General features: G+C 44.3%; 9 protein-coding genes and 1 long non-coding RNA gene across 13 annotated transcripts; 6 read left to right on the top strand and 4 right to left on the bottom strand.

Moving 5' to 3' along the window:
• The first annotated feature begins 4,552 nt into the window (after window positions 1-4,552).
• On the top strand, window positions 4,553-9,350 carry LOC115250785 (L-rhamnose-binding lectin CSL1-like). Of its 2 annotated transcripts, XM_029840878.1 has the most exons (9): window positions 4,560-4,680; window positions 4,762-4,794; window positions 4,944-4,994; window positions 5,194-5,329; window positions 5,421-5,536; window positions 5,622-5,672; window positions 5,746-5,869; window positions 5,956-6,015; window positions 9,199-9,350. In XM_029840878.1, exons 1-9 carry the CDS (start codon window positions 4,650-4,652, stop codon window positions 9,251-9,253), a joined length of 657 nt encoding a protein of 218 aa, XP_029696738.1. In that variant the 5' UTR covers window positions 4,560-4,649; the 3' UTR covers window positions 9,254-9,350. The 2 variants fall into 2 exon arrangements, with proteins under 2 accessions (XP_029696737.1, XP_029696738.1); XM_029840877.1 differs by lacking the exon at window positions 9,199-9,350 and having other exon boundaries at window positions 4,553-4,680; window positions 5,956-6,206.
• A 5,712-nt stretch (window positions 9,351-15,062) lies between these two features.
• Window positions 15,063-16,727, top strand: LOC115250784 (L-rhamnose-binding lectin CSL1-like). Its single transcript, XM_029840876.1, has 8 exons — window positions 15,063-15,189; window positions 15,271-15,303; window positions 15,453-15,503; window positions 15,710-15,845; window positions 15,937-16,052; window positions 16,138-16,188; window positions 16,267-16,390; window positions 16,477-16,727. The coding sequence occupies exons 1-8, from the start codon at window positions 15,159-15,161 to the stop codon at window positions 16,589-16,591; spliced, it is 657 nt and encodes a 218-aa protein (XP_029696736.1). The 5' UTR covers window positions 15,063-15,158; the 3' UTR covers window positions 16,592-16,727.
• A 7,730-nt stretch (window positions 16,728-24,457) lies between these two features.
• LOC105419924 (L-rhamnose-binding lectin CSL1-like) lies at window positions 24,458-25,809 on the top strand. The gene is made up of 5 exons (XM_029840879.1): window positions 24,458-24,528; window positions 25,044-25,162; window positions 25,249-25,299; window positions 25,378-25,501; window positions 25,590-25,809. The coding sequence occupies exons 2-5, from the start codon at window positions 25,087-25,089 to the stop codon at window positions 25,612-25,614; spliced, it is 276 nt and encodes a 91-aa protein (XP_029696739.1). The 5' UTR covers window positions 24,458-24,528; window positions 25,044-25,086; the 3' UTR covers window positions 25,615-25,809.
• Window positions 25,810-33,124: 7,315 nt separating this feature from the next.
• LOC115250783 (L-rhamnose-binding lectin CSL1-like) lies at window positions 33,125-34,696 on the top strand. Its single transcript, XM_029840875.1, has 8 exons — window positions 33,125-33,193; window positions 33,273-33,305; window positions 33,437-33,487; window positions 33,688-33,823; window positions 33,915-34,030; window positions 34,116-34,166; window positions 34,240-34,363; window positions 34,450-34,696. Exons 1-8 carry the CDS (start codon window positions 33,163-33,165, stop codon window positions 34,562-34,564), a joined length of 657 nt encoding a protein of 218 aa, XP_029696735.1. The 5' UTR covers window positions 33,125-33,162; the 3' UTR covers window positions 34,565-34,696.
• Window positions 34,697-39,251: 4,555 nt separating this feature from the next.
• LOC115250782 (L-rhamnose-binding lectin CSL1-like) lies at window positions 39,252-40,873 on the top strand. The gene is made up of 8 exons (XM_029840874.1): window positions 39,252-39,380; window positions 39,462-39,494; window positions 39,644-39,694; window positions 39,895-40,030; window positions 40,123-40,238; window positions 40,324-40,374; window positions 40,453-40,576; window positions 40,663-40,873. The coding sequence occupies exons 1-8, from the start codon at window positions 39,350-39,352 to the stop codon at window positions 40,775-40,777; spliced, it is 657 nt and encodes a 218-aa protein (XP_029696734.1). The 5' UTR covers window positions 39,252-39,349; the 3' UTR covers window positions 40,778-40,873.
• Window positions 40,874-48,981: 8,108 nt separating this feature from the next.
• On the bottom strand, window positions 48,982-55,110 carry LOC101072154 (gap junction gamma-1 protein-like). 3 transcript variants are annotated; one of them, XM_003978839.3, is made up of 5 exons: window positions 54,883-55,110; window positions 51,908-52,179; window positions 51,595-51,820; window positions 50,841-51,521; window positions 48,982-50,253 (listed from the first exon to the last, which is right to left on the bottom strand). In XM_003978839.3, exons 2-5 carry the CDS (start codon window positions 52,145-52,147, stop codon window positions 50,240-50,242), a joined length of 1,161 nt encoding a protein of 386 aa, XP_003978888.3. In that variant the 5' UTR covers window positions 52,148-52,179; window positions 54,883-55,110; the 3' UTR covers window positions 48,982-50,239. The 3 variants fall into 3 exon arrangements, with proteins under 3 accessions (XP_003978888.3, XP_011618540.2, XP_011618539.2); XM_011620238.2 differs by lacking the exon at window positions 54,883-55,110 and adding an exon at window positions 54,716-54,860; XM_011620237.2 differs by lacking the exon at window positions 54,883-55,110 and adding an exon at window positions 53,271-53,882.
• Window positions 55,111-59,046: 3,936 nt separating this feature from the next.
• stk11ip (serine/threonine kinase 11 interacting protein) lies at window positions 59,047-78,575 on the bottom strand. The gene is made up of 26 exons (XM_029840457.1): window positions 78,435-78,575; window positions 78,197-78,264; window positions 77,332-77,534; window positions 76,933-77,007; window positions 76,757-76,852; window positions 76,556-76,663; window positions 76,409-76,480; window positions 76,177-76,306; window positions 75,740-75,843; window positions 75,578-75,667; window positions 75,420-75,461; window positions 75,151-75,315; window positions 74,984-75,065; window positions 74,455-74,889; window positions 74,088-74,308; window positions 73,109-73,219; window positions 72,348-72,582; window positions 71,022-71,167; window positions 70,675-70,927; window positions 69,650-69,759; window positions 68,284-68,381; window positions 67,441-67,622; window positions 63,727-63,811; window positions 63,027-63,109; window positions 60,404-60,621; window positions 59,047-59,899 (listed from the first exon to the last, which is right to left on the bottom strand). Exons 2-26 carry the CDS (start codon window positions 78,261-78,263, stop codon window positions 59,768-59,770), a joined length of 3,543 nt encoding a protein of 1,180 aa, XP_029696317.1. The 5' UTR covers window position 78,264; window positions 78,435-78,575; the 3' UTR covers window positions 59,047-59,767.
• A 2,584-nt stretch (window positions 78,576-81,159) lies between these two features.
• Window positions 81,160-82,804, bottom strand: LOC115250718 (uncharacterized). Its single transcript, XR_003889286.1, has 3 exons — window positions 82,683-82,804; window positions 82,531-82,586; window positions 81,160-82,293 (listed from the first exon to the last, which is right to left on the bottom strand). It is a non-coding gene; the product is annotated as an uncharacterized lncRNA (long non-coding RNA).
• Window positions 82,805-86,177: 3,373 nt separating this feature from the next.
• Window positions 86,178-96,132, top strand: igfbp2a (insulin-like growth factor binding protein 2a). The gene is made up of 4 exons (XM_003966591.3): window positions 86,178-86,643; window positions 94,485-94,666; window positions 95,255-95,395; window positions 95,536-96,132. Exons 1-4 carry the CDS (start codon window positions 86,244-86,246, stop codon window positions 95,692-95,694), a joined length of 882 nt encoding a protein of 293 aa, XP_003966640.2. The 5' UTR covers window positions 86,178-86,243; the 3' UTR covers window positions 95,695-96,132.
• Window positions 96,133-96,801: 669 nt separating this feature from the next.
• On the bottom strand, window positions 96,802-103,119 carry LOC101067689 (insulin-like growth factor-binding protein 5). The gene is made up of 4 exons (XM_003966594.3): window positions 102,431-103,119; window positions 98,962-99,161; window positions 98,776-98,895; window positions 96,802-98,706 (listed from the first exon to the last, which is right to left on the bottom strand). Exons 1-4 carry the CDS (start codon window positions 102,873-102,875, stop codon window positions 98,569-98,571), a joined length of 903 nt encoding a protein of 300 aa, XP_003966643.2. The 5' UTR covers window positions 102,876-103,119; the 3' UTR covers window positions 96,802-98,568.
• Between the last annotated feature and the right edge of the window lie 8,531 nt (window positions 103,120-111,650).

The raw sequence follows: 111,650 nt of genomic DNA, 5'->3' as shown, positions 1-111,650 counted from the left end.
TATTGTAATTCTTTATTATCAGGGTATCAAAACCACTCTTTAGAAAGCCCCCAGGTGATCCAAAATGCTGCAGCCAGAGTTCTGACAGGTATAGGGTTAGGGTTGACAAAAGAGATCACATGACTCCTGTACTGGCATGTCTTCATTGGCTGCCCATTAAATTTAGAATAATTTTAAAATTATTCTTCTGACCTACAAGGTCCTCAGAGGCCTAGCTCTGTCACACCCTGCTCCAGCCCATGGACTCAGTTCTTTTCCACTCCCCTGCTCACACCACACCCTCTGATCACACACCTCAATTAACCTACCAGTATATATTCTCCAGCCTCACACTCACTCGGTGCCAGATTGTTTCTGCTATGCATGACCTTCCAGCGTTTACCTGCCTGTCTTCCCGGAATCGACCCTGCCTGTTTACGTCCTGCCTGTTCTGCCTGACCCCCGGTAAATTAACTCTGTCTTCTGTTTTGACCACGAGCTCAGCCAGTCTCCCTCTGGATTGTTTGCCTGATTCTGCCTGCCTCCCGGTTACTGACTTTTTGCCTGCCTCGACCAAGTCCGCTGCCCCGCCCTCGAACTGTTCTTTGTTTGCCAGGTTAGTTAAGAAACCTGTTAACGGATCATCAGTTTATTGCCTGTTTTGTACTGCACTTGGGTCCATACCATACCCGTCACAAGCTCCATCCTACCTGGAGGAGCTAGTGACACCTTATCATCCCAAAAGACCGCTCCGCTCTCAGAATTCCACTATTCTATAACCCAGGCCCAAATATCCTAGTGGATGAAAGACTGGTGGCATTCAGAGGCCGCTGCCCATTTTGGCAATACATGCCTTCCAAACCAGCTAAATATGGGATACAAAGCTGGCCAGCATGTGATGCAAACACCAGCTATGCATTGAACATGCAGGTTGGGTTAGGGTTAGTTGGAGCCCCAGGGAAGAATCAGGGCACAAGGGTTGTGCTGGAAATGGCACAGGGTCTCGGGGGGCACATCTTAACCTGTGACAATTTTTTCACAAACCACAACTTGGGTCTGGAGCTTCTAAAGAGAAAGCTCACAATGGTCAGAACTGTCAGAAAGAACAGGGCTGATCTCCCTGCTGAGCTGCTGGTAATCAAGAACAGGGCCCCTCAATCTTCCATGTTCACCTTCACAGACACCAGTGTCTTACTGTGCATTTTGCACAAAGATGCTGAAATCAGAAGACCAGAAACCAATCCTGGATTACAATATACAAATATAAATGTTACATTTCAATGTCATGTAAAACGATTACTTTTTACTATAAAACTATTACTTGTTGCTCTTTCAGCAGTAACAAAGTAGTGAAACAATACAAAAAAGGATGAACATGTATTTTTTGAAAAACAGGTGAATTTTCCAAATTGAACAAAGGTAAGGAACACCATTGCAGAAAATATTGATAGAATGGTTAGTAATGAAATATTAACAGTGCTTGTTGGGATGTTTTGGATTCAGACATCTTTTTGATAGTTGAACATGCACCAGATCAAACTGACCCGGGAACATCATTACTGTTCTTAAAAAATGGTTTGTTTTTTGATCATCTGAAGCTAATATTTAACTTGACTCAGTTTCAGCTGCTAAGATCCTAATCCCTGAACTGTTTGTGTCTTAGCAGAGATAGCGTTTGCATTCCCCCAATGCTGGTTAATACGTATACGACACAAACCTAGGAACCTTTGGCAAGCTCTTGTTTCTACAAGTCTTTGCCATTAAGGCCTGTTGTAGCAATTTTTCAACATACCTATTAATTTTTCAAATAAAAAAGCTCAATTAAATTTAACATCTATTTGAAGCAAGCAAACAATTTTTATTAGGTCATTAATCAGAAAAACCTGACTGGCTGGTTTTTAAGTCACCATTCAGCAGAGTCACACACCCCACAGCCCAGGTGAACAGAGAATAAGGAGGACTGATCTGAAGCTTGCTAACAACTTAAAAATACCCTTTATGTAAGTCTCTACAGCAAGGATGGGCAACTCCATTCCTTGAGGGTCAGATTCAAGATGGGTTTTCTGTCCTAAAAGTAGTCAACACCTTCAGCTGGGGCTCCACGTGTCTAAAGAAAAGCAGTTTCTGCTTGATGGGACACAAAATCCTGCTTGAATCCAACCTATGAGAACTTGAGTTGCCTCTTCCTTTGCTACAATCAACTGGTCGATCGCCAAGGTACTATGGATACATGACATTAAAAAAAAATAAACATCAGCCTATTATCCATCCTGTCACTTGATTGATCTATAGGGCAGACAGTCAGATGACATCTGAGTCAGTCTGTTACCAGTGGCCAGATGAATATCTGCAACCAAATCTTGCTTTTCTCCTTCAGCCATTTTGGGTAAAGAAAACGCAGTGAGAGCTGTTGGTAGCTAATTGATCTCTGGGTTTAGTTCAGCTATAAACAGTGGGGGAAAAAAAGTGGATTATGAGACGCGAGTTGAAGATAAAATGTCCTAGCTACTGCAGAACATCAGCAAGGAAAATGGGCTGACTGGCCTTTAAATATATATCTACTAATGTAGGGACAAAACAAATATATTGGGGGAGCAAGAAAAAAAGCAGAAACCTGAAATAGATCCTGTAAGTGCTGAAAGTTTTGGGATGAGGTTGTCATTGATCGGACTTACCAGTCCATTCCACAAATTCAGAGACCAAAAAAACATGTTGACAGGCTACAAAAGGAATCGCCCATGAAACAGAAAGTCACTCAGATAAAAAACAAAACAAAACATGCTTTATGGTGGCATTTGCTCTTTGGAATAGTGCAACACATCCCCCTCAAGTAGTTTTAACTATTCAAATTGGTTTATGATCAGTGCTGAAAAGTTAGTCCATGCATTTGTTACTTCCAGGCTGGACTACTGTAACTCCTTATTATCAGGGTGTCCAAACAACTCTTTAAGAAGCCTCCAGTTGATCCAAAATGCTGCAGCCAGAGTTCTGACAGGTATTGACAAAAGAGATCACATTACTCCTGTACTGGCGTCGCTTCACTGGCTGCCCGTTAAATTTAGAATAATTTTTAAAACCCTTCTTTTGACCTACAAGGTCCTCAGAGGCCTAGCTCCATCCTACCTGGAGGAGCTAGTGATACCTTATCAGCCCAATAGACCGCTCCGCTCTCAGAATGCTGGTCTACTTGTGGTTCCCAGAGTTTCCAGGAGTAGAATGGGGGGCCGAGCATTTAGCTACCAGGCCCCCCTGCTATGGAACCAGCTCCCTGTCCGGGTACGGGAGGCTGACTCCATCGCTACTTTTAAGATTAGACTCAAAACCTACCTCTTTGAAAAAGCTTATTGTTACTAATTCAGTAGTTCCAGTTACTATCATAGACAGACAAATTATCATACCTAGGGGGTCGTCTAATCGTTAGGTCACATCTTGGTTATGCTGTTATAGGCCAAGGCTGCCGGGGTCCGGAAACATGATCACCTGACAGGCCTCTGTCACTCCACTGGGTCATGGTTTCCTCTCCTTTCCTCTCCTCATCAAGCAGACTAGTTATGCTGATTCTTGTGTAGTTTTTCTGCTTCTCCCCCCCCCCTCTATTTATTTACAGGTATCACTGCCATCGGAGCTGCATAATGACCGCCGGCCCCGCTGAAGTGATTGTGCATCATATTTTTTGTGTGTGTTTCTGTGCCTCTCCTCTCCCCCTCCTTCTCCTCTCCCTCTCCTCTTCTTTCCTCTCCTCTTTCCCCTCCTCCTCCTTCTCCTCTCCTCTACCTCCCCTTCACTCTACTTCTCCTCTCCTCTACCCCTCTCCTCTCCTACCTATCCTATCCTCTACCTGTCCTCCCTCTTCTCCTCTCTCTTTACCCAGCCGGCCATCAGCAGGAGGGTCCCCCTACATGAGCCTGGTCCTGCTCAAGGTTTCTTCCTGTTAAAGGGGAGTTTTTCCTTGCCACTGTTGCTTGTCTGGGGTCAGGCCCTGGGATTCTGGAAAGCGCCTTGAAACAATTTTGATTGTATAAGACGCTATATAAATAAAGGTTGATTGATTGATTGATCACCGATATGTGAAAAATGGGCCCAAAACAACAGTATGACACCCTCCTCCATGGTCTTCACAGTGGACTGGGGTTTGAATGAAGTGTTTGAGGGTCATCCGCCATTTGCCTTTAAGACAGTCAAGATGGGGTGTGGGCCAACTGTTTTTCACAGAATCAATGTCCTCACTCATTGAAACCTTCACTGTTATTATTTTTGAACAGCCAATTAACTGATTTCTTTCAATTTAATTCCCTTAATTTCTTGATTTGAAAAGATAACATGAAGTGTTTCTACTGCACATTCATGTGCACATTTTAAAACTATTAGAGTTTCCTCCTAAGTTAAAAGGTTTTCTCAGTGTTTTCAGCTTTTTTTTTTTCCAGTTGTTTGAACACAACTCATTAAAAAGAGGGCAGCATTCCATATTTCAGTGACTCCTTGGGGATATATACAGATAGCGTTTCTTTGGTATTGTTATAAGCCAAAGGCCTGTTGAAGGACCTGTAATGAAGAATATTCATGCTCACAGAGGCTGTTGATGTCACTGACTGGCACGCAAAGTGGTGTAAAGAAACTGTATAAAAGGTGTCTCCCTGCTGAAAGAGGCACCAGTCAAGAGAAGTGGTACCATGTCTTTCTCACTTGTAACCCTCCTCACCTGTAAGTCCACCCTCTGATAGACTATAAGAACCTTTGTTTTATTTGAGCTTAATCAATAAATATCTGATTTTCATATTTTAGTCCTGGTTGCCTGTTGGTGTTCAGGATGTCAAGGTAAAGATTCTCTGAACCTTCTCCTTTTGCTGATTACTTTCTTTTCATCATTTCAGAAATATCTACGTTCTTTATTTAACTTCTCTCATGCAGTAAATTTATCACATTCTGCATTTGCTCACACTATCTGAGAACTTTCCCTCCTGCAGGACAAATGATGAGCATGGCTCCTATGGGTAGCAACCTGATGCTGTCCTGCCGTACGTCTTGTCTTTGTTTCTCAGATTTGTCTGTTAATTAATCTGCTTGGTTTTTGAAATGGCAAGAAAATGATGTGAATTATAAAGTGGAATTAACAAAACAGTTGAAAAGCCCAAAAAGACAAACTGGAACAAATATATTGTATGAGAATGTGAAAATTGTTCAACTATTATTGATTTTGGGGCATTACACCTTCAGCTCGAGGACAGGAGATCAACATCGTGTCAATGGTTTACAGCAACAAGGGGTTTGAGAATAATGCTCAGGACTTCTGCAGCAGCATTGCACCTCCAAGCTGTTTACATCCCATGTTAATGCCGTTGTCAAAGTCTATGTAGGTTCTGCTATTTTGTTCTTCCATTGTTGCCGTGACTACACTCGAATCGGTGTTGCAGAGAACTGATATCAGACGTTTCTGTCTACAGCTGTGATGACCTGCAGGAGTGCAGGTTAGCTAAATCACAAAAAAGAATGTTGATCTGCGATCTCGACACCTTCACTGCCGTTTCAGCCTTCTACACTTGTGAGAACAAGTTTCCAGGTGAGTTTGTATCTGATCCGGGATCATTAACGAAACGATTCCCCGTGTGGATGCCAACCTCGTGTCCTTACTGATGTTTCCACAGATAAACGTACTGTCATTGCCTGCAAGGATCAGACTGCCGACTTAAAGTGTGGTAAGAATGTTTTTTTACACACAGAAGATCTTTTTAAAGCCTTTTTGTCATATCCTGCCTGCTTCACCCTCAGAAAAGGGTGTTATTCGCATCATCAAGTCCAATTACGGACGTCTCGACCAGAACACCTGCACAGACACGCCTTCTGATTACACCTTTTGTACAGCTGGAGGCTTTGGAGAAGATGTGAAAAGCATGTATGTCGAGAAATAATCCAACTTTCCAGATTCCTGATGGACAGAATTAATTTTAAACCCTGCCGATTCATTTTTCCTGTCTACAGGTGCAACGGTAGAAAAGAGTGTTCAATTCCAGGCAATCCTAAAGGGAGGATAGTGTTTTCATACTGTGATCAATCCCCCAAGTATGTGTACGTGTCCTACGTCTGTGAAGCATAGGATAAGTACACAATGAACACCAACAGTTGGTGTACAGGTGACCTGAAGATGGAGGATTTCTCCTACATCTGAAAGAGGAACTTTGTTCCGAATCTAAAAAGTAAAAAACCCAATTAATAAAAGAGAGGAACTATCATCTGGGCATGTGTCTTCTGTCAACATTTCATGACCAATTGAGAATATATATACACCCCAAACATAACAGATCTCTCTACAAAAATACATTTTTATTTAAGACATCGATTTACACCAAAGAACTAGAAAAGAAATTCCTGACAACACTGTGACAGAGGTCAATCCACCCAAAAGACAGAATACCCAGAAACACAACAATGTTGTGCTGCTGACCCGTGTCGCAAAGACCTGTCCAACACAAGAGAGGCAAATCTTTGGGACAGGACTTTGCCGTTCACCTGCACCTTAAAGTCAAAAGTCAGTCGTTCTGGGGCAGCAACCTAAAAGTTTATTCTCTTGAAGACAGATGAAGAAGCCATAATTGTTAGAACAGAACAACCATCCATAAGAGAGAGATGTTTCTTCAAAAATCTAAAAAATTCAACGTCATAATTTTGTGATTATGAGGCTCGTATTATCGTCGCAATCTCCACATAAGTCCTGGTCCTCACATGAGGGAGGTCAGTGACGGTTGCAGAAATCCAGCCACACAAAACATACGTCTGTTCAAATGAAGCCCTTATTAATCCTCACATGTTCAGGACGTACATATAAAACAGTTTACTGATATCAGCTAATGTTTGATGTTTTAGTTTAACCCATTAACTAAGTGCTCGAAGGCTAGCTCATACCAGGAAGATGAGAACTCTGGCAAACAGAAACAGGCAGGAACAAGTTGACCAAAAGAATGAGCAGATTAGTACAGAAGCACGACAGGAACAGGCAGGGTCAAAACCTGCAAATTAAGGATGGGCGGATCAATCCCGTGGTATCGATATATCGATACTCACAAGCTACTCATTTGGCATCGATTTTTTTTTTATGAATATCGATATTCACTAAAAATTAAAAAAATCAAAATTGGGGGTGTATGCATCACTTTCCGCCATTTTAGATTAGTTACTTAAATTAGGTAATATGTGCCGGGACACCACGATACCTGGCGGCGTATTGAGCTGGCCCATGTCACGTGACAGGAGACAGCAAATGAGCATCAACGTGCAACACAGCCCGCCGAGCCGACACAGTCAGCAAAAGGCAGAGCCGGAGGAAAATCTGAGATGGCAGTCAAAAAAACTAAGCGTGGTGTGGTGTTATTATTCACCAGTCGATAAAACCACTGCGAGGTGCCAGGTGTGTGATAAACATGTTTTGCACAGTAGCAACACAATTAATTTATTCAAACATTTGAAGACGACGCATCCCGAGAGCCACAGTGAGCTTGAAAAAAGACAGGCTGCTGCGAAAGCCCAGTCTCCTGCGCCACCCGCAGTCCGGCAGAAGACCCTGCACGAGAGTCTGCAAAAAAGCAAATCCAGGTAGTTACCTTTGACAGTGTAGTGCAAAAGTCTATACATATTCCGATCACAATCTAATTTTAACAGACCTTCAGGTGAAGGGAATTATGTCTAGTATTGTCCAATTGTTGCTTAGCCGACTTAAAACAGGCATCGGTTTTTAGTAATATTTAACTGACCATAATAAATTTTATATCAATGGTCTGTATTTGTCTTGTGATTTGTCTTAAATGTAATAATATTTTGACTGACAAAAATTGCCAGTAAGAAATGAATGGTATCGATATCGATGAAAATACAAGAAAAAGTATTGGTATTGTATCGAATCCCAAAAGTGTGGTATCGCCCATCCGTACTGCAAATCAGTCCAAAGAATAACGCTGGAGAATCAGGCATAAACACATAAACTGGCAAGGCAAGAGTGCCAAATAAGGAGTTTAAATTACTGAGATCCAAACAGCCATCCCAGATTGGGTTGAGGAGCAAAGGGAAGACACAGCTGTGCAGAATTGTGCTGATTAGGATGGAGCAAACTTACACGCTGAAGGTGTTCTGGCACCTCCCCGCCACCACAACACGTTCCATGTTTTTGTCCACACTAGGGCTCAAACCGGGAATCCTCCACTTCTCAGCCCAGTTCCCCAACAATCTGTCTTTTCAAACTATTCATTGGAAATAAAACAAACAAGGTATTTGTTCTTGAGGGTATGCAGTAGCAAAACAATTGAACATGTTGGTGCCGCTGTGACGGCCAAGTACTAAAGTGATATGACATTATCAAGAAAATGTTCGCCCACAGATCTCACCTGCTTGTTTGAAAATGCAGTGGTTCTTTGATACCATTTATCTGTCTCTTGTTATATGTATATTTTAAAACTATTAGAATTTCCTCCTACGTCTGCAGCAACAATCCACCTACAGACTGTATAGAGCCCTGTTTTTCTGTCTTCAAAGTTTATGTAGGTTCTGCTATTCTGTTCTTCCATTGTTGCTGTGACGCCACTCGACTCCGTGTTGAGGAAAACTGCTACCAGATGTTTCTGTCTACAGCTGTGATAACCTGCAGGAGTGCAGGTTGCCCAAAGTAAAGAAAATGGCTTTGACGTGCGACGTCGACTCCTCCACCGCCGTCAATTCAGCTTTCTACATTTGTGAGAACAAGTTTCCAGGTGAGTTTGTATCTGATCTGGGATCAATTAACGAAACGATTCACCGTGTGGATGCCAACCTCGTGTCCTTACTGATGTTTCCACAGATAAACGTACTGTCATTGCCTGCAAGGATCAGACTGCCGACTTAAAGTGTGGTAAGAATGTTTTGTTTTTTTACTCACAGAAGATCTTTCTAAAGCCTTTTTGTCATATCCTGCCTGCTTCACCCTCAGAAAAGGGTGTTATTCGCATCATCAAGTCCAATTACGGACATCTCGACCAGAACACCTGCACAGACACGCCTTCTGAAAACAGCTTCTGTGGAACGAAAGACTTTGAAGAAGATGTGAAACGCATGTATGTATACATAAATGATCCAACTTTCCAGATTCCTGATGAACAGATTTAATTTTAAATCCCGCTAATTCATTTTTCCTGTCTACAGGTGCAACGGTAGAAAAGAGTGTTCAATTCCAGGCACTGCCGAAGACCAGATATTTTATAGATTCTGTGATGAATCCCCCAAGTATGTGTACGTGTCCTACGTCTGTGAAGCATAGGATAAGTACACAATGAACACCAACAGTTGGTGTACAGGTGACCTGAAGATGGAGGATTTCTCCTGCATCTGAGGAACCTTGTTCCAAATCTAAAAAGTAAATGACCCAATTAATAAAAGAGAGGAACTATCATCTGGGCCTTTGTCTTCTGTCAGCATTTCATGAACAATTGAGAAAAGAAAAAATAAATAAAATATATTTTTTTTCTCTCTCAACATAAAAATGCATGTTTATTTAAGACACATTGTTCTACACCTTAAAAGAACTAGAAAATAAATTCCTGTTCATTTCCAGTCTGGTGACACTGAGACAGAGGTCAATCCACCCAAAGGACAGAATACCCAGAAACACAACAATGTTGTGGTGCTGACCCGTGTAGCGGGGTGTCTTCAGATTTCCTTCTCCTGAACTCAGGAAAAACTGAGGTCATGGTGTTTGGTCCTGAACCTCTCAGGGATAGATTAGATCACATGATCACTCTATATGGTATCTCATTAACCTCTCTTCTCTCTGTGAGGAATCTAGGAGTAACTTTTGACCAAAATCTCTCCTTCAACTCACATATTAAAATAGTCTCTAGAAGTGTGTTTTTTCACTTGAGAAACATCTCAAAGATCAGGAAGCTACTGACGCGGCATGATGCTGAAAAGTTAGTCCATGCATTTGTTACTTCCAGGCTGGACTATTGTAATTCTTTATTATCAGGGTGTCCAAACTCCTCTTTAAGAAGCCTCCAGCTGATCCAAAATGCTGCAGCCAGAGTTCTGACAGGTATTGACAAAAGAGATCACATGACTCCTGTACTGGTGTGTCTTCATTGGCTGCCCATTAAATTTAGAATAATTTTAAAATTATTCTTCTGACCTACAAGGTCCTCAGAGGCCTAGCTCCATCCTAGTGACACCTTAGCAGCCCAATAGACCTCTCCGCTCTCAGAATGCAGGTCTACTTGTGGTCCCCAGAGTCTCTAGGGGTAGAATGGGGGGGGGGGGGGGGGGGGGGGGGGGCGAGCATTTAGCTACCAGGCCCCCTGCTATTAAACCAGCTCCCTGTCCAGGTACGGGAGGCTGACTCCATCTCTACTTTTAAGATTAAACTTTAAAGTCTTTGATCTTAAGTTGTCATTGTTGTCTTTGATCTTAAGTTGGCATTTAGTCCTTGATCTCCTTTATGTCATTGATGTCAAAGTTTTTCTTTCATGTCAGATCACTGAAGAGATCAAAGGAGAAATCAGATCAAACACAAGCAGCTCTACCTCTTTCAGCACATGCCTGAGGAGCTCAACACTCTTGTACCACACTGGTGACCAGCAGACACATCAATGGCACAGAGAGGAACCCAGCAGCTGAAGGTAGAACAAGAACCGATGGAATCATCAGCGGAAACTTGGAGGGAAGAGGTCCAGCAGCTCAGAGAAGCCCTGGCTGAGAAGGAGGAGCAGCTCAGCAGGGCAGTGAAGAGGAGACAGATGAGAACTGTGGCCCACGTGGAGACCCTGACCCTGCTGAACAGCACACAAGCTGCTCTGAAGGAGAGCAAACTCAAATGTGCTTCTCTGGAGGAAACCCTCCACAGTCAGCAGCAGGAGAAAGAGGAGAGATGCAGGAGAGAGCTGATGAAGCAGGAGGAAGGTCTGAATCACAAGCTCCTTGTGATCGAGGAGGAACTTGAGAGGCAGCTGGAGGAAGAGAAGCAGAGGAATAATGAAGAGAAAGAGGCCATGAGGCAGCAGCTCTTTCGACAAGAAGAAAAGTTCAAGAAACTGCTTGATGAAGAACGACACAAATATGATGAGAAGATCTTGGAAAATGAAGAGTCGCTGAAGCAGCAGCTGATGGCTAAAGAAGAGAACTTTAACAGGATGCTGGCTGAAGTTTATCAGCGGCGGGAGAGCACAGCTCAGAAATGGGCACAGAAGAACGAAGAGCTGGAGCACAGGTTCCAGGGGGGCCTAAGTTTGAGGCAACACGAGGAGGAGGAGAACAAAGAGGAGCTCCAGAGGCTCTCTGAAGCAATCCTCCAACTTGAGGTGAGATGCTTTTGCCTTTGTTCCTCTTCCAGAAGACTTCAGATGATGTTCAGTCAAATCTAAAACACAATCTCTCTTTTCTGCAGCTTCAAGTATTAAAGAAGCAGAAGAAAAAAAGCTTCTGGAGATTTGGAAAAAGAGGAAGCAAACAACAATTCTAGAGCTCCCAAAGCCCTCTTCCTCCTCTCCATGCTGACCTCCACAGCATCACATCCTGTCTTCAGTTTTATTTTACAGTATAATCATTGTTTATATTCTATGTTTGGATTTATGATGTAGAAACAATAAAACTCAAAGCAAACCACCAGATTATTGTAGATGTTGTAAATGACAGCTTTAGAAATGGCTTCATTTCATTACTTGAGTCAGTTGGTTTCCTCCAGCAGATAAACCAACCAACTCATAGCTTTAACCACACCTTAGATCTAGTCCTGATTTATGGTGTTGAGGTAGAACATGTGTCAGTGTTCCCTCAGAACCCCCTCCTGTCAGACCATTCTTTAATCACGTTTACATTTATTATTAAGGATTCTTCTATATTCAGAACACAGTCTTACTATAGCAGATGTCTTTCAGATAATGCTGTAGCTAAGTTTAAGGAAGTGATCCCTGTGCTGATCCCAGGACCACCGTGTGTTTCTCCAGGGATCAATCATTATAATCTTAGCCCTGCTGAGGTTGACGCTATTGCTGAAGGTGCAGCAGCCTCACTGAGAATCAGTGACATCAAGTCTTGGATGTCTTCAAATTTCCTCCTAGTCCATGCATTTTTTACTCCCAGATTGGACTATTGTAATTCTTTATTATCAGGGTGTCAAAACCACTCTTTAGAAAGCCCCCAGGTGATCCAAAATGCTGCAGCTAGAGTTCTGACAGGTATAGGGTTAGGGTTGACAAAAGAGATCACATGACTCCTGTACTGGCATGTCTTCATTGGCTGCCCATTAAATTTAGAATAATTTTAAAATTATTCTTCTGACCTACAAGGTCCTCAGAGGCCTAGCTCTGTCACACCCTGCTCCAGCCCATGGACTCAGTTCTTTTCCACTCCGCTGCTCACACCACACCCTCTGATCACACACCTCAATTAACCTACCAGTATATATTCTCCAGCCTCACACTCACTCGGTGCCAGATTGTTTCTGCTATGCATGACCTTCCAGCGTTTACCTGCCTGTCTTCCCGGAATCGACCCTGCCTGTTTACGTCCTGCCTGTTCTGCCTGACCCCCGGTAAATTAACTCTGTCTTCTGTTTTGACCACGAGCTCAGCCAGTCTCCCTCTGGATTGTTTGCCTGATTCTGCCTGCCTCCCGGTTACTGACTTTTTGCCTGCCTCGACCAAGTCCGCTGCCCCGCCCTCGAACTGTTCTTTGTTTGCCAGGTTAGTTAAGAAACCTGTTAACGGATCATCAGTTTATTGCCTGTTTTGTACTGCACTTGGGTCCATACCATACCCGTCACAAGCTCCATCCTACCTGGAGGAGCTAGTGACACCTTATCATCCCAAAAGACCGCTCCGCTCTCAGAATTCCACTATTCTATAACCCAGGCCCAAATATCCTAGTGGATGAAAGACTGGTGGCATTCAGAGGCCGCTGCCCATTTTGGCAATACATGCCTTCCAAACCAGCTAAATATGGGATACAAAGCTGGCCAGCATGTGATGCAAACACCAGCTATGCATTGAACATGCAGGTTGGGTTAGGGTTAGTTGGAGCCCCAGGGAAGAATCAGGGCACAAGGGTTGTGCTGGAAATGGCACAGGGTCTCGGGGGGCACATCTTAACCTGTGACAATTTTTTCACAAACCACAACTTGGGTCTGGAGCTTCTAAAGAGAAAGCTCACAATGGTCAGAACTGTCAGAAAGAACAGGGCTGATCTCCCTGCTGAGCTGCTGGTAATCAAGAACAGGGCCCCTCAATCTTCCATGTTCACCTTCACAGACACCAGTGTCTTACTGTGCATTTTGCACAAAGATGCTGAAATCAGAAGACCAGAAACCAATCCTGGATTACAATATACAAATATAAATGTTACATTTCAATGTCATGTAAAACGATTACTTTTTACTATAAAACTATTACTTGTTGCTCTTTCAGCAGTAACAAAGTAGTGAAACAATACAAAAAAGGATGAACATGTATTTTTTGAAAAACAGGTGAATTTTCCAAATTGAACAAAGGTAAGGAACACCATTGCAGAAAATATTGATAGAATGGTTAGTAATGAAATATTAACAGTGCTTGTTGGGATGTTTTGGATTCAGACATCTTTTTGATAGTTGAACATGCACCAGATCAAACTGACCCGGGAACATCATTACTGTTCTTAAAAAATGGTTTGTTTTTTGATCATCTGAAGCTAATATTTAACTTGACTCAGTTTCAGCTGCTAAGATCCTAATCCCTGAACTGTTTGTGTCTTAGCAGAGATAGCGTTTGCATTCCCCCAATGCTGGTTAATACGTATACGACACAAACCTAGGAACCTTTGGCAAGCTCTTGTTTCTACAAGTCTTTGCCATTAAGGCCTGTTGTAGCAATTTTTCAACATACCTATTAATTTTTCAAATAAAAAAGCTCAATTAAATTTAACATCTATTTGAAGCAAGCAAACAATTTTTATTAGGTCATTAATCAGAAAAACCTGACTGGCTGGTTTTTAAGTCACCATTCAGCAGAGTCACACACCCCACAGCCCAGGTGAACAGAGAATAAGGAGGACTGATCTGAAGCTTGCTAACAACTTAAAAATACCCTTTATGTAAGTCTCTACAGCAAGGATGGGCAACTCCATTCCTTGAGGGTCAGATTCAAGATGGGTTTTCTGTCCTAAAAGTAGTCAACACCTTCAGCTGGGGCTCCACGTGTCTAAAGAAAAGCAGTTTCTGCTTGATGGGACACAAAATCCTGCTTGAATCCAACCTATGAGAACTTGAGTTGCCTCTTCCTTTGCTACAATCAACTGGTCGATCGCCAAGGTACTATGGATACATGACATTAAAAAAAAATAAACATCAGCCTATTATCCATCCTGTCACTTGATTGATCTATAGGGCAGACAGTCAGATGACATCTGAGTCAGTCTGTTACCAGTGGCCAGATGAATATCTGCAACCAAATCTTGCTTTTCTCCTTCAGCCATTTTGGGTAAAGAAAACGCAGTGAGAGCTGTTGGTAGCTAATTGATCTCTGGGTTTAGTTCAGCTATAAACAGTGGGGGGGAAAAAAAGTGGATTATGAGACGCGAGTTGAAGATAAAATGTCCTAGCTACTGCAGAACATCAGCAAGGAAAATGGGCTGACTGGCCTTTAAATATATATCTACTAATGTAGGGACAAAAAATATATATTGGGAGCAAGAAAAGCAGAAACCTTTAGGACAGTCAAGATGGGGTGTGGGCCAACTGTTTTTCACAGAATCAATGTCCTCACTCATTGAAACCTTCACTGTTATTATTTTTGAACAGCCAATTAACTGATTTCTTTCAATTTAATTCCCTTAATTTCTTGATTTGAAAAGATAACATGAAGTGTTTCTACTGCACATTCATGTGCACATTTTAAAACTATTAGAGTTTCCTCCTAAGTTAAAAGGTTTTCTCAGTGTTTTCAGCTTTTTTCCAGTTGTTTGAACACAACTCATTAAAAAGAGGGCAGCATTCCATATTTCAGTGACTCCTTGGGGATATATACAGATAGCATTTCTTTGGTATTGTTATAAGCCAAAGGCCTGTTGAAGGACCTGTAATGAAGAATATTCATGCTCACAGAGGCTGTTGATGTCACTGACTGGCACGCAAAGTGGTGTAAAGAAACTGTATAAAAGGCGGCTCCCTGCTGAAAGAGGCACCAGTCAAGAGAAGTGGTACCATGTCTTTCTCACTTGTAACCCTCCTCACCTGTAAGTCCACCCTCCAATAAGCTGTAGGAAGCTTTGTTTTATTTGAGCTTAATCAATGAATATCTGATTTTCATATTTTAGTCCTGGTTGCCTGTTGGTGTTCAGGATGTCAAGGTAAAGATTCTCTGAACCTTCTCCTTTTGCTGATTACTTTATTTTCATCATTTCAGAAATATCTACGTTCTTTATTTAACTTCTCTCATGCAGTAAATTTATCACATTCTGGATTTGCTCACACTATCTGAAAACTTTCCCTCCTGCAGGACAAATGATGAGCATGGCTCCTATGGGTAGCAACCTGATGCTGTCCTGCCGTACGTCTTGTCTTTGTTTCTCAGATTTGTCTGTTAATTAATCTACTTGGTTTTTGAAATGGCAAGAAAATGATGTAGAATTATTAGGTGGAATTAACAAAACAGTTGATAGTCAAAAGCCCAAAAAGACAAACTGGAACAAATATATTGTATGAAAATGTGAAAATTGTTCAACTATTATTGATTTTGGGGCATTACACCTTCAGCTCGAGGACAGGAGATCAACATCGTGTCAATGGTTTACAGCAACAAGGGGTTTGAGAATAATGCTCAGGACTTCTGCAGCAGCATTGCACCTCCAAGCTGTTTACATCCCATGTTAATGCCGTTGTCAAAGTCTATGTAGGTTCTGCTATTCTGTTCTTCCATTGTTGCCGTGACTACACTCGAATCGGTGTTGCAGAGAACTGATATCAGACGTTTCTGTCTACAGCTGTGATGACCTGCAGGAGTGCAGGTTAGCTAAATCACAAAAAAGAATGTTGATCTGCGATCTCGACACCTTCACCGCCGTTTCAGCCTTCTACACTTGTGAGAACAAGTTTCCAGGTGAGTTTGTATCTGATCCGGGATCATTAACGAAACGATTCCCCGTGTGGATGCCAACCTCGTGTCCTTACTGATGTTTCCACAGATAAACGTACTGTCATTGCCTGCAAGGATCAGAGTGCCGACTTAAAGTGTGGTAAGAATGTTTTGGTTTTTTACACACAGAAGATCTTTCTAAAGCCTTTTTGTCATATCCTGCCTGCTTCACCCTCAGAAAAGGGTGTTATTCGCATCATCAAGTCCAATTACGGACGCCTCGACCAGAACACCTGCACAGACAAGCCTTCTGATTACACCTTTTGTACAGCTGGAGGCTTTGGAGAAGATGTGAAAAGCATGTATGTCGAGAAATAATCCAACTTTCCAGATTCCTGATGGACAGAATTAATTTTAAACCCTGCCGATTCATTTTTCCTGTCTACAGGTGCAACGGTAGAAAAGAGTGTTCAATTCCAGGCAATCCTAAAGGGAGGATAGTGTTTTCATACTGTGATCAATCCCCCAAGTATGTGTACGTGTCCTACGTCTGTGAAGCATAGGATAAGTACACAATGAACACCAACAGTTGGTGTACAGGTGACCTGAAGATGGAGGATTTCTCCTGCATCTGAAAGAGGAACTTTGTTCCGAATCTAAAAAGTAAAAAACCCAATTAATAAAAGAGAGGAACTATCATCTGGGCCTGTGTCTTCTGTCAACATTTCATGACGAATTGAGAATATATATACACCCCAAACATAACAGATCTCTCTACAAAAATACATTTTTATTTAAGACATCGATTTACACCTACAAAGAACTCGAAAAGAAATTCCTGACAACACTGTGACACTGTAAGAGAGGTCAATCCACCCAAATACCCAGAAACAGACAGAATACCCAGAAACACAACAATGTTGTGCTGCTGACCCATGTCGCAAAGACCTGTCCAACACAAGAGAGGCAACTCTTTGGGACAGGACTTTGCCGTTCACCTGCACCTTAAAGTCAAAAGTCAGTCGTTCTGGGGCAGCAACCTAAAAGTTTATTCTCTTGAAGACAGATGAAGAAGCCATAATTGTTAGAATAGAACAACCATCCATAAGAGAGAGATGTTTCTTCAAAAATCAAAAAAATTCAACGTCATAATTTTGTGATTATGAGGCTCGTATTATCGTCGCAATCTCCACATAAGTCCTGGTCCTCAGATGAGGGAGGTCGGTGACGGTTGCAGAAATCCAGCCACACAAAACATACGTCTGTTCAAATGAAGCCCCTATTAATCCTCACATGTTCAGGACGTACATATAAAACAGTTTACTGATATCAGCTAATGTTTGATGTTTTAGTTTAACCCATTACCTAAGTGCTCGAAGGCTAGCTCATACCAGGAAGATGAGAACTCTGGCAAACAAACAGGCAGGAACAAGTTGACCAAAAGAATGAGCAGATTAGTACAGAAGCACGACAGGAACAGGCAGGGTCAAAACCTGCAAATTAAGGATGGGCGGATCGATCCCGTGGTATCGATATATCGATACTCACAAGCTACTCATTTGGCATCGATTTTTTTTATGAATATCGATATTCACTAAAAATTTAAAAAATCAAAATTGGGGGTGTATGCATCACTTTCCGCTGTTTTAGATTAGTTACTTAAATTAGGTAATATGTGCCGGGACACCACGATACCTGGCGGCGTATTGAGCTGGCCCATGTCACGTGACAGGAGACAGCGAATGAGCATCAACATGCAACACAGCCCGCCGAGCCGACACAGTCAGCAAAAGGCAGAGCCGGAGGAAAATCTGAGATGGCAGTCAAAAAAACTAAGCGTGGTGTGGTGTTATTATTCACCAGTCGATAAAACCACTGCGAGGTGCCAGGTGTGTGATAAACATGTTTTGCACAGTAGCAACACAATTAATTTATTCAAACATTTGAAGACGACGCATCCCGAGAGCCACAGTGAGCTTGAAAAAAGACAGGCTGCTGCGGAAGCCCAGTCTCCTGCGCCACCCGCAGTCCGGCAGAAGACCCTGCACGAGAGTCTGCAAAAAAGCAAATCCAGGTAGTTACCTTTGACAGTGTAGTGCAAAAGTCTATACATATTCCGATCACAATCTAATTTTAACAGACCTTCAGGTGAAGGGAATTATGTCTAGTATTGTCCAACTGTTGCTTAGCCGACTTAAAACAGGCATCGGTTTTTAATATTTAACTGACCATAATAAATTTTATATAAATGGTCTGTATTTGTCTTGTGATTTGTCTTAAATGTAATAATATTTTGACTGACAAAAATTGCCAGTAAGAAATGAATGGTATCGATATCGACGAAAATACAAGAAAAAGTATTGGTATTGTATCGAATCCCAAAAGTGTGGTATCGCCCATCCGTACTGCAAATCAGTCCAAAGAATAACGCTGGAGAATCGGGCATAAACACATAAACTGGCAAGGCAAGAGTGCCAAGTAAGGAGTTTAAATTACTGCGATCCAAACAGCCGTCCCAGATTGGGTTGAGGAGCAAAGGGAAGACACAGCTGTGCAGAATTGTGCTGATTAGGATGGAGCAAACTTACATGCTGAAGGTGTTCTGGCACCTCCCCGCCACCACAACACGTTCCATGTTTTTGTCCACACTAGGGCTCAAACCGGGAATCCTCCACTTCTCAGCCCAGTTCCCCAACAATCTGTCTTTTCAAACTATTCATTAGAAATAAAACAAAGTATTTGTTCCTGAGGTTATGCAGTAGCAAAACAATTGAACATGTTGGTGCCGCTGTGACGGTCAAGTACTAAAGTGATATGACATTATCAAGAAAATGTTTGCCCACAGATCTCACCTGTTTGTTTGAAAATAAACCCCTTCTTACTGATATCAGCTAATATTTGATGTTTTAGTTTAACCCATTAACTAAGAGCTCGAAGGCTAGAACATGATATCAGGCATTGTTATAAGTCAGAAAAACCTGTTCTGTGGTTCAAGGTACGAAACTCGTGGCTGGGTTTTAAGACAACATTGAGCAGAAAGTCAGACCTCACAGTCCATTTAGACAGACAGTAAATTGGATTGAACTAACGCCATTGAACAATTTAACACCAGCGGGAGTCCCGGACATTTTACATCTAGACCTTCACTGATGTCCCACTTAGTCTGTCCTTAATTAATAAACCTCAAACTACCATCAATACAACACCACAGCTAAAGAATTCAGACAACCATACATAACCATTCCATTGTCTTGATATATTCTCAGAGTCTAAGTAACACTTTAAAATCAATAAGTATCAAAATCAAATGAATCAAATATTCATTGGAAATAAAACAAACAAAGTATTTGTTCTTGAGGGTATGCAGTAGCAAAACAATTGAACATGTTGGTGCCGCTGTGACGGCCAAGTACTATCAATATCAATATCAATATCAATCTTTATTTACGCTAGGTAGCACAAAGTGCCTCACAAAGGATAAAAACAGCAAAGAGAACAACAGAATTAAGAAAAGGACAGACACACACACATGCATACAACACACTTACACACACACCCACACACATAAACAAGCTGAGGCAAGCTGAGACATGGCTGGGCACCGAGACCTGAGGCGAAGGAGACGCCACCTTTGGAGGCCCACCAGGCCGAGGGAGGTCACGGTCCGTGACCACAGGTGGTACCGCCACAAAGACCACCCCGACCCGGACAGACCGGAGGCTCCACACCAAAGCACAGAGCCCCCTAACCACCCAGGCCAGGGTCGACAATGGGACAGCACCTCCAGCGGTAGACCGGAAACATCTCCCAGCCTGGCAGGCCCCCATGAGGAAACACCATGAGGAGACACTGGAGCTAAAAACTGAAGGACTGAAACAGTAAATGGGATAAAAGGCATAAAAGCTAAAAGCTGAGGAACTAAGAATTGGAGTAGTAAAACAGTACTAAGACTAAAACAGACTAAAACAGTAAATGGGATAAAAGGTGTAAAGACTAAAAACTGAGAATAAGAACTGAGGGAGTAAAACAGTACTAAGACTAAAACAGACTAAAACAGTAAATGGGATAAAAGGTGTAAAGACTAAAAACTGAGAGACTAAGAACTGAGGGAGTAAAACAGTAAAAGTGTCAAGTAAAATAAGGATAAGACATAAAATAAATTGAAAATAATCAGAAAATCAATTAAAGGCTTGATTAAAAAGGTGTGTCTTGAGCCTCTTTTTAAAAATCTCAACAGTCTCTGCGGCCCTGAGGTTCTCCGGCAGGCTGTTCCACAGTCGGGGACCATAATAACTGAAGGCCGCTTCCCCGTGCGTTTTAGAGCTTACATGTGGAATGGTTAAAAGGCCGGTGCCCGAGGACCTCAGAGTCCGCGAGGGTTGATAGAATAAAAGCAGGTCAGATAAATAAGTCGGCCCAAGACCATTAAGACATTTAAAAACTAATAAAAGAACCTTAAAATCGATCCTGAAACGCACAGGTAGCCAATGCAGCGATTCTAAAACTGGTGTGATGTGCTCCCGCCCTCTGGTCCTCGTCAGCACTCGTGCAGCTGAGTTTTGTAATAATTGTAGGTTGGTGATGCTCTTTTTTGGAAGACCAGAGAGCAGGGCATTACAATAATCTAAACGACAAGAGATAAAAGCGTGCATCAGCACCTCCGTGCTGGCCTGAGAGAGAAACGGGCGGACTCTGGCTATATTCTTCAGGTTTTAAAAACCTACCTTTGTTATGTTTTTGATGTGTGGAATAAAACTAACCTCAGAGTCAAGGATCACACCCAGATTTTTTACAGATTGAGATGGCTTAAAATCCTTCAATTTTGGAAAAAGTTTCTCTCTCTGACCTTCAGGACCAATGACTAAGACTTCTGTTTTGTCCTGGTTGAGCTGTAGGAAATTTTCTGCCATCCATGACTGGATATCTAGAATACAGTTAAAAAGGGCATCAACTGGCCCTGTGTCATCAGGAGCCACGGCGATGTACAGTTGCGTATCGTCAGCATGTAAAGATTAATAAGGGTTGGACCTAAAATTGACCCTTGGGGAACCCCGCACTTTGTCTCATGGATTCTCGAGGAGCATGTATCCATACTTACAAAGAAGCTTGGATCAGTAAGGTAGGAGGTGAACCAGTTAAGAACAGTACCAGAGAGGCCGACCAGGTTCTTCAGTCTATTCAATAAAATATGGTGGTCTACTGTATCAAAGGCGGCGGTCAGATCCAGTAGAACCAACACCGTGAGCTTTTTGTTATCTAGGTTACACCTGATGTCATTTAAAATCTTTAAAAGGGCTGTCTCTGTACTGTGGTTCATCCTAAAACCAGACTGATGCCTCTCTAAAATATCATTTGAGTTTAAAAAATCATTTACTTGGTTAAAAACAAGTTTTTCTAAAATTTTACTTAAAAATGGTAGGTTGGATACTGGCCGATAGTTATTTAAAACGCTGGGGTCTAGATTGCTCTTCTTCAGAAGGGGCTTCACCACCGCCGTTTTAAAGGAGGTGGGGAAGACACCCGTCTGAAGAGAGCAATTCACCATATATGAGATGTTCCTCAAAGAATCCATAAAATGTTTTGAAAAACGGTGTGGGAATTGGGTCTAAAAGGCAGGTTGTGGGCCTAACTTGGGAGAAAACTCGACCAAGTGTCCTCGCATCAACCAGGACAAAACTCTCCAGTGTCTCCTCAGGTGGAAGCAATGATCCAGGAGTGTTGTTGATTAAAATTTGCTGTGATAAAAGACTGGATCTAATATTATTGATTTTACTCCTGAAGTGGTCTGCAAAGGCCTCGCAGAGGGTGTCAGTTGTTGTTGTGGGACACCTGTTAAAATTACTGTTGGTTAAAAGCTCAATGGTGTGGAATAGAAATTTGGGGTTGTTTTTATTGTTGGAGATTAGTTTTTTGAAATGAGAGGTTCTTGCCTGCTTGATTGTGTTGTTGTAGGTTTTGAGGTGTTGATAAAATATTTCTTTATGGATGGTCAGTTTGGATTTCCTCCACCTCCTCTCAGCACTCCTGCAGGTTCTTTTCAGTTTTCTAGTTTCTTCATTTCTCCACGGTGGTGCACGTTTTGTTCGTACAGTTTTTGTGACAAGTGGAGCCACAGAGTCCAGCGTTGACTTTAACAATAAAATCACACGGTGCTGGTAAAATTTCTGCAGGAGTGCTCTGTAAAATCTGGATAAAATTTGCAGCCACTTCAGGAGTCAGGTAGCGTCTCCTCACCGTTCTCACAGGGGCCCCCCGCTGGTTAAAACTGGTGATGTTAAAAAACACGCAAAAGTGGTCAGACACGGCCAGATCCACAACAGAGGACCCACCCACGGACAGGCCATAGGTTATGACCAGGTCCAGGGTGCGCCCTCTGTTGTGGGTCGGCTGTGTGACATGTTGTTTAAGATCCAGACTGTGAAGGAGGTTTAAAAATTCTCTGGACACTGGGTCCGAGGCGTTGTTGAGGTGTAGATTAAAATCACCAGTTATTAAAATCCTATTGTATTTAGCATAAATGATTGATAAAAATTCTGAGAATTGGCTGATAAAAGAGGTGGAGTATTGGGGTGGTCTGTAAACTGTTATGCTTAAAATCGGAGGGCTGCTAAAAACAAACGCATGATGCTCAAATGATGGAAACGTATTTAAAGAGACCTCGCGTGAAGACATTTCGGTCCTTGTTATCGAAGCGGTTCCACCTCCTTTCCTACCCCTCCTTGTAGAAAATAAAAAGTTAAAATGTGGGGGGCAAGCCTCTGTGAGAACAGCAGGTGCATCAGTGCCAAGCCATGTCTCAGTAAGAAGAATACCATCAAGGTTTTTGTCTAAAATTAAATCGTTTATTATAAAAGATTTGTTTAAAAGAGAGCGCACGTTCAGCACGGCCATCTTTATGTCCGCGCCGGACGTGCGCTCATCATGTCTTTTTATAGGAATAATAAAAGCACTGTTGCATCTGGAAACAGTCCTGGGATTCTGTCTGTATGAAGTGATGGTGTCAATGGAGTGAGTGATCTGTGATGTTGATGGCAGACATGGGAGTAGTGGTGGAGGGGCATGTATGGTGGGGCGTGCGGGGGGTGAGCGTATATGTGAGTGTGAGTGGGGGGCAGAGTGTTGGTGTGCATGTGTTCTAACCAATAGTCAGGAGGTGGATGTTGCACAGGAACGGACAGTCAAGTCAATGTTCAAAGATAGAAGCCGGGACCCCTCGTGGTTTGGGTGAAGGCCGTCCCGTTTAAAAAGATGGGGTCTATTTAAAAAGGCAGCAAAATTGTCAACGAAGGGGATACTGTTGCCCAAGCAGTACCCCTTCAGCCACAGGTGCAGCTGGCGGAGGCGGCTGGTGACGACGTCACCGTAGCGAGGTGGGGGAAGCGGGCCGGAGATAATTAGCCGCTTCCCCGTGTCCAGCAGACGGTCCACCAGGGAGATGAAGTCCTGCTTCAGAACCTCCGACTGCTGAAATTTGAGATCGTTGATGCCGGCTTCCAGAACTAGCGTGGAGGCCGAGGGGTGCTGTGCACTCAGCTGCAGGGCCGAGGATGTAACCTCCGCAACACGGGCACCGGGATGACAGAAGGTCCGTCCATCGTGCACTGCCACGTGCCTGACCATTGAGGTCCCGACCACCAGCACCGCGGGGGTGCGCTGCACCTGAGTGGCCGCCTCTGATCTGGAGGTGCGGCGGTGGCGGCGAGGAGCCTGGGGATGGTGGCGCCGGGTCGTGGTTGCTCCTGACCAGGATGGTAGCGGAGGGCCAGGTCGAGCGGGCTGACCCTGGTTCCTCGTCTGGTGAGAGCCAGCTGGACGGACAGGACCAGGAGGCGAGCTGGAACAAGCGCCCACGGGAGGGAAGTCCTGCAGGCTTAGGATATCGTACCTGTTATCCAGTGGCAGATACGGGGGCGGAGGAGGGGGAGACGGATGAGCCCCAGCGCCCCTGGCCACCACCGACCAGGGTTCCCTTGGTTTGAGCGGTGTTGAGCTCACGAGGGCTCCTGCTCCGTCCCTGGCGATGAAACCCTGCGACTCCGTGGGGCGGAGGAAGGAGGTGGAATGAGCCGCTCCTTTGGGCATGGCTCCCTGGCGGTGCCGGCAGGACTCCGCCGGTGCTGTAGCTGGAATTTCAGCGTTGATGGACCCGGTCCATGGCAGGGTGGTGTCATTCGTGGCCGTCGTGCTCCGGTCACCAGCGCCGGATGCCTTCAGGAGGGCGATATGTTTCGCCTGGGAGATGGCAACAGTGGAGAGGTCCAGCAGGTCTACCCGCAGACCCTGTCCCTCGGACCTCAAACGGGCGATGTGTTTCTCCTGGGTCGAGGCGACAGCAGATGACTCGAGTATGAATTTGTCCCTCTCCTTGAGTTCGGACTGGAGCCCGGAGATGCTCTCCCTCAGTTTGGAGAACGTGGGGAGGCAGGACTCACACACCGCCATCATGCCCGCAGCCTGAGCCGGGGGACAGCCACACTAGGCACCGTGCCAGCACACGGAGGTGAGTCCAGGTTAGCACCGTGGCTAAAAACAAGCCGGCGCTAGCAGCGGGCAGGTGACCCCGCGAGATCGATAAAACTTAAAAAATTTTAAGATCCTCCGCACCGATGTCTGCTCTTCAAAGTGTCTGTGTTCCGTGTAAAATCGTAACTCACGGTCTGATGATCTCTGATGTTCCTCCTGTCGGACGCGATGTTAGCAATCCGTCCGGTTCAGTCATATCACTAAAGTGATATGACATTATCAAGAAAATGTTCGCCCACAGATCTCACCTGCTTGTTTGAAAATTTTGTGGTTCTTTGATACCATTTATCTGTCTCTTGTTATATATATATTTTAAAACTATTAGAATTTCCTCCTACGTCTGCAGCAACAATCCACCTACAGACTGTATAGAGCCCTGTTTTTCTGTCTTCAAAGTTTATGTAGGTTCTGCTATTCTGTTCTTCCATTGTTGCTGTGACGCCGCTCGACTCGGTGTTGAGGAAAACTGCTATCAGATGTTTCTGTCTGCAGCTGTGATAACCTGCAGGAGTGCAGGTTGCCCAAAGTAAAGAAAATGGCTTTGACGTGCGACGTCGACTCCTCCACCGCCGTCAATTCAGCCTTCTACATTTGTGAGAACAAGTTTCCAGGTGAGTTTGTATCTGATCTGGGATCAATTAACGAAACGATTCCCCATGTGGATGCCAACCTCGTGTCCTTACTGATGTTTCCACAGATAAACGTACTGTCATTGCCTGCAAGGATCAGAGTGCCGACTTAAAGTGTGGTAAGAATGTTTTGTTTTTTTACACACAGAAGATCTTTCTAAAGCCTTTTTGTCATATCCTGCCTGCTTCACCCTCAGAAAAGGGTGTTATTCGCATCATCAAGTCCAATTACGGACGTCTCGACCAGAACACCTGCACAGACACGCCTTCTGAAAACAGCTTCTGTGGAACGAAAGACTTTGAAGAAGATGTGAAACGCATGTATGTATACATAAATGATCCAACTTTCCAGATTCCTGATGAACAGATTTAATTTTAAATCCCGCTAATTCATTTTTCCTGTCTACAGGTGCAATGGTAGAAAAGAGTGTTGAATTCCAGGCACTGCTGAAGACCAGATATTTTATAGATTCTGTGATGAATTCCCCAAGTATGTGTACGTGTCCTACGTCTGTGAAGCATAAGTACATAAGGATAAGTACACAATGAACACCAACAGTTGGTGTACAGGTGACCTGAAGATGGAGGATTTCTCCTGCATCTGAGGAACCTTGTTCCAAATCTAAAAAGTAAATGACCCAATTAATAAAAGAGAGGAACTATCATCTGGGCCTTTGTCTTCTGTCAGCATTTCATGAACAATTGAGAAAAGAAAAAATACATTTTTGTTTATTTAAGACACATTGTTCTACACCTTAAAAGAACTAGAAAATAAATTCCTGTTCATTTCCAGTCTGGTGACACTGAGACAGAGGTCAATCCACCCAAAGGACAGAATACCCAGAAACACAACAATGTTGTGGTGCTGACCCGTGTAGCGGGGTGTCTTACAATTTCCTTCTCCTGAACTCAGGAAAAACTGAGGTCATGGTGTTTGGTCCTGAACCTCTCAGGGATAGATTAGATCACATGATCACTCTATATGGTATCTCCTTAACATCTAGTCACTCTGTGAGGAATCTTGGAGTAACTTTTGATCAACATCTGTCCTTCAACTCACATATTGAAATCGTCTCTAGAAGTGCCTTTTTTCACTTGAGAAACATCACAAAGATCAGGAAGCTACTGACGCGGCATGATGCTGAAAAGTTAGTCCATGCATTTGTTACTTCCAGGCTGGACTATTGTAGTTCTTTATAATCAGGGTGTCCAAACAACTCTTTAAGACGCCTCCAGTTAATCCAAAATGCTGCAGCCAGAGTTCTGACAGGTATTGGCAAAAGAGATCACATTACTCCTGTACTGGCATCTCTTTATTGGCTGCCCATTAAATTTTGAATAATTTTAAAATTATTCTTCTGACCTACAAGGTCCTCAGAGGCCTAGTGACACCTAGAGGAGCTAGTGACACCTTAGCAGCCCAATAGACCGCTCCGCTCTCAGAATGCTGGTCTACCTGTGGTCCCCAGAGTCTCTAGCGATAGAATGGGGAGCCAGGAGGCTGACTCCATCTCTACTTTTAAGATTAGACTTTAAAGTCTTTGATCTTTAGTTGTCATTGTTGTCTTTGATCTTAAGTTGGCATTTTAGTCTATGATCTCCTTTATGTCATTGATGTCAAAGTTGTCCTTTCATGTCAGATCACTGAAGAGATCAAAGGAGAAATCGGATCAAACACAGCAGTTATACCTCTTTCAGCACACGCCTGAGGAGTTCAACACTCTTGTACCACACTGGTGACCAGCAGACGCATCAATGGCACAGAGAGGAACCCAGCAGCTGAAGGCAGAACAATAACCGATGGAATCATCAGCGGAAACTTGGAGGGAAGAGGTCCAGCAGCTCAGAGAAGCCCTGGCTGAGAAGGAGGAGCAGCTCAGCAAGGCTGTGAAGAGGAGACAGATGAGAACTGTGGCCCACGTGGAGACCCTGACCCTGCTGAACAGCACACAAGCTGCTCTGAAAGAGAGCAAACTCAAATTTGCTTCTCTGGAGGAAACCCTCCACAGTCAGCAGCAGGAGAAAGAGGAGAGACGCAGGAGAGAGCTGATGGAGCAGGAGGAAGGTCTGAATCACAAGCTCCTTGTGATCAAGGAGGAACTTGAGAGGCAGCTGGAGGAAGAGAAGCAGAAGAATAATGAAGAGAAAGAGGCCATGAGGCAGCAGCTCTTTCGACAAGAAGAAAAGTTCAAGAAACTGCTTGAAGAAGAGCAACACAAATATGATGAGAAGATCGTGGAAAAAGAAGAGTCAATGAAGCAGCAGCTGATGGCTAAAGAAGAAAACTTTAACAAGATGCTGGTTGATGTTTGTCAGCGGCGGGAGAGCACAGCTCAGAAATGGGCACAGAAGAACGAAGAGCTGGAGCACAGGTTTGAGGCAACACGAGGAGGAGAAGAACAAAGAGGAGCTCCAGAGGCTCTCTGAAGCAATCCTCCAACTTGAGGTGAGATGCTTTTGCCTTTGTTCCTCTTCCAGAAGACTTCAGATGATGTTCAGTGAAATCTAAAACCCAATCTCTCTTTTCTGCAGCTTCAAGTATTAAAGAAGCAGAAGAAAAAAAGCTTCTGGAGATGGAAGTTCTGGAAAAAGAGGAAGCAAACAACAATTCTAGAGCTTCCAAAGCCCTCCTCCTCCTCTCCATCCTGACCTCCACAGTATCACATCCTGTCTTCAGTTTTATTTTACAGTATAATCATTGTTTATATTCTATGTTTGGATCTATGATGTAGAAACAATAAAACTCAAAGCAAACCACCAGATTATTGTAGATGTTGTAAATGACAGCTTTAGAAATGGCTTAATTTCATTACTTGAGTCAGTTGGTTTCCTCCAGCAGATAAACCAACCAACTCATAGCTTTAACCACACCTTAGATCTAGTCCTGATTTATGGTGTTGAGGTAGAACATGTGTCAGTGTTCCCTCAGAACCCCCTCCTGTCAGACCATTCTTTGATCACGTTTACATTTATGATTAAGGATTCTTCTATATTCAGAACACAGTCTTACTATAGCAGATGTCTTTCAGATAATGCTGTAGCTAAGTTTAAGGAAGTGATCCCTGTGCTAATCCCAGGACCACTGTGTGTTTCTCCAGGGATCAATCATTATAATCTTAGCCCTTCTGAGGTGGACGCTATTGCTGAAGGTGCAGCAGCCTCACTGAGAATCAGTGACATAAAGTCTTGGATGTCTTCAAATTTCCTCCTAGTCCATGCATTTTTTATTCCCAGATTGGACTATTGTAATTCTTTATTATCAGGGTGTCAAAACAACTCTTTAGGAAGCCCCCAGGTGATCCAAAATGCTGCAGCCAGAGTTCTGACAGGTATAGGGTTAGGGTTGACAAAAGAGATCACATGACTCCTGTACTGGCATGTCTTCATTGGCTGCCCATTAAATTTAGAATAATTTTAAAATTATTCTTCTGACCTACAAGGTCCTCAGAGGCCTAGCTCCATCCCACCTGGAGGAGCTAGTGACACCTTATCATCCCAAAAGACCGCTTCGCTCTCAGAATTCCACTATTCTATAACCCAGGCCCAAATATCCTAGTGGATGAAAGACTGGTGGCATTCAGAGGCCGCTGCCCATTTTGGCAATACATGCCTCCCAAACCAGCTAAATATGGGATACAAAGCTGGCCAGCATGTGATGCAAACACCAGCTATGCATTGACCATGCAGGTTGGGTTAGGGTTAGTTGGAGCCCCAGGGAAGAATCAACCTGGATTACAATATACAAATATAAATGTTACGTTTCAATGTCATGTAAAACGATTACTTTTCACTATAAAACTATTACTTGTTGGTCTTTCAGCAGTAACAAAGTAGTGAAACAATAAAAAAAGGATAAACATGTATTTTTTGAAAAACAGGTGAATTTTCCAAATTGAACAAAGGTAAGGAACACCATTGCAGAAAATATTGATAGAATGGTTAGTAATGAAATATTAACAGTGCTTGTTGGGATGTTTTGGATTCAGACATCTTTTTGATAGTTGAACATGCACCAGATCAAACTGACCCGGGAACATCATTACTGTTCTTAAAAAATGTTTTTTTGATCATCTGAAGCTAATATTTAACTTGACTCAGTTTCAGCTGCTAAGATCCTAATCCCTGAACTGTTTGTGTCTTAGCAGAGATAGCGTTTGCATTCCCCCAATGCTGGTTAATACGTATATGACACAAACCTAGGAACCTTTGGCAAGCTCTTGTTTCTATAAGTCTTTGCCATTAAGGCCTGTTGTAGCAAATTTTCAACATACCTATTAATTTTTCAAATAAAAAAGCTCAATTAAATTTAAAATCTACTTGAAGCAAGCAAACAATTTTTTTATTAGGTCGTTAATCAGAAAAACCTGACTGGCTGGTTTTTAAGTCACCATTCAGCAGAGTCACAAACCCCACAGCCCAGGTGAACAGAGAATAAGGAGGACTGATCTGAAGCTTGCTAACAACTTAAAAATACCCTTTATGTAAGTCTCTACAGCAAGGATGGGCAACTCCATTCCTTGAGGGTCAGATTTAAGATGGGTTTTCTGTCCTAAAAGTAGTCAACACCTTCAGCTGGGGCTCCACGTGTCTAAAGAAAAGCGGTTTCTGCTTGATGGGACACAAAATCCTGCTTGAATCCAACCTATGAGAACTTGAGTTGCCTCTTCCTTTGCTACAGTCCTGCTACATAAATAACAGGGGAAAAAAGATCTGTAGAGATTAGAATACTTATAAACACTGATCCACATTAATCGCAGGCCACCAATGACTATGTCACCTAATTTTTTATATACATACACACACACACAGGTACTGATAGATTATCTTCCCATAGGTGTTCATGGGTTTTTTAAGTACCCAGAGGACACTTTGGATCTTATTTGATTACTCAGTAGCAGATTATTGGATCAGTTTTTAATGTTTGGGATATTTTTCCACCCATTCAAATGATAGTTTACCATTTCCTTCCACATCTTTCTGGGTTTGGATGATATTTTGAAGCATTTCTGATAATTTAAGTAGGAAGTAAAACATCTGCTGCCTTCGTCCTGCGGTGTGGGCCAACTGTTTTCTTTCACAGAATCAATGTCCTCACTCATTGAAACCTTCACTGATATTATTTTAGAACAACCAAATATCTGATTTCTTCACTTTTCTGGAAAATGAGTAAAAACCTTTACGTTAACCCATTAATTTCTTGATTTGGAAAATAATATGCACAGTTTCTCCTGCACGCTCATGTGTACTATTTAACGATACCATGAGAATTGAGAAGTATGAAAAGTTAAAGCTTTTCTGTATATTTTAAATGTTTTTCACTCTTTTGAACACAACGGTATCATGGTCATTCAAAAAAGTTCAGGACCACATTTCATATTTCAGCTAATCCTTGGGGATATATCCAGATAGCATTTCTTTGGTGTTGTTTTTGTTTAAGCCAAAGGTAATGATTAACTACCTGTAATAAAGAATATTCATGCTAACTGGAGGATATATTTTCAATGGGTCATCAAATGTTGACAGAAGACAAAAGTCAGTCAGTTTTAGCCAGTGAAGACAGGTTAATTTGAAAAAGAAGCCATATTTATTAGAACAGAACCACCATCCTTAAAGAAAGAGATGGTTCTTCCAATATAAAGAAAATTCAACATCAGAATTTGGTGATTTTGAGGCTCGTATTATCTTCGCAAGCTCCATATAACTCCTGGTCCTCAGATGTGGGAGGTCAGTGAAGGTTTTGGAAATCCAGCCACACAAAAAGTTCATTTGTGCTCCCACTGTTGCCTTATGGGGACTGGTCCCATTCAAGCTCAGAGACATTTTTCTTTGATCACTCTGGTATATAAAGTGCCTTTAATTAATTAAATTTCAGGTTTTAATATTAACCTTTATTATCAAGCCCTTATTAATCCTAATTCCACCCACAAAGCCCTCACATGTTCATTATGAATGTCAGCTAATATTTGATGTTTATTTAGTTTAACCCATTAACTCAGAACTAAATGGGTAACATGATATCAAGCATTATCATGAGTCAGAAAAACCTGTTCTGTGGTTCGTGGTTCCATGTACGAAACTCTTGGCTGGGTTTTAAGACAACATTGAGCAGAAAGTCAGACCTCACAGCCCATTTGGACAGACAGTAATTTGGATTGAACTAACGCCATCGAACGACTTAATACCAGTGGAAGTCCCATACATTTTACATCTAGACCTTCACTGACGTCCCACTTAGTCTGACCTAAATTAACAAACCTCAAACTACCATCAATACAACACCACGGCTGAAGAATTCAGACCACACATAAAAATTCCATTGCCTTGATATAGTCTCAGAGTCTAAGTAACACATTCACATAAATATAAAACACTTTTATGGATGTTAGCTGATATTTGTTGTTTTTTAATTTCACCCAGGGGTGCTTTTTACGTCGATCACAATCAACTGGTCGATCGCCAAGGTACTATTGATACATGACATTAAAAAAATAACCATCAGCCTATTATCAATCCTGTCACTTGATTGATCTATAGGGCAGACAGTCAGATGACATCTGAGTCAGTCTGTTACCAGTGGCCAGATGAATATCTGCAACCAAATCTTGCTTTTCTCCTTCAGCCATTTTGGGTAAAGAAAACGCAGTGAGAGCTGTTGGTAGCTAATTGATCTCTGGGTTTATTTCAGCTATAAACAGTGAAAAAAAAGTGGATTATGAGACGCGAGTTGAAGATAAAATGTCCTAGCTACTGCAGAACATCAGCAAAGAAAATGGGCTGAATGGTGGCATTTGCTCTTTGGAATAGTGCAACACATCCCCCTCAAGTAGTTGTATCTATTCAAATTGGTCCATGATCACCGATATGTGAAAAATGGGCCCAAAACAACAGTATGACACCCTCCTCCATGGTCTTCACAGTGGACTGGGGTTTGAATGAAGTGTTTGAGGGTCATCCGCCATTTGCCTTTAAGACAGTCAAGATGGGGTGTGGGCCAACTGTTTTTCACAGAATCAATGTCCTCACTCATTGAAACCTTCACTGTTATTATTTTTGAACAGCCAATTAACTGATTTCTTTCAATTTAATTCCCTTAATTTCTTGATTTGAAAAGATAACATGAAGTGTTTCTACTGCACTGTCACGTTCCAGTCTAGGGTATGGAATTGTGAACCAGGGAAAAGTGAAGGTGGCACGAGGAATAACGCAAGAACAATAAGTGAAATATAGATTTAATGGCAAAAGTGGGGTTAATACAAAAATAAGTGAGCACTTAAAGTATAGAGGTCTAATCAATGGTTAAAGGCACGTTGCATGGCAAACATTCCAAAAGTAGACGAAAGTGGCTTCTCCACAGAAGCAGGCGAACTGCAACCGACGGGCTGCGTGTCACAAAAAGAAGTGGGAACTGGTAGCGCTGACGTGGCGAGTCACGGAACAGAACGAAAACGGAGCAAGAAGGATTCGTTGGGTGGCACCCCAGGGTTTTTAAAAGGACGCCAATCTCGAACCAGCCAATCACAGACCATGGCGCAGCACCTATTGAAACAGAGAAACACAAAACACGGGGGCGGGACAAAACGGAACCAAACGCGCAAAGGTACGCAGAGCGCACAGTAAAAGCAAACTAAACAACATAACTGGGATCGTAACATGCACATTCATGTGCACATTTTAAAACTATTAGAATTTCCTCCTAAGTTAAAAGGTTTTCTCAGTGTTTTAAGCTTTTTTTCCAGTTGTTTGAACACAACTCATTAAAAAGAGGGCAGCATTCCATATTTCAGTGACTCCTTGGGGATATATACAGATAGCGTTTCTTTGGTATTGTTATAAGCCAAAGGCCTGTTGAAGTACCTGTAATGAAGAATATTCATGCTCACAGAGGCTGTTGATGTCACTGACTGACACGCAAAGAGGTGTAAAGAAACTGTATAAAAGGTGTCTCCCTGCTGAAAGAGGCACCAGTCAAGAGAAGTGGTACCATGTCTTTCTCACTTGTAACCCTCCTCACCTGTAAGTCCACCCTCCAATAAGCTGTAGGAAGCTTTGTTTTATTTGAGCTTAATCAATAAATATCTGATTCATATTTTAGTCCTGGTTGTCTGTTGGTGTTCAGAATGTCATGGTAAAGATTCTCTGAACCTTCTCCTTTTGCTGATTACTTTTTCATCATTTCAGAAATTTAACTTCTCTCATGCAGTAAATTTATCACATTCTGGATTTGCTCACACTATCTGAGAACTTTCCCTCCTGCAGGACAAATGATGAGCATGGCTCCTCTGGGTAGCAACCTGATGCTGTCCTGCCGTACGTCTTGTCTTTGTTTCTCAGATTTGTCTGTTAATGAATCTGCTTGGTTTTTGAAATGGCAAGAAAATGATGTAGAATTATTAGGTGGAATTAACAAAACAGTTGATAGTCAAAAGCCAAACTGGAACAAATTTATTGTAGCCTGAGTATGTGAAAATTGTTAAACTATTATTGATTTTGGGGCATTACACCTTCAGCTCGAGGACAGGAGATCAACATCGTGTCAATGGTTTACAGCAACAAGGGGTTTGAGAATAATGCTCAGGACTTCTGCAGCAGCATTGCACCTCCAAGCTGTTTACATCCCATGTTAATGCCGTGGTCAAAGTCTATGTAGGTTCTGCTATTCTGTTCTTCCATTGTTGCCGTGACTACACTCAAATCGGTGTTGCAGATAACTGATATCAGACGTTTCTGTCTACAGCTGTGATAACCTGCAGGAGTGCAGGTTGGCCAAAGTAGACAAAAGAATGTTGATCTGCGATCTCGACACCTTCACCGCCGTTTCAGCCTTCTACACTTGTGAGAACAAGTTTCCAGGTGAGTTTGTATCTGATCCGGGATCATTAACGAAACGATTCCCCGTGTGGATGCCAACCTCGTGTCCTTACTGATGTTTCCACAGATAAACGTACTGTCATTGCCTGCAAGGATCAGACTGCCAACTTAAAGTGTGGTAAGAATGTTTTTTTACACACAGAAGATCTTTCTAAAGCCTTTTTGTCATATCCTGCCTGCTTCACCCTCAGAAAAGGGTGTTATTCGCATCATCAAGTCCAATTACGGACGTCTCGACCAGAACACCTGCACAGACACGCCCTCTGATTACACCTTTTGTACAGCTGGAGGATTTGGAGAAGATGTGAAAAGCAGGTATGTCGAGAAATAATCCAACTTTCCAGATTCCTGATGGACAGAATTAATTTTGAACCCTGCCAATTCATTTTTCCTGTCTACAGGTGCAACGGTAGAAAAGAGTGTTCAATTCCAGGCAATCCTAAAGGGAGGATAGTGTTTTCATACTGTGATCAATCCCCCAAGTATGTGTACGTGTCCTACGTCTGTGAAGCATAGGATAAGTACACAATGAACACCAACAGTTGGTGTACAGGTGACCTGAAGATGGAGGATTTCTCCTGCATCTGAGGAACCTTGTTCCAAATCTAAAAAGTAAAAAACCCAATTAATAAAAGAGAGGAACTATCATCTGGGCCTGTGTCTTCTGTCAACATTTCATGACCAATTGAGAATATATATACACTCCAAACAGAACAGATCTCTCTACAAAAATACATTTTTATTTAAGACATCGATTTACACCTACAAAGAACTAGAAAAGAAATTCCTGCTTATTTCCAATCTGGTGACACTGTGACAGAGGTCAATCCACCCAAAGGACAGAATACCCAGAAACACAACAACGTTGTGCTGCTGACCCGTGTCGCAAAGACCTGTCCAACACAAGAGAGGCAACTCTTTGGGACAGGACTTTGCTGTTCACCTGCACCTTAAAGTCAAAAGTCAGTCGTTCTGGGGCAGCAACCTAAAAGTTTATTCTCTTGAAGACAGATGAAGAAGCCATATTTGTTAGAACAGAACAACCATCCACAAAGAGAGAGATGTTTCTTCTAAAATCAAAAAAATTCAACGTCAGAATTTTGTGATTATGAGGCTCGTATTATCGTCGCAAGCTCCACATAAGTCCTGGTCCTCAGATGAGGGAGGTCAGCGACGGTTGCAGAAATCCAGCCACACAAAACATACATCTGTTCAAATGAACCCCTATTAATCCTCACATGTTCAGGAAGTACATATAAAACAGTTTACTGATATCAGCTAATGTTTGATGTTTTAGTTTAAACCATTAACTAAGAGCTCGAAGGCTAGCTCATACCAGGAAGATGAGAACTCTGGCAAACAGAAAAAGGCAGGAACAAATTGACCAGAAGAATGAGCAGATTAGTACAGAAACACAACAGGAACAGGCAGGGTCAAAACCTGCAAATCAGTCCAAAGAATAACGCTGGAGAATCGGGCATAAACACATAAACTGGCAAGGCAAGAGTGCCAAGTAAGGAGTTTAAATTACTGAGGTCCAAACAGCTGTCCCAGATTGGGTTGAGGAGCAAAGGAAGACACAGCTGTGCAGAATTGTGCTGATTAGGATGGAGCAAACTTACACGCTGAAGGTGTTCTGGCACCTCCCCGCCACCACAACACGTTCCATGTTTTTGTCCACACTAGGGCTCAAACCGGGAATCCTCCGCTTCTCAGCCCAGTCCCCCAACACTGTCTTTTCAAACTATTCATTGGAAATAAAACAAACAAAGTATTTGTTCTTGAGGGTATGCAGTAGCAAAACAATTGAACATGTTGGTGCCGCTGTGACGGTCAAGTACTAAAGTGATATGACATTATCAAGAAAATGTTTGCCCACAGATCTCACCTGCTTGTTTGAAAATAAACCCCTTCTTACTGATATCAGCTAATATTTGATGTTTTAGTTTAACCCATTAACTAAGAGCTCGAAGGCTCGAACATGATATCAGGCATTGTTATAAGTCAGAAAAACCTGTTCTGTGGTTCAAGGTACGAAACTCGTGGCTGGGTTTTAAGACAACATTGAGCAGAAAGTCAGACCTCACAGCCCATTTGGACAGACAGTAAATTGGATTGAACTAACGCCATTGAACAATTTAACACCAGCGGGAGTCCCGGACATTTTACATCTAGACCTTCACTGATGTCCCACTTAGTCTGTCCTTAATTAATAAACCTCAAACTACCATCAATACAACACCACAGCTAAAGAATTCAGACAACCATACATAACCATTCCATTGTCTTGATATATTCTCAGAGTCTAAGTAACACTTTAAAATCAATAAGCTCACATACACAAAATACAGACAGGAAAAGATCCTCTACTGTCAACAAACCTATAGTGTTTTAATAAATTCACCAAAGTGTACACCATGTGAGCTAAAACAAACTTTTCAAAGAAACCACACATTGTCACATTTAAGAAACCAACAATACAATAGCCAAACAAATTCTCCTCATCTTCTGACTGCTTTTTCATTTTCGGGGTCGCAGAGCGTGTGCACATGGCAAAGGCAGGGTCCACCCACGGATGAGTCGACAGTTCATCACAGGGCCCGATGTGAGCATTTGTGGGTTTGGTACCTTGCGCAAGGGCACCTCAGCAGGACCCAGCTGCAGCACACAAAGGAGGATAACTTTGCGAGTGACGGTATTTTATTCAGAATAAATTGCAGATCACCAAAGAATACAGTGTTCAAATAATCCAGGAAATAATCCCACAGGTTGATAATCCTCAAGAACTCGTACCAGGAAGACTAGAACTATGTCAAAGCATCAAAATGTTTCTGCACAACAAAGGGTGGTGGCGCATGTCAAGGTCGGAAAAGTATGCCTCCCCAAACAAGTATGTAAATTACCAGAGACAAATTACCACCCGTGCTGTGTTTCTCAAGTTCAGTGGCTCTTAACCTAGGTTTGATCGAAGTCAGTATCTGGGGTTCGGTGGAGGTCAACGGAGATGGGGAATTCAAGAACACAATGCTTGCTAAATTCAAGGTGAAGAGAGCCAGATTTGATGAAAAGGTTACCCTGCCTGTTCTCAGCTTTGTACCCACCAAACTGATTCTCAAGGCCTCGAACAAAATTGCTTATCCGATCCCATGTTTTTGCGTTAAAATCATGTTTTGCCTATTTTTTTCTTTGAACACAGTATCGTTAATGCACAATTCATTTTGTGCACCAGTAAAATATACCTATGTCTTGAATTGGACAAAAAAAAAAAAAATCTTTTTTTTTCTCGATAAAAAAGGGTTCAGTAAATGCACATATGAAACTGGTGGGGTTCAGTACTTCCAACGAGCTTTAGAACCACTGCTGTAGTTTATACAATGCATTACTTAATCCTGCATTCCCAAATTTCAGTTGTGTGATCACCTCCTCCACACTCCTGTCTCTCCCTGCACACCTCATTCCCCCACCTTCCTCTGGATTCCACATACCATCTTCCTTCCTTCCACTGAATTCTGATTATTTCTAATAGAATATCCAATTTATCTGTTTATGTAAATTTGTGAGAGCCAAGCTTGATTCTGAAAAGATTACCCTCACTTGTCTTCGACCAACCAACCAACTTAAACCATTGGAGTCCAGTGATCACTCCTCTCATTCCCATGTTCCCATTCACCTTCTTGCAAATACTTTTGACCTGCTTTGCTTTATTCCCCTGCTCTTCTGTTTTACGTACCATCAACAAATTCCCTCTCTCAAGACTTTAGCCATTTCCACCTCCCCCAGCTTTTTCCTTAGTTCCTTCATCACCACGATTTTGCTCATACTGACATTCTCATCCTCTTTCCTAAACCTCAGGATAAGTTTACACTTTTCCACCATAACCTTCCTTCCAACAAGTTTATAATATCCAGTTGTTTTCATCCAGGTTTCTAGAATAATTCTTCCTTTTACTATTTTGGCCTGTTGCCAAACTTACCCCCTCTTGCAGCTGCGGCAATCGCTGTGATTTCTCTGGAGTCTGATCATTTATCGCCATAATACCACCCGTATACTCATCATCTCCCCAGGTCGCCATCCCAGTTGAATCTTTCTAAATCTGTGTTTTTCCAAAGAGCTCCCTCAATTTCTTTCACCAGCGTCTCCAACTCATCCCAACAATCGAAACAAGTTGACACTTGCATGGTCCATCCTTAAATCCCGATGATGAGTCACAGCTGCACAGAAAAGGTGGCAGGAAAAGACTTGGTCAGAGCTCCTCTCAGCCTGGAGGAAAACAGACACACATGGAGATACCAACTATAGAGAAGGGGGGCAGGGGAGAAACAAACATATCAAAAGTTTCGTGTCTGTTCATCAGATCAGTCATATGTTCCCCCGAAAAGAGAGAGAAGACTCGTGAGGTGAAGCAGGAATTCAAGTTGACAGATGTGAAGTCACAACAGCATAGTCAGCAGATTTCTTCCATCTGACTGACCCCCAAATACTGAAAGGCATTTTACCCATTTTTTTTTCCATCGGTGGGCTTCTGAAGGGGTTTCGTACTGATAGATTATCTTCCCATAGGTGTTCATGTGTTTTTACAGTACCCAGAGGACACTTTAGACCTTCTTTGATTACTCAGTAGCAGATTATTGGATCAGTTTTTGCTGTTTGAGATATTTTTCCATTTATTCAAAGGATAGTTTCCCGTTTTCTTCCACATCTTTCTGAGTTTGTATGATGTTTTGAAACATTTATGATCATTTAACTAGGAAGTAAAACATCTGCTGCCTTCGTCCTGCGGTGTGGGCCAACCGTTTTCTTTCACAGAATCAATGTCTTGTCTAATTGAAACCACTGATATTTTAGAACAGCCAAATATCTGATTTCTTCACTATTCTGGAAAATGAGGAAAAACATTTACTTTTCCCCATTAATTTCTTCATTTGGAAAATAACATGCAGTTTCTCCTGAACGCTCATGTTTACTATTTAAGCTACTACGAGAATGGAGAAGTGTGAAAAGTTAAAGCTTTTCTATAGATTTTAAATGTTTTTCACTTTTTTGAACACGGCATTGTGATGCTCATTCAATAAATTTTAGGACCACATTTCATATTTCAGTTACTCCTTGGGGATATATACAGATAGCGTTTCTTTGGTATTGTTTTTTTAAGCCAAAGGCAATGTTGAAGTACCTGTAATGAAGAATATTCATGCTCACAGAGGCTGTTGATGTCACTGACTGGCACGCAAAGTGGTGTAAAGAAACTGTATAAAAGGCGGCTCCCTGCTGAAAGAGGCACCAGTCAAGAGAAGTGGTACCATGTCTTTCTCACTTGTAACCCTCCTCACCTGTAAGTCCACCCTCCGATAAGCTGTAAGAAGCTTTGTTTGATTTGAGCTCAATCAATAAATATCTGATTTTCATATTTTAGTCCTGGTTGCCTGTTGGTGTTCAGGATGTCAAGGTAAAGATTCTCTGAACCTTCTCCTTTTGCTGATTACTTTCTTTTTGTCATTTCAGAAATATCTACATTCTTTATTTAACTTTTCTCATGCAGTAAATTTATCACATTCTGGATTTGCTCACACTATCTGAGAACTTTCCCTCCTGCAGGACAAATGATGAGCATGGCTCCTCTGGGTAGCAACCTGATGCTGTCCTGCCGTACGTCTTGTCTTTGTTTCTCAGATTTGTCTGTTAACTAATCTGCTTGGTTTTTGAAATGGGAAGAAAATGATGTAGAATTACTAGTTGGAACTAACAAAACAGTTGATAGTCAAAAGCCAAACTGGAACGATTATCTTGTAGCCTGAGTATGTGAAAATTGTTAAACTATTATTGATTTTGGGGCATTACACCTTCAGCTCGAGGACAGGAGATCAACATCGTGTCAATGGTTCACAGCAACAAGGGGTTTGAGAATAATGCTCAGGACTTCTGCAGCAGCATTGCACCTTCAAGCTGTTTACATCCCATGTTAATGCCGTGGTCAAAGTCTGTGTAGGTTCTGCTATTCTGTTCTTCCATTGTTTGCCGTGACTACACTCGAATCGGTGTTGCAGATAACTGATATCAGACGTTTCTGTCTACAGCTGTGATAACCTGCAGGAGTGCAGGTTGGCCAAAGTAGACAAAAGAATGTTGATCTGCGATCTCGACACCTTCACCGCCGTTTCAGCCTTCTACACTTGTGAGAACAAGTTTCCAGGTGAGTTTGTATCTGATCCGGGATCATTAACGAAACGATTCCCCGTGTGGATGCCAACCTCGTGTCCTTACTGATGTTTCCACAGATAAACGTACTGTCATTGCCTGCAAGGATCAGACTGCTGACTTAAAGTGTGGTAAGAATGTTTTGTTTTTTTACACACAGAAGGTCTTTCTAAAGCCTTTTTGTCATATCCTGCCTGCTTCACCCTCAGAAAAGGGTGTTATTCGCATCATCAAGTCCAATTACGGACGTCTCGACCAGAACACCTGCACAGACACGCCTTCTGATTACACCTTTTGTACAGCTAGAGGCTTTGGAGAAGATGTGAAAAGCATGTATGTCGAGAAATAATCCAACTTTCCAGATTCCTGATGGACAGAATTAATTTTGAACCCTGCCGATTCATTTTTCCTGTCTACAGGTGCAACGGTAGAAAAGAGTGTTCAATTCCAGGCAATCCTAAAGGGAGGATAGTGTTTTCATTCTGTGATGAATCCCCCAAGTATGTGTACGTGTCCTACGTCTGTGAAGCATAGGATAAGTACACAATGAACACCAACAGTTGGTGTACAGGTGACCTGAAGATGGAGGATTTCTCCTGCATCTGAGGAACCTTGTTCGAAATCTAAAAAGTAAAAAACCCAATTAATAAAAGAGAGGAACTATCATCTGGGCCTGTGTCTTCTGTCAACATTTCATGACCAATTGAGAATATATATACACTCCAAACAGAACAGATCTCTCTACAAAAATACATTTTTATTTAAGACATCGATTTACACCTACAAAGAACTAGAAAAGAAATTCCTGCTTATTTCCAATCTGGTGACACTGTGACAGAGGTCAATCCACCCAAAGGACAGAATACCCAGAAACACAACAACGTTGTGCTGCTGACCCGTGTCGCAAAGACCTGTCCAACACAAGAGAGGCAACTCTTTGGGACAGGACTTTGCCGTTCACCTGCACCTTAAAGTCAAAAGTCAGTCGTTCTGGGGCAGCAACCTAAAAGTTTATTCTCTTGAAGACAGATGAAGAAGCCATATTTGTTAGAACAGAACAACCATCCACAAAGAGAGAGATGTTTCTTCTAAAATCAAAAAAATTCAACGTCAGAATTTTGTGATTATGAGGCTCGTATTATCGTCGCAAGCTCCACATAAGTCCTGGTCCTCAGATGAGGGAGGTCAGCGACGGTTGCAGAAATCCAGCCACACAAAACATACGTCTGTTCAAATGAAGCCCCTATTAATCCTCACATGTTCAGGACGTACATATAAAACAGTTTACTGATATCAGCTAATGTTTGATGTTTTAGTTTAAACCATTAACTAAGAGCTCGAAGGCTAGCTCATACCAGGAAGATGAGAACTCTGGCAAACAGAAAAAGGCAGGAACAAATTGACCAGAAGAATGAGCAGATTAGTACAGAAACACAACAGGAACAGGCAGGGTCAAAACCTGCAAATCAGTCCAAAGAATAACGCTGGAGAATCGGGCATAAACACATAAACTGGCAAGGCAAGAGTGCCAAGTAAGGAGTTTAAATTACTGAGGTCCAAACAGCCGTCCCAGATTGGGTTGAGGAGCAAAGGAAGACACAGCTGTGCAGAATTGTGCTGATTAGGATGGAGCAAACTTACACGCTGAAGGTGTTCTGGCACCTCCCCGCCACCACAACACGTTCCATGTTTTTGTCCACACTAGGGCTCAAACCGGGAATCCTCCGCTTCTCAGCCCAGTCCCCCAACACTGTCTTTTCAAACTATTCATTGGAAATAAAACAAACAAAGTATTTGTTCTTGAGGGTATGCAGTAGCAAAACAATTGAACATGTTGGTGCCGCTGTGACGGTCAAGTACTAAAGTGATATGACATTATCAAGAAAATGTTTGCCCACAGATCTCACCTGTTTGTTTGAAAATAAACCCCTTCTTACTGATATCAGCTAATATTTGATGTTTTAGTTTAACCCATTAACTAAGAGCTCGAAGGCTAGAACATGATATCAGGCATTGTTATAAGTCAGAAAAACCTGTTCTGTGGTTCACGGTACGAAACTCGTGGCTGGGTTTTAAGACAACATTGAGCAGAAAGTCAGACCTCACAGCCCATTTGGACAGACAGTAAATTGGATTGAACTAACGCCATTGAACAATTTAACACCAGCGGGAGTCCCGGACATTTTACATCTAGACCTTCACTGATGTCCCACTTAGTCTGTCCTTAATTAATAAACCTCAAACTACCATCAATACAACACCACAGCTAAAGAATTCAGACAACCATACATAACCATTCCATTGTCTTGATATATTCTCAGAGTCTAAGTAACACTTTAAAATCAATAAGCTCGCATACACAAAATACAGACAGGAAAAGATCCTCTACTGTCAACAAACCTATAGTGTTTTAATAAATTCACCAAAGTGTACACCATGTGAGCTAAAACAAACCTTTCAAAGAAACCACACATTGTCCCATTTAAGAAACCAACAATACAATAGCCAAACAAATTCTCCTCATCTTCTGACTGCTTTTTCATTTTCGGGGTCACAGAGCGTGTGCACATGGCAAAGGCAGGGTCCACCCACGGATGAGTCGACAGTTCATCACAGGGCCCGATGTGAGCATTTGTGGGTTTGGTACCTTGCGCAAGGGCACCTCAGCAGGACCCAGCTGCAGCACACAAAGGAGGATAACTTTGCGAGTGACGGTATTTTATTCAGAATAAGTTGCAGATCACCAAAGAATACAGTGTTCAAATAATCCAGGAAATAATCCCACAGGTTGATAATCCTCAAGAACTCGTACCAGGAAGACTAGAACTATGTCAAAGCATCAAAATGTTTCTGCACAACAAAGGGTGGTGGCGCATGTCAAAGTCGGAAAAGTATGCCTCCCCAAACAAGTATGTAAATTACCAGAGACAAGCATGCAATGTCATTGTTGATGGCAACAGGGGGGACTTGTTTTTAGGTGGTTACCACAAAAAATATTTTGCCTTGCGAATCCTGACATTGTTAAGACGCTAACTTGCAGGTACAGACAGAATCCCAAAATGCCGACACAGGAGATGGAAGTGGATTCTTTGAACACTTTGAAGACTGAACAAAAAAAGTTGCCAACTTCAAAATCAAACGATGACTAGCAATGGAGTCTGCTCGTCTCAGCCTGGAGGAAAACAGACACACATGGAGATACCAACTATAGAGAAAGGGGGGCAGGGGAGAAACAAACACATCAAAAGTTGGGTGTCTGTTCATCAGATCAGTCATATGTTCCCCTGAAAAGAGAGAGAAGACTCGTGAGGTGAAGCAGGAATTCAAGTTGACAGATGTGAAGTCACAACAGCATAGTCAGCAGATTTCTTCCATCTGACTGACCCCCAAATACTAAAAGGCATTTTCCCCATATTTTTTCCATCGGTGGGCTTCTGAAGGGGTTTCGTACTGATAGATTATCTTCCCATAGGTGCTCATGTGTTTTTACAGTACCCAGAGGACACTTTAGACCTTCTTTGATTACTCAGTAGCAGATTATTGGATCAGTTTTTGCTGTTTGAGATATTTTTCCATTTATTCAAAGGATAGTTTCCCGTTTTCTTCCACATCTTTCTGGGTTTGTATGATGTTTTGAAACATTTATGATCATTTAACTAGGAAGTAAAACATCTGTTGCCTTCGTCCTGCGGTGTGGGCCAACCGTTTTCTTTCACAGAATCAATGTCTTGTCTAATTGAAACCACTGATATTTTAGAACAGCCAAATATCTGATTTCTTCACTATTCTGGAAAATGAGGAAAAACATTTACTTTTCCCCATTAATTTCTTCATTTGGAAAATAACATGCACAGTTTCTCCTGAACGCTCATGTTTACTATTTAAGCAACTACGAGAATGGAGAAGTGTGAAAAGTTAAAGCTTTTCTATAGATTTTAAATGTTTTTTCACTTTTTTGAACACGGCATTGTGATGCTCATTCAATAAAGTTTAGGACCATATTTCAGTTACTCCTTGGGGATATATACAGATAGCATTTCTTTGGTATTGTTTTTTTAAGCCAAAGGCAATGTTGAAGTACCTGTAGTAAAGAATATTCATGCTCACAGAGGCTGTTGATGTCACTGACTGGCACGCAAAGTGGTGTAAAGAAACTGTATAAAAGGTGTCTCACTGCATTATTTCATGAACAATTGAGAATATATATACACTCCAAACAGAACAGATCTCTCAACAAAAATACATTTTTATTTAAGACATCGATTTACACCTACAAAGAACGAGAAAATAAACTCTTGCTTATTTCCAATCTGGTGACACTGTAACAGAGGTCAATCCACCCAAATACCCAGAAACAGACAGAATACCCAGAAACACAACAACGTTGTGCTGCTGACCCGTGTCGCAAAGACCTGTCCAACACAAGAGAGGCAACTCTTTGGGACAGGACTTTGCTGTTCACCTGCACCTTAAAGTCAAAAGTCAGTCGTTCTGGGGCAGCCACCTAAAAGTTTTAGTCTACTGAAGACAAATTAGTTGGCAAAAAAAAGAAGCCATATTTGTTAGAAAACAACAACCATCCACAAAGAGAGAGAGATGTGATCTCTACTAAGATTAAACTTTAAAGTCTTTGATCTTAAGTTGTCATTGTTGTCTTTGATCTTAAGTTGGCATTTAGTCTTTGATCTCCTTTGTGTCATTGATGTCAAAGTTGTTCTTTCATGTCAGATCACTGAAGAGATCAAAGGAGAAATCAGATCAAACACAAGCAGCTCTACCTCTTTCAGCACACGCCTGAGGAGCTCAACACTAACCCTAACCCTAACACACTGGTGACCAGCAGACGCATCAATGGCACAGAGAGGAACCCAGCAGCTGAAGGCAGAGCAAGAACCGATGGAATCATCAGCGGAAACTTGGAGGGAAGAGGTCCAGCAGCTCAGAGAAGCCCTGGCTGAGAAGGAGGAGCAGCTCAGCAGGGCAGTGAAGAGGAGACAGATGAGAACTGTGGCCCACGTGGAGACCCTGACCCTGCTGAACAGCACACAAGCTGCTCTGAAGGAGAGCAAACTCAAATTTGCTTCTCTGGAGGAAACCCTCCACAGTCAGCAGCAGGAGAAAGAGGAGAGACGCAGGAGAGAGCTGATGGAGCAGGAGGAAGGTCTGAATCACAAGCTCCTTGTGATCAAGGAGGAACTTGAGAGGCAGCTGGAGGAAGAGAAGCAGAAGAATAATGAAGAGAAAGAGGCCATGAGGCAGCAGCTCTTTCGACAAGAAGAAAAGTGCTTGATGAAGAGCAACACAAATATGATGAGAAGATCTTGGAAAATGAAGAGTCGCTGAAGCAGCAGCTGTTGGCTCAAGAAGAGAACTTTAACAGGATGCTGGCTGATGTTTGTCAGCGGTGGGAGAGCACAGCTCAGAAATGGGCACAAAAGAACGAAGAGCTGGAGCACAGTTTGAGGCAACACGAGGAGGAGAAGAACAAAGAGGAGCTCCAGAGGCTCTCTGAAGCAATCCTCCAACTTGAGGTGAGATGCTTTTGCCTTTGTTCCTCTTCCAGAAGATTTCAGATGATGTTCAGTGAAATCTAAAACACAATCTCTCTTTTCTGCAGCTTCAAGTATTAAAGAAGCAGAAGAAAAAAAGCTTCTGGAGATGGAAGTTCTGGAAAAAGAGGAAGCAAACAACAATTCCAGAGCTCCCAAAGCCCTCCTCCTCCTCTCCATCCTGACCTCCACAGCATCACATCCTGTCTTTTTTTTTTTTAGTTTTATTTTACAGTATAATCATTGTTTATGTTCTATGTTTGGATCTATGATGTAGAAACAATACAACTCAAAGTAAACCAAAAGATTATTGTAGATCAGGCATGTCCAAAGTCCGGCCCGGGGGCCAATCACGGCCCGCGCTAAGATTTCATATGTCCCGCAACTTCAGTCTTACAATGTATTATTTATGGCCCGCTGGCACTAACAGAATAGATAAATCACTAAAATGTAATTCCTCCTTTCTTGTAGATCTTGTAAAAGACAAGAGCAAAATTTACTTGTTTTAAACTTGAATGATAACAGACAACTTTGCATTACATTTATCAAACTCATGGAAATTTAAGGTATTCCATACAGTTCAGTGTTCAATGTTATCTGACTCTCCAGATATGAATTAAAAGCAGAATTGTGTTTTTAGAGTTGTTCACGTCTGCCTGAGTGGCTTATATTTGGTTACACTGCCATTTGAAAAATAAAGAGAATTGTGACAATGAAAATTGTTTTATATTAGTGTCCATTTGCATGTAACTTTTCTGGGTAAAAAAACATCAGAAGGATCTACTGGCCCCCGGGCATCTTCACGTTATCAAATCTGGCCCTCTTTGCAAAAAGTCTGGACACCCCTGTTGTAGATGTTGTAAATGACAGCTTTAGAAATGGCTTCATTTCATTACTTGAGTCAGTTGGTTTCCTTCGACAGCTAAACCAACCAACTCACAGCTTCAACCACACCCTAGATCTAGTCCTGACTTATGGTGTTGAGGTAGAACATGTGTCAGTGTTCCCTCAGAACCCCCTCCTGTCAGATCATTCTTTGATCACGTTTACATTTATGATTAAGGATTCTTCTATGCTCAGAACACAGTCTTACTATAGCAGATGTCTTTCAGATAATGCTGTAGCTAAGTTTAAGGAAGTGATCCCTGTGCTGATCCCAGGACCACTGTGCGTTTCCCCAGGGATCAATCATTAGAATCTTAGCCCTGCTGAGGTTGACTCTATTGCTGAAGGTGCAGCAACCTCACTGAGAATCACACTTGATTCTGTTGCCCCCCTGAAAAAGAAAATAGTAAGTCAGAGGAGGTGTGCCCCCTGGTATAATTCACATATCAGGACCCTCAAGCAGAAAGCGCGCAGACTAGAAAGGAAGTGGTATTCTCGTAAAATAGATACCGTATTTTTACGACCATAAGACGCACTGTATTAAAAGGTGCAGTCTCAGTTATGGGTGCTATTTCTGTATTTAAAACATACATAAGACGCATCGTATTATTAGGCGCATGCTGAAACATACAGTAAAAAATGACAATGGAAGTAAAACAGTGAGTTTCGACACATTTATTGAACAAAATATTCATTCTTCCGCCACAAAACCATCAAAGTTTTCATCTTCTGTATCTGAATTAAACAGCTGCACTATTTCAATGTCCAACATCCCGAATTCCTCTTCTTAATCATCTGAATTGGACTCACCGACCGGTTCCGCTTCAGCGTTGATTTACCCAGCCGGCCATCAGCAGGAGGGTCCCCCTACATGAGCCTGGTCCTGCTCAAGGTTTCTTCCTGTTAAAGGGGAGTTTTTCCTTGCCACTGTTGCTTGTTTGGGGTCAGGCCCTGGGATTCTGGAAAGCACCTAGAAACCATTTTGATTGTAACAGATGCTATATAAATAAAGATTGATTGATTGGTTGATTGATTAGTAGGTAGTTACAGGACTTGCCATAATGTGGAAAATTAGTCGCTTTCTATCTGTATATTATTTAGAATTAATACATTTAATCGAGAACTGGCCTCGAAGTCGGTGCCGTTGCTGCAGTTCGAAACCCTGACCACCAGGTGTCACCAGTGGGTCGCATCAGTCACGTGATACGGACAAAAATATTTCTTCTTTCTCGTTTTTGTCGGGAACAAAAGCTGCACCCACATCTTAAATTACAACTTAAACCCTCAGTCTTGTTCACCAGTGTTGCAGTTCATTTTAATCTGCTTGAAATTGGTGATTGCAGGGGAAAAGACGACTCCTAAGTTCATGTACACTGGTGTCAAACTTCTGTGTGTTCTCTCATCATGAGTTGGCCATTGCACGTTGGGGCAAATCTGACTCAGCTCTTGGAGACCACCAACACTGAACTCACATGCTTGTTCCAGACTTCCATCAACACCCACAAGACTCTGGTCACCGCTGCCTACTTCAGATTCTCTGCTGGGAAAGAAGCCACAGCCAGGTCCTTTGCCCATCTGTTTATTCCCAGTTCATCACCTCAGATTCTCCAGGAGGCCCGAGGGATCATCAGCATCAAGCTCGGATGGATGGACCACCTACGAGTTGGATTAAACTCTGCTTAATGGCTGAGGACTTTGTTATGCTCCAGCTGCCAACTCAGCTGCCTCTCACTACCAGAATGAACCAGACAAGTACCTTTTCTCCACCTTTTCCTACCCCTTCAGGTACTGGCGACCAGTTCACTGATCGAGAGACCATGGTAGGTGAAGGCCAAAAACATTAAGTTACCAGGCAGAGGTGGAAATCAGCTTTAGAGATCATCGATCCATAGAAACCAGATTCTGAGGACCAACCTCTAAAGGAAGCCTTTTATAACACACTTTATTTGGGTTTTGGGCCTTAGACAAGACTTCAAGAAGCAAATGGTACCAGGAACAAGCCCAAACAGTCACGACTTTCTAGCTAAATACTTGTAGACGACAGGTAAACCTTTGTATCGTTGACTGAAGAATAGTTTTGAGAAAGCAACCAGTTTTGGGGTCTTGTGTTGATGATAACCACCTTTAGAGGGCAGTCTAAGATAGCTTTTGAACTGCCTTATTTCACAACTATACCAGTGATTCAATTTGAAGACAAATTTGATTGCAGCCATCTCCTTCAAAAGGTCAACAAGTTAGTTTCAGGATAATTTAAAAATAAGTCTCCAACGGACAAGATGGCAACTTCACAAAAAGCAAAAACACAACCATTCAAATATATTTATTTACTCTGAAGACAATCTCTACAAAAACTACAAAATTTGCAATAGAAAAAAAAAGTATAAACCATTGGAAGAAGAACCATATTCAAATACGGAATGTCGTACCTTGCAATAAGTAGCAAAAAACTGGAAATGAGATGATTACACAAAAATACAGCATCTACACAGCAATTCTGCGATTTTGTAGTTCCATAAATTCAAAGCCCAAGAAACACAGCTGACAGGCTACAAGAGGCATTGTCTATGAAGCAGAAGGTCGCTCACAGTGAAGATTATGTGTTGTATGTGTTATGTTTACTTAAAAAAACCAGATGTGTGTGCGTCAGCAGCCCAGGGTCGTCCTCTGCTCAGCTGGGTGGTGGTGTCTTTGAAAGCATCAAAATGTTTCTGCACAACAAAGGGTGGTGGCGCACGTCAAAGTCGGAAAAGTATGCCTCACCAAACAAGTATGTAAATTACCAGAGACAAGGACGGAATGTCATTGTTGATGGCAACAGGGAGGACAGATGTTTTTAGCCAGTTACCAAAAAAAAAAAACAACAACTTTTGCATAGCAAATCCTGACATGGTGGAAGAGCACTCGTCAAACATCAAAAGGTGGGTGTCTGTTTAGCAGATCAGTCATATGTTCCCTAGAAAAGAATCCTCTTTGGTCAACACTTAACTTGGGACGTTTCCCGAACAATTCAAGCATTTCCCAGGTAAATAGTTATGGCCAATTTTGGTAAAGAAACATGTTTCAACAATCTGCTGTAAACACCAATAATCCCACATTTAATCCTGGTTAAACATAAAAATCGATGGGAAGGTAAAACAAAAAAAAGAAAGTTTCCAGAAACGTGCGCTGTCTGACAGATGGGCGGCTGGTGACATCTTTAATGGAAAGTCTCCCTTTTGTGACGACAGAGGTGCTTCTGCCTGGAGGAACTTAAAGCTTTTTGATTATCCTGACGTGGTCGAAGTACAGAAGAGAGCGCAGGAGAATAGGGTGGAGGCTGAAGGCACAGTGGGACATCTGGCTGGAGGGAAGACTCGGGAGATGAAGCAGGAATTCAAGTTTACAGATGTGAAGTCACAACAGCACAGTCAATACTGAAAGGCATTTTACCCCACACACACACACACAAACACGCACGCACGTGTCTCCATCAGTGGTCTGACTGCTCTCCTCTGACGTGCTCCCCTCATGTGCTTAAAGGCCAGAAGGTATGAAGGGCAGATGTCTGCGGCAGGAGGCAGGCTCAGGCATGTATCCCTGCAGAGGTGGAGATGAGAGGAATATTCATGTACACTCCGCGGAATGCTTGATCAGACGTTCATAAGACCCGTGTAGTCGTTAACATGGCGCCACGGTGGAACAAATGTTGCATGACCCTGGTTGGACAAAGCTCTGCAAGTAAATTCCATAATTGACTAAATTTGCTTCAGATTTAATCATAACAGTTCAAGACGAAGGTATTTTCCTCCAGATGTTTTGCAAGCAAATCAAACATCCAAACTCGAGCTGCAATTAAACACTGAAATTGTTTTCCATGTCGAGTCAACACAGCAATTTTCAAATCACGATGGCTAACGAGGCCAACGGGGAGAAACCAAGTCCAGAACCGGGGACTCCTGACACCAACTGTTAACAGTGGCAGTCAGAGAAACACCTCTGAAAACGGATGATATTATAATCTGGTTATATTTTACTAAAGCCTCCTGAACAAAACCACCAACTGTCCTAATTAGGCCCATGTAAGATACTGGGTAGTCAAATTTTTCCTCGGTATTTCTGATTTTCCAATCGCGACTGTCAGGATAACATTATAGCACATTTCAGCCAGTTTCTCGCCGGTTTACCTTTTTCGGTTGTTTCTCCCTGCTTCTCCTGGGCAAAGTTGAGTCGGTTCTGCTCGGCAGCCGTCTGTGCAGCCGTGTTCACCTCGGGGCTGCTGCTCCGTGAGGGGTTTCCTTCCTCGACCTGGTAGGCCAAATCCAGGTGTTGCTGGGCCAGCTTCAGGTGCCTCCTCAAGCGCTCCAGTTCCCTGGATGACGGACCCTCATCACCGAAGCTCTCCCGCCCAGAGTCCCCTATCGGCGAGTCCCTCAGCTGTCCTTTCAGTTTCTCCTTCTTCATAGTGGCGTGGTATCCTGGCGGGGCTGTGGGTATGCTGCGTGTGGTGGACGGACGAGGGGCGCGTGGGTTGAGAGTGGCCCGTCTCCGAAAGGTGTCGCGGACACCTCCTATCCCCAAATGGATCATTTCAAAAACGGTGAGGAGCAGGCAGAGGAAAGACACGACGTACATGACCAGCAGGAAGATGGTCTTCTCTGTGGGGCGCGACACGAAGCAGTCCACGGTGTGGGGGCATGGTGAGCGGGTGCACACAAAGGACGGAAAAACCTCAAAACCGTAGAGGATGTACTGGCCGAAAAGGAACGCAACCTCAAAGGATGAGCGCCACAGCAGCTGGCACACGTAGACCTTCATTAGGCCGTCGCGCTGGATTCGCCGCCGGCCGTCGTGCTTCTTCTCTGTGCCTGGATGACACAGATACCAGTTAGGATCTGACAATTTGCATCGGAAGAGCAAGAGAAAGAAATTCCACCTTACCCTTCTCCGTTTTGTCAGGCTTTTCTTGTTCAATCTCCTCGGCAATCATGGGGTCTTCCTCTCCATTGTCCTCTGCCTCCTCATAGTCCCTAACAGCTCCGCGGCTAACGATGGGCATCCTCTTTTTGGGTTTCCGGACGATGCGGTACTCGCTGTCATCCATGCGTGCGATCTTGTGCATGGCGAAGCCCAGGTACATTATGGTGGGGGTGGTTATCAAAATCACCTGGACAGGAGATGCCCGTGACCATAAAGGGAGAAAATCAGTTTAACGCCGTCTTTCAGATGATCTGAACGATGGTGTGAAGCTCACCTGAAAGATCCAGAATCGTACGTGTGAGAGCGGGGCGAAGGCATCGTAGCAGACGTTCTCACATCCAGGCTGCTGCGTGTTGCAAACAAATTTACTTTGCTCATCGTAGTAGATGGTTTCGCCGCCGACGGCGGTCAGCACGATGCGGAAGATGATCAGGACGGTCAGCCAGATCTTCCCCACGAAGGTGGAGTGGTTGGAGATCTCGTCCAGCAAACGCGTCAGGAAACTCCAGCTCATGGTGCCTCTTTGACCGGGGAGCTAATTCAGCTCTGGAGGAAAAGAAGCAATAAAATACTTTCACCCGTTTCGTTTAGTTTTTCCTTTTCCAATTTAGAGAGCAACCGCTGCAGCGCAAACATGTGGTGTTTTGCAGCTTTGCATTGTTTGCTCTTGGGGTTGCACCTCTACCAAAGAAGGAGAAGGAGGGGATCTTCCACTGTGCAAACTTGAACAATCTGACCACAAAAGCAGCAGCGTTTACTTTTGTACTCCTTCATTCTGTCCGTTTTTGGATTTTGACTGGAAAATAAACACTCAAAATTAAAAGAATTTTCTTCGTTTCCGATGATGGAAAATATGCTTTTGGACTCCAGGCCACCAATTGTGCAAGAAGCTTCGAGACATCAAATGGAGGCAACAGGCAACTTTCTGACATTTGGGATAAACAGGCGCGAGCGTAGCGCGTTCACAAAACAACACGGTGATTAAAGAAGGAAGGAGCAAAGTGTTTCGTGTCGAGCCGAACCACAAAAACGATACACAAACACGGCAGCATGCCTTTAATCAGAGCCACAGGTATCCTGAACACACCGGGCCTGGCAGAAACTCAGTCATCCCACATTCTTGCTGAGTCTGAGCCACAGCAAACAGCAAAGTTCTGGCTGGCAAGTCGCAGCAGGCTGTGAGGTGACCTTCTGCTGCTTTGGACCGTACGAAGAATGACACTAGAGCGGTGAACGAGAGGAGGAATTTATTTCCGCCCACATGCCAGCTCCACCGCAACCGCAAGCTGATATGATGCTGGCGGGTTTATACAAACGTCTAAAGGCTCCGGAGAGGAAAAACGACTTTTAGATTTAATCTAACCCCGGAGGTGCTGAAGCAGAGTTAATTGTTTAACCCGACATCTTATTTCGGCAGAGAAAAAAACCTCAATGTGAATAAATCTAAAGCCCCAGAGAACCTTTTGGACCATCGCAGTCCACCTTCCCTAAACTTGGACCTTCCAAAAAACAGGGTGTAGCAAAGAAAATAACCAGATTTTTATGACTCAGCGCAGCAGGATGACATTTCGGATCTGTGGACGTCAATTCATGTTACTCATCCATTCCTTTGAAAAACTGGTTCGGAAATCGTGCACCTTCAAAAGTGGGCAAAGGCCGAGGAGGATTTAGCCACAGATCTTCCAAAATTCAGACACTTCCTGTTTGGAGAGCCGCGTCCTCTCCGCTGACAGATCTCCAAACAGCCCGGCTGGAAACAGACAGCGCAAATTACAGGATGCTCAGGTTTAAAAGAGCGTCGTGGGCAATAAATTCCTCCTTCAGTGTCCGCTGGGACGTCACACCTTCAAATCCAAAGATCGACGTATTATTGGCAGCTACAATCCTGAAAGTTCAGGAAAAGACGTCCAGCTGTGTCAGAATCTGCCCCTTAACTCCAGATGTGTTTAAAGCAACAGGAAGCTTAAACCAGCAGGAAAACAGAAGTTTACCAGTAATTAATTATTTTTGCCGATGCTCGTTGCCTCTTGCATCAGGATTATGATCATGCTGCTCAATTGTAATAAGTTTGATCAAAAATCTGTCCTCCAAGCATCCAGCCCTCATCTGTGGGTGGGGGGTTTAAAGCCCTTCACATCCCCACTGCCACAACACGACTAAGTGCAATACCGAGCTCCCGCTGCCTCGCTGTTCTGGGTGTTGCTTGGCTCCCCTGCTACATTTTGTGAGCCTTTTCAGTGGCTCATGGTAAAGCAGGTGTTATGGCTCCTGCTGAGGGCCAATACATTGCGCCTAAAGGTCAACAGCGATCACAAACGAGGCTTAAGTCGAGTTTACCGTTACCGTTCCCCTTCTCTTAGCATGAAGTCGATGTATACACAAACAAAAGTGGCCTCTTAACTCCAGGCAACATTTTTTTGCAGTGGCAACCTCCCAGCTACTAAGCAGAGACAGCTTTTCAACAGTAGCTTATTTGCTCATGCGAGCTAAACCCAGCTCAACCGATTTAATGGCTTTTCTGCTTCACAGCTCTCCCCAGGAGGAGATGGAGGGGGCAGGAGAAGAGGGTTTCTGCGCATGAAGGGGGGGGGGGGGGACAAAAGCTCTGGACAAGGTCGACATTCCTGCTTAACCAAAAGCAGAATTCTGGTTATTAGGGACCAGACATGGAGGTACAAGAACACCCTCGATGCAGGATGAGGAGCAGTGAGAAAGCACAACTTTGACACGTCAATCACGGCTCCTCCGCTCGCTGCTGCCAAAAAGACCCTCAGAAAATTAAAAAAGTGGGGGGGGGGGGGGGAATGGCACAGACGCGCAGCGACACAGCAGCTTCATACGTCACACAAGCCACAGAAAAGTAGATTGAAAACATCCAACGTGGAACACGCTTTGCCGAGTCAGTCTCGAACTGTGGCCGCAGCAAAAGCCAACGTGCCAGTTCGGCTTCGGCGCCCCAACTGGGGACGCGGCCATCCGCGCGTCGCTCAATCCGATGCAACTTTCGGCGAGTCGCCGAAGCGATGCGACGGGATTCAAACCGACTTTTACAGATGTGGAAAGTTGTGGAAGCAGGACTCACCCCGCTCCAGCACGCACAGATTTAAAAAAATAAAAAAATAAAAAAATAAATCGTGGACGCGTGTCTGAAAGATTCCACTTCTCCAGAAAAGCAGACTAAAAAAAAATCGCCGCGGGGGTTTAAATAAACTGTAAAAGCTGCGGAGCCACTTTTTCGCGGACACCCACCTTCGGCGCAACAATCCGCGCGGCGTCCCTCGCGGCTCTTAATTGCTTGAGCAGGTTTTCCTAATTAGCGCGCACTCTCGTCGGGGCCCCTCCGTCACAGTGAAGCCGTCCAGCCCGAGCTGACCCCATGTGTGAGGGTCCCCCGACGACAAGAAAGCCTGTGCGAGTCCTGCAGTGGCCCCGCTCCTCCCGCACCTCCTCCACGTAAACTCGGCCCGGGTTCAAGAAGGAGGCGGCGCCTGAAACCCGAGACCCGGGACCGGGGCTACCGTTCTGCCCCCGCCGCTACAGGACGCTTTGAGAGTCCTGTTATAGTTTTTTTTATGACAGTTTCAAACCTCAGACGCTTTACAACAGATTAAAAATACCGTCAGGCGCAATAAAGTCTGCACAAACTCTCCAAGTTGCTTCAGCGCAAAGTTGCTTTCGCTTCCAAGACAAATAAAACAAAACCGAGGTTGCTCATAAAATATTTCATCAATGGCACGAATTCCTTATAAATGTTAAACCACCGGGATTAAAAGGATCTGAGGCCTTTAATCTGGGAATTGTTGTCTCAGTAATTTCTGTCTCCAAACTGGGAAATTAGTAGTTACGCACAGATTTGAGGTGCGTTCGATTTTATATTTTTCCAAAACAGTCTGTTCTTCTTCAAATGTTTCTCAGAGGTCAAGGTTTGTGCATTTGTTTTTCGTGGAGTAATCTAATTTCTGGATTTTAGGAACTGATTCAGGAAAGTTTTGAAAGAATTGTTTGTTTATTTTTGCAAAAAAAACCCAAAACTGAATGATTTCCATTTGATGTTACAAAAAGATGGCACAACAAATATGAGGATAAATTGGCTTTTCTCTCATCTTCTTGTCTTTAACTGCTTTTTTGGGGGGGGTCACTGGGAGGGTCCACATTGGGCGAAGGCAGGTCCATCCCTGGATGAGTCGCCAGTTCATCACAGGGCCCTAGATGAGTATTTGTGGGTTCGGTACCTTGCTCAAGGGCACCTCGGCAGTGCTCTGAAGGTCCTCTGACACCTTCCATGTTCTGTCTGCCCTGGGGTTCGAATCAAGAACCCGCTGCTAAATTAACTTTTTTTTTTTTTAATCAACTTTTCTTTTTTCTTGCTTAAGTTTAGGTTGTTTTGACATTTTTACGTCAACTTCAGACAGTTTTTGCTTCGATTTGTAGCAGAACCCAGCCTGTTGATTCAGGATAACAGAACCCACAGCAAACTGTCCACAGGAGTTCGTTTCTTTCTCACATTTATGGATTTGTGCCTTATTAAAGCTCCCAAAAACAGCCCATTTTCCCACTGCAAAGTCTGCTTTGCCCTCCGTATGAACCAGGAGAACGTGAAATCTGGGCTGAATGCCAAAATTGAAAGCGTCCGCTGTGCTCCTGGAGTGACCAGACAAGCAGAACCATGGCGGGAGAGTCTATGGGGACTCGAGTGGGGCCAGATGTGTTGCCATGGCGTCAGCCCAGCTTCCTCTCATGCCAAATATCCGCTCTGCTTCTCACTTCTTGCCCCAGCAAGAGGTGAACCCATTCACCTGCACCTTTACGGGCCTGGCCAGATTAGAAACCAGGCACCTCCTGGTACCAGGTCCTTCTTTCTGGCTTTGACTTAGAGGTGTGAACCTCAGGGCCACAGCTGGACCTACGGTGAACCCTGAGAGGAGGTGGCACCAGGGGTGGAGTGAGCCTGAAACCTACTGTCGGGCCCACATGGAGGTGGCACCAGGGGTGGAGTGAGCCTGAAACCTACTGTCGGGCCCACATGGAGGTGGCACCAGGGGTGGAGTGAGCCTGAAACCTACTGTCGGGCCCACATGGAGGTGGCACCAGGGGTGGAGTGAGCCTGAAACCTACTGTCGGGCCCACATGGAGGTGGCACCAGGGGTGGAGTGAGCCTGAAACCTACTGTCGGGCCCACATGGAGGTGGCACCAGGGGTGGAGTGAGCCTGAACCTACTGTCGGGCCCACATGGAGGTGGCACCAGGGGTGGAGTGAGCCTGAAACCTACTGTCGGGCCCACATGGAGGTGGCACCAGGGGTGGAGGGAGCCTGAAACCTACTGTCGGGCCCACATGGAGGTGGCACCAGGGGTGGAGGGAGCCTGAAACCTACTGTCGGGCCCACATGGAGGTGGCACCAGGGGTGGAGGGAGCCTGAAACCTACTGTCGGGCCCACATGGAGGTGGCACCAGGGGTGGAGGGAGCCTGAAACCTACTGTCGGGCCCACATGGAGGTGGCACCAGGGGTGGAGGGAGCCTGAAACCTACTGTCGGGCCCAGATGGAGGTGGCACCAGGGGTGGAGGGAGCCTGAAACCTACTGTCGGGCCCAGATGGAGGTGGCACCAGGGGTGGAGGGAGCCTGAAACGGACCGTCTACACTGTCGGGCCCACATGTTGCGGTCGTGTTTGAGTGTTTCGCTGGATTTGCTGCTTCCTCCCCATAACTCCGCGACATGAATTCACGGTGTGGAGCCGTTATGACTCATGGATTTTTGAAAACTGAGTTTCTGGGCTCATTAATTTGATCGCAGTTTAGGCCCAAAAACCAAAGTATTTTACTCTTGGCAGGGCGGCAACGGCCGTTTGCAGAAAATACAAGAGAAAATGAACAATTAACAGATGGGGAAGCGTCATAAAAATGTGAAATGCATGGCTTAATATGGGCATGTAAGAGTGAGAAAATGGTCCCAGATGCCATTTCACATCCATAAAATGGGATTAATGATGCACATGTACTTTGCCATTCACTCCAGTTTTATGTACCTGCATTCTTTGCTTTCAATTAAACCTTTTCTTTGAGGGGAAAAGTTGCGCTTGGACACCGATCCCCCCGAAGAAAGAACAAAACACAGCTTGATTTTGTCAAGACCAGAAAAATTATTTACACCAGAGACGTTTTTTCTTGCCGTATTGAGTCAACTGCTGGTAGGAACTCACCTGAAACATTTTAGGGAACTTTGGAACTGACAGTTAGTGCCACCTTTATTTATCAAGAATTCGCCATAATGTGGATGTACGGATTAAGGTCACAGCCATTTTTGACCTTTGCCCTCCAAGTTCTCCGAAAAACAAAAACTTGATTGATTGAAAATGGACTGTCAGGGTTGCTGGGGTGAGTTTAGGTGATGAACTGAGCCTTGGAATAGTTGTTTGTGCAAAGAATGGCCTATAAAAGTGGCTGGCTGCGGGGCACTCAGCACGCGCTCTTGTGTGGACCTGCCTGAGCTCACAAGCATCAACACTCAGATATTTGTTCTCCACAGGTGATTCACATCTGTAAAGACGCTCCCTAAGACAGAAATGTGCCAGAACAGAGTGATGGTGGCAGGTCCACTGATGCCAGCGACATCTTTGCTATTCCAACAGGAACACGACGTGACGAAGCTGGAAATTAGTTTAGTGAAGGACCTGAAAGCTGCACGGAGAAGCACCCAGACGTTAGCCAACACTTGGGCTGATTTGTGGCTGTTATTGCCCCCCCTGATAACGTCTCGGACCTGGAACAGTTTGAGCACTCGTTAGTTGCTTCCGCAGCGAGTAATGGGGTGGAACAGTCGGTGCGCAGCTCCCTTTATGCTAAGATGCTAGGAGGATATTAGCAATGCTTTTCATTCTTTTCCTCACCAAATACAGGTTATTGGAATTACATTGACCTGGTAAGCCGGGCCTACCTGGAAACCCCCCCCCCCTCGAGAAACAGCCATGCAGAGATAAGGTGCTCTGATGGAGGCTTGGAGGGGCGGGGCCAGCAGCACGGTGTTAAGTGGCACAAAGAAGCCTGTGTAACCAAGCACAAGTTTTCACCCAGTAATCAAATATCCATGACTACTTTGGCGCATTTTTAGCATTCCTGCCCTGCTGCCGCAGCTGGGAATAATGCGATTAAGCAGATGGGATGAAGCGCAGCCGCTTGTGGGGAACAGCAACCTTTTATCACCTGGATTAGTTGGGGACGGCCTTTGGTGTGCTCCGAAAGGAGCCGAATACCTCAGGTGTGACTCATTGTTTCTGAAGCTGGTGAAAGGTTTCAGGTAAGTTACAAGGAAAAGACTTTATTAAGGAAGTGGAACAGAAATCCGGCCCAGCCTGGGCGAGACCAAATCACACCAAAGCTGCTTCTTCTGAATGAATGAAGAAACCACACAGGTAAACACGTCACTTTTGTATTCTACACATAAGTCACAGATTCATAGAAAAATAAGACTTTTTCCCCCTCATTGACAAGCTAACAGACATAAGTTAACAGTGCAGGTTGTGCATTTTTCACACCATCAACTTTTGTTAAATCCCAAACACCAAAAAGAAACAAGAACCAAAAAAATACTGTTTTCCTGAACAGTCCTGACCTCCTTTTGTGCTCACATGACGAGGCGCAGAGACGCATCACAAGACTTATTAAGGGGACGGAGGTGTGTGAGACAGCGTCCTGACCTCTAAGTAGAACCCCGAGCCTCACAGCGAGCGCGTGACTTTGACTCTGTGCACCCAAAAACCAATGTGGACTCAGCAACTTTCTCAGCTTTGATGCCTTATCGAGTTCCAGCATGTAGAAGAAATAAGGCACAAATCTGTTTTTCGCTGTTGAAACTGCATTTCTGGAGGGGAACTGATGCAATGTGGGTTTTTATGGGCTGGACGGGCACGAACGTTTGAGAGTTCTTGGCTTCCAGGCTGAATATCTCCCAGAAACATGTTCCCACTCATAAAACATGAGAGCACAATCTGGAAGGCTACTTTCAAACTGTTCAGACGAAGTTAGAATTCAAGACGCACTTCTGAAGTCAAACCAACAGATTGGATTTTTTTTAAGCCCAACTTTGCCACCAATGACAACAGTCTCTTTCATGCAGGTTTTCAGCCTTAATGTGACTCAGTCGTGCAGATGGGTCTGTAGTTTGACGCCGAACATGGCCTCCCACTGCGCTCTGACCCAGGCCAGCAGCCCCTGGAGCAGCTCGGCACCTTCGGCGCGGACGCACCAGGTCTTCTCCTGCTTCACCGTCTGAGGGAGGAAAAGGTCAACGTATTAAAAGAGGATCATGGAAACCAACTGCGATAGATCCCCTCCTGTTTGTTTGCGTCCAGGATTAAACTGCAGCCGTAAAACACAACAACAAAAGGACATTTATTGATGCTGGGTCGGACAAAAGCTGTTCTCAGCAGCAGCGAGGAGACAAATTGTGCGGTTGTGTTTGCAGGCGAGAGTGAAAACAGGGACAATTAGAGCGATCGGCTTCCAGAGCAGCGACGGGACCAACATGTGGGACGAATCAACACCAAGCGCCGCGCTATAAATACCTGCTTTTACTGGTTTAGTTAGGAGCTTCCAGCTACCCCAGAGCCCACACTTCAGATCAGAGCCTCACCTCTGCTGGCTTCCACCACGTTTAATCTTTAGAAACACTTCTGCTCACCGTGCGTGTTTACATCAGTCTCTTCAAGCAGTAAAACCTTCATTGTTGGACGTTGTGTGTCTGTCACATTCTCGTGCTCGTCTCACACTCGCCTCGTCGAACAGCTCGATGTCCATCCTGCACCCGTCTGAGGGCCAGAGGCGGAGCGAGCTCACGCAGCTGATGGGGAGGCTCTCCAGCACGGTGAAGGCGCCGCTGCTCGCCTCGCCCGCCGCCAGCTCGCCGGGCCCCTTCCTCCACTGGTGGTCCTCCTGGAGCAGGTAGAGGGTCTCCCTGGTCGCCAGGATGGTCAAAGACTGCCAGACGCTGTCTGAAAGAGACGGGAGCAACGTTCACACATGTCAGCCGCTCAAGTCATCTGTGTGAGCACTGAAGGCGGATCGGGGCACGTTTGCTGCCTGCAGGTACGTCAGGGTCACAATGCAGCCGCACGTCTGATTACATCAATCAGATCTCTGAGGACGGCCTCATTCCACAGGGAGGCTCTTTAGGGGATATTCTGACAGAAATGTCATGGATTATTGCATTCGTTTGGAATTTGTTCCTGTTTACGTTGCTGTCTTGTACATCTTAAAGTTTCAGATGCACCTGCCAACGCTAACTCAGCTAGCAGGGTTAGCACGGCAGCCGGGCAGATTGCAACATGATTCCAAGGAAAATGGGTGGAAACCACAGAGCAGACCCCTCCAGATGAGACCAGAGACATCAGCCTTGATCCAGCCTGGTTCTGATCTTAAACTGGAATGACAGCCATCTTGATCTAACCCAGTGCTTCTCAATTATTTTCTGTTACGCCCCCCCTAGGAAGAAGAAAACATTTTGCGCCCCCCCACCCCACCCCGTCACTATAATTAGTATCATTTGTCTATGAAATTGTTATAAGTACACCTCTGCATAACATTGTATCCTTATTAATATTAAAGAAAACAAAAAAAGAAAGAAATATAGACCAAAGCGGGATGATTGTTGCCAATATTCGGCACGTTTTTGCCGAAAAAACTCAAGCGGCTGATCAGCGTGCCTGGGGTGTAATGTCTTTAAGTGAGGGTTAGGGTTAACCAGGGCTAGGGTTAACCAGGGCTAGGGTTAACCAGGGTTAGGGTTATCAGCGTGACTGGGGTGTAATGTCTTTAAGTGAGGGTTAGGGTTAACCAGGGTTAGTGTTAACCAGGGTTAGGGTTAACCAGGGTTAGGGTTAACCAGGGTTAGTGTTATCAGCGTGCCTGGGGTGTAATGTCTTTAAGTGAGGGTTAGGGTTAACCAGGGTTAGGGTTAACCAGGGTTAGTGTTATCAGCGTGCCTGGGGTGTAATGTCTTTAAGTGACGCCTTCATTTATTTGGCTTCATGCTGTCCTGCCAACATTTTTAGACACAGTAAACACACCGGTCTTTCCCCGTCTCCCACCGTAGTCGCAGTGAAGCCACCCCCCTGGGGGCGCGCCCCACTATTTGATAAGCGCTGATCTAACCCATCCTGGTCTTTTTCCCCTGGTAGTGCTGATAAAGCAGAGGCATGCTCCTGTTTCAGGTGCCCCCACCGGCTCCTGAAGCAGAGCAGACCCGCCGTCTCCTCCTCGGACCACTGCTGCTGGAATTTTGGCATCAGACCTCTGGCTAATTCTTCTGTGGTTCTGCTCAGCAACATCAAATGGAGATAATTAGGATCTCCTTTAAGGTTGGATTTATTCTAGATAATGTGCCCACCAGCTCCAGTACAGTGGCTCTTTGTTCTCCAGCGGATAATCTGGAATCAGAAGAACGGAACTGGATCCAGATCAGCCATTAAGTGCATTTACATGCGCGCACGGAAACCAAATTCTTGCAATAGTTTGGTTACATAAAATTAATGCAGACCCCTGAGCTCAACCAGAATCAGCCCAGAGTAGCACAAATGTGGGTCTAGCACCCCTGAAAGCTCAGTTGTGTTGAATTATGAGAGCATGTGGACGGCAGGCCGGCCTCCAATGCTGCTGTGGCGGCTGCCTGGCTGGCTAACTTCTTCATACATAGTGGGTTGATGTCAAAGGTCAGACTGCGGGAGGATGAGATGGCTTGACGCCACCCATAATTCGACTCCTGCGATCTCCTTTGAAGACAGAAAGTTCAGTTGCATCCATTATTTACGCCAATCGAGCAAAAATGTCATCGTATTTGGATGCACGTCTCATCCCGGACTCCTGGCGGCTAACGCCACCTCAGCCAGTGGTACCGCAGCAGAATTTAGGACAAACGTGACACAGGAGTTGCACGCACGACGGACACGTCGCATAAACACGATATATTTGGGCTGAATTGCCCAATAATTGTAGTTGTTGTCGTGCCCGGTTATTTAAAAAAAAAAAAGACATTCCAGATGTCAATGAGACATGTCCTGGCAAACAAACACAAACCAAACAAAAAGAGTCCTCCTCTTGCCGTGTCTCGGGTCCGACGTCTGGAGACCAGATCGCATGAGCGGAATGGACTAGACAGGCCACGGACCGTGAGCTGACCCCGGGAATGTGAAAGCCATTAAAGCGCATGAGCCAGGAGCTGCCAGGACACTACTCTGCTTTCTTCTACCTTTAAGGCCTGGTTGCATTTATGCCCTAAAAACACCAAAACCCAGACAGGAAGGAGGCAGGAAACTGCAGCTGTGGAGGATTTAGCACCAACTCCGCAAAGACTTGAATAATCAGCAGCAAACACGAGACATGAGCGCCGATGAGACGTCACCTTGCAGGATGAAGGCCAGGATGTAGAAGAACTGCAGCTGACCGTCCTCCACATCTGCCTGGATGTCTTCACACACCAGGGGCCTGCGAGATTAATGGCACACGTTAGCACGGCGATCTCCTGCTGCCTCACCTCCACCTGCTCCTGTGTCATTACAGTTGCAAACGCTGTTTACGCCAGCTTGAGACGGCGCGGCGGCGACAGCTGCTAGCGCGCTACCAAAGGGAGGCGGGAGGGGGATCATTGACATAATAGGCCCCGAGTGGGAAAACTGGGCTGAGGATTCTTAAAAACGTGTTCATCTTTAAGTGTGTTTGCCAGGTGAAGGCAGCAACACAATGACCCTGTGTGTGTGTGCGTGTGTGTGTGCGTGTGTGTGTGTGGCGGAAGTGTTTGATTACTTCAGCCAATAGTGCACTAGTTCGTGAGAAACCCCTTCCTCCTCTGCAACATCACGCTCTGGTTCTCATAAACATTCGACTTCAGCGATTCCCGACACAACGATCCTATCGCCTGTTTTCAGCGTCGGAAAACTCTGGCAGGTGACGCGACGTCACGCTTCGGGTTGCAGCGCGACAGATGTTACCCATTAAGGTGTGGTTAGCTGCACAATTAGCGGCGCACTTTCAGGAAATCTTAACGAACATCTGTGGGCGCCACATCTGTCGGCCGTGGGCCATTTTGCTGCTGGACGGCGTACCAGAGGTGGTGCTGAGGGCTCAGTCTGGTGGTGGAGATAGACTTCAGCTTGCTGTCCGACCTGTGGGCCATCTCCCGCACAATGCCTGCAGAAACATTGACACATCGGGAATGAGAAGGTGATCACTTAAGGCTACATGTAGCATTAAAAGACGTCTAAAGTTCAAACAGGAGGCAGTAATTGTTGGAGATTTTCAATGAGAAGGAACTCTCTTTGATATCCCAACCGAGCTGCCCTGAGAGTTGCCCGTTTCGGTCGTAACTTCACAGAAATCGCAGATTTCGAAGACAGAAACGAGTCACTTCCTTGGTCTTTATCAGTGATACACGACAGACACAGGAGACTAAAATGGCCGCACCCACGGGGGGGGGAGACGAGGGCTACACGTGAAAGCCGAACTTGACCTCAGATTTCTTCTTTGGCTATTGTAACTTGGGGAGGAACGCCAAAGGCCTTTGAGCTGCAGGTGTAAAATTTCAGCTGAAAAGAAACAGCAGGGTGAGAAAATGCTGTGAACACAATGAGCTGGGTCACGCTGCCATTCACCGATGGCAGCGTGTCATTGATGCCGACAATGACACAGAAGAAGGGGGATGCCCCTGCATCAAGGAGCCAAACATCTGACTCCAAACTTCAGGGTTTGCCGGAGGAACACGCTTGGATTTCGACATCTACAGAGGGAATTTGTCACATTACCATATTTTCCAGACTATAAATCGCACTTTTTTTTCATAGTTTGTCAGGGGGTGCGACTTGTACTCCGGAGCAACTTATAAATACATTATTACAGAATTTCACATGTTCGTTATTTTCACAATGACAACCGCAAGAGGGCGCTCTAGGCGTGTGTACCTGAGGAACAAGTTCCTTTAGCGACGCAGAAGAAGAAGCGGTGCTTCATCTATGGAGTTAGACTTGATTGTTTGGTAAACTTGCTCGGATGTTCTTCATGCTATAGTCATCTGAACAACTGTTAATATGTTACGTTAACAAAGCAGACACGTACTCAGTTCGTTGTGGGTCATGTAGCAGAATTTGTTACGTTAGCATACCGTAACCCTATTGCTAATCCATGCTAATTGCCTTTCAAGATGAAATGTATGTTCTTGGTCTCGGATTTTATCAAATAAATTTCCCCCCAAAATGACAATACTTATAGTCCAGTGCGACTTATATATCTATTTTTCTTCTTTATTATGCATTTGTTGGCTAGTGCGACTTAAACTCCGGAGCAACATATAGTCCAGAACATACGGTAGCTTTTGACTCGCCACAGTTAACAGACGACGACTCTCAGGGTCGATAGAATTAGCGTGGCAACTTGTTCAGAGGACGGCTAATGCTAATGATCCAGTGCCGCTGTTTAGACCAAGCTAATCGGTGGCAGGCGGCATTTGACTTTGGTGCTGTTGTTCCTGCAGGCTTCAGTCCCCTGAAGCATATCTCCGTTTTCCTCTTAAACTTGAGTCCTTTTGATTAAACTAAAGCAAGCTCTGCTGCCGACTCTTCCTAGACATGTTGAGAAGGTTAAAAGTTGCTCTTCCCCTCTCCTGCTCTACTTTTCCCCCTCTAAATGTCAGTTCTTATTTCCTTTTTTTCTGTTCAATTCTTTTATTTAGTTTCCAAAGTACAAAGGCCCATAAAAACGCCGCCGATGGCTCGCAGCCTGCCACGTCACGGGCAGGAAGCCAAGCTCACACTCGCCAGAGGATCAGATGACCTCCAGGCTGAGGGGGCAGTAGAGGGGACTAGTAAAGGTGACGGCTGAGCGTGTGCAGACGTCGATCTGAGCCTGTTTCAGTTCAAACGTCTCCCGCTCACAGCACAAATCTTTGTGGACGTCCAACAACGAAAGCTGACAAATTTGTGCGAACGCGTGAGCCAAGGAAAACAGAGCAGCAAGAAGCTCATCTCTGTGTCTGTCGGCTGCAGCGTTCAGACGTCTCGTGTTATCGCTCACGTTTCAATAAAGCTGGAACAGACGTCTTTTCCCTCTCATCTCCTCGCCCTGGTGCGGGAGGCCAGGACGGACGGTGGACAGGCTTTGTTACAGTTAACCCTCAACACGCCTCTCTGGAACGAGCCTGGAAGCAGCTGTTTTCAAGGCTTTTCCGGCATCAAGGGAAGCCGGCCTGCAAAAGCAGCGACTTGTTGTTGAAGAGCCAAATGTAAACACGATGTACTTCACACGTAGCTTTTGGCAGGCGGACGCCAAAGTCAGCGGGACCAGCGACTATTTTTAGGAGGCACCTAGGTTACATCAAACCAACACAATCCTCGCTGGCATCGGCTCGCTCGCTGCCTCTTGGACGACCTTTGTAGTGTTCCCGAAAGCAATTTGGAAGCTTTTTCAGCCAAGACTAAAGCAGGCTAAATAAACTGTTTATGAAATTAGACATTAAAAAGCTCTGAGAGGGCAGAATGGAAGTGAAAAAAAGAGAAGTGTTGGCACATGAGAGCTATTTACAGCAAATGTTGATAACTGCTTCTATAATAACGGCGTTCATTGTGTCTCTTCATACCTCAGAAACCCATTCTGCCTGTAATGAAGCCATACGTATCGCAATATCTCTCTTTTTCCACTGGAAAAATCCAAAAATGAGGATGTTTGCTTGATTGTGCACCAACCAAGTGACGTCTGAAAAACTGAATTGGAAAACCGGAGCGTGCCCTTAGCAACACAATGCTTCAATTACCGCGGAATGCAGGAGTTTCGTCACTTGTCGGAGCCGCTTGGCCGGAGGTGGGGTCACGAAGACCTCACGAATCAACATAATTTGGGTTATTAGTCATTTAAATGCATCAAAATCTGAGAGGATTTATGTGGTTTAAGTCAACACGGGAGGATTCCATGAGGGCTTAAAGCTTTTCAAACAGTCAAACCTGCTCAGGATCACTGACAGAATTCTACATTATCAGCACAACCACTGAGGCCTCAGGCTGAACGTAGACACACAAGGACGTGTTTCAACTTCCACCGGTGGGTCAAAGGAAATGTCGGGCTTGGGTTTTCCCATTATTGGCACATAAATATGTCACGTGTGACTCATATCGATGCTAATTACAGATCGTTTCACCTGTGGTGAAACTTTACAGCCAACCGCAGCACGTTTCAACCTCTCGCCCCGGTGACTTTAATGAGCTCTAAATGGGTCCTGACATGGGATGAGTACGGTGACTTGGGCCTGCTGCAGACACTCAACTCAAAACCAGCCCAAAAATGGGAATCAAAGCCATTATGTGCAAAAAAAAAAAAAAAAAAACCTCAAGTTGGATCTCAACTGGAGTGAAAGCTGAGCAGGATCACGAGTGTTTGTGGAAAAAAAACGTCACTTCTCGCCCACGTGTTTTCTATTTCTGCTAATATGAAACGATAATTATGGAAAACCTCGTTTTCGTCACGTTTTCTACAAAAACAAAACGAAGGATTATGTGCACGAGCGGAAAAACCTTGCCACTTGTGCCAGTACGTTTTTTTCCCCACACTGGTTATTGTCGGATTCATTTTCCATATTTCTCCAGACGTTCTACGAGGTTTTCCTTCGGGGGAGGGGGCAGAAATCTGCCTGTCATAGCACATATATGGTTTGTGAGGGGAACGGGCTATTCTGATACCTGCCAGTAGGATTCCACTGTTACAGACTGAGCCCACAATTTAATTCTCCTCTAAGAAAAATTAGAAATCAAACGCTTTGTGTGTTGGTCTCAGTTTACCTGTGAGCAGGCCGAAGAAACGCTTGCAGCGCAAACTGTCCCTCGCCAGCAGCGTGTACGCCGCGCCCCCGTCTCCGAACTGCATGTGGATGCTCTGAGAGCCCAGTCCCACCTCCAAGTAGCTCAGCTCCACGATGGGGTGGCTGTCACGCTTCTGAAGCCAATCAGACAGCTGGTCTTTGCTGGGAGGGAAAGGACGAGTTAGACGGCAGGAAAATGCTACAAAATGGAACCTGGGTACCAAAGCAGCACCTATTAGCTTTATACGCTAAAAGATACATTTCTTGTACATGATGAGGCCTCATATGTGGCAATAACTGATCCCGTTTTACCTGGCGGGATAAGGAGGAGAACAGAGAAAGGACTTTCAGTCCACGTCGGGTTAATGTGTTCTCAAGATGTGACCCAGAAACCTGCACCGGTTATGCAATAAAATCCACAACCTAAAGGGGCGATGGGAGTGTTTACATCCCAGGCACTCACAGCAAAATGGCGCCCCATTTAGAATCTGTTCCATTGATATTTTACTGTCTGTTCCAGGTGGATTTGAAATTCCTTGGATCAGGCAGCAGTGTTTGATTGTAATGCTGCACAGGCATCTGGAGGCAACAGTGATGCCCTGGGGACGAGGAACGAGACCCCAAAGGTCAGTCAGCCTCCGGAGGCATCAGTGATGCTGTTGCCTGTATCATCTGCAAGTCTTCAAAATTAGTTTGTCTGAGCAATAGCGGACATTTCCAGCCCCTCCGCATTCTTGGAAAAAGAGGGCTCAATAATGGATAGAAAATCCAATGCTCTCGGATCGACAGTATAAAAACAAACGCTATGTGACGATGTACTCACTGGATTTCCGATGTTATTTCCAAGAAATAGATGCGTCGGTCTGAGACGACCAGCAGAGATGGAACCTCCCCCAGCTCCCCAAACTTGATGGCTGACATCTGAATACACACAGAGAGAAATCCACTTTGAGCACAGAGGACAATGGTCGAGCAGCAGAATAATACAAAGTCGACATTGCGCAACCCTGAACTCAGCTGACACCAGTTTCGCCGGCTCTGCGGGGATTTAAAACCAAACCCTCGGGCCGTGTTCGGCCTCGTTTCCTCTCAAACTGGTGAAACTGCGACCGGCTCCCATCCCTGCATAAACAAACACGGCTGAGAGGAACAGAACGGAACCTCCTGTTTCCAGCAGCGATGGCCCCGGTTCAGTTCCGCTCTTGGTTTTCTTCTTCAGGTGTCCGACAGAGAAATGCAAACAGGCCGGCAAGTTTAAAGAGCTCCCAGGGTGCACTGCGTAGCAAATAAGGGCGACACAGTGGATCCCTGCGGATTTATCGACAATATTCATGACTGGGGTGAAACCGCATCTCAAGTGTTGTAGGTATTAAAGCTGTCACCACTAATTACAGCAGAATGGCTTTGGCTGAGCAGGAGATACGATTGGCTGTCAGACTGCAGCCACTGAAGAAACAATAACAGCAGCACCAAAACGTTCATGGAATCAGTCACACGCAGATGCAGCCTGAACGCCACAGCCTGCCAACAACACTGGTTCCTGCCTGAAAAGTAGCTCCAGTCAGAACTTAATGGCCCCGAAAACCTATTTTCTCAATCAGCTTCATACTGTGAACAATGGAGTCTGATGTGAACCCGCTACTTCCTGCCAACGCGACAAGATTTCTATCTTTGCTTTTTTTGGTCACATTCTGGACATTTGGGCCGGGTTTATCTGACACATCACTGAGGTACCTGTGAAAAGAAAGCCAGGTGTGTCACGGGTTTCAATTTTTATGGGATCAAATGTTTAAAGACAAACTGGTCGGAACAAACATCTGGATGTTATGAGCTACTGTGGGGAGATTCTCAGTCACCCATTTCATTGGAGGTGAAAGTAGTCAGACTTTTTTGTGAGTGATCGCGATCTAGAAGGGTTAACCTGGGAGCCTCTGGGTTGGTTTGCTTCTGGGAAAGATCTCCCAAAGCAAAGGTGAGAGGCTAAAACAAGGAGAGGTATAAGAGGAGAAGGCAGCGTATCAACACTGCTGCCTCCAACAACCCAGACCAGGTAGGAACATGGAGAAAAGCACAAAACTCTCTGAATTTAATAAATCAGAGTATTTTGGCCCATTTGTTCACTTAATGTAGGACATAAAAGCGCTGCTTCCCTGCTTACAGCCCAGTTTTCCTGCCTCACACTTTTATACCTTCAGGAAAGACTTAAGCTCCTCCTCCTCCTCAAAGACGTCCACATCCAGGAAAAGCTGCAGCCGATGGTCCACGGCCGAGTCGTTATCGGAGAGCAGGTCCAAATCATCTGTAGACACAGCAACAGTCGGTCAGCCTCCAAAATAAATGAATCTTTTCCTTTTTTTACCCATTAAATGATATCTTGAGTCGCCCCGGGGGTGATGCAAAGGCTCAAATATGCGCTGGTTTTGGATTAAACCGTTTCCAGACTTTGCTGCAGGAGATTGGTATTAGCCAACCTCCCTCCGGCGGAATGAAATGCACCGACGGAGGCAATCTGAACATTGATTAATGGTTACAGCAGCTGAAAAATGACAGGGCTCGGAGCTGCAGAAGCCAAAACAAACCCTTTCATTTGGAAAGAGCGCAAACAGAGCAGCGGGAAAAAAAAGCGTACGATCCTTTAGATGAGGGGGTGAAAGATGTACGCCGGGGGAGACAGGTGTTTTTGTCTGTCCGGGCAAAATGGGACCTCCCAAACGGTGTCTGCGTCTGTGAAAACAGACACCTAGAGAAGCCTTCCTGCTTTCAGGATGAGTGCAAAAGAGGTCGCTCCCACAGACCAGATTATATGCTGCTGCAGTTTACAGAAAGACACAGCGAACTGTTATTACCACTCCAACCCTCCTCCTCTCGGCAGCTTTCATTCCTCTACCATCACTTCCAGTAATGATTCCAATCTGTCTCCTCACACATGTGGTTTGTCTAAAAATGGCAGCGACATGTGGGAGAAATCGGACGCTATCGCAGAGATACGAAGCGGAGGGATCTCGGCGCCACGCGTTATTAGCAAATGCTTCCCATCTCGGGGTGGGTGGCGAGATGGTTGAGATCAGCAATGTGACAATTTGAAGGTTTGCATGGGTCTATATTGTGCATCATGCAACCATAGAGAGGGTTCATTTAACAACAGAGAGCGGTCACTGTTTCGTTTGTGCAGGAAGTTCCCGTTTCCGACTTTGAAATCATCACTCAAGCTCACCGTGTGGCGTGGATCTCCCAGCAGGTGGAGCGTGGAGCTCGGGCGGTGTAGCACCTGTGGAGGTGTAGCAGTAGCTCCCGAACAGGCCGTCCTTACTCTGGCTGTCCGCGTTGGAGGAGATGCTCGAGACGTCACCCTGACCATCTCCGATAAAGAAGGAGCTTCCTTGGGCAGTGATGAAGGTTGGATCTTCTGTAGTGGTGCCGGCTTCCGGAAGAGAGCTGCCACTAATGCTAACATCTGTTCCTTCATCCTGAATGAACATTACAATGACAGAGAAATGATCAGTTTTCTACAAAAGGTTTAGAAGGAAAGCTGGCTACAGAGGTCAAGAGAGCATCACTGACCTCTTGCAGGCTTTGGTTGATTGGAACATTGACGTCGCTGTCCTGTATTGAGGAGTTATTTATTGGTGTGCTGCTGTAGGGACCCGGTGGGCCAGCCAGCTGGACCACTTGATCGCTGCCACACTCTGGGCAAATAGTCACACTACCTATTAGGAAAAATGCAATCATAAATGGAGGCAAGTAGAATAAATCTGAATGCTTTCAGAGTCAAACCAGAGCAGCAATAAACGAATTTAAATTTGCAAAAAGAACAGACAGGAAAGGGATGTGCTCACCCTGGTGGCCAGAATCAGTCATTGCAAGAAAACCAGTTGTTGACCTGAGGGTATTTGGTTTTAAATTGGAAGCTGCATTTTTTTCAAGGTTTGTTTATCCAACATTTTAAACCATGTTGGGACACTTAAATCACTAATGACTAAATGTAGTCTGACAAAAGAGGATAGGAGCATTGTTTTTTGGGTCTGCAGAGCAGGAATTTCCCGTTTGCTTCTGCTGGTTGACAGACGTGTAAGTCCGTAAACAGGCAAGTGATGTTGGTATTTACTGCCTGAAATCTAATCAAAGCAGCAGAGTAAGCACACTAACAAAAGAGAAGTGGTTCCAAAAAAACACCAAAACATCTGTGGAACAAAGCTGGTGCACATGCCTGGACAGGCCTCAATGTAAGGCTTGACCCAAAAGTGCTAGGTGGCAGCTGTGGGAGCAAAGGGGCAACATCTGTCCGATTACAGTGGTGGGAACCTGGGACGCTCGGCAAAAAGAAAGAAACGGGGTTAATTGCGGACGGGTCCCCACAGCCCATCCGAGCTGAAGCGTTAGGAGTTTGACAACGTGGCAGGTGAAACTCCTGACCTTGTCTGACATCTGCTGTTATGACATCAGACCCATGATGATTTAACGATGTGGAAAATTCAAACGCTTGTTAAGTGTGCAGGGGAGGCCGTGCGTGAATCACCTGTGTGCGTGACTCACACCGAGTCAAGGCCGCAAGCGAAAAAAACCCTGAATTCAAACACTCTGGATGCTCGGGCATCGTTTTCAGCAAAGATGTGCCATTTGTTTATTGTCAAATCCAGATTGGATTCTGTTTTAAGAAGCCTTTTACCATCTGGCAACTGTTCACTCCTAACTTCAACAACAGCACTTTTCTGCATGTTTCTGCTGCTTTCTTTTAAACTTTAAAAAACTCTCCCAAACAATGTGTATTTGAGTGGTTACCGATGTTATTCTGGCTATGGAACCTCAAAAAAAAAAAAAAAAGGCAAAAAAGAGAAAATTCTGGATAACAAAAAAATTTCAGGTATTTTCTGTGTCTGTCCCTCTCACCTCGGGTGTCGTCCTCCCTGTGTATCTCCTCCTCTTCATCCTGATCTTCAAGACCACCTGTCAGCATCAAGGCCTTCCTCATCCTCCTCCTGAGAGTCTCCTCCTCCTCTCCCTCGTCCCGACAGGTGACCTCAGACCTGCAGCGCAGGCACTGCAGGCGAGTGCAGCGGGGACGGACGTCAGACTCACGCCGCTGGTTTTCCTCCACCGCATTTGTCAGCACATCCGTCAGGGCCTGATCAGCAAATAATAATGATTCACCAAATGTTTTGATGCTGATCACCAAAGGAAAAGTCAAACCACGACCAGGAATCATGAGCAGGCGGAGAAAAGGAGATGAGGCGTAGGTTTTTTTTTAGCAATCACCGGCAAATCGGAGATTCAGCCGTTGACTTTTTTGTGAAAATTGACTTCAAGAGCAAAACACAAGCTTTGCCACCATAAAATACGTGCTCGACCTGTGCATGCTTGGACAGGCCGTCTCCTAGAGGGGGTTTAATTCCCTCAGGGCTTAAAACAGATCTGAAAAACACATAAACTGCAGAATTGATTTTAGCTCCCTGTGTAAGAAATGACATCTGGCAGAGAATAGAGGTTGCTCAATGGGTACTAATGGCTGCAAATATGCTGTGGAGGTGATCTCACCTTTAAAACATGATAATAAGAGCAGAGAGCAGACCGCGAGACTGGACATGAAGGGGATGTTAAAGAATTCTGCTCACGCTGGAGGGTGTGTGGGTGCGTGGAGGGGCCTAATTAACCTGCAGCGCTTGATGAGGGTCGTCATCAAGCAGGACGTAGCACCTCCTTCTCTTGTCCTTGCTGATGTAATCAAAATGAAGCTCCATAGCTGGAAGCACCTCCTGGGTCTCCTGAGAGAAGTAAGAAAATAAAACGAGGGTATAAAAATGCCTAAACAGGTCCAAAACACAGCAACATAGAAGATTAGAAGGAAAATACGAAGCAACAGTTGGCAATGCTGGGTTCTTCCACAGGGTTGAGCACTGACACACAAAAGGTGCTGAATCAGAAACTATCAGAAGATTTCCTAAAACAAAGGTAGTTGCTTCCATTTATGGACCAAATCAGTGGCAGGTACAATGGATGCCATGTTTACAATGTTGTCACCAGAAACAGAAAGATTTATTTTTTGCATTTCCAAAAGTGCTCTGTGTTCACGTGGAGATGGTGTGAAAACAATGAAAGTTCCCTCAGATTCGTGATGAGGACTAAAGAAGTGGTCGCGAGCATGCCAAGCCAGTAGATGGCGATCTAAGTTTGTAGTGAAACAGTGGAGTTACAACAAGTGACCTCTCTAATAGATTAATACGCATGTGGAGACATTCCTGTTTACAATGAGATGCAAGCAAAACTGTTCATTCTGCAGCCCTGTTTCACCATTTGTGGGTTCAGGAACTCCGGGCATTATTCTCATGTGAGCAAAAGGTGCATAAGCAACGAACCCGTTTTCATCATCGCGTAAACGGCCCTATAAGGCCAAAGTCATCCAAATGTTTTATGGTCTAGCCTAAAACAATGCTACGCTGCCCGACCCTGACTGGGTCGGTACTGCAAGTGGTACTGCAATACTTACTAAGCTCCTGGAAACTTCTTTTAAGATGAAACAAAAAATGCAAGATTATCTCTATCTGAACATAAGTATGACTGCCAACCTGACAGTGAATATGCAAAGGTGTGAACACTTAAAACCACATCTTTGCACTGGTTCCCTTGTCTCACCCCACGGGTCCAGACGGCTTCTGTGGTCTTCACCCGAGCCAGACTGCTGAGCTCTAAACGGCATCTCTCCCGGCCGTGCTTCATGTCCACCTCCAACGCCAAACCCTGCTTGATGCACAGAAACACCTCCCTCCTCAGGCTGCTGCCGTCCCTCGTCCCCCCGACGTCGTCTTCCTCTTTGTCAGATAAGATGCCCACCAGCAGGGGGTGGCAGAGGTCCACTAACAAAAAAGAAGAAGGATCAGAATCCTGCAATCAACGCATCTTACTTTTAATACTGACCAATCCTGGCTGCCCCCCCACAGAAGCTCTTGTCCACGGTCACCTTCATGTGTCTTGAGAAACGAGAAGGTGGCTAAACTCTTACCTCCAAGATCCTCCTCTTCATCCTCCTTGGAGTCTTCACTGTCCCAATTTGTCAACTCTTTAGACCCCGCCCTCGGCCTTCTTTGGCTGAGCGGCAGACCGTCCAGCACGCTGTCCTCCAGGGTGGACTCTGTAGGCTGAGGGCTGTGACCAGGCCACTGCAGGGTCGACTCGGTTTCCAGGTCTTCGACTTCGTCACTTGGATCTACCGCTGTCTCTGAGTGCCGAGGAGGCGGGAGGACATCCAGGGTATTTGGGGACAGAGAAGGGAGAGCAGCGGCGTTCCCACCATTGGGGAGGGGTGGAGTTTGTGTACATGGCTGGTAGTTGGGGGAGGCTCTGTCGAGGTGATGTTGGTACCTCAGCCAATCCTCGCCCAGCTGATCTCTGAAGCTGGACATGCGCTCAATCTCCTGCTGGTGAGGAAGCACCATACCTGATGGAGAGGTGACATTTTCTTCAATAGCATCTGTGCAAATTACCCAAGCAAGATGTTGAATTTATTAAAATATTAGCTTCATAAAACCAACCCTCAGTAGAGGAAGTCCACCGGGTCTCATAATCGGTGTCACTGGGCTCAGATATGCTGGCTCGTCGGACTTTAACTTTGCTCTAAAACCCAAATTGTTGGCCCTCAGTATTAGGATTAACAGAATAGAATAGAACAATTTTTTCGCACAGTTAGCTGCTTTCTCACCCTGTTCCTCTTCTTCTGAAAGTTTGTTGCACCAAATTCTGGAACAGAAACGCTGTCACTGAGCTCGCCAGCGCCGCTGGACACTTCCTGGTGGCTCCTTTCGAGTGGCTCGACAGCTGGCGGAGCATTCTGACTGTGGATCTGCTGGCCCAGCCTAGGCAGAGCCTGCACAAGAGCATTTCAGATATTTCATTGGTTAGATGAAGGAACTTCAGTTAAACAATGACAACTAAAAATATCATCTGAAAACTTTAATACTCCTAACTTACTGATAATTCAGATGAGGACAGTGGGACACCATCGAGTTGAAGCTGTGAACACAGAGAGAAAAGAGCTAAATATGGCTGCGATCATGGAATATGTGAAGGATAGTGTGATAAGTAAAAGGTATGTGTGTGCATGTGTGCGTAGCATCATTATTACTCACTCTGAGGTTAGCAGCCTTTGGTGAGAGATGTCGAGTGGTGCATCGGCGGTGGGTTTTATGGAAGTACAGTGGGTTGCCCTCCAGGTTGAGCTAAAATAGGCACTGGACTGAGTTAAGTCGTCTGAACAATAAATGTGTGTGTGCATCTGTGTGTTTTCTCACAGTGTTTAGGCAGTGCAGCAGGGAGAGGGGAGCAAGCTGGGAGTGCTCCAACAGGAGGTTGTAGGCCAGGTCTAAGTGCTGGAGTGAAGATAACTGTTCGACACCTATTTGACAAAACGGGACAGCAACGAGAGGCCACCCATCAGAAACAAACAGTTTGCACAGGGAAGACACAAAAACTGTAGCTCACATTTCTCACTCTTGAGCAACTCTCCAGTAACCTCCAAACACCTAACAAACAACTAGATGTAAGGTGATCTATTGCTACACTGCGCCATGATAAACATCCCGGACCAGAAAAGGGGACTGTTTGTCTTGGAAAAATCTGCTGGCTGGTCAGCACATTTTCATTTGTGTGCTCAACTTCCTGTTTAGGTCTCACTCACTCACTCACTCTTATCCACACGCTTGGATGGATTGGCCCAGTTGGTCTTTACCGTTTATAGTCTCCAGCTCATTGTTCCTGAGGTTGAGCGTGACCAGTTTGGCCCGGGTGCTCAGGCTGAGCTCTGGCGCCCTCTGCAGGCGATTGTAGGACAGGATCAAGGTTTGCAGCTCACTCAAGGGCTGTGAGACAGTGAAAAGCAGAAGAAAAAGTCAAGAGTGGGGGGGGGGGGGGGGTCTGGAAAAAAAGAATTTTAAATGAAACACAATGAGATAAAGAGGAACCTTTAGAAATTCTGCACACTCCTGAATCTTATTATGGCTTAAATCTAAAGATTTGAGGGCGTTGAGTAAACTCTGCAAAAAGAAAGAGGGTGAGTTAACAGGAGTACACTCTGTGTGTATGTGTGTGTGTATATAAGTGTGTCTTACTAATGACTGATCCAGACACACAATAGAGTTGTAGCTGAAGTTGAGGGTGTGCAGCTCCAGCCAAGGCAGCGCTGAGCTCAGGTCACCTCCACAAAGAGAAAGCAGCTCCTAGCAAATCAAATAACAACGCACACAATTATTTTCCAACAAACCAAAATGAATACGATCTATTCAGCCAAATGACCTGAAAACAAAAGGTACCTCCAGGGTGTTGAGGCTCTTGGAACATGTGAAGATTTCCAATTGGGAATAAATACCTCTGAGACCTTCCAGACAGTGAGGAGGGATCTGTTTCAGCTGGTTAGCAGAGAAACAAGGTGGAAAATGATACTTTTACCCCTTCGTAACAGAACAATCACTCAGGAATCATACTCTACCTCCAAATACTTCAGAGACTTGAATGGAAAGATTTTCACCACAGACTGAAGTCTCACACTGGGCGGATTGATGAGCTGTTTTTGTAATTGTTAAAAAGACAGCATAAACAAAATGTCAGGCGTTGATGTGAATTAAACTTTCATCAAATTGAAGTGAGTGACCACATGTGACAATGAGTTAAGAGGAAGATAGAATCCTGCACACATATTCTAATTTAAAAGAATTTAAATTTGAGAAGCTGGTGGTTTTCCTGATCCTGAATGCTTCTGAAATCCTCCGATTGCCTCTGATGCTCTTTTGGGTCGGTGAAAGGTCGCAAAACATCTTTCATTTTAAAGGTTACCGTGTTAAAGAGCTGAACAATATTTTAACAGGCTGTGTTCCTGGTCCTTGCACACCTTGAGGGAGATGGTTTTCTGCAACACATCAAAGAGGAACTGGAGCTGCAGCAGAGATGCAGTGTCAGCAGGGTGGGAGGGCAGTGCGAGGAACCCATGCTGTTTGCTCCTGGGCAGCAAGTACTGCTCAAACATCCGGGTGAGCTGCTGCAAGCTGGAGGCGGTGAGGGTCAGCGTGCTGCTGCCATCCAGCACCAAGTCACCTGGAGGATGGGCGAGAAAATTAGCGCATTTGTTCCAACTCAAAGAAAAGTGTATGCTTCATTTTAGGACCAAAGTGAAGTTTTCTATTAAACATCTGGTCGGCAGGTTTTCTTTCTCCATTTATGAGTGTCATCCTTTTGCTTCTGCAGCATTTGTGTTTGTACAGATCCAATACATTCCTGTTCCTCTATCTATTAAACCCCGACCTCTTTCAGAGGGTCATCAACCTTTTCCCCCCTCCACAGATGAAGTCGAGGTCTTTTGGTGTTACTGAACATTATACTTAGTGATACAATGTCTCTTCCAAGTGACATCTCTGTTGTTTTGATTATCTGCCTGCACAGATATTCTATCTCTTAGGACTTCAGCCCGACAGTGTCACTCTAATCACACAGCTACTAGATGCCAGTTCATCTCAGAACCTTCCTCCTCCTTCATTTGCCATTACACACCAAAGGGACAAAGCTGGCCCAAAACAAGCTTTATGTCAAATCTATTGTAATGCTGTTAGATTAAATACTATGTACACTAACAGGGCTTCACACAGACGAAATCCAGATATGCCGAAGGTCCTGGCCTAATAAAGTCTTCGCACCCAAAGTGTCTGATTCTGGATGAAAAGGAAAACCACACGTGAATTTATCGTATTTGTTTAACGTACCGTCATTCCGGAGAAGTTTGGCCAAGCTGTGCACCAAAGGACATTGGCTGCTGTTAGACACCGCCATCCTGGAAGGATCCAGACAAGGTTGAGGTCAGCAGGACTTAACACCGAGGCAAGTCTTTTACGCAGCCTTTAGTTTTTGTATATTCGTGTGCGCTTCCGCAAAGGCTAACATTGGCCTAATAAAGAAAACGTCAGCTTCCAGGTCGCTGACGTTTAGCTCCCAACAACATACCTGTACAATGACAGCCGGAGAACTGAGGGCTCACATCAAGTTTGGAATCAAAGCGCCACTCCTGCACATAAATCTTCAGTATGACTTTAACAGACGCACAGCAACGCGAGCGAAAGCGAATGTTGACATGTTCGCGGTCACGTGACCAAATGAGTGCAACCTCTACGGTGGCCGAGAGGTCCGAAAATAGTCTTTTTCCTAACATGAACGATTTTCTTTTCTTTCTATTTTAAGGTCTTTACGAATGTTTACCTATTATTTCGGCACCTTGCATTTAAAAAAATATATATATACTGACCAGTAGTTATAATAATGTAAGTAACATAAATATTTCCTTAAAATAAAAGTATAATATCCAGTTTCTGTGGTTATATCTAACGTAATCATTAACTTCTTTATAAAGCAATAATTTTCCTCATTTTTAGTTTTAAATTTATATCTTTAGTTTGTTTTTAAATTTCATGGCATTATGTGCAAATATCAACATTTTAAAATTTCAACTTCAAATAAAATTCAAGAAAAGTGCAGTTTCCAGCCTCAGGATAAACTTTTCAGTTTCAGAGTTAATTGAAAAATTCGTCCAAATGACCACATGGTGTCGCAATGTGATAGGATCCCAAAATGAGTTTCACCATTTTGAAATGAGTTTCACCATTTGACCCTCAAACCAGAGGTTTCTTATTGAGTATATGGGTTTTCAGAAGCCAACTGCACCCATTATGCTTCAACTGAGGCCTAAGAGAGTTAAATAAATGCCAGCTGTCATATATAGTTTCAGACCATTGACACATTTCAGACAAACCCAACACTTGTCACAGCAATAATAAAGAAAAAGTGAGATGGTGCATGTTAGGTTTCTTTTAAACTTACCGGTACTTTGTATTGCTTGTTTTGGATAACAATTGTTATTTTTTTAAATATTATTGCATGTCTAATTGTGCAGTATCTTGTATGGTGGATGCTGATTATTTCTCTAAATTTGTGCATGCATCACTTGTTGCTAGATGACAAACAAACATACTCACACTTGATTAATGCAGAGGAAAGATGTAAACACACACAAAAACTAATCCATTTGGGACTTTTTGTCTCCAGAAATACTGGATGTAAGTTAAACGTTTCCACTAGGTACCTGTGCCAGCATGAGTTTAAGGAGTAAAAACTTAAGTTTCTTACACGTTTAACCTCTCTTCTCACTTGTGTTTATACGTTTCAGAGCATTTTAGTTTCAGATGAGACACATAATCCAGCTGCAGCGCCTCCTTCTTTCAAACAAGTCCAATAATCAGATGATGAATTCCTTCTCCAAACGCTCCACTCACTGCCTCTGTGCTCATCTAATCAGTCATCTAAACAAAGGGAGGCTCAATTAAGTCCACTCAAAAGCAAACATTAAAGAGTGCAATCATTCATTACCCATACGCCTGCACGAGGCTGTCTCCAAAGATTCATTTCACTTGATAAGAAGTGAGTAGAGAGCCAGAACTGAGCAAGATCTTTTGATGATGAAGCAGGTTTAATTTAGATAAAGCTGGAAAAATTTTTGGCCAAAGCCTTACAACACATGATTAAGAAGGGGCACACACCCACACACACACACACACACACACACACACACACACACACACACACACACACACACACACAAGGCTTTAACTCCAGTGATTAGCTGCTCAGGATGTTAAACAGGCAGGGGAAAGTTAGGGAAAGGGCATCTCAGAGAGCACTTTTATCCACTGATCAAGGACCTTTGGAGAGATTCTTTGCTTTCAATATCAGATGTCATTATATTGGGATTTTGTTTATTTCTTTGTTTACAATTTATGTTATTTAAGGGGCATTTAAATTGGTTGTGAGGAACTTAGAGGTTATTTATGTTTTTACAGTTAAGGAGCATTGTATTGGAGGGTTTATTGCAGTTTGTTCCCTGTAAAGACATCCCAGAGGGAACTTTATGGTCTTTTGCATATTACAGGCACTCCAGATGTTTGCATGGCACTTTGTCACTTTCTTCTCGCTGAAGGAGCATCAGAGGGAGAACTTTAGAGTTTCCCCCTGGAAGGACACCTCAACAGGCACTTAATCCTGTTTTTAGCGAACCAGGGGTGTCCAAGCTGGCTAAATGTTAGACCATCCCTTGAGTCCACTGTGAAGCAGCTCCGTTGGGAAAAGGGCAGTGGTGAAGGCTGACAGCCCTGATCACGTTTAGTCAACACCTCACACAGTTGAAGTTATTTAAGTTTTAATTTTGATATTTAGGTGTTGTATGCATCCCCAAGCAGTCATCCATAAATCAGTCAAATGTTAGTCTGCTTCTTAAGAAAGAAACGTTTGGATTTGGAAGTGTTTGTTCAAGCATTTGTCATCAACTTTGGAAGACATCTTGTGAACAATTCTTATTTAAACCATTGTAGTTCCTCCTTTACTCTGAATAGATTTTACAAACAACTCTGTGTTTATGTTTTTAATGATAAGTTTCATAAGAAGTGTAATAAATCACAAAATGTCCAGGCAGGCTTTTTTCCACTTTATTCATGTCGCTCTCTGTTCATGCATAAACAACTCATCAAAAACTCCCAGAAATAACCCCGTCTACTGTCATAATTCCCCCACAGCCTCACAACAGTCCTGTAAAGCAGAGTACCATAAACACTGATACTCTTGTTGTGGTTCCGTTTTTGTGTTGTCACTCGGACTTCTCACCCCCCTATCTACCTGCAGGAGCGCCATTTAGAGGCGGGCCGACCTCTGGGAACGCTGAGCCTCTGGCACACCTGCAGCTCTCCCCCCTTTGTCTCCAGTGCCGGATCGTTCCACATGCTTCAGCACCTAGCTCCAGCTCACAGAGATCTCCAGCCCTTTGCCTCGTGTTATCCCTTGTTATTCTCCAGTGTAGTGGGTTTTTTCAGTGCCTTGTCACTGTTTTCAGTTGTACTTTTTCTTGACAGTTTTCTTTCCCGTTTCATGGTGATTTTTAATTTGCTTTTCTGTTGCTACTTCCTTATAGTTTTTTGTTACTTTATTTGATCCTTCATCCTGAGAATGGTCTCTCTTTGCATTTTTGGCAATAAAGAACCTTTTGTTTTACACTCTGCATCTGGGTCCTTCCCTCCTTAACTCCCACGTAACAACTCTGACATCACCCCTTTTTTTTATTCTTACCTCAAAGTACACAGAAACATTCTGTAAAGAACAGTGCTCATCTATTGCAACCAGCAGGAATTCATTAAACATCCTGTAAAATGCTAGTGTTACATTTTTATTTTCAAACATCAATAAAGAACATCCAACCCTCAGTCTATCTCTATAGAACTGAATTTTCAACATTTAAATAATCAAAGTTACTAAAGTACTCTTTGCAATAAAATCTTGACATTAATTATTTAAAAAAACAGTTTTCAACATTCTCTGGAACTGGACTTGTGATTTAAATTTACCACCTGCAACTCTTCTCCCTTCTTCCCCCAAATGATTGTGACATCAGGTTAACTCCCAAGTCCACTCTGATTAATGCCTTTGGCATCCATTCAGACCTTGTACCAACCTGCACACTGACACTGGCATTACCTGTCTCTTGATAGATGTCCTTTCCAACAGGTGAGAGAGGTAATGTGACTGGAGGTGGCGCTGACTCGGCCTGAGTGTTGACCCCTGCTGCATCTGGATGATGTAGGAGCAAGGCATGATGCTCTCAGTGGGCACTACTACAGGAGCAGTCCAGGATTTCCGATGTTCCAGCTTGGTGAGGATGTTGCCACCTGGTTGATGTTGGGATTGGGTAGTTGTAGAAGAAGGCTTGATTCTCCTCATTCTCATTGAGCAGGACCAGGCCCATGTAGGGGGACCCTCCTGCTGATGGCTGAGTGGGCAGAGAGGGAGGACAGGTAGAGGATAGAATAGGCATTGATCAGGCAAGTACATTAATTACAACAAGCTGTCAGTGTAAGGGTTGAGTGGGTTGGCGGGGTCAGAGGTCAGAGGTCAGCAGATCAGCGCACAGCTATGAAGTTGACGATAGCTGTAGATGGATACAGAGAGAGGGGGAGAGAAGCAGAAAAACGACACAGGAAAGTGTGTTCATGACATCATCACTGACCTACTAGGTGAGGAGGCCCTGGATGGGTCATGTTTCTGTATCCCGGCAGCCTCAGCCTATGGCAGCATAACCAAGATGTTAACCTAATAATTAGTCTGTCTATAATAATAACTGGAACAACAGAATTTCTATAGGTTTTCACCATCACCTACCACCCTGGCTCCTGAAACCTGTTCCCAGGTTTTGCAGTGGGGACATTCCTCCCAGCCTCCCTGCCACCCGGGAATGAACATTACCATTTCCCTCCTTGGTTCCAACTTCTAGTGGTTAACTCTGGGTAAAGACACTGTGGCAGTGTGTACTGTCTGTGGTCGGGGCACGTCCTTTCTTCAAACTCCAGCAAGTCTGCTGCAATCGCTACACATCCAGGGTAGACTTTGGCCACACATCGCCTTGGACTTCGTTACTGCCTTCTGGTGTCCAGAGGTAAGTAATATTGACAACTGTCTACCTTCTTTAAATCTGGCCAATTTTAGCCTTGCGAAACTCCTCACTCTGGAAACTTCTAACCTCTTGGTTCAGCATGTTTTTTGAGTCCATGGAATTCCTGCTGATCTGCTTTTTTGACAGAGGTCCCAAATTCATCTTCTAAGGTTGAAATGCATTTGTTAATGATTTGGGGCCACGGTCAGCTTTTCCTCAGCCTATCACCTCCAGTCCAACGGCCTATCTGAGAGGGCTTTTCAGTTCCTGGAGTTGGCCCTTCGTTGTGTCACGGCCACCAATCCATCTTCATGGAGCCCTCATCTCCATTGGGTGGAATAGTTCCCTCACTTGTTCAGCTACGGGCTCGTCCCCATTTGAGGCCCCAAATCTATCACCCTCCACTAATCGCTGTTCAAGAACGGGAAAGAACAGTTCCGTCAGTGCAAGCCCGGAAGGGGTTGAAGAGTACTCAAGTGCTTCTTGACCGCACTCAGAACTGTGGTGTTAGCCGGCACTCTGCCAACTTCCAGCCCCCACTATCAACCAGACGAGTACATTTGGTTATCCACCCACAATGTTCCACTGGACACCACAATGGTTCTTCACCTACTGAATGGATTGTAAGTCCATCAAATTGTCCAAGACAATTTATTTGACCCCCTGGGCTGGCCAAAAATATGCTAGCCTGATTCACTTATCTCTGTGGAATGAGCATGTTGAAAGTCTCTTCACATATTACACTAGCAATAGCCCCAGTGTTGATCTCAAATTTTACAGGCGTTACACCAATGAGATGTTGTACAGCCCACTCGTCACTTGCATTTGCATTCACTGATCCCAAGAAGTATTCACTCTGCTCGCCTGTCTCCGCTTTGGCTTCGCGCCGGCTCTTCCAATGTCTGTTTCTGCTGTATATGTTGAAAGCTGAGTTATGAGTGTGGCATCTGTCTGTATCCTTGTTCTGTATTCCACACTTTCTTCTGCTCTAGCTTTCTCCCTCTCTTGATGTCATTTTGGATTCTTCTTTGCACCTCTTGTATGGTTGCTGTGGCTACCAAAGCTTCTGCTGCCTTCGCACTGATTTGCATGTTCACTGTCTCTGACAGTCAGTCTGATAAGGCATAAACTGCAATCATAAACGTCTCTGTCTACTCACCTGGCTAAATACTCTACTTCTGCATCACTATCTTGTTGTTATTCTGGTGGGCTAGTCCAGGACTTAAAAATATGTTCTACTTCACCCCCACCATGTGCACCAGGGAACATGCTTACATTTCACCAGACTTTCTGTGAGTTTTTCAGCCGTTCGAAATCTCTCGAAAAGCTTTTTCCAGTTCGTCCAGTCCTTTGGGTCATCAAAGCTGAAACTCTGAGTTAAGCTCCGCCATGATTTACACTCTTTGCAAAATACGGACCACTTTCTGACACAATGTAATAAATCAATGACAGGCAGTGGTTGGTAACTTCCACTTCAGCTGTGTTCATACATGATGCACATCCATCAAAACAACCGGAAATAGCCGCCTGTCTACTGTCGTAACTCCCCCATAACGTTACAACAGTGCTGTAAAGCAGAGTACACTAAACAGCCTAATATTGTGACAAGTACTCCTGACACTAGTCCATGCTGAAAATTATTATTTTGCATACTGCTAAGTGCGCAGAAGCATCATCTGTTTATTATGCTAATCCATGCTAATGATGCGAATGGAATAAAGTGTTATGATACAGTAAAAAGCCCAGGTGGTTTTGGTGGTTTACAGGGCAGTAATTAAGAACCCTGACACACAAACCTCTCTCTGTGTGCTGGCCGAGGCCCACGTGTCTTTGGCCCATCAGCCATCTCTTACCTCCCTCTGACAATCTGAAGTATATCCAGAGTTTGTGTTTGCCCAACAGTTCCATGGAGAGGAATTGAAGTAAGTGACCTTGGTGGGGATTACTCTGCACACACACGGGCTGATGCTGCGGCCTGCTTGGCCTATTAGCCAGGGGCCATCCCGCTGATTTTCCATCCGAGGGATTCAGAAAATGCCATATGAGGTTCTGTGAGCAAACAGCCCTCTGGGCATCCCCCTGACTTGCGTTGCCTGTGACGAGAAATGGCTTCAAATATGTCCTTTCTCCCCGAATGCACCCCCACAGCAAGCTTGGATGCCAGGGCCAAATGCTATTAAACCAGGGGGTACCCACAAAACAAAATAATCCACATATAGGTAGAGAGTAAAGTTACTCATGTTGCTGCTATTTCTGGGCCCTTGGATAAACAGCGATCAATTTACCTCCCTGTACAGGGTTAATAGGAGCCTGTTTGGTTGGTGGGCGAGACACACGAAGCTTGACCTTCAATGATCGATAGGAAACGCTGCTGTATATGTGCACAGTGGCTTTACTGTGCGCAGGTATATAAGCTGCTGGTGGCCAGTGAGATTTAATTGAGCGTTAATGGACATGTCTGCCACTTTGGGAAGGTTTTTCCAGGTCAGGAACGCTCTGTACATAGTCTTCTTGTTTGTTTATTTATGCATTTTTGGAATGCAGCAGTCAGACTACACTGATTGAAACAAACAGGCTACAGTATGTTTATTAATGCAGAGTCCTCCTCCGAGGGGAGCCCAACTCGCGCTGAGAGCTCGCGACCTGTTATACATTCAGAATTATAATGTAAAGGTCGTTGTCTGCTTTTCCATTTCCACCAGGATGAGTCTTTGCAATTTTAAAAACAAACTTTAAAACATATTGCAATGGTCACTTTAACAAGTGAAGTTGCTCAAAACATGAACTCAAACCTGGAACTGTCCCTGACAAAAGAGGTGAAGCTCCAGCTGCCACAACAGGCAGCCAAGCATGTGGGGCTCGGATAAACATTACCACTGAGACCATGATGTGAAAAAAATTTAAATATTAAAGAGCTTAAAGAAAACTCGCTGTCAAAAATAAATCAACTCTGACTGATTTGCGCTTTTAACTTTTTATTATAATTTACAATTATTCCACCCTTTAGTGCCGACACAGATGAGCCATAATTTAAAAATAATAATTTTAAAAAGTCCCCCCCCCCCCGTTCTCGTTTAAACGGTTATTTTTAAAAAGAAAAACACAAAACAAAAACGTCGCTGCTTCAGGTTTCCCCAAACTCCACATCAACTTGTGGCCCCCAGAGCAAATCTGGGAATTTGTAGGACCCAGCAGACCTCCCAGCCCCCGGCTTCACCTGTTCGCCTGCACATTTCTTCCCCCCCAACCCATTTCTTTTTTTATTACTTAGGTTTGCCTTCCATCGCCCCATGATAATGACCAAAAACCTCTTGCCCCTAACAATGCTCCTGTACGTCAGTTGCAACTTGCTGATAATCTCCGCGTCCCTCGCTGGCGCCTCACTGGCCGAGATGGTGTTCCGCTGCCCGGGCTGCACCGCGGAGCGCCAGGCGCTGTGCCCGAAGCTCACCGAGACCTGCGCGGAGATCGTGCGCGAACCCGGCTGCGGGTGCTGCCCTGTGTGCGCCCGGCAGGAGGGCGAGATGTGTGGCGTGTACACCCCGAGATGCGCCACCGGTCTGCGGTGCTACCCGACGCCCAACTCGGAGCTTCCCCTGGAGCAACTGGTGCAGGGCCAGGGCCAGTGCCGGCACAAGGTGGACACCGAGGCGGCCACTTACAGCCAGGAGCAGCGGGAGCAAACCAGTGGTCAGTGTGCTTGCTGGAAATCTGCTTTCCTTCTATCAGTTATTATTGACTGTCTAGACTGCAGCATGAGGGGTTGAAATAATGCTTTGTCATGAAGGCTGAGCCCAAACCTGTGTCAGTCATGTTCTGCTGCTCAAAGCCATGTTATTCTGAAAATAGTTTATGATATCACCAGTATTCTTGCCTTTTTAAGGAATTACTGCGGGTTTAAGAGCAGTTCACCTCCATGTGCACGATTCTCCGACAAACTTGAAGTCATCTTCAAGTTTGCATCATTTCTTACTTCCCTAATGGTGGATTATTGTCTCTTTTCTGCATCTAACTTCACTTCTGCGGCAGGTCTGACCTATTTTTTATGCTTTTCTTTATGAAATATACAAAGCATCTGTGCTACTGACGTACATGGCGAGCGCATGTCAACGGCCCAAACTCAGGGTGAGCGAAAACAAAAGGTCACTTTGGCCAAGTTAACTCCAGTGGAAGGCTGGGAGAACAAGGTGGGGGCCAAAAATTCCCAGAATGACGAACACATAAAACATCACAGTATTGATGTTGACATTTCTCCGGGGGGAGTGCAGCGAGAAGGCAGCAGGAGCGCCGCATTGATCGGAAAAGTGGACTTTAGGCTTTGAGCGGTGACTGTAAAGGGCTCAGAGGGCTGCGGTGGAGGCCGGCGTCGAAAACAAGGACCAAGACAAGTCAACGACCGCTTTAACGGGCCTGGTGTTCTGGGTTAAACCTCAAAGGATTCTCCAACGCAGCAGAAACAGGCTTGCAAAACGTTTATGGCGGAGCTATCGGTCGATAGATCAACATAAGCATACAAAGCGTACCGTTCCAGATCCGAGTTAAAGAGGAGCAAAGCAAGAGGAAACCGTCTTCTCTGAAGGTTCCTCCACAAAATAAAAAAATGTCTGCCGTGATTCCGGATGACGTCTGGGACAGAGAGGTCGGCAGACCGCTTTCAAGGTCACAGGATGAAGAGGAAACTATTTTTTCACGTTGTTAGATGAATTTTCTGTGTCTCTTTTCATGAGAAGGTTTCTCCATTGTCCAATGTAGCTCTTTCACCTGTCCATCCAACCGCCTCCAAACAGCTTTTTAGAAAATATTGTACTTGTGTGCATAATGGAAAGACATGAAAGGATGTCCTTCCCCTTAAAACAGCCCAAATCTTGAAACATCTCACAAAACAAAGAAGCCTCCTCTTCATCAGTTTTAGTTACTGTCTCATTGGGTTCTTTTGCTTCACTCAAACATTTCACATATTTAGACTCATCAGTCCATAAATTCATCACTTTCCAGTCAATGACCAGAGCAGTGAGAGTGTAAACAGCAGTTAATGAGGCGTTTGGCCAATCAGAAAGGTCCTGCGCTGATTCTGACGTTTCCTCACGAGCCAGCACGTTTCTGACGGAAGCCGAGTCGTTTTCCCGTTGGAACAAAATTCACTGTTTCTTTTTAATTCAAAAAAACTAAATCATGTCTAAAAACAGCTCCAGCCTAATGGAGCTTGCAGGACTGTTTGCAGTAGCGCTGAGCAACGTGCTCATTTTTAGCGTTTTGTTTGTTTTTAATGCGGCTAATTGGATTAAATGTACTGGTGCTTCTCCAGTTTATTTTCCTCTCCAGTCTGAACCACGGGCCATTTTCGTTCACTGTTTCCAATTACTGAAGCACCTAATTGCATGGCTTTAGTCACTCAGTAAGGAGAGAAGAGATATTCCTTCATAAATGAGGGAACGGAGAAATTTTACTGCTTAGCGTTTGGAGTGTAGCGCAGTAGGAGGTTCATGACAAACCCTCAATTAAATTCCATTTATGATGATGACTTGCTTCTAAATAGTGTTAATTTCTTTTATAAAACGATGACTTCAGACATTGGTTATTGACCTGTTTTCCATGACTAATGCGAGAGAGTGCTGAGACAGGAGTTTATTTGTGATTGGTCAAAGCCCAGTGAGAAAAACGCTCAGATTAGGCTTGAAATGTGGTATGAAATTATCCATCACATTTAATACTCTGGCTAATATTTAAAAGTGAGGGCGGTGGTAGCTCACTCTTTAGGGGTCAGGCTGAGTAGCGGAGGGTTCTCAGTTCAAGCCCCCTTGCGAGAAAGCATGGAAGTTATTCTGGTAGTTGAGGGAGGTGCAAGGGCACCTTCAGGGGACCGGCGAGGCACCCTTGAGCAAGGTACCGAACCCCAAAATGCCCCCATAGGGCCCTGGAATGAGCTGGAGACTCAGTAATCAACCCTGCCTTCATACAGCTGAGATAGGCTCCAGCACCCTCCCATGATACTGAAAGGGATAAAGCAGTCAAATCTTTAAATGTACTTTAAACATCAGGAACACCTGCGAATTAATCGTGGGTATGTACCCAACTCATTAAGGTCTTCAGAAGAATAGTCAAATAGTAAAACGTGAATCTTTCTGGTCTGAAAATAACTTATTTTGGCACAACCGCATCTTCGACAGTCACTTAAAAGGTTTTAATGGGGAGTTTTTCCACCAGTGAATTATTGTAATTCACCCTATTCTGACCACTAAAACACTCAATTTATCAAGTTCTTTGATATTTCCAGTTTTACTCAGAAATATAATCAAATATACAAAGCCTATGAACTCTTAATGTGGCATTGTGTGATAATCCAGGGAGGATTCTGAGGGTTTCTCCCGAGAAGCATTTTATCTGAAAATAATTGTGGCGCGTTTGAGTTTAAATGCTTTAGGCTACAGAATGTTGATCGGGTCAGATTTTAATGCTACAAAGCAAAAAAAACCTCAGAAAACTTGTTTAATTTCATTTCATCATTCACAAAGTTGAGCTGTGAACAGAATAAAACAGGTAATTTGAACATATTTAGAATATAAATCCAGTGGCGTGAGCCGTCAGGGCCAGCAGAGCCTTCTCAGCTGGCCTAAATATGCTAGTAGGGTAAATGGTCTTTTGGGTTTTTTTTGAAAATATATAAGTAAAATTATTCTTCAGCGGCTTTTCTCTTCATGTTGTCTTAGATCCACTCGGTTCCAGTCCTGCATAATATTGTAGCCATTTTATCCAATCATATTTTTGCTAGCTATGCACTCATAAGAACCTGAAAGGCACAAAAATTACAAAATACCTGATCCAAACCCAGAGATCGATTAGCCACCAACAGCTATCACTGCGTTTTCTTTACCCACGATGGCTGAAGGAGAAGAGATAGATTTGGTTGCAGATGTTCATGTGGCCGCTGCTTCAGCTGAGGGGTGAATCTCAGCAACAAAGCAACTTAAACTTATGCCAGAAACAAGACAGACAGCTTTCAGCATCAGCCTCCATGTCCACAGAAAAGGATGTTTTGATGGAACTAAAAGAGACAGATAAATGGTATCAAAGAACCACTGAAGTTGTCTTGAGAAAAGAAAAGAGAATGGGTTTATTTTCAAATACGCAGGTGAGATCTGTGGCAAGCATTTTCTTTTTCATAAGCCATTTTATTATTTCATTTCATTTTGACTGTCACAGCTGCACCAACATGTTCAATGGTTTTGCTGCTAAATACATTTCTAATTTCAGTGAATAATTTGTTTCATTAACATCTTGTTAGTGTCTTAAACCCCATCAATGTGCAGTTTATAGGACAATGCTCCGGATATTTAGTGTTGCTTGACTGGCCCGTATTACGTTGATGTAACATGTAAACGTGATTCTGTATGGATTCTTGAGCCGTGGTGTGATATTAATGGTATTAGGAGGGGTATTAATTTAGGTAGGACTAAGTAGGACATCAGTGAAGGCCTGGGCATAAAATGCACGCCCCACCCCTGCATAATTTTAATAGTTTCATTTAATTTTAAAAGTTTTTTTCCTGGAAGAAAGATTCAGTTACGCGCTCACAGCTGGAAAGTCTCCTGGCTAAACCCTAGCATCCGTGCCGTCTGTGTTTATGTACAGTATCACTTGATATTCCGTTTCCACAGAAACGTGGACCCAAACAAAGGTTCCTTTTAATGAGATTGGATTGGCCTTTCCTTGTTTTGACTGGAATCACACCATATATGACCTCAAGAGGGAACGTGAGGGTTAGCGTAGCTCACGCTGAGCCCGAAGTCAGTTGCTTGAAATAGGAAAAGTGAGGGCAAAGCTAGCGGTATCCTTTCTTTTATAAAGAATTGGAAAATCATTTTCTTAACTAGCCAAATGGACTTGGAATTCCATGTTTTATCCAACCATTAGAATGTTTTCCACATCTGTTGGATTCATAAGAGATGTTTTTTCGTAACACTGTTGTAAAAACGGCTATGGAGGGAAAATCGGTCAGACAGAAAAGTGGAAAACTCCTCTGCCGCTAAAACAACACTGTTAGCTAACAAGGGGCATTCCTGTGTACCTGCGGGGCATCCAGACGGAGCACACAGGCCTGAAATAGCTCTGAGATAATCCCCCCCACCCCAGGCTTCTCCTAAAAACAGGCACATTTGTGCCATCTCCCCCCCAGGCGTTTACTTCATGTGTGCCCTTGCCAAGAATCTCCTCGTGCCTATTGTGGTCCAGAATAACTTCCCACTGTCGTTTTTGGTCAAGGGGTGCTTTAAGACAATACAAACTTTGTCTGCTACTGAAATGCTACTGACACTGGGGGTGTGTCTTCAGAATTATCCACAGCACAATGTGAACTAACTGTATCCTTCTCTACCACCATTTTCATGTTGGACTGTATTTTAAAGTTATAATCTATGACAGTTTACATTTCCAACTTGTGTTATGATTTGTCATCCTCCGATTACCGTGATTAATTAGGTTCCATGTCTCCTCTCACCACCTGTGAGTAGAACTCCCATTACCTCTCATCAGAAGTTCATATTTTTAAATTCATATCATTTTTTTTCCATTCGGGGTATCTGCCTGTATTTTGTATTGACAACTGATTTTCCACTGCAAGCTCAGACTTATGCTAGCAGATGCGACTACGTCCAGGTTTTAATCACATACTTGTACTTCATTTGAACAATCGTGAAAATTCTCCAAAGTTACATCCCTGCGCGCTTTCCCCAGATTTTGAAGTCATCAATGTATAAAATCTGTTTAAGATCAACCAGGAGCCAATGACAGTTGGGATTAGTACGATAATATATACGACTTTTGGCTGTTAGTTTAAACATAATGCTAATGTGGCATCGTCTGCAGTAAAGGATGTCTCGATTGTACCAAAATATTAATCCCTGTAATTCACTAAATCATGTTGACGCCATCTCTTATTTTAAAACGCTCATCCATGTAGACTGTTTCCCATATAGCTGAAGGAACTCCAGCATGACCTAACCCACCTGTAAGCGTGTCTGATCTTCCCCTGGCATCTGAGAATGACAGTCATTAACTGCTGCCTGTCACATATCACAGGTTGCATGTGTTCAAGCATGTTGGAGTCGGTGCCCTACTTTTGTCCATTGCGACTGCCTTAATGTTTAGCTAGCAGTGCTGGGAGTGAGCGCGATGGCTCACCTTAAATGCCACGCTGTGCACGTACATGCCAGAGCCTGTCCATCCAGAGATAAGCCTGGAAGGTAAACATACCTATACGTTTCTAAGTCAGTGTCAAAGGATGGTGGATCGCCCAATTAGTGAGCGTTGTTGTTGGCTTTATTCAACTCACTGTCTTATTATTATTTAGCCCTACTCTGCTATAAAAACACTTGAAAAAGTTCCCCACAGAAACAAATCCTCTCAAAAAAAAACCCAGCAGTGTTGGCTGACTGAAGGTCACAGCCTATTATTGAGAAGACTTTAGGTTTTATGTCTGATGAATGAGATGTTTCGTTCACTTCTGGCAGGTCAGATCTCCATGGCAGCCAGCGAACATAGGCAGGTCTGTCAGATGAGCTGATTAGGTGAGTCAAAGAAAAGAGCCTTAGAAAAATCTGGCATCATTTTGGCCAACCTAGCCTGGCCAGGCTAGCTTGATTCAGTGGCAACTTTGAAAGGCTAAGGTAGCCAGAGGTTCACCTCACCTTTAAGCAAGACCCTGTTTGTATCGAAGTAAAGATAAAGCTTGGACCAACTCCTCCGCAACCTGGCCAAGTCTACTATTTGCTCAGTTGACCAGAACCTGGAGGATCAGACATGACACTTCTGGCGTGCGTGCCACCTGGGAATTCAATGTGGATCAGATACAGAATGGACGCCTTTCCGGCTATTGTGAGAGGATTAACTCAAGCAGTAGACTGGACAGTAGGCCTACTGCTCTGTTGACACGACTGATCCCGAGCCCACCGCTCGACTGCAGAGGCCTAGCTTTTTGTGTGTGTGCACGTTCACGTGTGTGTGTGTGTCCGGAGTGGGGGGTACTCAGCCAGTATGTTTACATGCCCACCTTTTCGTACTATGCTCAGAATTGGACTTTGCCATGTCGTTGGAATTTGTTCCTTGCCCGGGTTCACTTGCATTGGAGAAAGTCTGGTAAGTCTGGGGGAAGATGTCCTCCTCATCACTAGGTGGCGATGTGCATCGTTTCAGGAGGCTGCTATGAGCCACCTTTCCAGTTGACATATTACATCACATAATACACAACTGGATCTTTTGCAGATGAGAAGCAGAAACCTCCTTCGGGGTGTTCTGCAGCCAGGTCTCTTGGATGGTTTTGCCCCACCATCGGGTCTACGTGCTGTATATCCACCTCTGATCCCGTTGTGTCTTACTCAGATATGGAGAGCACCAATATCAGTCGGACTCACGCATTTACATGCGCTTCCAGTTAGGCAGGCCGAGGTAATATTTCGTTTTGTGCCGTGTTTTCGCTGCTCCTGGGCGCCGCAAATTGTGTCTTTGTATCAACATCGAGGTTTCTTCAAGCGAGCAGCAGAGCTGGTTTCTGATCCGGTCGTTATGTAAGGCGGGAAGAGTATTTCTGAAAGTTTATGTGCCTCACACACCTGATTTCAGTTGACTTTTGCCCCTGTATTGTGCAAAGAAAGTCAACCTTCAAAGAAAAAGCTCAGACATCTGAGTGGAGCTCTGAGGGGGAACTGAAGTCTGACAGCACCAAGCCAGCGCCTGGTTGTTGCCCTGTTTGGAATTTCCTTCTCTTTTAGGATTTTCTGATCCTTTTCTCCATATTCTCAGAGAGTCCAGAAACAGACACTCACTTTTCACTTTTGAGGTTTTTTTCCACCTACAAAGGCCTTTTAAAAGTCTGCACACTTGAATTTCTGGCCTTGCATAAATCTGATCCACCTCCTTGCCGACTGTTTGGCCTTCTTCATTGTCTGAGCTTATTTCCTCTCGGTACTTCAGGTGTCAAATAAAGTCAGGGGGAAAGAGGTGAAATGCTGCAAGAAAGTGCAGAAAAGAACCCTGCGATCTGTGCAAATCTGCTCAAACTGGACTGCTCTCTCTGGAATTTGCATCATTTTTTTCTGGATCGAGTCCGCCGGTCCTCTTCCACTCCCTCCGGGTCAACCCTCAACCCCTAAGTGTGCTCTGTTGTCAGAGACAACATGTTGGGTTGGACCTGATGGCCTCTCACATTGTTTGCTCCATCTGTTTGAGGAGAGCCTTTTTTTCCTTTTGGGTTGATGTTTAACAAGACTCCTGGGAGGGAAAAGAGAGAGAAACTCGAAGAAACCCTCCTAGAGGAATATCAGATGTTTGAGGGGGGCTCAGGGGAGGTTTACCGCGTCGATACGTCTTTGAGTTTATTTAGAAACGACAATATTTTTGCATATTGTTGTTTAAACAGACAAATTTCCTGGGTCTAAAAGGCTCAACGGTTAAAGTATCGTACGAGCAGAAGGATTCGACCATCTTTGATCCACTGAGAGAACAAATGAGATCCCACCAATAAATGAGTTGTTCTGCAGGTGAAGCTGTGGAGGCTCCACCTGAGCAGGGCATGAGCGACATTCCTGCCATCCGCAAACCCAGCAAAGATGCCACCTGGATGAGCCCCAAAGAGAGCGCCGTACGCCAACACAGGCAGGACCTGAAGACCAAGATGAAGACCAACAAAGTGGAGGAGGTCAAACCAGCACAGCCCAAACAGGTGAGACGGCGCCCCGATCAGAGTCTTTACCTCTGTAAGCTCCATCAATGGGAACGTTACTGTCATACTTTCCAACGTAGATGTTTATCTTTAATAGGTCTTTAATAATATCAAGGGTTTGTTTCTATAACAAGGCAACTGGACACCCACAGAGCAAGATCTGACTCTTTTGCTGAGGTTTTTGGGAAATTAACAGAAACATGATGAAAAACCACTAATATCTTGATGTAACTTTGGGCTTTAGACATTTAAAGATTAGGTAACATGACAGTCCCGCTGGAAATGCATCCGTGATGGTTCTTCGTGGGTCGGCAGGTCTTCGGAAAGCCAGGATGTGTCTGGAAAAGTCAAAAACAGGGCAGTGCTGCCTCCCTCTGGTGCAGCAGTTGCTCATGTTTAGGTTGGGCCTCATTTGCTTTATTTGAAAATCACTTCAAGGTCACTTCAGGGCCCAACAATCAAGACTGCCCTTTGCCCTTACTTATATACCTTCATGATGCAATGAACCATTAATTCTGGACCAACTCGAGTGTTCCCAGAAGAATCTGCGTACTTGACGGCTCTTCTTGTCTTTGCTTCTCCTCCAAGACCCTGTGTCAGCAGGAGCTGGACCAGATCCTGGAGAGGATATCCAAGATGCCCTTCAGAGATAACAGAGGTCCCCTGGAAGACCTGTATGCCCTGCATATCCCCAACTGCGACAAAAGGGGGCAGTATAACCTCAAACAGGTGGCCTGATAAAATCCCAGCACGAAAAACGATATTTTTTAGCATTTTTAAAAACTTTGCACATTATTTTACGCTACACCAAGAACACCTAACATCTTGACAGCGAGCGCTAATAATAATTAAATAAATCTGTGTTTCAGTGCAAGATGTCTCTCCACGGTCAGAGGGGTGAGTGTTGGTGCGTCAATCCTCACACCGGACGACCGATCCCATCAGCCCCCACCGTGAGGGGTGACCCCAACTGCAGCCAGTACCTTGCAGAGCTGGAGCTGGAGCTCCCTGACCTGGCCCAGATATAACATGGCCTGAGAAAGAAGAAGGAAAAAAAAAACTGTTGAGTACTTGGGAACAAAGAACAACTGAGTAAGCTATATATTATCTTTCTGTGTGTTTGTTTCTAGTTCATTTGATGACATTTGAGACCACCAAAACAAGGTTAAACGATAGAAACCTGACCTTACTGCATAGGATGTAACTGCAGAATGTTCTTAGAGGAAGTAAAGATAAGACCCCCCCCTCCCCATATGTTCCGTAGCTGTCAGTCGGAGCCTCGGTGACTCGGCTTTACTAATTGTGACGTTGCTCAGAATGGTTATGTGTGTTTTGTATCGTGTGTGGACACAGAAAAAGCCGTCGACATGCTCAGTGTGTGTTTTTTTAGGTGTGTTTCGGTGCTGTAGCCTGCAGACTACTGTTATGTCTCTAACAGATAACACCAATAAAATAATAAAGTCTGTTTGGTCCTGTTTGTTTTTTATAATTTCAATTCCCACAACAGGAAGCTGAGTAATAAAATCCATTACAGAGTGTATTTTTCTCATTTTGGTAAAAAGAAATAATAAAGAGAATGCCTTTGTAGTCTTAATTCTGTTTGCCATCCCCTTTTACAACGAGCGACTCCTGGGTTTTACCAAGTACCACTAATATTAATCACTGGAGTATTCGGTAAGGCCTAGCAGCTATTGGTTTTAGCTTAATACTAACATCAGCAGGCCAGAAACAAAATGCTAATGTTGAGATTGTGACCAAATGCCAAGATGAAAATTGACCACAACTGGAAAGAAAAGATGGGATCATCTAACATTTACAGTTTGAACTGTAAATATCAGACTATAGGATCTTTGATTAGCACTAGTTACAGTTAGCTCCATAAACATGCTATCAAATTTGATGTCCATGTAAACACACCGTAATTAACACAGAAATTTGGAATTTTCTCTAAAAAAGAACCTTTTTTCAGTGTAAATCTGGACATAACTCAATAATGATTAAATCCTAATAGTTCTCGATTCGGTTTTTGTGATAGATTTCTCATGCTGACCACTGAAAATGAGTTACGTTACCAAGAACCTTAAGAACTCTTAAGTGACACAGCAAGAGAAAAAGAGCACACTCCAGTCAGCAGATACTTGTGAGTACACAAACTTTATTTAAATAGTGATTTTGTCAGAAAAACGAGTACATCAATTACACACCTGATAAGGATTTCACCATAACGTTCACATTAATCTGTTCTCTCTCTGAGTTGTGTTGTGCTTAAATGTGCGCTAGAATTTCTTCAGGAGTCAGGTGATGAGCCTGTTAGCGCTAGCTTACTGTTGCTAGAATGGGAATGTCTCAACATGTAGGTGTCATCAGCTGAGCAGAGAAATAAAACAGTAATAAGACAAACAGCTATCAAACAAAAACGAATTTCCTCAGCAGCACGCGACGTGAGGTTGGTATCTTTGTGGGGACCACCTCCATTCTCGCTCCCCCCCCTTTAAAAATGAGTCCACATGCAAATAGGAATTCAAAGAGGCGCAGGGCAGGAACCACCCGAATTTCCATACAAACCCAGTGACCTCGTTCTCTTCAGGGCAGAGGAGTAAACCGACACAATTCAAGGCCATCCCATAGATTTGCCTTCCTGGTGATCGGCGAAGGCCCGGCAGAAGTGGCGCCGTGGCCTTTGCATACAATTTGTTTTGTATTTGTCCGACAGTAGCTCGGGCAGGTTGGGCCCGGGGTAGTTGAAAGTGGAGATTGATGAGGGACATAGAGGACAGTACACACACTCTCTCACACACACACTGTACATCAATTTACAAACTGGATAAAGGCATGTGGCGAGTGTTTTCGAGCTAATCTTTTACAGTACAATATAGCTTGTTTATGAGTGAAGTGATCTGATAATTGCTTTTTCCCAAAGGTGGGGGCGGGTCTGTTCTCACCCTGATAAGGACTTTACTGCCTGCTGTTTGTAGTAGTTAGCATGAGGGGGGTAGCAGTTCCTAGCAAAAACCAAATGAGGGTAATTGGGACAATTGAGAGTTCCAAACAGTGACAGGGTGACCATGAGGAGGCAAAGGCCCAGGTGTTAGTTTTAGGGGTTTGACCTTTGTGAAAGGTCGCACAAATCGAATCTCTAACTGATGAACAAAGACCCGATAACTCACAAAAACTGAAACAAAGCTTCTTCTTTTAAAAAAAAAAAAGAAAGAATGTCAGTTTCTCTGCTACACGAAGCTAATTGCTTCTGTTCGAGGACAGTTGTGAGAACAGAAGAATGAATTTCTGAACTTTGGCGGATCTGACCATGATAGCCATCGTGCTGATACAGCAGAAACACCACAGTCAGCGAATTCAGCAAGTTCCCTGTTGTGTGTTTGTTTTCCCAAAATATCATGACCCGTCATTTCTTCAAAAATGCTACGAAGTGGCTAAAATTCAGTCAGTACACTCTGCACCTTAACTAATCATGATCATTTTCAGGGATTTTATGTTGATCATCACCACAGAAAATCAAGAATAACAATGTTTTTTATAGCCACACTTAAAATATGTCTTGTCACAAAGATAAATTTAGATATAGACTCATGAGTACGTAACTTGTTATTATATCATACAAATATATATATTCTCTATCATCTATGGATACAAAGAGGGGAGGTTCGCCAACCTCAGACATGCTACACCGATGGTGGGGAGATAAGACTTAAATGTGCAGAGTTTCACCCAATAAAAGCTTATCAGCGCCCATAAAAACAAAGAAAGACAACAGTCAATCACACCTGACCACACACAAATATAGAGAAGTAATTATGCCGCTTTTTCTGATTGGCGGTCATGAAGGGTGCTAGCTTGATTGGTTTAAAGAAGATCACGGCTCAGCTCGGAACCAGCAGGTGCTCTCATTCATTGCTGTTGCTGCTGCTTTCGTGTTCTTTACACTGGAGGTCGCCACCGGCGTAGTTGATGCCGGGGATCTTGACGCCAAATCGATCAACGCACCAGCAGATGCCCCTCCTCCTCCCGCGAGATGGCTTACACTGCAAACGGGCAGCTGGGTCAGTCGGTGAGAAAGCAACAAAGATATGCGGAGAGAGGCGTGCCCTCACCTGCCGGCGCTTGAAGAAGCCCTTCTTGTCACAGTTGGGGATGTACAGAGAAAGAGCCAGGACCCTTGATGTGTCCTTCATGCTCTGGAGGAGGTTGTCCAGTCTTATCCTGCAGGGTCCCTGCGCCACAAACACACGTTAGCCTCGTCAAAAGGGTTTGGCCTGTCTAACCCCAAACTCACTTACAAAGTCGGGCTCCAGCTTGTCCACACTGAGTGGCGAGAAGTCCAGGTTGCCGGTTCCCAGCCTGGCTAACTGCTTCTTGCGGTCCTTCGCCTGCTTCATGGCCTGCACCTTTCGGCTGTTGATGTGGTCTCTTCCATATAAGGGCACCTTGGTTTGAAAGTCAGGAACAGGTAGCATGCTAGCATCGCGAGCTTCTCCATCTGACAGAAATGACAGAGATAAGTAGCAGAGAATGTTAAAAAACAACAAAAAAACAGCATCATTTGCTCATGACTCACTAAAGGAATCTCCTACTGAGGAGTCAAGTGGACTGCTGATGGCAGTCGGACCTGGGATACATCCATCCACCAGCTACATAGCTTTAGCTTCCCTTGTTCAAGTCCTCCAGTTGTCAGGCTACCATGAAAAACAAACCTTAAATTTGGATCAAGGTCCTCGGTTGTCATATCAGCACATTAGAATCAAATTTACGACGTTTTTCCTCAACAGATACAAATTTACAGAAGGTTGAGAAATAGCATTTCTGCTTTGCTTAAACAAAACAAAAGCGTGGTAACGTCCCAACGCTACGGGATGATGCCACTGAAGCTGAATGTTTATTTAGCAAAGCTAATGGCCGCCAGCAAGCGTCTTATTGGACGTGTTGACATACAGGGACAACACAGCCTGCATTTATGGCCAGGCAGGTTGCCAGTTTGGGGGAGACGGAGACCAAGGTTTTTAAACTTTTATAGCTGGTGACCTAAATGAAATATTTAGTCTCACGCTGGCACCTAGGCCCATGTAAACATGCTATTACACTTGTCATGTGGTGGGCCCCCAGAATTAGCCACAACCCGGGTTCTGGGGCCCCTGGAACCCTCGACTACATGCGTCCTTCATCTGGTCAGAAATGCAGCTGTTTGCTAAGTTGGGACTGACCTCCTGGTGGTCGAATGTTTCCCCCAAAAGCCCCTTTAAACGGCTTCATTTATAGCCGTAGCTGCGCGTTAGCTGCGTATGTGTCGTAAGCCACAGCTGGCCCATTTCCACTGCTGTGTCATACACACTCGTTACCACTTTTTGGCAGATTGCAAACTCTGCATGACGTGATCGCTAAGCTACTAAGCTAACCGGGCAGTGAAACAAGGTCAGCGCCACGTTGCGGATGATGTTTTAAAACTCTAACCCCTGAGTGATGATGAGCGGGGGTGATGTCATCGGTATGATGACAGCTTCCTGGAAAAATGAGGGGGGGGGGGGGGGTAGATTCCCTCCACAGCTCCCTGCTGACACTGTTATATCTTTTCTTTCATCCAGAGAAATCTGCAGCAGATCAGCATGTGTAAGTCCAATCAAGTCCTCACATGCTAATCCTCAAGATCATCAAATCTGACCTGTCCTGACTGATCACATCTTTCATCCCCCCCCACCCCCTTTCTCTCTCTCATCTCTTCCTCTTTTTGTCTTGACAAGAAGATTCCTTTTTCAGCACATCTGGACAAATCTGTCAGACGTTCTCAAACATGCACGTCGCAGACGTTTCAGAGCTGAACATAAATACGCTGAATGGACACGCACCCTTTTCGCTGTGCGCTGCAGCATAGAATCCTAAAAAAACAACATTTTGGTTGTTTGCAAACAGCATCACCTGTATGTAAAATATTGAATAAACGTTGTGGCATTTCTTGTGTGGCATTAAGTTTTCTTAATCTTGCACCTAAATCTATACGTTGACGTCTACAGGTCATAATTCAGCCATCAGTGTTTTCAGCATTGATCTGATGGCTATAATCTCTAATTTCATACAAATTACAGAGCAGTTTAGGCATTTGTCACAGTTGTCGCTGCAATTGGTGACTTTTTGGTGTCAGTTCCCAGTGAAAATAAAGGTTGTTTCTCACATTCTGGCATCTTGAATGAATTCAGCTACGTTCCAACTGGGCAAAAAAAAGTATTTTTATTTACTCTTTTTTTTAAATTCCCACATTCTGCACTTGAAAATGTGGAGAACATCTCCAGTCAGAGGTGTGTAGTTTTGAGCAGGGCTGACAGATGTGTGTGTGTGTGTGTGGGGGGGGGGGGGGGGGGGGGGGCAGCGTTCTGCTGAATCACGACAGCCTGAGAGGGATGAAGGTTGGGAGGGAAGGAGCAAAGGGAAAGAGGAGATTAGTTCTTCAATAAAATGAGCTTAATTTGATGGCAAATTTAAAGGTGAAACTGGGAAGTCTGGCCTCGGCCCAGTGAGGTTTGAACGCAGCCACTGGGATTATTTATGTTTCCAGATGTTTTCATATGTTCACGTAAGGAAGAAGGTGAGGAGGAAGACAACGCAGAGCAGAGGAGTCCTGCACATTGTGTCTTTCTATTTTAAGATCAATATTCAATTATTTATCATTTTTCTCAATTATTCATCAACTATTGACTCTTTTTTAAGAATTTAATAGTCCAAATTCTCAGAGCTGTGCCTTCACAAGGGTATATTTACTGGCTAAAGACATTCGAACATTTTTTTTTTACTATTTTTGCAGAGAAGAGGGATGTTAGCTAACATTTCCCATATGGTCCTCCACGGTGACTGTCCCCAAACTGTCGTTCAAAGGAGCCTTGCTCAGACGCCACCTGTAATCTTTACCCGTTTTTCAGTCCTCTGGTGGGGGGTGGTTGTGTGTGTATGGGGGGGAGGGGGGGGGGGGCAGACCCCTGAAGGGACGCTCACTCAAAAACCCGCTGATTTACCCCTCCTCTTTCAAACAAATGACAGACTGATCGGCGCTTTGCACCGACTGCTGACAGAGTTCACAGGGTCAAAACGCAGCTCTTTTAGTGTGTGTGTGTGTGTGTGTGTGTGTGTGTGTGTGTAAGTCGTGTGCCTTGCTAATGACAGGTGTCTTTGTTAAAAAGTTCTGTGGGGAGACGCCCTCATAAGTGCAAAACCAGCCTGACGGCAGCTGTGTAGGAGGGAAAACTCGGGTTTTCAGGGGTCCAAGGGGTGTGTGTGTGTGTGTGTGTGTGTGTGTGTATACCAAAAACTGAGTTTGTCTTCACCATTTCGCTCATTTTTCGCACTCATTTTTTCATTTTGCATGTTTAACAACCGTCTCCTGTGGAAGCATAACAACACGTCTTGGCTGCACGACTGAAATAAGACCCCATCTTTTATGCTTAACAACTGCACTTCTCATAAATGTTTCACTCATATCATCAACAAAGCCTGTTTGCAACTGCTGACGGGCCCAGTGACAGAATGGTAGGTGCACAGATTTACCCACCCCCATTGCTATCGCGGTAGCACTGATGCGCACCCTACTGGTGATACATAGTAATAACACGACTGACAAAACAGTAACTAAATCAAAGAAGTTTTCTTTAACGCGGAACTTCGTTGAAGAATACAAATATTTTATATGACACGATTTCTCCAGATTCTGTCAAAGCTCGCGAAAGCCGATTTATTGAATAATCGGAATAAACCGAATCGGGCTCCTACCTTTGGACGGATGCATCAGTTTGTACAACTTCTCGTTCCTGCACGCGCCGCGACCGTGCAGTAGCGCGTGCAGCGGCTTCTCCTCGCCGTTCTTGGGCAGGCAGCGCAGCCCGCGCGTGCACGGCCCGGTGTACACGCCGCACGGCTGGCCCTCTTCGAGCGCGCACGTCAGGCAGCAGCCGCAGCCGGGCTCCTTCACCAGCTGGCAGCCCAGCGGCACCGGGGGGCACATGGACTGGGCCTTCTGGTCGCACGGCTGACACGGCACGAACGACGCGCCGCAGCCGCGGAGGCAGAGCAGTGGCAGCAGCAGGGAAACGCGCAACAGCATCTTGGTTTGTCTGGAAAAACCGCAGGAACCGCAACAGTTATCAACTGGATCTCGATGCCAATCTTTCCTTTGCGGCCGGTTCGAGTCCGCACATCCGGGGTCGGGGTGCCGCATCCACAGGTGCGCGCTCAGCAGGCGAACACGACGCTCCTTCTCCCGGTCACTCTGCGTCCTCTGCAGCAGCAATTCAGCAATGGAAAGAGAAGGAAGAAATATCCGCGCGGCGCGTCTGTCTCCCTTCAGTGATGCCCCTAAAGCGCAGCGGCTCCTCCAGTGGCCCCCTCTGCGGGTTCTTTCAGCGGCACGCTTTGCGAGCAAAATGTATAATCTGTGGCTTTGAGCTTGCCTTTTAAAAAAAGAAACTGCCCGAGGCGAAGCCCGTAACGATGGGTATGTCAAACAACGTTGGAGGGGGAGGCGCACTTGTCAACTCCGCGATGCTGCTTTCACAGGGCGGGTGCTGGCATGCCTCCAGATCTGCCAGATACCGAGCGATGCTTCAGGAGAATCTGCCTCTGCAGAGGGGACATGCACTTTCACCACACGGAGAGAGCACAAAATAGTAACTGATTTACCAGTGAAATGATGATGGGAAGCATGAAAACTAAGATCAGAATGAACAAAAGAGAAAAAGGTATTTCCAAAAGTCCAAACCATAGATTTAAGGTGAATACCTAATAATACTAGCTAAGCTGGAAAAGTCGCCACCAAAATACAGTGAAAATTACAAATAAGTTAATAAAATTCTACATTCAAGACACTGTTGTGTTTGTACAAGTCACAGATCAATTATGCTGCCATTTTATATTTCAACTGCTGGAAAGATTCCATTAAGAGATCAATTCATTAAAGGTTCAGGAGGTTTGTTGTTCAAGGTTGGCACATTTCTTCACCAACAGTAGCTCATCATCAGCAAAGAGATGTAACCTAAGGCTGTTATTATGTGTTATTATGCAGGTAGATGGAGCTGCTTCAGAGTTTGGATTGTTAATTTAACAGTTTGCTGTCACATTACCGTATCTTTAACTTTGATCTTGCTGCTGTTACGGGACTACAGGAAAGATCTAAAATAGCCCGCTAGCTTACAGCGAGGTTCGCAAATCTGTGGACCAGCAGCAGGGAGACAACAATGTCTGTGGTCAGCATAGATGTTTGCATTAATGATCCTCGTTCTGAACATTGACAATAGTACACATGGAAATGCTTCCCATAGTGTGTAATAACTCGAAACATCACTGCTGGTCCCTCACCACACTGCTACAACATTGCTTGTCTATGTTTAAGGGATCCAGGAAGGTTTTGTGACGTCAACTTGGATAAAACTATGCCAGACCAGCAAAACTTTTCCATCACTCCTGAAAATGGAGTCAGTTGAGCTCTTGTAATCTGTTTTTTCACTACTAGATGGAGTCAGATCTAATATGACTGGACCTAAATCGAAGAGATCATGCTAAAGAATAGTACAAAATTCAGTCTAAAATATTTGAGAGGGAGGAACGTATTGCTGTGTCTGGATCCAGCCACTAGAGGGCGAAACGTGCCGTCATACGTGGTGATGTGCCGTCTGATGCTGGAGGCGGAATATCCAGAATAAGGAGCCAACTGCAGCTAATCACCTGGGTTTGGAGAGGAAAATAAAAATCTTTACTTGGTGGAAACTTTGTCAACTGCTTGTCTTGAATTTTGTCCCTGGAATTTGCTGTTCCTCATCACGTCTTGCATCATTTGTTTTATTTAATATTTCAATTGGCAGCATCTGAACCCTTGAACCGCCCTGCGAAAGAATCTTGCTGGAGAGCAAAAGCAGTAAAGGTGAGAGGAAAAATCTGTATTTTTAAATTGGGGTTGTTCCGTCTGCTTGGTGCTTCCAGGCTGGATTAAGGGTGGATCCCAGCTTGTAAACCAATAACGCTCTCATAATTCCTCTCATATCTTCTCTGGCCTCTCGCCTGCCAAAGAGCTTAAAACATTTTTGTGATCGTGTCGCAACCATGACGAATGAATTTTCTGAAGGTCTCAACAACGGCCAGATCAGGGCAAGCCCAACATGGACCGAGTGTGTTTCACGAGTCAGTGAGGTCAGCGTCACCCGAGATAAGTGGGCTGTTCTCTGGACAGAGGACTCATAATCCACTTGATGTTTTGGCAGATACTCATATATGTTCGGGTTGAAGATGATCAGCATGCTTTTCTTTTTGTTAAACACAGTCAGACACCCGAAGATGCTAATTTACTGCTCCCGTCTTTTTCTCATTTTTACCTGTCTAGATCAGTCCCGCTTTGGAAGGTGCTTCACAGCCCACCACCACGCTAAGTGTTGGTTAATGGATGAAAAAGTCAGTCAGTACTGAAACTGACCTTTGAAAACTGATCAAAGCTCTCATTCCACAGCCGCATCGAGTTTCACTTCCTCTTTGTGCCTCCCTCTCTGTAAAAGATTGTTGTTGAGCACTATTGAGCTCACCTGACCCGTATTTGCCTTTGCCCTTGACCTTTGCGTCGTATCAAGTGTCAGATGACGTGGCGGAAAGTTCAGCTGGGCATGGCCCTCACACCCAATTTAATCTTCTTATCTGCCACTTTTTGAGAGACAGAGCTCCTTTCATCTTGCAACCCTATGCAAAAACTCTGACTTTCACCACGTACAACCCAAATCCCTCCTCCTCAAATGCTCCTGAGAGCCGCCTGAGCATTGATGATTAACGACTTATTATATGTGAATCTGTTGGCGTTTGTGAGAAGTGGAGGAAGTTGGGATGCCATGACTGTGAGTGTTGGTAAACTCAGAGCCACTTTTAAGTTTGGGTTTTCTCATTTGGCAAAGAGTCAGGGGTCCACAGATGGAACGAGTGCCTGTGCAGCAAATTAAGGGTTCCTTTGATCTGATCTGCACCATTAAAGGCTTCAGCCATTACCTCCAGTCTTAGTCCAGCCTGTACACAAGCGCATGTTTTCACTTTTCAACTGCATTTACGATAGTTTCTTCAATACTACACAGATTTCAAAAAGGCCTGCAATGGATCGCTTTCAACATGCTCAATTTTCAATTCCAATTTAATTCAGATTTAAGGCCAAACCATTAGATCACCCTCATGTGATCTGAGTGCTCCTGTTGTGCACGTGACTTGGGAAATAATCCATCAGTGTTCTGCTCGATGTAAAATCCACCTGTGACAACTTCAGCAGCTTTTAGATCTGTTTTGATTCGCTCTCTCTCGCTTGATTAATCGTTCTGTCTCTTAGCTCTTTCTCACTGTCTCCTTGCACAGTTCCACGTGGATTTGCGGTGTTAAACTTGGGGGGAAGAATTTTCTGTCTGAACCACACTTCATGTGTTACATTCTTTAAATATTGTTTTTATAGCTTATAAAAACTACAATGATCATGTCATTGGAAACACCACAGTTTTCCAGATCTGCTAAGCTGCATTTGACTACGTCATCAACAAAGATCAAAACTGAGCATTTTGATCACATCACCTGTCCTTTCTTCTGATCTTTGGCTTTTCATGTCCGCCACACTTAATCTGGCAGAGGCGAAAGAACCAGAGTCAACTCGACGTCGGCGACGTCGGAACAATCAAAAGTGGGAGAAAAATGAGAAATGTCAGTTTACGAGCAATGATTAAATCTCTGGGATATGTCGCACTGGTCTCATGTTTCTGTCCTGATCTCGGGCGAGTGAACTTCGTGATGGGAGAGAGAGAGAAGTGTTCTGTAAAATGACGTGATCATCATGAAAGTGGTACAAGTGGTATAATGGAGAACAGATTTCCCCGACTGGAGGTCATATTCAGGTTTGGACCATTAGGTAGTTCCTTTTCCTCAATAATAAGTGTGGCTGTTCAGAATTTTAGTAATGGCTAAAGAAGAGAGGTGGATGCATCCTCTCCATCGCACCATTTCTTTATATGGGAGGTCAAATAGAATGTTGCGTTCAATTGAAGGATGGGAGACAGACAAATGCAATCACACCGAAGGCTAAACGTTGTGGGACAGTGTCCCAGGGTGTCGTATTCCACTATGATCACTGATGCCAACAGCGATGCATGTGAGTAGGATCAGCTAGAAATGAGCCTTACTACTTTCAATTATTATAATTAGCTACCTTTCCTTCATAAAAGTGAAACCACAAACTAGGTAGAGCAGAAAGAAGTGCCCCATTCCAAGCCTGTGACAGAGATTCCCAAGTGGTTGTTCATCATCTGTTGCTAGTTTTGTGTACAAATCACGAGCCACCTCTCTGAAGAACTTCCCACACTCTTAGATGAGTGTTCTGTGAAGTCTTTGACGGTGATAGTTCTAACAGAATACTGGATGTGTGACACATCCAGAATTTGCTGTAAATGACAAAACCAAATCAGGTGCCAGGAATCTGCTGAGGTGGTGGGTCTTACCGTACCCGCCCCCAAACGACACCGACTTCCCAGAAAGCCATTATTATTATGGCTGTGACAGCCAACAGATGTAAACTGTTTTCTCAGAATTACGTAACAAAAGAAAGAAATACATTTGTATTTGTGAGATATTTGGTTGAATATCGATTGGTATCAAAATCCACAGGAAAAAATTGTCAGGAAAAATTTCCTCTCGGCTGTTCGACTGTAAATGATGAATAGAGGAAAGCAATTAGGCAGACATAATTCAGCCACGCAAATTCCCAGAAAGAGCTCCAACATCACAGCCACACTTTCAGTCCCACATCTACCCTTTCCAGCATCGGCAATTGCATCTGATTAATGAAAGGAAATGAAAATACAGCAAGGGAAAAAAGATACAAGTTGGTTGTGGAAAACAAAAACTACACCGTAGTGTTTGCTCCTGTGGTTTCTCTGATTCACACAGTGATGACGGTGCCCTCCGGTTGCCGCCACGGCCATCAAAATTACTCACCAGGCTGGATATATTTGGGAAACATAAACCGCAGATTAGGCGAAAGCGGCAAGGGGCTATGGTGCAAGCTAGCTAGTTCTAAGGAACGGCTGTGTTACAATTTGAAGAAGCAGAATGGCAGATTGGCTAAAACCTCGTCAGCACATCTGTGTGGCCCTGGCAACAGTGTGCTGGACAGGAGCAGATCATTGGTTCCAGATGTGGAAAAGCTTTGGTGTGCCTATTTCCGATTTCATGAATGCAACTCCCTTTTTCCCCCTTTGAATTCTTGAACTCGGATACAATGAAATTAGTTTGGAGAAATCCAACTCACAGGCCCTGCACCCAATTCAAGCGGCATCAGGTGGTCGAAACTCTGAGGGTGGTAACTCCAATATGATCCAAAACAAGCGGCCAAATGTGGTGAAGACATTTTCATGAATTGCTGATCCTCCTGGGAAAACATTTGTTTGCCAGAATCCATATTTGAATGCGTTTTAAAGAGAAGAAAAATGCAGATGATTTACTCAAGCCGGGGCAGCACAACACCTGCAACTTGGAGAAAACAACACATTTGATGGAAAACAGGAATCAGAAAAGGCTTTCTCAGAACTTTGCTCTCCAATAATCTACAGCACGGCATGCAGACGATCCCCCGCTATAAAAATGAATGGTCTACTCAGACAAGGCTCTCAGAGGACTTGTTCTGATTGGATACTAAGAGGCTTCAGCCTTTATTGTGGTGAAGAATTTGAACTTGTGGTCACGTTGTCCTCGGCGCGGCCTGCTTTCCCATTGGCATCGCCTCACGATACGGTGAGTGATCGTTCTGTCAAGGGTATTTCCCAGAATCATAACTGCTATGGTTGACGGGGTCAGCACCTCTTGGAGAGGCTCAACAAAGTCAGAGCAATGAACTCCAGCTATTCACTTCGGAGCTCATCCATAGATGGTCAGAGAAGAACAATCCTGACTGTGAGTTTAGAAAACTATGTGTTTCAGAAGACGTGAAGTTTGAGAGGTTTATTAGCAGGATGATATGACACCAGAATATTGTTGCTAACCCTAGCAGTTTTTCTCACATTCTCCTTCTCTTCATTTGAGATCATAGAGATACTTTCATTATACTTTCTGTAAGATCAACGTGGTGCAAGAATCAGGGGCATCCAACAGAACTGTCACTCATGATGAAACGCACTGTCCTGCTGTGTCACTTCAGAAATGTCAACAGACTTCACTGATTTTTTGGGAGGGAACTGTTTTCGTAAACAAAGAAGTCAACCTTGACAGCAACAAACTTTGTGGGCAGCACTTCCAATTGTCTCCATCGGACACACCCTAAACTCAGCGAGGGTAATTCATTATCTACTGCGACCTCAAAGGGCAAGTATTTGTGTTGTATAAGAGTTGTGGCAATCCCACAAATTAAACTCTGCATCAATCCAAAGCTTAAATAACCAGCAGCAAAATCTTTCCAGCAGACGACTTTGGGCAGCTGCCTCACAGGGCTAATCGGGTTGGTTCCTGCCTTAATGTGACTCGGAGTAACTTGGTTGGAAATAACTTCAATACGTGTCGAAATCTGCTGACACCCTTCGCTGCAACCCTTAATCAAGTCATAAAAATGTCAAGATTGACTGCTCATAAAGCAGCACCCCGTGTCTTACTTGACTAGTGTGTTATAAAGGAGGGGTATTGTGAACAAAAGAATGTGTAGTGAAATTAAGATGCACCTCTGGGAAGACAAAAACAGACCCTGCATGTCTTGATGTCCAGGAACTTTGGGAAACAAGTACAGTGGGATGGCCTCATGGTACCTGACATCGAATCCAACATCCCAACAATTAGAGCACTTCCATTGGTGTCCTTGCCTCACATGGCCTTGAAGGCCAGCATGATAGGGTGATCTTTCCATGAGTGCTGCAGATTCCTATCACAAGTGCTGAGCCTGGAAGTTCCACATATCTGGACGCCGAGTTCCTGAGATTTTACACTGATGACACTCGTGAAATCGTATCGTGAAATGTTGAAACAATGCCACGTTGATGAACCTGCAGCTCAACTTGCGCCTCCTCTATCAATATCAGGTCTGAGACATGCAATATTGCAACAAGAGGGCATTGTCAGGCTGCAGCAAGTCAGAGTTGTTGCTTTAAGCAGACGAAAGAACTACTCAACAGCATGTGGGTGCTTGTTCTCAGTGGCTGAAGAGAGAAAGGCCGATCATTTGCTTCCTCAAGCATTTAGAGACATCAGACAGGTAACGTAGCTCAGCATGAAGACCTGAACAAGCAGGAGATGAATGTTCTGAGGGTGTCTTCCTCTAACAACAGTCTAACATGTGATCCTTTGGCAGATTTTCCCTCCATTCATTGTGCAGATGACACAAACGTGATAGAACATGAAATACTGCGTGTCAGAGGTGGTTGGAGACAGATTTTGCTGTTTGCTTGCGGCTTCATTTCCCATCTTTAAGTATGATGTATCATCACAGCTACATAGTGGTTTGGTTAGCAATCATTAAACATGTAACATAAGATAGCTAGCACAGCTAACTGGTGTCCAGTTGCAGTGGTGTCTATGATCTTTTTAGTCATATATCATCACGCATAAATCTTTCTTCCCCATAGGGAAAAAACAAATGCCAAAAATAAACCTTTCACCATGCTGTCACCCCTGTGCATTAATGGGCTACAGCTTGCCTTTAACAACATCTCAGATGTGTGGCCTGAGTCACATTTCCAGACAGAGATCAAGCACTTAGAATCACACGAGAAGTTGATGGAAATGTGTCAAGAGGGGGTGGGCGGGTTGCACTTCCAGAGGGGCTCATTTTCTGGATGCAAGTAGATTTTGCAAACCATTGTGCAGAAAAGCTACCATTCAGGTTTGTTTATTGGTGCAGGTACCGATTTGTTACAGTAGCTAACAGGAGCTGAGAAACCCCTTGGTCCTTCTAAAAATATGCAAATATTCTGAATTTAGCGCTTAAATAACATGTTACCATTTTTATGTTGTGAGAGTCTCAAAGCCGCGAAGGATTACGGTTTTAAATGCTACAATTCTTGAGGATTACGCCACATACTGCTCATACTATCCTTGATGCCAATTCACACGGAGTCATTGCCAAGTCAACGAACTCTGTGACATCAGATGGTGAACACAATAACTTCACGCCTTCCATGAAATGCTTTTTATGTCAAGATTTCTGGAATTGAGGGCAAGATGAGGCCTAGTTTTTGACATCTATAAGACCGAATATTAAACTAGGGGAATATGAAACAGCTGGTTTAGCTTCATGAGAAAGCATTTTCCCACAGGAAGTAGTAAACTTGGAATGCTGAGTCGCTCTGCTAATCTCAACAATGTATTTCTATTTGATGCTCAAATCTCAGATGTGGCAAATATCTCTTAATGTGAATTGGAGTACCAAAGGTGTCCTGCAGTCCTGGTCCACTGAACCCAACAGGAACTGGTATTTTAAAAAAACAAAAAAACTTGGGTTTTAAAATGCAGAAAACAAGAAGATAACTTTGTCTTTGAAGGACAGTGAGTTTTTCCAAACTCTTGAGCTCGATCGGTCCAGCTGATCCTGCTCAGTGAACGACTGGCAAGGAAACCAAATTTCCGTCTCTCTCTGTTTGCAAAGCAGCTTCCTTCCCAGGCCAGAGGACAGAACAGGCTGCTATTAATTACAAAGAAATATTATCCTCTTGCGGGAGGTTTTGCAACAACGTGAGTATCCAAAGCAAACAGATATGGTGTGTTTGGGAGCTTGGTGCCTTGTACAGCTGCCATACCAAATCCAGGCCCGCAGATCCTCTTACAGCAGATCAGAGAGGAGTGACGACAGGGGGGTGGGGGGTTTGTTATCTGCACGCCGCAGCATTATAATTCCTACTTCAGTTTCACTTTTTGTCTCCAAAAATGACGGGGGAGCAGTGTGAAAAGTGGCTCCAGTTTATTCTTCACTTGTGGCCGATTTGAGATGAAACTGGTCACACGAACATGTGATTAA

This window comes from Takifugu rubripes, chromosome 8 (assembly GCF_901000725.2).
Source record: "Takifugu rubripes chromosome 8, fTakRub1.2, whole genome shotgun sequence".
Taxonomy (NCBI): Eukaryota; Metazoa; Chordata; class Actinopteri; order Tetraodontiformes; family Tetraodontidae; genus Takifugu; species Takifugu rubripes.
This window is presented reverse-complemented; position numbering and strand designations above follow the sequence as displayed.

Coding starts and splice junctions, on each gene's coding strand:
- LOC115250785 (XM_029840878.1), top strand. CDS start 4,650: ATGTCTTTCTCACTTGTAACCCTCCTCACCT. Junction 4,795..4,943: donor TTGGTGTTCAGGATGTCAAG/GTAAAGATTCTC, acceptor TCCCTCCTGCAG/GACAAATGATGAGCATGGCT. Junction 5,673..5,745: donor GACTGCCGACTTAAAGTGTG/GTAAGAATGTTT, acceptor CTTCACCCTCAG/AAAAGGGTGTTATTCGCATC.
- LOC115250784 (XM_029840876.1), top strand. CDS start 15,159: ATGTCTTTCTCACTTGTAACCCTCCTCACCT. Junction 15,304..15,452: donor TTGGTGTTCAGGATGTCAAG/GTAAAGATTCTC, acceptor TCCCTCCTGCAG/GACAAATGATGAGCATGGCT. Junction 15,846..15,936: donor ATGCCGTTGTCAAAGTCTAT/GTAGGTTCTGCT, acceptor TTCTGTCTACAG/CTGTGATGACCTGCAGGAGT.
- LOC105419924 (XM_029840879.1), top strand. CDS start 25,087: ATGGCTTTGACGTGCGACGTCGACTCCTCCACCGCCGTCAATTCAGCC. Junction 25,163..25,248: donor TTGTGAGAACAAGTTTCCAG/GTGAGTTTGTAT, acceptor ATGTTTCCACAG/ATAAACGTACTGTCATTGCC. Junction 25,502..25,589: donor GAAGAAGATGTGAAACGCAT/GTATGTATACAT, acceptor TCCTGTCTACAG/GTGCAATGGTAGAAAAGAGT.
- LOC115250783 (XM_029840875.1), top strand. CDS start 33,163: ATGTCTTTCTCACTTGTAACCCTCCTCACCT. Junction 33,488..33,687: donor CAACCTGATGCTGTCCTGCC/GTACGTCTTGTC, acceptor TTACACCTTCAG/CTCGAGGACAGGAGATCAAC. Junction 34,167..34,239: donor GACTGCCAACTTAAAGTGTG/GTAAGAATGTTT, acceptor CTTCACCCTCAG/AAAAGGGTGTTATTCGCATC.
- LOC115250782 (XM_029840874.1), top strand. CDS start 39,350: ATGTCTTTCTCACTTGTAACCCTCCTCACCT. Junction 39,495..39,643: donor TTGGTGTTCAGGATGTCAAG/GTAAAGATTCTC, acceptor TCCCTCCTGCAG/GACAAATGATGAGCATGGCT. Junction 40,239..40,323: donor TTGTGAGAACAAGTTTCCAG/GTGAGTTTGTAT, acceptor ATGTTTCCACAG/ATAAACGTACTGTCATTGCC.
- LOC101072154 (XM_003978839.3), bottom strand. CDS start 52,147: ATGAGCTGGAGTTTCCTGACGCGTTTGCTGGACGAGATCTCCAACCAC. Junction 51,821..51,907: donor TACGATTCTGGATCTTTCAG/GTGAGCTTCACA, acceptor TCTCCTGTCCAG/GTGATTTTGATAACCACCCC. Junction 51,522..51,594: donor GCCTGACAAAACGGAGAAGG/GTAAGGTGGAAT, acceptor TGTGTCATCCAG/GCACAGAGAAGAAGCACGAC.
- stk11ip (XM_029840457.1), bottom strand. CDS start 78,263: ATGGCGGTGTCTAACAGCAGCCAATGTCCTTTGGTGCACAGCTTGGCC. Junction 70,928..71,021: donor TCAACCAAAGCCTGCAAGAG/GTCAGTGATGCT, acceptor ATGTTCATTCAG/GATGAAGGAACAGATGTTAG. Junction 68,382..69,649: donor AGCTTAAGTCTTTCCTGAAG/GTATAAAAGTGT, acceptor GTGTGTATTCAG/ATGTCAGCCATCAAGTTTGG.
- igfbp2a (XM_003966591.3), top strand. CDS start 86,244: ATGATAATGACCAAAAACCTCTTGCCCCTAACAATGCTCCTGTACGTC. Junction 86,644..94,484: donor GCAGCGGGAGCAAACCAGTG/GTCAGTGTGCTT, acceptor GTTGTTCTGCAG/GTGAAGCTGTGGAGGCTCCA. Junction 95,396..95,535: donor GGCAGTATAACCTCAAACAG/GTGGCCTGATAA, acceptor TCTGTGTTTCAG/TGCAAGATGTCTCTCCACGG.
- LOC101067689 (XM_003966594.3), bottom strand. CDS start 102,875: ATGCGGCACCCCGACCCCGGATGTGCGGACTCGAACCGGCCGCAAAGG. Junction 99,162..102,430: donor ACTGATGCATCCGTCCAAAG/GTAGGAGCCCGA, acceptor CATTTCTGTCAG/ATGGAGAAGCTCGCGATGCT. Junction 98,707..98,775: donor GCTTCTTCAAGCGCCGGCAG/GTGAGGGCACGC, acceptor GCCCGTTTGCAG/TGTAAGCCATCTCGCGGGAG.